This window comes from Chrysoperla carnea, chromosome 2, assembly GCF_905475395.1.
Source record: "Chrysoperla carnea chromosome 2, inChrCarn1.1, whole genome shotgun sequence".
In the NCBI taxonomy this organism is placed as follows: domain Eukaryota; kingdom Metazoa; phylum Arthropoda; class Insecta; order Neuroptera; family Chrysopidae; genus Chrysoperla; species Chrysoperla carnea.
The window spans coordinates 39,434,801-39,562,558 of record NC_058338.1 but is presented as its reverse complement, the minus strand read 5'-3'; the positions used below and the strand labels follow the sequence as shown (position 1 = coordinate 39,562,558).

The 127,758-nt window shown below is 28.1% G+C and overlaps 2 protein-coding genes and 1 non-coding gene across 3 annotated transcripts; all 3 read left to right on the top strand.

The window, feature by feature from the left end:
- The first annotated feature begins 22,921 nt into the window (after positions 1–22,921).
- LOC123292682 (paired mesoderm homeobox protein 2A-like) lies at positions 22,922–106,327 on the top strand. The gene is made up of 4 exons (XM_044873394.1): positions 22,922–23,255; positions 44,069–44,265; positions 95,129–95,399; positions 105,957–106,327. Exons 1-4 carry the CDS (start codon positions 22,922–22,924, stop codon positions 106,325–106,327), a joined length of 1,173 nt encoding a protein of 390 aa, XP_044729329.1.
- On the top strand, positions 36,236–36,307 carry Trnad-guc. Its single transcript has one exon. It is a non-coding gene; the product is annotated as a tRNA-Asp (tRNA).
- Positions 106,328–112,789: 6,462 nt separating the features above from the next.
- Positions 112,790–114,281, top strand: LOC123291842 (muscle-specific protein 20). Its single transcript, XM_044872272.1, has 4 exons — positions 112,790–112,941; positions 113,015–113,226; positions 113,296–113,416; positions 114,045–114,281. Exons 1-4 carry the CDS (start codon positions 112,912–112,914, stop codon positions 114,234–114,236), a joined length of 555 nt encoding a protein of 184 aa, XP_044728207.1. The 5' UTR covers positions 112,790–112,911; the 3' UTR covers positions 114,237–114,281.
- The last annotated feature ends 13,477 nt before the right edge of the window (positions 114,282–127,758 follow it).

The window sequence follows — 127,758 nt, the reverse complement described above, 5'->3', positions numbered from 1 at the left end:
TAGTAGGTTTTTTCTGCAAAATTTACATAACGTACTGAATGTAAATTCACAAAATCCTTACAAAATTAGGCGGGGGAAGTGCCTCCGTTTTAAGGAAAACCGTTTTAGGCTATATCTTCATAACCGTGCACTTTTGACCAAAAATGATAATAATAAGCCTTATTATTTTATTTCTGCGATAGTTTTGGAATACTCCATATAAGGGCTTGTTAAGGATAAAAAAATTTATGTGTTACTAATTAGTTCATTAAAAATTTGTATTTTATAACTTTTTTAGATAAAGATTCTTATTATTACCGTCTGCTGAGCCTTAAATATGATAGTAGGTATTGTTCCAAGTCGCCCTGTAAGGTTCCTCGAATTTCTATGTGTCATATTCCCCCCAAGGAATAACTTTGCTGCTTTGCTTTCAAAGTGCTGCCAAAAAAATCACTGACCACTTGCTTTTCTGCCAGACATATTTTCCTGATCCTTTTGACATCCTCAACACAACCAAACAAGTTTTACACAGTTTCCAGATCTACCACTTTAAATTTTTCAGCGCGTAACGGCATTTTCGGTTTTTTTGGCATAATTCGGGAATGGAACGACTTGTTGAGCTCCAACTTTGCAGGATGACTGTTCAGAATCACATCTAATGAATTATAACACAAGCAGACAGTTTCCAGAACCATCACTTAGTGACTCCCCTGGGGGGGGGATATGACACATAGAAATTCGAGGAACTTTACAGGGCGACTTGGAACACTACCTACTATCATATTTAAGGCTCAGCAGATGGTTACCATGACCATCAGTATCCTTTATAACAATATTTACTAATTTTTTTTGTTTGGTTTTCGATTTTAAAAACTTTATCAGAAAAGAAAAGTTTTATATGATATTTGCAATGTTTGAACATTTATTTTCAATCTCACAGTAAAAAATATGTTTATTGCCGTGCATATTGTATTTACACAACACGAGTCCCATTCGAACTTGTGTAAGTATATCAAATGAACATCGTTGTTATGTAGTTACCCTATATCTCCCTTTGGTTTCTAATATTCCCAAGCGATATTCGATGGTCAGGGATGATATGTCACTTTGTACTACGATCAGTTTATCAGACTCATAGCAGTTTGTTATTGTGTATGATAATATGAATGATAATATTTTATTCCAAGTGTATATTCACACGTTAACGATAACTGTTTTTTTTTTTTTTTCGTTTTAATACACTATTTGATTAGCAGTTAAATAAGTTTTTTTGTTTTTTGCCGCATATTCTTGTTTTTTGCTTATACCGGACTAGGACTGGAGTGATAGAAGGTGTTTGTTTAAGCAAATTTAATTTCTAAAACCAATATTTAAATACAGGGTTGTTCATAAAGATGTCATCACGAAAATGAGAGCGATTTTGTCCTAAAAGAAATTATCATTTAAGTAGGACAGACAAAAAAATGTCACCACCCGAATGAGGGAGATCTGTATTTTAATAACATAATATAAAAGTTATATTAATAATAATAATAATAATAAGATAGAGGAGGGGTACCGCAAGTGGGTCCCTAGCAACTAGACCAAGAGATCTCTGTGCCCTCCCTGGGAACGACCTGCCACCCTAAGACGAGGCGTCTTCGGGTAGGGGATGCTATTAAAATAAGATGACGCTAAAGGATTCTGTCGGGGGGCCAGACACCACACAGGAAGCCCACAGCTTCTCCGTCGGGATCTCTCCCAGGATAGATTGATCCAAGGTTTTGAACCCAAATATTCTGAATCTAATTGCCCCTGCAGATTTCTGCAGGGGTAAATAACATGTATGGAGGTTTGGTCATCCTCCATATAGGCTCTATAAGTGGGATCATTAGCGATCCTCATATTGTAAAGGTGATAGTTCCATCGGCAGTGTCCTGTTAAGAGTCCCACCACTCTTCTCAACTGTGCTTTAGTGAGTTTCAGGCGAGCACAGTCGAATGGCCTAACTGTGGTTATACACAGTTTGGCCTGTTTATTCGGTAAATTACAGAGCATATTGCTATGAGAATGGCAGGTTGAGGTGAAAAAGGTGTTTGAGACGACCCCTCTCGTGCCGAGTCTGCTGCTTCATTCCCTTTAACGTCATAGTGACCGGAACCCAGATCAGCCTCACTGTGTTGTTCAAAGTTATATTATATTATATAATAATAATGGATTATGAGTTGACATGGATGCTTTTTGACCTGAGTGAAGTCTTACACAATTTATGAAAATACCAAAATTAATGCTTTCTAGATCCTTTCAGTAAAAGTCTGATGTCCGTGTAAGGGCCCAGTTTGATTTACGATCGTAATAAATTTTGATAAAAATTTGACTTTATAAACTTTTTCATAAAATTATTGGCGTTTTTGAAAATTTGATGGAAGGTCGCATTTTGTTCTCCATTCGAACTTCGTCGGAAACTTTGTTTATGATGTTCAGAATAACTAACTACAAAAAACCAATTTTAAGAACTTTTTACATCAGCTTTACATCGCGTTTTGCGATTTTAGTAATTTTTTTTGGTAAGATTTACCTGGCGAATACATGTAAATAGACACTTCATACATTTCGTATTTTATTTGGTACCCGTGCAATTTACCAAACATACACTTGACATTAAACTATTGTAGACTATACTAGGCACCTATCTATCTATGGTACTATGGTAGAGTGGAGGATAGTGTAGTTCCATGTAATATGATGAACAATGGAGCAATCATATTAGACGTATTATGTATGTTGTTTTGTTGTTTACGATGGGAATTGTATCATATGAATTGTCACATCCCTAAAGTCCCTGAACGATGTAATGTTTGTTATTTTGGTCGTTCGCGAATATGAAAATAATTACAGATTTCTAATATATCACATTATCGTATGTAATAAAACACAATGGGTGGTCGATATCATGTAATGTTGTTAGGTACTTGTTACGAAAAGCGTGTAGTTGTGAAAATACATAATTTTGGTTGGCTGAGTTTAACTATATTTACTAACTTTAGACTGGATGCCATCCATTCTTCATGTATCTGATAAATACACCTCTGGAAATTTTGTTCCTCCAATTTTCATCTTCTAAAATTTTCGCTAGTGGTACGTTTTGTTTGCTATTTCTAATAGGAACACCATAATAAATGCAAAAATCATTTACTTTGATAATCGGGTCATTAATTTGTAGTTCGATAAAATGAGTTTTCTTCGAAAATTTGAAACATGGATTTTCTCGAAATAAGAAATTAAGTGAATGAAACTTTGGGAAGAAATTAAGTGAACGGTACTTCAAGGTTGTGTCCAGATGTTGATATTTCTTACACATTCCTTCCATCACAAAGTCGTTGATTTTCATTCTTATCCCCGAGCAAAAAATGAACAACTTTTAGCTGTAAAATTTTTTTTCATAGGGTTCAATATTTTGTCGTAATAAAGTTTTTTGTTAAAACTTTAAATAGTCGAAAATGAAATATTGAGTTCCGCGGACAACTTTTTTGTCCAACAATAAGAAAGAATTACATTCTTTCAAGCTTTGATACCCAGCTTTATTTTTAAAATTTACTACCGAAAAGTAATGTCTTTATGCAAAAAATAAGTGTATATAAATAAAGTAAAAATAAAGCCGCAGTTTTTTGAAACAACAGTATACTTAAGCACCTTAAATTATATAGTTAATTTTATGAAAACTTTTTCTGTTTTAAACTAATTTCAACATTAAACATAACGAAAAAATAATTTATAGGCTGTTTGTTTATAAGAAGAAGTTACTGCTTTGGTTTTATTTAAGTTGAAAAGTCGCATCCTACAAGTTTTACTTTTTCTCATATTTAATATGATGACACAAAATTTTGTTGTTGCTGTTTTTCAAACAGAGATAAATAAATTATCCACCCTAAATTGTCTATGAGACTTTTAAATAAAAAAGTAAAGGGGGGTTGAAAGGCAGCGACATACATACGCAGGATATATATTGTTCAATTGTTTTGATTTATGTATATTATGTGAATAACAAGTGCACATTCACAAGGTTTACAGGTTTTTCTCACAGTTTAAATAATATAACTTTGATTTGCTACTTCCAATATACGTTATTGAAGGCGGATAAATAAGACCCTTTTAGTTTATATTTTTCGCTCGGAATAAATTTTTTGTAACAAACAATTTATTGGGACAACATTTTAAACAAACAATTCAAAACTAGGTATTAGACAGATTTGAGAATACAAAATCCGGAGAATAGAAGTTTTTGCCTAGGGAATCTAAAATAATAAATTTTCAATGAAATAATGTCTCTTATTATAGTAATGTGCAAGAGAAGACCTATTATCAAGACCTTGTTCTTGCATATTTAGTTTTGAATAAACGCTTTTTATTGATTTCGTAAGACTTCAATAGTAGTTTAAAAGATTTATACAAGCACCTTTTTACTAATCAAGGACTATATAAACTAGAGTACTATTTTAGCAAGAAAAAAAGTCTCAAACTTATAAAGTTTTCCTAAGTTTTTTAGTTATCGTGTCCACAGACAGTCGGACAGATAAGCGGAAATGGACAAATTAGATGATTTCATGAACACATATACGAAAATTTTGTTCGTAGCATCAATTTTTTTAAGCGTTACAAACTAAGGACTAAACTTAGTGTACATTGATATATCTATCTATAAATATATAGGAGACTATCTATAGATATAGATAGATAGATAGATAGATAGTCACTCATCACGATATCTCTGGAACTATAAGACCTAGAGACTTGAAATTTGGGAGGAATATTCCTTTTGCCAAGTAGAGGTCAGCTAAGAACGGATTTTACGAAATTCCACCCACAAGGGGGGTTGCGGGGGTGTTCATGAATAAAAAATTCATATTTTTCAATTATGGCTTTTAATAGTTCAAAACTTGGTCAGAATGTTTTAAATTACATTTAGAAATTTTTTTAACCTTCGGAGGGTAGAAAGGTGTAGCGAGAAAGTGGGAAGGAAATATCGAATATTTACAAATATACCTAAGTGGGGTATCAAATAAAAGAGCATGACGTGTACATTACAAAACTGTTATCCAACGCAAGGAAATGTGGAGGGAGGGGTGCAAGTGGGGATGTTGCCCAGCAAAGCGGGCGGGTAACAGCTAGTTGCATATATATATGATAAAAAATGATTGTGTTCACGAGCAAGTTAATATATTATATTTGAAGTTCTATTCTTATTATGAAAGTAGTTCATTTTTCCTGTATGTTTATAGCGATGTATGTATTGAATTCACTTGTTAATTGTATGAATTGATACAATCCCAAGGGGTTTTCAAATTATGTGACTTTTCTAGTATTAAGCTACAAAAAGAATATTTTTCACATGGTTGTCTTTCTCATAATAAACATTGTCATAAAGAGTCAAACATAAAAATTGAAAGTTCTGGTATGAATATTTGTATTCCATCTGTGTGAATTGTGAAATAGTTTGTCAGCTTTTGTAAATATGCTCTACGCTATAATATTTAAAGAATAATAGTTTTTTTATTTAAAGATCTCTGGTGCTGGAGGTGCTGAAGGATCACAATTAGTCCATACTTCGATCTTTTACAATCCCAACTCAGAGGCTCCAAGTGATTTCCTTTCCATTGTTGGATTTGGAAGTTCCTACAATAAAAACCCGTGAACGCCTTTACGACATAATCAATAGACATGAAAAGCCGTATATTGTAGTAAAAATTTAAAGTTTTTTACATAAACATTTCATTCTTTTAAAAATAGTAAAATAAATTTTAAAAACTTATATTAATTATATTGCAAATAACAGTAAAAACAAAACGATAAACGATATTATTTTGAAGTAAAAATTGTTCAAAAATCTATAAAAACAGGTAATAGAAAATATAATAGAAAAGTTTGTAATTAATGTAACTATTATTTGTAAAATAGCTATTTATTATACGAATTAAATAAGAATCAAGAGCTAAACTAATATTCGTGCACTTGGATCATAAATTATATGAGGTAGGTAAGTTAAGAAAATTTTAGTATTTGTAAGCAATTCGTTTATTGTTTAGTGTACGATGATAAAGTAAACAAATATAACAGTATGATAGTGTGATATAGAATCAAAATACAGTGTGATTCTCATATTTTTAATAAATAGTCGAACTTGAATAAGCGAGAGTTCAAGAGACGGCAATCTTTTTTCGAGTTTCTCGCATATACAATAATATGAGTGTTTTTTCTCACTTAAAGAGGTTTTAGATTTGTATCACAAACCCAAGTGTTCTTAGCTAGGTTTTTCGAAAACAAAACAAAATGGTGGATTTTTGGATTGAAATAGTAATTCTTTAATAAAAAAAAATTAACAAAACTTGTCGAGTAGGGTATCAAAATAAAGGAAATTAAATTGGATTAAAAGTTTTAGATAGTATAATGAGAAAGTTTTTTAAGAGTAGGGACACTAAAAAGTCTTAAATAAAATGAATAATTAAAAAAAATAAAAATCCAACTTCTAAATATTCATTTCGTTAAATAAAATCTGAAAAGGAAGAAACAAGTCAGGTAGTTTACCTAGGGACTTTAGCTGTCGGAGTCCATTAAAATCTAGATCGATCCAAATCTCCCAATAGTGAGCCCCGATTGTCAAAGTCGCTATGAAAGCTACTTGACTTGTTTCTTCCTTTTCAGATTTTATTTGATGCAATCGGGTTTTTTATTTTTTTAAATTATTTTTGTTTTATTATTTAAACTTTATTGCACAATATCTGAAAATAAAAATATCCTTGTATATATTAAGAAAGTTAAATAGTTGTTGGTTACATGTAAACATAGTGATCGATGGACAATGTCGAGACACTGTCCGTGAGTCAGTCTAGCAAATGGGCGCACATGATCTCTCTTGAGATTCTAGATGAATCTCGTAGGTGGAGCACAAGAAGAGTAAGTGAATAAGCACTCATTTCTTCGTAATACATACGTAGATTACACATATATATTCACTTTGCCAGTTTGTGAAATGTTGTATAGTGGTGTGTATGATATGATTCTTATACGACATACACATACATACATACATATTTACAAAAGTTTGAAAACATATTGTAAGAAAATAGGATTGTGGTGAAACATTGAACAATAAAGGTTTTCTTTTTTATAATCTTTGCCAAAAATATGGGTCTTGTTTGAAGCCTTTATTGTGGGTGGAAGCGCAGATAAGTGCAGTGAACAACATAATATCTGTATTTTTATAATGAAATCGAATTTTCCTGGCGCTTCCACCATATCGTTGATAGTGATAAACCCTCCTTCATAATACAAGATTTAATTTTGATTTTATAGCTAAATTTTTTAAAAGTATTTTTTTCTTCTTCGAGAATGTTTCACAAGATTACTAGTTGAAGCTATCTGCAAATTTTCAACTCCTTAACTTTTATACTTTTGGAGAAAGTGGACATCAAACATTTGTACTACTTTGCTCCTTCGCGGGTAAACAGTCATGTTTACAAAAAAAATGCTTAAAACTGTTGTTTATTTTTTATTAAGAAACCTTTTTTACCTTTCAACTTTTGTTCTACCTCTAACGGGTTACAAGATAGTAGGCTAGTTTTCATAATTTTTAAATACATGTTTGTATATTTAATTTTTATTATATTGGTTAAATATCGGTAGAGTTCAGTGTGAAAAATTCATTGAAAATTGTATTAGGTATAAGGACAATGTTAAAGTTGATTGAGTCGGTAAAGGTCGGTTGTGTTGGCACGTTATGTGTAGTATCTATATAGAGGAAAGTTGTCTACGTTGGCCACATGACAAGTTTGGCTCCCTGTATTTTTAGTTTTTCTATGAGCTATAGCAAAATTTAATCATATTTGTTGTTCCTAATGATAATGAAGAAGTTTTTTATACGTGTATAAGCATACCAAAAACATTGAATTATAGTAAGTATTACGATTATGTAGTTAGGCTCCTTAATGAAAATTAGGTATAGCTAAATTCCATAATGTGGGGTTTGTTGGTGATGGACAGAAATAAGCCAAACCATTGTAAATTTGGATAATGCTAATTTTTACTGATAAGTTACCATGAACTATTTTGTACATCATATTCAATAATTTCGATATCTAATTTTTCGATTTAGCGTCGATATATTACTGTCTTTTTAGTTATTATTGTTAGTACAAGAGGTTGTGTATAATAATTCTTTTTTAATTCTATTTTGCTATAAGTTTTGCAAATTACTTATTTATGTATTTTATGATATTAAAGTTACCAAAAAAGAAAAATAATTTTTACATATTATGGTCTTTTGCACTAACAGTAGCGAAATGCTTAGTAATCTTTCATTTTTAATCCAACCAATTTTATTTGTTCTATTTTAGTTGTATAAAAGAATACATCAAATAGCTATTCATTCTTAGGAAGTCCCCAATAGCAACTGCAATTTTGATGATTTTTTTTAAATGTTTCTTTTTATATATTGTTTAAAGTCAGAAGTTTCAGAGGTGAGAAATAATCTGTGGGAGGAAAAGGTAATGCTCCGAGTGGCATATCAACGCCCGCGAACGAACAGCATTCTTATATTTGCCATTTAAGAAGGGATTTTTTGAAAATTTTCCACCAAAAGAGTGAAATAAGGGCTAAAGGTTTGTATGAAAATATATACAAACCGTATCAATTCACTACTTTACCGATTTTAAAAATTCTTTCACCAAAAGAATGTTACATTATCAGCAAGTAACATGGGCTGTATTATATTTTCAATAAAAGGGCAATTGAGATGCGACTATTTCCCAGACAAAGAATATACTTAAATTTCCAAAACTAAAAACTTTTCTTGAGCGAAAGCTGTGAACAAAAGTTTAAACAACGGCCAACCTTGAAAGCCTTCCTATATACGATCCATATATTATATGTCTTAGGGCAATGAGGACAATCAGTCAAGAGTCGAATACTTACTGACGCTTCATTCAACTTATTTCTTTAACTTATATAATGTTAGAAGAGAAGTGTAGAGAAAATTAATTTTAGAAACAGTGACTGACTGGGTGTGTAGTTTTACTTTCATGATATTTCACAATTTTATAATATAGGTATAGAAAGAGTATTGTGAGGATAATAGTCGTTTTATTTAATAGGAAGGTTTTATTGTTAAACAGTTTTTACATGAAATACGATTTATGTAAGATTATTATACCATGTATATTAAATATACAAAGGTATCTTAAGTTTAGTCCCAACGCTTAAAAATACTGAAGCTATGAACAAAATTTTGGTATAGGTGTTCATATAATCACCTAATTAGTCCATTTCCGGTTGTCTGTCTGTCGTCTGTCACCTGTCTGTCCGCTGTCATCACGATTACTCAAAAACGCTGAAATTTTTATAGCGTACTGAGGATGTAAAAAGTGAGGTCGAGTTCGTAAATGAGCAACTTAGGTCAATTGGGTCTTCCCCGTAGGACCCATCTTGTAAACCGTTAAAGATAGAAAAGTTTAAATGTAAAAAATGTTCCTTATAAAAAAAGAAACAACTTTTGTTTCAAACATGTTTTCGTAAACGTCACTTTTTACCAGTGAGATCGCAAATTATGCGCAAATTGTAAAGTATTATATGAGTATATCAGTTATATGTATATGTGTGACATGTATGTATGTGTACTGTGACAGTGTAATCAACACTGTTTATACATGGTATTTCAATAATTAACTCAGTTAATTGTGTGTTTTCACTTGTTGTATTTATGTGAAGAAAAAACAAATGAAAATGAAAAGTTGACCGAGTTAATTGATGAAATACAGCTATAGATAGTGTTGAATACCAGACCTTGTATTGTTTTGTTAATAGGCAAATTATAAAACTTTGACTTTCTGGTAGGCCTTTCGACATTGCATTAAATTTTCCATTTTTCCTCATTCATAAGGGTTAATATGAAATAAGAATCAGAAGACTAATTATTTGAAGCTACTGGATAAACTACGGTCTACTGGATAAACAAAGATTTAACAGGGAATATTTTTTATATTTACACTTGTTCTATCCCTGGCGGTTTACAAGATGGGTCCTGCAGATCCAAGACCCGATTGACCTATGTTGGTCAGACAGACAAACTGGGCTAATTAGGTAATTTTATGAATATTTATAGGTAAATATTATACCAATGCCAGTTTGTTCGTATCATCAATATTTCTAAGCGTTACAAACTTGGGACTAAAATTAGTATACCTTGATATACATTTCAAATATTATATTTGGCAAAATAAATGTATCATTTTAAGGAATTCGGTAATTATCGAAACCAAATTGACTCTTATATTGTGAATCCAAAATGATTTATATACATTTCAAGAGACTCTCAAACTCAAAAACACGCTAATGCTATGAAGTAGTTTTTTTGAGTGCATCGTGTACAAGAAATTTCACTGATAATTTTTGGTCCCTTTTATTTGTCCAACCGATAAAATGCAAAAATTTTATAGACGACAACAAGCGTCTATGTATTATAGTACGTCGGACAGTAAAGTAATATTTGTATTATAGTTGCCGAACAGCGGCGATAGGTCCAATGTAGACATTTTCGATCTAGCCATAGCAATGTCCATAGCAATTTGAGATTGTGGTGATTGCTGAAATTTGTAGGTTTAATATTTTAGGTGAATTTTTATTGAAATATGTTGCTCACCCTTTTCCAACAGGATAAAGGGACCCTATCACCATTAAATTAACGGCAGGAGCGATATTGCGGGTCATATAATACATACATCTTCCTTCTATACGAATTTGAAGGATTATTAATACTCTGTAAAGTACCTTAAATTTTCTACACGTTCGGCTGGCTGAGAAAAACCCTTTGTTACGCAGGAAAGGTAATAAAAAATTTCATTCAAATACAAATAAAATAAGAAGCTTATTTCTACTTTGGAAATGTACACTCCGGGCATCGAAAAGAGAAAATTTTCGTACTATTAAAGCATGAAAAACCAAGTTGTCGCCCTATTAGCTCAGTTGGTTAAGGCCTAACCAATGGCATCCGCGGTCTGCTTAGGCTAGCGGGTTCGATTACCGCCGTCGCAACAAAATTAATTTAATTAAAAGTTAGTGTACTGGTGTAGTGCATGGTATATGCATGAAGGAGGTGCACTCAGCCTCTGAAATTGAGGAGCCGATAAATGAAATTATCAGCGGAAAGGTGGTAAAAACACATATATGGTATCACAATGGGCTCTATAGGACAAGTGTGCCCTTCGTGCATAGCCAATATAGCCTAACCTAACCTAACCTAAGTTGGAAGATTGCTCAAATCATAAGCCGATAATTTCACTCGCCTATGAATTGTATGGTTTCACAGTACTATAAATTATATATGATTGAATAGCTACATTTAATACGTATTCCATTGTAAACTGTATATGTTATTATTCTATTTAGAGGTAGAAGCGGCTCCTACTATTTTGATAGTTTGCAATTATATTTAAAACAATAATAATAAATAATTATTTGTTATTTCAATTTTGTTAAATATAACAACTACCTACGTATATACATAGGTAGGTACTACACATACAGTTATAGCCACTGATACATTATGAACAATTATTAATATTTATTTGTTTATTTTACAATAATTGATATGATATGTTGTATGATGGTTGATTGGTGTGATCTGATCTGTGATATGATATGATATGTGCTATTTGTTATATATATACATTTCACGTGCAAATAAAAGTGATTCTCAAACCGTTCATTCTCGAAAATATATATGGGTGTTTTCAATTCAAATTTTCATTCAAATAGTTTTAGCTGTTTTATTTTTTACTCCCGAACTGTTTCTGGTATCATTATGAAGAAATAAATGATAAAACCAAAGAAAATCTGTCTTCTAAAACGAGACGTAAGCCACCATTATTATATGAGGAGGTAAAATAAAATATTAAAAAAGACACAATATGTAATCAGATAAAAAAAGAAATATCTAATAAATGTTTCTGAATTAGAAAAAGTATCACTTAAAATTTCAAAAAATTGACAATAACAAAAAACTAGCCGAATGTTTTTTGGCAATACATATCTTATACCCAGATTTCTATATAAAATCTTTGATAAATGCTTTGTCACGTCCTAAATCGCCCATCGTAGAGACCTGAAACTTGGAGGGTGTGTTCTTCGTATAACGTAGGCATCCAATAAGAAAGAACTTTCTGAAATTCTACCCCTAAGGGGGTGAAAAATGGAGGCAAAATTTGTATGGAGACGTGATTTCTTGGCCCAATCTATTTGAGACTAAAAAAATTCCATAATATTGAATTACTATAAATGATTTAGTTTTACTAGATTCTAGTTAAGACTCGAGAGCTTCTTTTATTGAGTTAAAGGATGTAAGTTAAAATAAGTTATATAAGCAGCACCATCGTACAGTGGATAGATTCCACTAATATTTCAACACAACAAACAATTTCTGTTTACTATCTTTCTAAGATCTTGGGAAGTTTACACTAATGTATATCTGTGTGTATTTAGGAAGTGCAGGTATGTTTTAAAATCGTTGAAATAAGTACTAGTCTTGGTTAGTATATTTTATTTCAGTTCAAAATATTTGGCAATTGATTATTCAGAAACTTTAAATTTTCGATTTAGGTGAAAGTTTACATAAGGCTTTAGTTCTGATAACAATAGGAAACTATGGAAACTATGATAGTGACTAAAATACATAATATACCTAATCAAAATGGTGAAAGCGCAAAAAAACAAAATAGCGTAGCTATATTGTAGTTTGTTTTGAAATTGATAATTTGTTAAAAATATTTCGTAATTGATAATTTAGGTTTCACCCGTAAAATGGTCATAAATGATGCACAATATTTCAAAATCATACCAAAATAGAATGAAACATTTTTCAACAAATATTTACATTTTATCGAATAGTTTACAATATACAAAAATTTAATACTTCTAACTAAAAATTTTTTTCACGTTGTTAATAGGGAAGCTCTCAACGACAGCGGAGTTCGTTTTTTCGCCGGAGAGTTTTGTTTAAATAATACATCTTGGTTATTTAAATGAAAATATTGAAACATGTTGTAATAAAAATTATTTTACCTTTTTAAAAATTATTTTTTTATACAAACATTATAACAAAATTATTTTAACTTGTGTGGGGGAAATAATTTTAATTGGGTTTCCTTAAAAGTAGAATTTTTAAATACTCTACACTCTAATTTTCAATTCCTCAAAAAACTCTGATTGAGATAAAACCTGCTGGATTGCACACTTTTACTATTGGCTCGAATAGGCTTTTGCCCACTAAGAATATATAGGTTGGATAAAAGTTTCTGAGGATTAATCATGATAGATAACAAAACACAAAATAATTTTTTATAAAAATTAGGGATTATTATTATTAAAAAAAAATAATTTTAATAAAATTATGCTACTGGTCACGTGACAGCAAACACCAATTAAATGTATTGTGAAAGAATTACGTCACTATATAAACAACATTACATTTTAATAGGTTATCTACTTGATCACAATTGGATATAACTTAACGATTGTTTGCAAGACGTATAACAAAAATAATTGTATGGCAAGTCGTGATGTCATTCAAGACGCCATGATTCTCTACACTGTTGTCGAAGTAAATTTGATTTGGTTTTTGAAAATGCAAAGTACATAATGTAAATAGTGATTTTTTTAAATTATAAATAATACTTTTTTGGTGTAAATCAGATATTAATGTATCGTATAAATCAATTTTTTCAAATTTAGGACACAAATCTATTCCTTTACGATGATACTTACCAAAATTTGTATTTGGGTACGCGTACCACAGATGAATGGTTTGTAATAATAAATATATGTTATAATTGATGATATTGAACTTATTCAACTATGATTAAAATCTATGTTTATTATATAATTATAACATACAAATAGTTCATATTTATTAATAAATCAATCAATTTTATTGACTTTAATATAAAATAATAATAATAATAATAATAATAAATAAATATTTTTTATTTAATTCATTCATATAAAATAATGTTGTTACATACAACAATTAATATTATTATCATGTATTCATTTAAAATTGAAAAGTAAACATAATTAATTATGTAGCTCTGCATACATACATAATTATTAGCTAGCTATAAATATTTTAAATATTATATTAACATGTATTTGGAAAACAATTTTATTCATAAATGCATTTGTACATGAATTCCGAATAATCCACAAACTATAAAAAAAATATTCGGTTGAATCTAGGTGGGAACTTTAAAATCGATAATTTTCAAAAAGTGAAAAACAAACTTAACTTCAATTATTTAAAGTCATAAATTTCGAAAATGTACTAAAAATTTTCACAACATACATATATAGAATGGGTGGGAAAGTTGCATTTCCCTGATGCCCAGTGTAATTATTTTGTATTCTTTATTTCGAATCTAGTATTAAGTTGAAGCACAAATAGGTAAAGAAGGTATTATTTTATGTGATTGTACTTTTTATACTTGCTATCGATATTATCAATAAATAATATGTACTTACTAGAATTTATATATTGTATGAAGAAGCATTTGATTTACATGTAACACATGAATTAATATCTACAAGAATGTCAATTACATTAAGTATTATGTAAAACTATTTTAGCACGTCGGTCGATCACTGCAAGTTTGTTATATAAATAAGTTTTGTTTGTTTTACTTACCAAATTCGTCATCAGTGATCAAAAAATTTCACCATTTTCTACAAATTTTCATAGATTTTTTCTTTTTTAAAAATTCAGCGGGCTAAAAAACATATAAAATGATATAAAACTCTTAAATATTTCCCTTAAATAAAAAAAACCCAGTAAATATTCTCCATTTTCTGCTTCCCACGTTAATATTGTGGAAAAATGATCCAAAAAACTTATAAAAACTCATTTTGCGCGCGCTTTATTCGAATTGAACCGTATAATGTTTTTTAACTCGGAAAAAAACGCTACATGTATACATAGATTTTCCGACGAGTAAATGTATATTTTCTTATTTTAAAGTCAGTTTTTAAAATTCGTTCAAAATTCGCCGAAATAAAAAATTTTGAAAATGGCCATCTTTAGCCATTTTTGGACTTTTTGTTATAACTTTTTTAAAACGTATTTTTTGGAAAAATTACACGACTAAAAAGTGTTTTATTCTGCCCGTTTTAGCCTTAGAAAGCATTTTAGAATATAAAAAACAACTGTTTATTAGTTTATAAATTCATTTTTTTATAATAATTAATAGTCCACTCCCACAAATTGGTTTTTTTTATCAATCTCTCTTTTTGGTTCAATATTTACGAAAAGTATAAACATGTTTTGTCGCATTCACATTTTCAGTGATTGGTCAGGCATTTTCATTTCTAAGAATTTTTTCTGGGGTTTGCCGCTTATCTAAAATAATACGCATAGTATAAAAACCAATACATTTTGGTTTGAACTTTTAGAGTATTGCATAATAGCATGAATTTAAACCTTCATTATAAACATACACAGATTATATTATACTATTAACGTCAATTAGTTATTTAAACTATAATACAATTACATACGTGTATGAGTGACTACCTCAATATTATATTGAAAATATAGAAACGTATTACATGTTATATGGCCTACATGTTGTATAATGTATACGAATTGAAGGTACATAACTACATGTTTTACTACATGACCAACTCAAACCATGCATACAGATCCATGCATAAACATCACACCTGTATTTTATTGTTTATCCGGTCAAATTAAATAAAAATATGAGTCAAGGTACAAAAATTCGTACCCGGTTAAAATTTGGGGGGATTGTTCAAAACACCATCATAAATGAAAACTAAAAAGTCCTCATCGATCCGAGTCGAGGAAAAAAATTTATGCAGGGTCAAATATCACGAAGATTTTTCGTGATTTTCATCAAAACGGTAAGTTTTATCATGAAGTTAGCCCAAACGAAAATTGTAGATCAGATAATTAAATATAAAGATGTCTCAATACTTTTTTCCTAAGAACCACTGTTTCAGAGATATAACGATTAAAAAAGTTGAAAAAGTTGCAATCGTCATAATATGTATATTATATAAGTACGCCTCGTACATCACTGAAGCTATAATACATGTTAAAATATTTTTCTATCCGTCAGTGTAACTTACATATATGCAATTTTTACTGACATATATCCGTTGGGTGACTTGGGTTATGACCAACTTTCAATTCGTCACATGTAAATGGTATAGTAAATACCCAGTTAAAATTATTGATAATCGAAATAATTTTGTTCGAACTGAATAATAAAAAAAGAACGAGAGGTGTTGTGAGACAAGCGGTAGGGACTATGTTCATTTCGTATAAATAAGTATAATATTAGTTTTGTTGTACGCTACCTTGCAGGTTTAGTTTAATTAGTTTCTTTTGATTGTTTTTATTTTTTCTCTCTCGATCTGTTTGCATATCTGTGCATTGGTAATTCTGAAAAAAAGTATTAATTTAAGTCAAATACTTGCTTTATTGTTTAAATAATTAAATATTATAGCTACTTTAACTCCATACTTTATGAATTAATTGTAATATTAGTTTAAAAAAGGCATATTTCTGATTTAGTAGTCAACCCAATATGTAGGTACATTACTCACAATTCAATTGATCTGCATATAGCATATTTAATATGAAATAACATAAAATTTTCTTGTATTTACTTTAAATTATCTCTATTATGTTTAACTTCTGATAACTCACACCTCATCTTTTTGGATGAAAAAACATAAATTTAGTACAGAAAATTCCAATTGACAGTTTGTAAAATGTTTTTGCATATTCCAAAATTCATGGCAAGCAGAATCAATTAGTGAAGTTTTAGTTTCCTGGGTAACCTATATGTCGGATTTTGTAGTCTGTTGCATTTTTTGTGGTTTTACCTCCCAACCAGCAAAGAAATCGTAACGTGCGATAAGGAACTTAGTTCCAAAACGTGCTTGTCGTCCGACAAGTAAAATTACAATTTTTAATGAGTTGGGCGATGGATATTCTACTTTTTCAAAATTATGGCAAAACAATGTTCACTAATTTTAAGTTTGTAGTATAGTGTAAAACAGAAGTCCTCTGCTATGAGAATTTTCGTAGAGGCAAATTTTTTTTGAATATATTCTCTTTATTTTTGCCTTTATGATTGAACTATTATTAAGTATATTGTAATGATATGTTATTGTAGTTAGAATTGTAACAAAATTTGTTTATGTATTATGTATTATTACATTGTATGATGTATTACGATAGGTATATTTTAAACACACGATTGATGTTTATTGACATTTAAATTAAATGATTATAATTATTGTTGTATAAAATAATTTATAAATATATTATTTATATATATTAGTAATTATTATTGAATTTAAGTTTGTTGTAATAGCTTTTTAAAGTTATAAAGTTTAAGCATGGTTTTCGTCCTTAACACACCGCGGCTAGCTCGAATAAAGCGTGTTTATAATGGAGAAAATAATACATTTCTACATTGCTTTTAGTAGCAGTCAATTTACCAGCTGAAAAATAATTTGTATTAGTAAGCTTTGATATTTCACCAAAAGCAGATACGTCAATTAGTCATAGAAATATGACCCAAAATACCCTTAGAACCTAATTTCGCGTCACGTTTAAAAGTTTACGAAAAAAATTTTCAAACAAAATTTTTTTATAAGAAACATTTTTTACGTTTAAACTTTTGTTATATTTCTAACGGCTTACAAAATGGCCCTATGACTCAAGACCCAATTGACCTATGTTGAACGAACGAACGAACTCGATCTCACTTTTCATGTCCTGAGCACGCTGTAAAAATCAACTTGATATATTTTTTCGTTTTTGAGTTATCGTGTTGTCAGGCGGACAGACAGACAGACTGAAATGGACTGATAACCGGATAGATAACCGGAAATGGACTAATTAGGTGATTTTATGAACACCTATACCCAAATTTTGTTTATAACATCAATATTTTTAAGCGTTACAACTTGGGACTAAACTTAGTATATCTTGATATATTTCATATACATGGTATAACAAAATGCATTTTATTACTATTTAGACAATTTTATTTAAAAATTCGGAGTTATTTTTGTATTTAGATATTTCTAAGATTACTCGCTTTTAGAAGTTAGTCCCTCAGATTTTGTACCTTTTATGATGCCAAGGTATTTAATTTAAAAAAAAAAAGAAAGAATTTTCAGTATTATCAATGAAAGTTTACAACGGTTGGCTCTTGAGCCATATCATGTAAAGGTATACAGTATTATTCTACAACGGCCTCTATGCATATACAAGAAACAGAACCGATATTATTCTAAATGTACCAAGTATATAGCAAATAACACAGTAGTAACAGTTAACAGTCTTACAGTAGTCATATGAATACCTAAAAGCACACAGTATTGGTTTTAGTTGGTATCTAAAAGATATTATTGACATATTTTATATTGTAATTTATATATTAAGTATGTATATGTATAGATTGTATAATCATTTTCTCTATATATAAAAGCAATCAGTGAAATGGTTTTTAAGAAAAACAACAAAACTATAGCATGAGACGACATATATTATTATTACATGTACTTACACTTACACATTTACAGTTATACATAATAAATTGGTTTCTATACAAGATTTATGCAAATTACAAAATATTGAAGAGTGATCTGCAATATTTGATTCATAATTTTCAAGTACTTTTATTTTTATTTTACTGTGTTAGGTGGTAATCTGTAGGACAACAAAAAAGGTGCTAAGTATGAAATTAGTCATTAATTATTGATACATGTGATCAAAGTTACAAAAAATGTAATCATCAACTATGTCCGGATCGGTGTGAACGCCATACTGACTTGACCATTGAAGAAATAGTAACATTAACAATAGTTATAGCGGAGTCGATATATTATGGGCTTCTGGTGGATATCCTGATTCAGTACTGCAATGTTACTTATGCACAGTACTGGAGAATGAAACAACAATTTTGTAACTAAACACATAGACTTATCGGATTACTTAACTAAGATTAAAAAAAAACATTGCCTGTTTTCGGTTTCAACAAAGTTTCTAAAAATCTGTTATATTTTAACAAAAAGATTGAAAACCCTTCTTCTTGTTTTCTCATGTAACATTTACTTGTACCTCCCATTAAACGTTTGACTAGTGAAAATAGTAGAAAAGCTTCATTTGAGGTTGATTAATGGGTCTACGTACCTTGTATAAATCGAAGAATAGTTTTTTAAATTTTTCTGAAAGAATAATTTTACTGCAAAATATCTTCTTATTTTCTCGAGATTTCCGGGTCAAACAGAGATCAACTTCTTTTTTTTTTTAATTTAACTAGGTACATACTTTTAATGCCAGATTCTGGTTCTTTGTCATTTAACGAACTTAACGTTCGTTTAAAAAAAGGAATACCTTGTACTCGAAATACGTATCTGTAACACAAAAATTTATGTAGGTATTGGGGCGAGTTTTAAATTTTTGCTTAACTCATGAATTACTTTTGATAATTTTATAAAGTTTAAGAATTTAAAGGTCACCTATCTCTTTTAACGGAAAAACTTTGGTAAAAAATGAAGAAAATTATGGTAATTTTAGGTGTATTATAGACGTAATTTTAGGTATGTTATTGGCATGCCGTCCTGTATACGCAATTAGAGGAATATTATTCTCGCATTGGGGACAGATAGAAACATAAAAACATCATTTATTTTTCATTACTTGGGAGAAGTGGAGCGGGGAGTTCATTAACTTTCTATCAGAAATAAAAATTTAAACTGCGTTAAATATAATCTGAAAAAAAAAACAAGTCCAGCAGTTTATAGCGATCTTAACAGTCGGGACCCATCAAAATCTAGAACCAGAAGAGTTTTCAAATACCTATTCAATGATATCGTACTTACAATACTTAGGTTAACAGTCGACTTTCATAGAGACTAAACGAGTGAAGTTTAATGATTATTACGTGAATCGATTTGTCTATTTTTAATATTTATTCAGTGATAATCCATTTCACATAGTTCGTTGACTTGCATTTTTTCTATATTGAATTTTCATTACTGCAATACCTTCAATAGCATTCGCAAGGCTAAGACAAATCGATTGAATGCAAGAATAATCATAATTGGTCCACTCGTTTGGTCTCTAGTGTGCCACGTAGGAATACCCATACATATTTAGAAGCCGGGTAAAAATAAAGCTGAAAAACTATTTTTTTTACAAGATATAAGTAAATTGGAATGATAATAATTTGTGTTGATTTTCAATCAACTTGTATGTCTGAATCATTCACTTTTGGGTTTGATGTGTTTAATAAATTTAAACTATTTTCTTATTTAAAAATTTGCTAAATAAATCAAAATACGAAAACTAAAAATTCATAAGACATGAATAAAAGAAACAGTTTTTTGGAGGGTGATGATAAGACATGAATCAAAGGGTGTAAGGTTTCAGAAAAAAGTTTGTTCTTGTTATAAAATTTATTTAAAGCTTATTAAACAATTACCTTTTTAATATCTCACATTAAACAATTTATAGTGTAAATTCACTAAAAAAATTGTAAGTTCCAAAATAAAAAGTGAATCCAGCTAAACCCATCTTCTATCTATTCGTCCTATGGCCTATCCTTCAGTTCCTAGTAGGTTGTAATAATAATGTAATTTCAATAATAAATAATACACTAATACTAATAAAAAATACACAGTCATAGTAAGTTGTAATATATATAATGTTAAATACGATTTATATGCGCTCCCACCATTTAATGAAATTTTAATTTTTTTAGAGCAAAACCTTCAAAAACAGTTGTAGTGGATCGAAATCTAAACCATCCTCACCTCCACTTAAACATACACAAAAAATTTTGCCAAAATTGATCCATCCGTTTAGGAAAAGTTCAATTACAAACACAAGAAATATAAATAATAGAAGACTAGAGAGATATATTTAAAACATTTTTAGAATTTCTAACATTGATAGAATCGTTATCATTTTATTTTTGTCGTTTAAAGGAATATTTGACATTTTATAAAATTCTTGCAGATTTTTTAAAATCTTGATCAATTTGAGATTGATTCAGTTTTCGGTTATCAGTAAGTGAAGAGAATGTGTATAGATCTTTATGTTCTTTATTGCATATAACATTTGTTTCGATAAAATATTTACGATTTACTCGCACAAAACTGTACAAAGTTTGACAGAAAATGAAAAAAAGTATTTTGTACCTATCCCAAACGTCCGGAAATGCTTTTTCTATGTTTTTGACCTTGCGTAGCCTGCATAGTTCATTTATCTGCTAATCTATCTTCATCTGAAAAGCAAAAAATTATTAACAAAACTTAACATAAATGCAAATAAATAGCTGAAATGTAAAAGTAAGTCCTGTTGAAAAAGCAAGTTAAAGTAATAATTACCGTACTTATAATATAACAATAATATAAATAAATTTAATATAAACGCATAAAATAAATTTTTTCTGGCGTCTAAATTTCTGGATAAATAGTTTTGAAATACTATTTATACTTTGTATGTAAAGTGCTTTAAAGTTTAAAGAAAAATAAATATGGATTTCTTTTTTAGACATTAAAAGAAAAAAATATGTATAGTAAAAAGGTTGGACAATAATACCTCTGCTAAATATATATAATAAAGATAATTGGAAAGATTTTCTACAAAATATATGTGACACGAAAGTCATTCTAGAAAAAAAAAAACAACAGAAAACCGTGTGAGCCACACAAATCTAGCACGGCAAGTTTATAGAGAAGGCCAAAAACAAACAAGAGATGATTCTTTTCATGCAGTGTCTGTTCCACTGGTCGTATATATGTAGTTGGTTGCTCACTACAGTCAATGATGGTGGCAGCACTGTAGTAATACTGAATACATATGGACATCGAACAGTAGACAAACACGGGTAAAACATATCTACAATCCGTAGGGAAATATACAACCCATTGTAGATACCTCGTTTTTATACTCATTTCAGTCTGAAGTATTTTACCCTACATATAACATTCAAATACTCACCCCCTATGAACGGTTATACACAAACATAGCATATAATGACGTCACATAACAAATAATCCAATAGGATACATAGATAGAAGTATATGATTGGTTTATACAAATGATTATGGATGTTAAGACACACCTTTATAACAAAAACCACCCTGCGCGACTTGTTATTTTTAACGCAAATCAACCGCCCAATGTTATAATACAAAACCCTTATTCCACGTTATTATTGAATTAAGCTTATCATTTGATTTCGGCCTTGCAAGTTGCTCGGGTCTTCTCTTTATCTTTGCTATCTTAAACAACATTGAACCAGCAAAAAATAAAACGAAACAAAAAACAGAATATAAAAAAAAAATAAACCCTCTGTCGTCAATATTATTATAGTAACACGTAATCGCAAATAATTTAATAACTGATTTTGATCTAATTATTTTATAAAATTGTTACATAAAGTTTCGTCTATGTTTATATATTACAAATTTACCGCCACAACTAAAATATTAAGTAAGGCAACTTTATGTAACTGAAATAACTATTGTATATACTTAATACTTACTGACTATATCTTTTGTTTCAACAAATGAATCGTGCGCGCCTTTACTCAGTAATATTATTTATTATCAATTTATTTTAAATGATATTATCATAATCTTATCTATAATAATCTTATAATCAAGTAGGCGGGAACATTTAAAATTCAATTTATAAACTATAATAATTTTTTGATTAAATAATTAATATTGTATTATAATTTTGATTACGATTTAAATTTTTTGTTTATGTTTTTAACAATTTCATTTACTTAAAGAACAATTTTGTGTATTTTTTCTACCGTGTATTGTGAACAATTTTGTGATTTATTCAGTGATTTGAAGTGATTTAAAAATGGATTATTCATATTTAAATCAGGCAGCAGCTGCTGGTTTTGATTCGAGCTGCTTACAATCAAGTATGGATCCGACGGGTCTAGCGAATATGCCATGTTCGTACGGTGATTTAACGTCATGCAGTCAAATGTCACAAGCGGCATATCGATATACGGCTGCCGCGGCAAGTATGGCTCGATCTTATAATCCAACGAGTGGATCTACGGCTGCAGCAATGGGTGTCGGTCATCACGTGTCCGCATCTCAATGTGCTGTGGCAATGGGAACAAGACCACACCATCAAGATGTCCATCATAGGGCTTCCATGTTTCCAACTTCAATGAATTTGCAAGGTAACCAGTTTTTGTTTACTAAATACGTCTTTGGGTCCTGTAAATTGTAGACTTAGTAGAATCATTGATTCAACAAATCATTCTAAGTGAAAACATGTTGCTGCCCGGAAAAGCATTTTATAAAATCCGATCATGCAAAAATCGTTTGATTGTGATTTTGTAAAACTTGAATGGTAACACATAGAGATTAAATTATCGTTGGGGCAAAAGAAAGATCGCTTCTCGCCTGTACCAAATTGTTACTTTTGATTTGTAGGACATAAATTTTTGTATAAATGAGAAATTTCGGAAAATTATAAAATTTTTTGCATTCGTGATTTTACGCAGTTCCTTGCAATTCACACAAAAGTTGTAGAGTGTGATATATCCTATCAGTCTGTATATTTTGATTTTTCTAGTTTCTGAATCGAAACTCTTCTGAAATAAACAGTGGATTATTTCTGTGTCCTATGGGATAAAAACAAAACAATTTTTTCAACATGATTAGTTTTTTTTGAGCAAAATCTTTTTAATAGTGTTTTAAGCACCTTTTATCATTTTGTCGAATAATGTTTTTATAAATTTGGTGTATATATGCCGGGATTTAGATTTATGTTGATAATTTGGTGTCATTTTTGATGACTGCTTTTTTTTTCCTTTATTTAATAACTATTAGAATAAAGAAAAATAATCATTTTATGTTTGTAAATATTAAAATTCTTTCAGTAACCAAATGAAAACAAGCCCGACGGAAGATGAGACTTTGTAATTGTTTGTTACACATATTATGATTTTCTCTGATTATGTTGATAGTGGTTTGAAACCTGTGATAATCAATATATTATTCTAATTTAACTTAAATCTAAATTAGAATTTTTTTTAAATCATTGAAGGAATTTTCAAGAATTTGTGAATTTTTGATTTTTGTTAAACTATTTTTAAATTTAATGTTAAATTTTCAACTTTAATGCTTTGCATATTTACCTTTATAGATAAATATTTAGCGAAATTTCAGGAGGTAAATTTTTATTTTCTAATTAATTAAGCATTAAAAATATAAATTACATAGTTTACAAAAGTAGGTATAATAGCATTAGAAATCAGCCAATTTGGTCGACAGTCTTTTCCTTTAACAATTTCACAAAATCCTTTACTTTTTTATTTTTCACAAAATTTTATTAATTTCCTCTTAAATTTTCTCTTTTTTTATTTATATATATATTTATAAAATATTTTATTAAGTAAGTACTCATTTCTTACAAGAGTTTGTAATTTTTGATTATTTTTCTACCTATAAGTCATTTTTCCATACTTTGCAATTTTAAAGATGAACTAGTCCCATTTAAAGCATGTAAAATGTCCGGTCTCTCCAACTATTTTTTATGATATTATTATATATTGAAGAAAAAGTAGAAAAAAATGTTTATACAATAAAATTCTAAAAAAAAAATTTAGAAATTAATTTTCACTTTCGAGATATTAATTTTGACGTAAATTGATCGAAATTGGGACGTTGGCATAATTATTTCCCATTTTAAACGGTCAAAATTTCTGAAACTTTGGGAATTAATAGTAAGCATTATTAAATTCTTAAATTTAATTTTTCGTTAAATTCTGTCGAAAAAAAAATTGTACCATTGCTTTAACATAGAAACTGCAAATACCATGCTGGAAATACCTTAAGTCCTTGTCTCGAAAAACTACGATATTTTACATTTTTTCAAACTTTTGAAATGTAACAGAAAATTTATTTGAAGACTTTTAATGGAAAATTTTTGAAAATAGCTACGAGTTAGTCTATTTTATAATAAATTTAAATCTTTGAAATTTATTCTAAAACAGTCTTGAATAAACTATATTTTAGATGTTGATTTTGTATTACTGACGATACAATTACTTTAGTTTAGAATATTAAAATAAACGAAGATAAGTCAAAACACTGCAGCATATTTTGTTTTCTTCTTGATTTGAACTTTAAAATATTTAAAAGAATACATATTATAATTTTCAAACGACTTTTTAGAAAGCCTTAAGAAAATTAAATAAAAAAAATAATATTTTTTTTAAATTTTAATCACAAGCGGTAAATAATTGCCCAAAGGAGAGCTGACTCCATCTGAATTTCAAGTTAAAAATTGAATTTCTTGTTTTCTAGTAAAAAAATTTTAATTTTGCGCGTTCAAAAACGACTTTAAATGTATTTATCACCTTATAGATTTGAATAATATATTCATTTGATTGAGGAACTTTCAAGAAAGGTGGTATTGGAAGAAATTTAAATGGTTAGTTATATTTTAAATATTTTCTGATTGTTAGCATATTTAAAGAAAATATTAGGTTGATCGTGTACTTTTTAGAATAAAAAATGTACGGATCTTGTAAAAAATCCCTGTTTACTTTAGAAGTTTAAATAAAAAACAGTTGTCAAATCGCGGCGCAACGGATATCGTAATCGCTCCTAAAAGATTTTATAGGACGTTATTGTAATTCACCCTTGTTTAAAAATTCGGGAAGAAATATTTTTTATCAATTTCCATTTGCTAATATATAACGAAGCCATGAAAAAGACACACAGACCCGCGTGCCGACGTGAAACATATTATATCACATAAACAATCAAATATTACTTATTGCAAAATAATATGGAAACAGATACATGCTGATCTTTTTATAAATAAAAACAAATGTTGCTTATCACCCACTGGAGGGTGACCATTTTTAAATTCAAGATTTTAAATTAGTGAAAAATAATCCCGAAATGACTTTGACTAGTGCAATTATTTAAACTTTTCTAGATAATCGAATAATATTCTTGTTATTATTTTTTAAAGTAGCATAAAATAAACTGCCAAATAATTTTTATCAATAAAAAATATATAAAAACTAAAAACAAAAATATATTTAAACTATTTGCTACTCCAAAAAACTATAAAGGGCACAGTACTAGCAGTTGAAAAGGTTAAAAACATCTATGTTCACGGTATAAACAAGTAAAAATTCTTAGAAGATTAGAACATATAAACTACTTTATATCATTCATAACTATTGTTCGTAAACCAATTAGTAGACGATCTTTTCTTCTAAACTATCTAATTATATATTCTAAGCTAATGTTTATAGTCACCTCTCCATTTCATATGAGTAGAGGTCAGTTTCATATTTTGGAGTCGCGAATATATTTCTTTAAATGTCATTTTTACTGTCTCTATGCCTTCTACATCAATTGATCGTACATTTGTTCGATATCACCCATATTCTTTTATTATTTGAATAATTTTTAACAAATATTACTCATCAATTATCAAGTTTTTTATACAAAATTTTGTCGTGAATGATTTCCACACTAGCAAGAGTTTTTATATGTTTAATATATTCATATAGTAAACAAATGGTGGAAACGCATATAAATGATGTTATATAATATTCTTTACATGTATTATGGCATTTATATGCACTTACACCATATTCACTTTGTTAACGTTCTTCACAAAAATTGAATATTTTAAAATTTTACTGAAATTCTTGCATAAGATTACGGGAATACGAAACAAAACACTGAAAATGTCATTGAAATTGGTTTCATACAAGTTAAGCTGTAAGCCGACTCACAGGCAAGAAGACTCCTTAGTATTATTATATTGTATATAGATTAACCATATTAGTTTTGTGTGAATATTTTGTGAGAAATTGCTTTTAACTTTATAAAAATTGAGATGCAATTTTCAAAACAAAACGAGAAAATTATACACTCAATAAAAGTAAATATTGCAGGCAAATAAAAAAAAAATTGTATATAAAATAGGTATATATAATAAATTCTTAGGGTATTGGTCGACGGGCTGACAAACAGAGGTATATTTTATATTTTGTGTGTCTCTTTCTTTTTTGTTTGTGTATAAATATTACTCATACACACAAAAGAAGCTAAGAAGCTTTTGCAAAATGAATAAAACGAAATTTCGATAAGGTTTATGTATACTCAATGTCACAAAAAATGCTCGTTTTAAAACATCTAAGTGTTACTATTATAACATAATATATAATGAGTACGCTTAGAATGTTTTAACTGTGGCACTTTTTCTGACAGTGAGTGTACATATTTTACAATGTTGATTGAAAATATAGATATTACGACATCTTAAATAAAATAATGTATCATATTTGTTTTTTTCATGATTTACGATGTAAAGCAGGCATGGGCGAGTTATTTTAAGTCGAAGTCACTATTGTTATAACATTTATTGTGTGCCATAAACTTTATTGTGTGTCTCTTTATCCAAGTCCTCATTACTCATAGAGGAGGAAGCGAGGTGGGTATACGACTCTTCTTCCTATCTCAGTTTCTCTAATAGTAATGAGATAGGTAGAAAAAAATGTTGTCTCTTTGTCTTACTCGTATCATTGGTTGACACTGGTTAGGTTGCCGCTGTCTTGCTCGTTACTTAGTTACAGAAGACGGAAGGACTTCTCTGAGTCCTATTTGCCCATGCCTGATGTAAAGGACTAGCAAGCTAACCATCTTCAAAAGGTATCCAACTAACGGTAGTCCAATTGTTCTTAATTACCATGACATGAGCAAGTAAAGAAAATTTTATAAAATGATAACTTTTCTGTAGTCACTATTCCATAGATATAATTTTAGATACTGTTTGTACACTAATAGTGATTTTCGGAATTTACTCCAGTGATTTTGGGGATTTTTGATCTGAATCATTTTTTAAATCGAGATCGATTGTGTTTTCTACAATTGAACAAAACGAGTATGAAAATTTTTCAAATTACAAACACATAAATAATAGACTCGATAATAGAAAAATCAGAATAAGTATGATAAATCAGAGTAAGTATGCGCTATGGCAATTTTGAATAAAAGCTTTAAATTTTAAAACCTCTTAACATAACTCGATTCATTTTAAACAATACTGTACTTTTAGTAAAATACCAGTAAAATGAAAGGAAAAGAAAAAATACGAAGAAGAAAATAGCTTTCTGGTTCAATTAGGCTCGCAATCGTTCAAGTTGCTGCTGCAACGGCGAGGTCGTCCATTCTCTAGGGGACTTCCTCCAATGTTGTATATTACTGTATTTTACTAACCAGTTTTCTAGTATGTATAGGTATGGATGATGGTTTAGTCACACAAGAAGCAGTGTTATATTTTCTTCTTGTTTGTGAGTTGTTTTACTACGAACAGAAAAAAAAATTAGTTTTTATTTTCATTCTCTATGTGAAAATATTTTTTTTTATAATAAAAATGTCTTTTGTTTGATTCAATTTATATGGAGTATAATAATATTAATTGAAAATGGATGGTATCGTCGGGCCATTTTTTTTATTAAGTTTTAAATACTCCAATTAGTTTCGGGGTGATTGGACGTGAATATAAAATATCTAAAATATATAGAGGGAATTTTTTGATGTCTTGGTCGATTACAATACTGTTTATGTTGCCCTAATTTCTATGCATGTTCTTTACATTAATATCTTCATTTTCCTTATAAATTGTAGGTATATTTTGTATGAATCAAACTTAAAAAAAATTCGCAAGTTGTTATTTTCGACCACGTTAGCGGGTCTAAAGTAACACTTTGGCAGGTTGAAAGTAACACGAAAGTAATAGGGCAAAGGGGTTTGAAATAAATATGCTATGATATAATAAATCCACAAATGACTTATTTGAAAAGTTTTTATGATCAAGGCAAATAAACATTTGCATGGGCATTATATATTTTCTGAAAACAAATAAACATTATTAACTCTTCGAAAGAAATTTTCTTTTTTTTAGTTTAAGTAATGAGATCTATTATTATATGATAATCATATATTCTAATCAGATTATTCAATATCAGTCTTAAGTAACATTTTACTTGTGTATTTGTGTACCCACTTGCGTAATTAACATGTTACTTGTTTACCTACAGAGCTATGTTACTTTTGTACCCTACCACATTTTTGGTAAAACAATAAAGATAACCTTAAAACGGATGGTGGTAGACAAAAACGAATTAAAACACTGTACAATCAATGTAATCAAGAAATGATATGCGAACACTCATATCAATATAAGGCTATTACTACGACGTAAACATCAAATAAGTAAACTTCAAAAATCCTACTATTGATCTGTAAAATAACGAATTGTCCTCTCACAAAACCTGACAGCGCAGGGCAGGATACGCACGACAACGGATTGCAAATAAAGAGGGCGCCACCTTCTATCATTTGACGGCAGTGAAACGGTTTTTCGATTGTTAGATAAACCTACAGAGCGTTTTAATTTTTGGTAAATCCTAATCAAAAAAAAAAAAAAAAACGGCTCATAATACTCGCTGATAATGTCGATCCAGTAGTTTTCTCTACGAGACCGACATGACGGAATGATGAATTTATCCTTTGGCGGTTACTTTTTAAAGACCTTGATGAGCTAAAAATTACTTGAAAATCTTAAGATGTCGATAACCATGTTATAAGTCCATATATAATGAACCGTTTTCGATGTATATCAGTTTTTTTAAATTCTCTTAGTACTTGAACCAGCTAAAACCGGTTTTTGTTTCTCTAATAAGTTTTAATACGTCCCTTCTCTGTTCACGTGAAAAGCCACGATGAGGGATGCTAATTATCTATAAGAGATACAAATAAAATCTTTGTTTTTGTAAAAAAAGAATCTAATTTTTATTTTTATGTATTTATAAATAAATACTTTATATATGAATATAATAAAATATTTGATTCAATATATATTATGTTATTCAAATGTATTTTTCTCAATGGACTGACTACATATTATATCTCGTATAGAATTTCAAAGATGTTAGAAATTGGTATTTTACTCTCATCCGCCACATGTTTGTCTCAAGAGAGGTGCTACCATTTTATTATACATTGAGATTCACTCTTATTCTTTTACTGTTGGATACAGTCTGACATAACATTTTGCAGGTAAATGATAAATATAATAAAAGCACGAGGCCGGTAAAAATCATGTCTAAGATTTTTTCATTTAATTTTCGAAATTGGATTTATTTTAAGTTCTTACAGAAATACAAATTTATTCGGTTCCTCAAAAAATAAAATTAGTTTGGGCTTTAACTAATTATATATTTTCATGGCTTGTAAGAATTTAACAAAATTAAATTCGTGACAATAAAATAAACAGAATGTATAGAGGCTTAAAGAGGCTTAGAGGCTTATTCACTATCAAAATAGTGCATAGGGTTCATAGGAAGTTATTCTAAAAATAAGATTTTTATACAGGTTTATAAAGAAGGTAATATATATATATATATATATATATATATATATATATATATATATATATATATATATATATATATATATATATTCAAATATCATATGTGAAAAAAAATATATGTTAAGGCAGTTTTTACAGGAGCAAAAAAACTTCAGATAAAAGCAGAATATTTTAGGTTTCGTATCCATAGAGTTGTTGATAAAGTTCTTTTGATTAAAATTTGTTTTCTTGTACTGCTTACAAGCCTATCTGACGGATACAGGTGTAAATTTGGCGCCACTCTGTAAATTTTATCTATTAAATACTGAATGATAATGCCTTAGTTAAATATGTTATGTAAGTATTTATTGTTCATATGTTGAATTACATCCCAGTTGGACCCATATATTATCGAGACTATCGACCATTTTCCGTTTGGCCTTCTCAATTATTTATTAATTAATTGCTAAAAAAAACTCGCACTAACATAAAGTTAATATATTAAACTAATCAGTTTAAATTTTTCTACCAAATTAATGAAGCTTTTTTCTGCATAACATTAACTTATAACCGCGGATAAAGGTTTTTTTTTAGTTGTTTTATCATATCCAGCGAGTTGTTTTAAATATAAAATAGTCAGTAAACTGGCTTCTTCGTTTTTTAATTTGCGCGGTTTCAAGGCCGCGAAATCCGAATCAAACCTTTTCAATGTGATGTCTATGTGTGTGTGTGTGTACGTATGTGTGTATGTTCGTTCGGATTTTTTCGCCTCGATTCTCTCGAACCTGTTATGAAATTAATACGGGACTGGGTTTATTCGATGCGAAATCGCGTTATGAACTAAAATAATTTTCGGCAGAATTTTTTCTAATTTCATTTTTTTTTTTTAAATGGAAAAAACTGAATGAACAGAATCTAAAAAGTCACATCATTTATCTATGGAGATAATGATCGTTCCAGCATAAGCTGCAGTACATGTTCGAAGAATAATCTATGAAGAGACAAGACCTTTTTTTAATGTTTTTCCTCCTCTGAGAAGTTAGTCGAGTGGACTTCAGGCGTTGCACTCACAAGACTTCACGATCACACCGACTATGTACTACCAATTTATTTGACGGATTTTTATTCAATAATTTCAACTTCAATTTCACTCGCCTATTTAAATCAGTAAAAATTACATAACACTTATTGATAATGGAACACTTTTTATAATTTGAAGATTATTTTCTTACAACAGCTTTTCATACATTGTATTTGAATGTAGGTACCAATGTGAATGTAAAAGATAAATTGGTTTACTTTTCTTTATATTTAATATACACACATTTCACTTAGTTATATGTAAATTATATATGCTGTTTCTTTAGTTATTCTATCTTTGTTGAACTTATACTGTTGAACAATGATAATAACAATATTGTTGTATACACCTACAATTTCTATCATTTATTTATTTAGAATGATGGATTACATATAGCTTTGAAGGTATCCAATTTTTTTTTCTTTCGTCTCCTGTTTTTTATGTTATATAATTTTGTATAAGAAAAAGCCCGCAATATTTTTTTTTTTGTATAAAATTAATTAATCATTTAATTAGTGCAATTTTTTATTTATAATGCTTATAAAACATTTAAGCAACATGCAAGATATAAGTGCAGCATCTAAGTTATTCAAAACCTGGTAATCAAACAAGGCATAGTCAATAACATTTATAGGATATTCAAAGGTAGCCTTATATACTTTTCCACTTCCTAGTTTAAAAAAATTTATTTTTCCCTCTTTTAAATCAATTTATATGGATGAATTCTTTGACTAAGCCAATTTTTTTGTTATGCTCTCTCTTTTTTGGTCACGTTTTATGACTATGTATATATAGATATCTAATTTATTATTTTTCGTTGTTAGAGAAATCAACTACTATGTAGTTCTTACTTTTTGGAACCTTTTCTACATGGTTTCATAATTTTTATGACTATTTTTTATCCAATCCAATTTTTCTCTCTTTATCAAATTCTGCCAACTTTGAATTTTTACTACATCTTTAATGCTCCTATTCGATTGACCAGACAGGAGCTCTTACGTAAAACATGTTTAAAACTATTAATTCATATAAAATAATCCATAATAGACTTTTAATATTACAATGCCATAAATACTTAATTACAAAGATACATACGAGTATGTTTACCGACTCTTCCACCAATTTCTAAAAATATTAACTTTCGTCAATTCGTTCAAGTGTTGGGGGGGGGGCGAAATAACGGGATTAATTTTATTTTACCTTTTATCTCAAAACGGAAAACATTGCCGTTAAAATTCAATTATCAAATTCATTTATAAATGACAGCAGTGTTTATAACTTTACCGCACCTAAGTTCTTGTCGCCTAACTTGTGAACCGCCTACTTGTTTAGAAAAGTAACAAATAAAATTAAAACGTTTTTATTTAAAAAATAGAGAAAATATATTGTCCAGAAGGGTGGTAATTGCCTCCAATAACCCTCTCGATATCCACACCTGGGTATTTTTGCTTGTCGTATATGGAAAAATATAGTTTTTGAAAAGAAAGTAAAAAGTGGCATATTCAAATACTCATTGTGTTCATTAAGTAAGGTTAGGTTATATTGGCTGTCCACGAAGGAGACATTTAGAGCCCATTGTGATACCATGTATGTGTTTTACCACGTTTTCGCTGATAATTTCATTTATCAGCTCCTCAATTTCAGAGGCTGAGTGCACCTCCTGCATGCATATACTATACACTACGCCAGCCCACCCTAAGCATACCGCGGATGGAATTGGTTACGCCTTAACCAAATGAGCTAATAGGGCGCTCATTAATAAAAGTAATAAAAAATAATTTTAAAGTATCGCACAGCAGTGTTTAAAACTTGTAAGTGTCCAAGACGACTACAGTAACAGAGTACGATTTAAGTTTAGATATGAAATTTCATTTGACTTAAGAAATAAAAGTCAAGTAGTGATTAATATTGAAGTGACTTGCAAAGGTATAATTAAACATCCGTTATGAATTTCTACATTTAATAAACTTGATGAGTGCCTAAATTAGTATAAACATATCCAACATTATTAAATCTCATCAAATAGTAATAAATTAAACTAAACCAAAAAGAAAGATGAGATAATATATAATTTTCTATATTTTCCAATAAATTGATTATGATAAATGTATTTATAGTATAAAAACTGACTGATTTTATTTCAATGTATATAAGAGTATATATATTGTAGCACAAGCTTACTATAATGTATGTCTGTGCATTTGAACACACTTATACAGAATGTTTTTAGGAGGAATACAAGACTAATTTTTATAAGGTTTGAATTCGAATTATTAAAATTATTGTTGGTAATTGTCAATAAGAATATATTTATAGAACTCGCCATGTTCGATTTCCCGAAGCGATCTTTAGTATTGGTTTGCGTCTCAGAAAAAACCTAGAGCAAAAAAAAAAAAAAATCAGCTGAACAAATACCTCTTTAAACATATTTGAATTAGATAATTACTAAGCAAATAATTAATAACAATGCGCGTATGTTCCTACATTTCGCTACAATGCGCGCAACGATTGAAGTCTTATAGCTGTTTTACCACAGATTGACTATTAATAATACAACTGCGCTTAGACTAGTTTCAACATGCCAATTTAAATTTTAAACTGTGCACAAATTCAACTCATAATTTATAATTACGCACATACTGGGACTTAATATTTTCCTAGTGCACACATTTTGATTTTCCGCAGCGAGTACACCCTACTACGTGGTAACAACAACATCTTTTGCACTTAAATTCATTTAGATCAGATTAGAATTTAAGCAAGTACTTTTTGAATCATTGCTCTCGGGCTAGTGTGCATTCCATGCGACAAAAAGTCTTAGAAAATTTGAAATATTTTAGTAAGATGTCAATAATTTTATCTAGATTAGAGAGTTAATTTGTGTAAACTAGAAAGAAAATGCCTTTGAGTATATAAAATTCGTTCCCTCGATCTTCAAAATTTTCCAGTATGATTGATTCTGTGTTTATGCACATCAAGTCAATCTTAGCTTCGCCGTCATCAGACAAAAATTGGTCTCCATTGAGCAACTTTAATTAGTTTCTTTCGAGTTGGAATATTAATATTTCTTTCGAGTTGGAATTAGTTTCGTTCGAGTTTTATAAAAGCCATTGAAAGTTCTAAATGAGTATATCCAATAGAAAAATGGCTACATTTCAAAAAATGCTTATTTCGACTTGATCACCAGACACTTCATTTCCACCGATTCGTAATTTTCTTGAAGGTCCAGGTATCTAGTCATTAACGACTTTGCCATGATAACCTAATCTTTCAGTAAATCGAACTGCCACTGTTGAGATTGTAACTTAAGTAATGTTAAAGACAAATAATTGATTTTGAATATTCGAAATATTGAAGAAACCAATTGCATATGTTTGGAAACACTATGTATATAATACTGCGATGTTTATCATATATTAGGGGAGGCTAGTATAGAATCATATTTTTATGCTATAAATATATATGTATGAAACCACAATAACTTATTCAATATATAAAAATTATTTTATGTTCAAATAAATATCAGTGGTGTGTTTATACTTGTTTTAACAAAAAGTATTTACATTCGAATTATTTATTTCAATGAAAAACCTCACAAAGCAATAAAGATTAAAAAACATTTGATCGATGATAGTAAAGATCTTGTAGTACTTGGAGAAGGTGTAATACATCTAAAAACTCAGGAAAATATTGATAATGCTACGAAAAAAATTTTGGTATAGGTGTTCATAGAATCATCTAATTAGTACATTTTCGGATGTCCGCCCGTCCGATCGTCCGTCCTTCCACCCGTCTGTGAACACGATAACTCATAAATGAAAAAGATATCAAGCTGAAATTATTACAGCGCACTCAGGACGTAAAAAATGAGGTCGAGTTCGTAAATGAGCAACATAGGTCAATTGGGTTTTGGGTTCGTAGGACCCATCTTGTAAACCGTTACAGAAAGAATAAAAGCACAAATGTTAAAAAGTATTCTTTATAAAAAAAAAACAACTTTTGTTTGAAAAATTTTTTTGTAAACATCACTATTTACTTACGAGGGCACACATTAGATGCAAATTTAATAATATGTATTAATATGGGATTATCAGTTATGTATGTGTGACATGTATAGGTAGGTATATGTGTAATGTGATAGAGTAATCAACACTGTCTATATGAAACCATGGTATTTCTACAAATAACTCAGTCTATTGTTTCTTTCACTTGTTTTTAACAAATTTTGTCCTGTAAAATCAAAAGAAGAGATTGCATACTTATAACACAATTGTTTGATAAAATATAATGATGTTGTGAGTATAAATAGTACGCCACTGACATTATATCATAATAGTTACAACGATGGGATAAGTTGTTGAGATACATATATTTTAAAATTTATGTAGGGTTTAGAATTTGTGGACAGCTTGTAGAATTTATACGCAATAGAATGAATATACTACCCATTTCTAGTATTCTCCGTATATAATGATGACTATATCTTATAAATATCATGATGATTCTCTATGCTGCCTGTTTTATATTTGACTTGATGAAATGTTTTTAACATAAACATGAGTCTGTTGAAAGCATATTTTATGTATTTTAAATATTTAAATAATATGAATATTCGTTTTGTCTTTGTTAAAAAATTTAATCTTTTGACTAAATATAACGTGTTTATTAATATTAGCATTTCACATAAGTCTTCGGTAGTATAGTGGTCAGTATCCCCGCCTGTCACGCGGGAGACCGGGGTTCGATTCCCCGCCGGAGAGATATTTTTTTATAAACTTTTTTAAATTAGTGTTTTTTATTATCACTCCTTGTTATTTATTTGTTGTAACTAGCAGCTAGTGTACGCAATAAAGAAATTAACGAATGATTAATGATTGTGAAGAAAACTTATTTCAGCAGTAGTTTGCTTAAGTATAGTTAATTAAAAAAATGGAAAATAACTATTTCTGCAAGGTAAATATAAGCAATTGTCCCTGAAAGAGAAGTTTGCAGCGTCTCATTGCCTGTGTGTCCGGATATGGGAGTACTGGTTTCAAATTAAAGCCGTTTTATTTTTTTGAATGATGTTTTAACGTGTTGATTTGCGCTATATTTCCCGTTGTTATAAAGAAATAAAATGTTGTAATTAAAATTCAAAAAGGGTTGTTCCATATAAGTAAACTGCTAATCTTGCTTTTTGTAAGGATAATATTGATGTATTTACTTTTAACTCTTTCTAATAGACTCTACAAATCATCCTTTTATACCATGTACACATGTAGTGTATATCAAGGTATACTAAGTTTAGTCCCAAGTTTGTAACGCTAAAAATATTGATGCTACGAACAAAATTTTGATGTAGGTGATCATAAAATCACCGAATTAGTCCATTTCCGGTTGTCCGTCCGTCCGTCTGTCAACACGATAACTCAAAAACGTAAATTACCCACCTGAAATTTTTACAGCGTACTCAGGACGTAAAAAGTGAGGTCGAGTTCGTAACTGAGCAGCATATGTCAATTGGATCTTGGGTCCGTAGGACTCATCCTGTAAACCTTTGGAGATAGAATAAAAGTTTAAATATAAAAATGTCCTTTATAAAAAATAATCAACTTTTGTTTGAAACATTTTTTCGTAAACATCACTGTTTACCCGTGAGATCGCAAATTGTATAGTATGTATTGTAATTGTATAGGCGTGACATGTATGTATGTGTAATTGACAGGGTAATCGATATACTGTCTATACATGGTATTTCAAAATTAACTCAGTCAATTGTTTTCACTTGTTTTATTTTAAGAATAATTAGTACAAAATCTTCTTGTGAATTCAAGATATCATTGACCACATGTTCAAATTGCGGTGAAGATGCTAATATGCTTCTGGAACATATTGTATATTAATCCCGAAATATTATAGGTAGAAATTGGTGGGTCTGATTCTTGGTAAATTTGGATCATTCAAATGGAATTTAATAGAATTAAATTCGAATAATACAAACATTGCAACACTATTGTATCGTATAATAGACTTAATAGTTAATTAAACATGAATAATGCCTATTTAATTATATTATCTTGTGGTAAATATGAAATGATTTAATATTAACCACATAACAAACACGTATGCACATATAATGGCCCTTCCAGTTACCACTAAATCTAAGAACTAGTATTACTACACAATATATATAACTAACATTATGTCTGAATCTGATATTGTAATAACTATCTTTATAGTACCAACCCTACCTTAAACCTCACATTATGATTAGAGGTTTACTAGTATCATACCTTCATATATGTGTGTAGAATTGTGACCACACATTAGGAATACAATATGTGGTAGTTCAAAGGTTTTACCTTTTTCAAGATATCAAATCACTTTGAGGTTATGCTAAGAGTGTAAATTCAATGAGAATGAATATCGAAAATTAAATATTAATGCAACAGATGCACATCTGAAAGTAAATGTGAAAGAGAATAATCGAATTTTTACTTTAATCATGTATACGATTTTTATTTACATCAAAGTCTCTCGATTATAATTGAAGATTTTAAGATGATACATACAGCGCTAACTAAATATTGACAAATATCTTGTTTAGTAATCTTAATTAAAGAGAATTGAAAAAGATACACTTGAACCAGGGCTCGAGCCCGGACTTCTTGGATTCATGCCAAGCGCCCTACTAATGGAAGCGCCCTAATAATTAGGCCATTTGAGCTCTAGACATAGACTGCAATATTTTTTATTTTTACTTTGTTTATTTACATCAATGTCTCTCGATTATAGTTGACGATTTTAATATGATACATACAGAGTAAACTAAATATTGATAAATATCTTCTAGTCTAGTAATCTTAATGATAAAAGGTATCAAGGAGATATTAGATGAAATTTGGCAGAATATAAGATTTGCATTTCTCTGATTATTTTCTTTTTACACAATTGGGCGAAGTATAATTTATAGTAAATTTTTAACATATTCAGACTTTTGTAGGTAAGATATCTTCATGAGATGGATACTCAGCTTTGTGTTACTCTCGCGATAAACTTTTGCATTTGTCAGATAAATTACTGAAAATTACTAAATATTTTATTTTGCTTTGCTTTGGAAGAGGTTATTTTGACTATTTACTTAGAAGTATGTAATTTTTATGATCATTTAGGAACTACATTGAATATTCCATACATTGTTTTGTGGAAAAGATCTAAGGATGGGAGATACCAATATGGTGATACAACAAAAAAGAAAAAAACAAAATTGTTATAATAATATTATTTTACGATGCACGCGAAAGTCGTGTATTTGTTTGCCTGCCGCACGTCTTATTCAGAACAAAAGAAGCAAAAAAAAAAGGATATTGACGAACGAAATGAATGTATTATATACCTATAATATGTGTATACGAAAATCTAAAAAGCTATTCGTACAAAATGTCTCATAAATATATACTACATTAAAAACTTTGCCAAGAAAAGTCAAAGTTATTTGGGACACTTTCAAAATAAATACGTAACCCATAGTTTCTATTTAGAATAAAAAAACCTTTTCTCATTGTTGCTACTATTAGCAAAACTTTACTTCGACGTTTCAATGTAAACATCCAAAATATGGAACGAAATACTTATGCGAAATTTTAATAACTGTTTTATGTAACGTTTAACGAGCATCTAAAATTGCTTGTTTGGAAAAATATTATTTTTATCTATTCTGTGTTTTTTAATGTAGCCCACGGCAGAAATTGTGAGCCAATCATATGTAAACAACTTCCTGCAAAAATTGAACCAAAATTAAAAGTTCGATTATATTTATATGGAATATAATATGAACAATAAAGCTAAAAGAACACTTGAAAAAAAATTGCCGAGGCAAAGTTTTTTTTGTTCCAAATTATTATATTTTGCTATATTGTTGTACTTTACAATTACCTTAATGTAAATTTTGAGGGTAATATTGAATGTCTTCAAATAAACTATGTTCTTTAATTTTAACTTTAAAAGGAAGGACATAATCAGGCGTTTTCCTCCACAAAATACATACATTTTAATTAAACAAGCAAACCTATAAAATGTAAAATATCTCTGTACAAAGGAAATTTCGAAGTATCTGATTTCTAATTGGGAATTAAAAATACTAAACCGTGGTAAATTTTTTCGAACCTCGTTGGACTAAAAGCTAAGAAAAAAAAGATCCGATTGCATACTAAAGGTTTTATACACAGTTTCATGTAAATTGTAGATAGATACGCCGAATTTTTATAGCTTAGTTTTATGATCATCGTAACGTGACGTATACGTAATTTTATGACTTTTCTCTCAATTTTTCTTGAATACAAGATATAACAAACACACTACGACTATATGACTATGTATAAAAGAAAATTCAATTCTTATTATAACAATGTGTATTAAAAATATATAGTTTTCTATACAATGAATTTAAATACATTGTAAAAAAAATGTTGTTTTTCTTTTGAAAGTATCAAACATGGTATGGTGAATAAGACTTGCATATGTCAGATCATTAAATAAATCAGTTTACTTCATCATAAAAAATCTGATAATACTGTGATAATACTTTTTTATTTTATTTTTTTTAACTGCTATAATACAGCCATCTTCCTTCCAATTTTTCTTAAACTAACTTGACTCCTTTTTGTGTAAAGTACTTTAATTTCTTTATGAAAATGTTTGCTATAAATCTTTTTGAAATATTTGAGAAAAACCTTTGCATTTCTCGGAGATCGCTTTGAGAATAGCACAAATATTTGCTACACATTTTAAAAATGCATTGTATCTTTATTCCTTGGAAATATTAATGATACGAATAAAACTATAGCATAGGTGTTCATAAAATAATCAAATTAGTCCATTAAAGGTTGTCAGTCCGTTTAACCGTCTGTCTGTAATCACGATAACTTGAAAACGAAAAGAGATATCAAGCTCAAATTCTTATAGCGTGCGTAGGACGTTAAAAGTGAGGGTACGTAAAAAGTGAGGGTAAATGAGCTACATAGGTGAAGTAAGTCTTGGGCCTGCACAACCCATCATGCAAACCGTTAGAGATAGAACGAAAGTTTTAATATAAAAAATGTTCCTTACAATAATATAAATAGCTTTGGTTTGAATTTTTTCGTAAACATCATGGTTAACCCGTGAGGGCACAAATTAGGACAAAACTTTGGTGTCCATTATCTCCAAAACTCTAAAAGATAATTACTTGAAAATTTGCAGGTAGCTTCAGCTAATGGTCTTGTGATAGATTCTCGAAAAATGAAAAAAATTGTAGAAAATAATTACCACCATAGTCCAACGTTCTATGACTAACGCCTTAGACCGCTCGGCCATTTAATAGAAAAATGTCCGAACTATACTTTTTCAGTGATGAACGCTGTGACATGAATACGAATAATCTTAAGTGAAGTTACACACAATAAGTACGTCCATTTTAACGGATTGCCTCTTTCAAAATTTGTAGTGCATGTACAAGTTATGCATTTAAAAAAATAAACTAACTTTAGAAAGGACATAACAATGGTTCTTTTATACCTATCATTAATCGAGAAATTTCAAATTTTGTTCTTTTTTTATTTTGATTTTCAAGTTGAAAACGATATATCTCTCTTGGAAAGTTAAAAAAAAAAAACTAGCTATATCATAATCATAAAATATATGACTTTTCATATAAATATGTGTATGGAAATATAATTGTTATTATAGGTTTTTATTTTATGGAAAAATTTTATGGAAATTTGTTGTGTTTTGTGTTGTTTAAAAGAAAAGTGTTCATATACGAAGTTTTGTTTTAAATTTTATTTTACATTTTTAGAAAATTTTCAAGATGTTTATTACCGTGGTATGCTCGTAAATTACAAATTTTACAATGTTCATAGAAAAATATTTAGTTTTATAGGTGAGACTATGTACAGAATAGACATTAGGTGTAATATATGTGTCATTTTGTATTTTTATGGTTATCAGATTTGATTATATCTTAGTTCTGTTTCCAATTAAACTGAAGAGACTTACTGGGACATAATAATAATACATAGAGGATTGGCAAAACACACAAAACTCAGGAATCGAAGGCTGGATCTTTTGCATTATCCGTTTTGTAACTACTTGACCAACTGTGTCTATGATCAAATGTGATAAATATTAAGGAACTCTCTTCACTTACCGCCAACTGTAAACTAATCAAACTATATCTAAACAAGTGAAAACAAACAATTCACTGAGTTAATTGTTGAAATACCATGTATAGATGGTGTTGATAATGCCATCGCTTGCTTTTTACGTCATGAAAGTAAAGAAAGATAGTCACTCTTACACACAAAGTACTAAGAGTAAATTTCTTCTCACTTGCTTAGAAGTGTTAATAAACAAACACAGGCCTACATACAATAAATGTATACTTGACAGATGATACAATCAAATGCATGTATAATACTGTAACTTAATTTGCGCTCTCACAGGTAAACAGTGATGCTTACGAAACAAATTTTCAAACAAAAGTTGTTTATTTTTTTATAAGGAACATTTTTTACTATGAGCCTAAGTCCCAATTGACCTATGCTCATTTACGGGCTTGGCTTCACTTTTTGGCATCGTTTTTGAGTTATCATCTCCACTGAAACAGACAGACAGACGAACAACCGAAAATGGTGACTAATTAGGTGATTTTACGTACACTTATACTGAAATTTTGTTCGTAGCATCAACATTTTTAAGCCTTACAAACTTGGGACTAAACTTAGAATACCTTGATATATTTCATACATGGTATAAGAACATACATGGTATAAAACAAAGTATGTTGGAGTCGCATAAATTCGATGAGCTGTTTTTTATATTGGCAATGGAACCCTCCACCCATAAAACCCGAATATCAGGAATGTATTTCCCTCTTATAATGATGAAAATTTGAAAAATGTATGACTCTTAAAATGGATCTACATGTGTATGATGTTATAATAAATTTGGAGCAATCCGAAATCTGCTAAATTCTATTATAGATTGAAACCTAACCCCTAAATTATTTGCAGGTAAAATTATTGATTGGCGAACTGAAACAAATTTAAAATCACGTTCAACTTATAAAAAATTTAATTATAAATTTCACTTAAGCAGTAATTTGTATTAATTAATAAACTTAAAAAAAAAATTAAAACGAGACTTTAATAAAAATAATAATTGAAAAAAATATAAAATAAAGTTTTTTTTTTTATGTTATAGAAAAACTGTTATATCAAATAATATTCTCTTTTGTATCGCTGTTATACGCGGGATATTTTTTACTCCAGCTTTTCTGTTGTATATACTCTTTTATGCATGTATAACTTTTACTCACTCGTTCTATTCTTTACGATCGATATAGGCGTTTCTTCTACAACATTCATGGTATTAAGCTTTTAACAGAACTGAGTGTATAAACAAGTAACGTTAACGTATAACATTGTGTGTGATAATACACGCAACGTGAATAGTACACGCTTACCAACGAATCATTTTACGATGCGAAAGTATATTTTCTCTTGTTTATTCTATAACTATGGTGATCATTTTCTCTCCATAAATATGGCGTTCGGATTATTATCATATCTCAAATTCGAATGAAATAAGATTATTAATCACTGTTTTTTTTAGTAACGCAAGTCATAGAAAGATTTGTATGTATTCACAATAATGATTATGTCCAGTGGCGGATCCAGGATTTCATCCAAGGGGTTATTTTCCCATTTTTCGATTTTGTTTGTAGATTTTTGGGATTTTTAACTACTAATTTTGAATGTATATAAAATAACATCTTAATAATCTATTTAACCCGAACATCTTCCTTTCTCTCGTGGATTCGCCACTGATAATATATAACTTTGCCAGTACTTTTTATAATGGGTTTGCTGCCCGTTTATAATAAATTAATAAATATATATTCAAAGTATATGGATCCTTTGAAAAGATTTGATTTTTAAGAAAAAAAATGCGGCATTTATTATGCAAAATACTTATTTTTTGAATATTTTTATGAGTGCTTTAAATGGCACAAGTTAAGATATGTGGCTTGTACAGCGTAAAATTTAATTTTACCAATGTTTGGAACGAGAATATAATAAATAGGTACTTCATACAAAAATTCATATGCTGTTTTCTTTGAAAATGTCACTCGTCTAATACGAAGGCATAAAAACATGTGATTAATCAATCAGGATGTATTAAGTGAGTGAATAAGCAACATTGTTGGGTCTCAATCCTAGAACAAAAGTTTAAATGTACAAATTGTTCCCTATAAAAAAAAACCTTTTTTTTAAATATTTTTACCCGTTAGGGCGCACAAAAAAAAGGAAACTTCTACTAGTGGTCTTGTGAAATATTCTTGAAAAAAAATTATAGAAAATACTTTCGAAAACTTCGAAAATTAACTCCGTCAATTGTTTTTTTTTCACTCGATTTACGTTATTTTCCATTAATTTTGTAATTTTTAGGTTGTTTAGAAAAAACAAACTTGAAATTATATTTATATGTATTGATTTTTTCAGGTGGTTTACCATATAAAGTATATCCTGGTCACGATGGTGTTTTAACTGAAAAACGAAAACAACGTCGAATTCGAACAACATTTACGTCAGCACAATTAAAAGAATTAGAACGAGCATTTCAAGAAACACATTATCCAGATATTTATACACGCGAAGAAATTGCAATGAAAATAGATTTAACTGAAGCAAGAGTGCAGGTAAGTTTAAATTGATTACTTGTTTTGAAATTAATGTTAGGATGAAGTTTTTCTTTATATATTGTTGTTGAATACCTCAATCGAAGAATATGAAACGAATTGGTAAAAATATCTATTTTAGATAAAGGGTAGAAAAAAATTTTGTATAATAATTCAGGAAACTAGAATGATAATTTTTTGCAATCCGAATTCATTATTTTCCATTGAATTAGAATATAATAAATATTCTAATATTGAATACAGAGGTATAACGACTTACCAATTAGTTAGGGTATCCGAGCTTGAATCAGCTTGAAATTTTTGACTAAAATAGCATAAATTACGCATAGAAGACTAAAAAATCTGTTGCACCTCTTTAGAAGGTGCAACGGATTCTCATGGGAGTGTAATGGCCAAATTTAATCTAACGTAATTAAATCAATCTAGCATTGACTAAAGAAAAAAAATAAGTATTGACAATAATGTTAATCTGTTATTATATAATCACTGAATTATGACTATTTTACATTTAAAAAAATTGAAAACTGTACACGTATTTTGACTGTGTAAGACAATCCCTACCCCATTTCGAGTGTTATGGATATAACGTGGTGGTCTTTACCAGTCTTTGCTTTTAAACCCAGCAAAGCGGGCGGGTATCAAGCTAGTAAAACATAACTAGAAGGTCGGTTATTATAAATAAACTTTAAACGTTCGGACGATAAAGAAATTAGATATAAATTATCGCATATAGAAAATGAATTTTGTTTCATGTAGAATTATTTTTATGTAAATTAGAAATGACTTGGTTATTGTCTCACATTGACAGCCGCTTATATAAATAGACCATATGTTTTGTAAATACTATATTTACAAAACACATGCAAAAGTGATAATGTAAATGTATTTTCTGGTATTATTATCAATAATTTAAGTGAGTAGTATATCTGGGAACAGTAGGTGTATATTCACATATCCAGGAAAACACCTGTGACATTTAGAACATAACTTAATACATTATATGTGAAAAATAAATTCTTATATATCAAAAAATAAAAATTGTATAGTTCAATACATCATATTACTTCAATATTGTAAAATGTATTCATTTAATATATACCTAATTCAGTGAATTTTGTTGTTGTGAGAAAGCGGTAAAAAGAAACGTCGTCGTAAATGGGAAAATTTGTGACTTTTATGTTAGTATTACCCCATCTATTTAAGGTTTAAGTTCTTTGTACCTCGTCAATTATATACTTGAAAATGGATAAAATGGTTTATCATGAAAGTTCTGGCCCAATTCTGATTTCCGAAGGAATACAGCAGAAACTGAAATTATAATAAGTTAATAAAATAATACTAATTTGTTTCAAAATTCCATCTTTGACGCAAATCAAAGGTAATTTTTGGTGGATAGTATGACTTTCCTTTCATTCAATGTCAAAACGTTTTGGTATGAAAATGTACTGCTTATAACAAAAAATTTAAACTATTTCAGCAATTTTTTTAAATTAAATTTCATATTTGAAGTTATAGTAGGTACTCACTTTGTAATGTTATTGAAAACTAAAATCTACGTTAAAATGGCAGCATAATTGTGTCTAGGTGGGATTATCTTTTTTTCTGTGATAGCCATTGAAAATTTTTTTTTTTTTTAAATATGGGCAATGTTAGGACCTGGTTCATCATAGATCCACTTTCTTAAGTAGTTTTTGGTAATATGCATAGTATCTAGATTTTGTTTATTTCTTGTACTTTATGTGAGATCAAAGTAATGTCTTTCGTACAGATTACATTTTTTTTAAATAAAAAACGCACTCTCCTGAATAAAGGTATCTATAACGGTCAGAATTCCTCGTTTCTTAAAAATTGGTTTTGTATATGCTCCTTCATCTTAATATTTGCAATTGTTCTAACACATCCGTTTTGTATTTATAATATTTTTTCAATAGTAGTGAAAATTTCCCAGACAAATATTCTATAATCTATATTTGATATCATAATGGAAGTGGTATTTGTAAAAAGAAAGATTCGGGAGTAAGATGACATAAAGTACAACAAGTACATTCTCGTATAACGTAAACGAGTACGAGTACAAGCACACATCTTGAATGTGTCTTTTCCACTCCACTATACATACAACATACAATGACAGACACATTTGGCACCCTTTTATCTTAATAAACATTTCAAATTTATTATATTGTTGATAAAAATATAATTCAATAAAATTGTTTTTCATGTTTTGTTAGTTGGGTTTTTCTAAACTTTACTTTAGTTCATATCAATCAAAAATAGACAATGTATCCATTATTGGTTGTGTAAAATGGACTTCAATACTAATAATATATTAGTAGAGAAATAAGTAGTTCTTATATAAAATTGCAAAATGAACTTTTTCTAAGTTTTATTATTTTTGTGTGTGTACTAAATTTTGTATACAATAAACATACGAGTCTTTCGCTTATTAAATGTGTCCATGACACAATGGCGCATACTATAAAGATTAATAATATTTTCTGTAAATCTCTTATTATTAATTTAAAAGAATTGTAAAAACTACACTCCCGCTACTCTAAGATCAACTTTAACCAACTGAACTAGTAGAGTTGGTTTTCGTTTTCTTAGGTTTGAATAAAATATACATTCTTAGTGCTGATTACAGTGTGATCATAAAAAAAATGAAAAAGAACATAAATAGTTAAATATTTCACCTTCATAACGTGAAATTGAAAAAATTTCGGGTAGATTTATAAGAGTCCCACTGAGAAATATTTAGAATAGTAGTGCCATAATAATGACATAAAAAACTTTGGATTATTCAGAAAACTAAAGTCGGTGCAACATGTCAACTTAAATTTATATTATCAATCAGAAAATATATTACTAAGAAAATTAAAAGATCAGAATAAATAAATATATTAACGAATAAGATAATAAATAAATATTTAAACGAATCTGAAAATAGTCGTTGGAGCCTGTGCTGATAGAGAAAATATGAATATTAGCTCTTTAGTTCTGGAATATTTAAACCGTTTAAATACAATGTATAAGCTTTGGGAGGTAGGAGCAAGCATTTTGTAGTTACAACATACAAGAGAATACATTGAAGAGAAACATCGAAATAAAAAATACAAGAATCCCTTACATATATCACATGAATATGCAATGAATATGTCGCAGCTTTATTCTAACATTATAATAGTTAGCAGAATAATATCTACAGTGAAACATGTTTAATGTCATGTATCAGTAATTGTTACGTATCTGAAAAAGGTTTCCAAAACATTTGTAGTGTAGGAATGCTATTTTAAAGCGACAGAACCATTTTTATTGAAAGAAGAAATTGTCGAATATTTTTTTCATTTAATTATACAAAGTGCTTCATAAGTGGATATACAGTTACAACAAAGTATTCAATTATTTTTGCTTGTTGATTTGTAATGAGACTTGATTTTATCGATTTGTTAGTCACTTGAAAATAGCTTTACCGATTTTATAATAATTTCTCTGTATTTGCAAGAATCATTTGCAGATTTGATGTAGAAAGCAGGACCATGTAAAAAAAAATTAAGTAAGAAACATGTTTTGCTTGTAAGTTTCCCTGTACCAACACCAAAAATCAGATTATTACAAGGAAATTGTTTATGAATAACAATTTATGTGCCTTGTCATTGTGAACCTCAAAACCTATATTCGAATAAGAAATATACTTATATCTAATTTTGGTGAGAAGCATCTATTGCGGCGGATCAGATCAGCAGTTAGTCTGGCGACTAACTAAACCCGGGCTGTCCACGTGGTAGAAAAACATTCTATCCATGAACCATTATACAAATATATAAATATATTTTGTATATACATAAAATACAATGTTATATATATTCGAAGTATTCTGGATGGTAATCTCTTTGGTTTATTTTGATATTAAATATTCTATTTATATACAGGGTGGGTCATTTTAATATATAACGACTTAAACAAAAGTTGCAGAGTTTGTTGAGGGACATCATGTTCTGATTGGACCTAGTTCTTCGGGCTTCTTTAATAATAATAAGAGATAGAATAACACTTTAAATTAGAAAGTTGATTATTTTTCGAAATTTACCAGCTTTCGGAGGCAATGCGACTTAAACATGTCATTATGGCATTTAATCGAAAGAAAACATGCTTACTACGGAAAAACGCTTTAGCCAAAAGTTGTCAAGGGCAATAGATGACATTTGCCTATGTCCATGACTTTCACCTACAATTATTTGTTAACTTTAAGCGTATTTTCTTTCGATTAAATGCCTTAATGGAATATTTTTAAGTCACATTTCCTCCGAAAGCTAACGTTTTTTATTATTATATTTAACGGATTTTTACTACGCCATATTTATTTAATTTAATAAACTATGCTTTCATGCATATTAAAAAAAAGTTCACATATGCATCTGCTTGCCCACACTATATTGGTCAAAATTTTGGAGTTATTTGTCCGCTTTTCGAATTAGAAATTGTTTAGATATTTAGAGAAGTTGCTTTGTATTGAATATTACACATGTGTATACAACAGTTACTAAATATGCAAATCCTACCATTTACAATCTATATCTAACAAGACAAAATGTATTACATTATTAGCTTTAACTAAACGATGTATTTACAGGATGAGCTTTTATATATGTTAATAATATTTTGGTTAATAATTTGATATTTTGGTTTTCAAAAAATATTTTTTTATGCAAAATCAAACTTTTATATAAGCTTAGGCAAAAATGTCATCCGATTTTTATTATGAAGTAGTTTTCTATTAGGATGTATTCTTTGGTCGCTCCTTTCTCGTCCTTGATGCCGTAATTTGTATATAATCCCTTTTTTGTGTGTAAAATTACAATAGATAAGATGATCATCCATAATGTGGCGGGATTTTTGTGTGAACCGTTTGGTAAAAAACGCAATGAGGACATTATACCCACTTATTCTTAAAAGGTCGGTGAAAAGATCCCTTTTAAGAAATATTGAATAGTTCTAAAAATTTGAATAAATCAAAAAAAAATTCCATGTCAATATTGCTGCAATACTCGAATAAAAAACCAAAATGTTTCGACGTTATACATGCCTGGCTATAATAACATTTTTTCTTAAATGGGTCATTTTGGAACCTCAAGTTGATGTTAAAATGTCAATGTTTGTATTACCAAATTTATCTTTAGCAATATCCAATAGCGTAGACATATAGAACCATAAAAAAATTTGCTAGATTATGAACTCGCGGTTTAATAGCTGGGCATACTTATTATAGAGTGACACCCATTTTTTTGACTATATTTACTTCAACAAAAGATTTTCGGAAATAATTCCCCGAGTAAAAATCTTTCTAAGCTTGTTTTGCACTGAATATCTACAGAATCTAGTCAGATTTCAAGAAAAGGTTTAAAATTTAAGTATAATGACCAGCTTTGGGAATTAATGCTTTTTTTGAAATTTTGTAGTTTTTTTTTCCGAATTTTTAGGTTTTTGGAATAATGTTTCTACAAAAGTTGTTAAGTATTTTTTGAAGAATATCCTTCTAATTTAAGCACTATTTCTATCTTCTATCATTTATCATCATGAAAGAGTTTAAACGATATCTTAAAAATTTTAATATTTTCCTTAAAAGTCAATGTTTTTTATTATTTGCTATTCAATTTTTACTTTTTGCAAATTAGTTCGAGGTTTTCGTAAGAATTTCTTTTTTCTTTAATGAAATACAAATTAAGCTGGGAAAATAAAATGAAACATCCTATTTACAGAATAAAAAAAAAGATATCCAATATAAAAAAATCATTGTGTTATACAAAATTGCCATATTTGTTCTGTACATGGTGTGTACCTACTCATTAGAAATAGTTATTTATTTCTACAGTGTAAGCTCGTTGGAGCTGTAGATGCGAACAACGTACCTTCATAAGCTCACACCCTTATAGATCTTATATTATGACCGCTTGTTCAATTCAGTTGATAATAAAACATTGGTAGGTATATATCTATATGTAATAGCTATTGTTCATACTACATACAATATTGTAGGTAAATACATGTATTATGTCTGTACAACTGTGACTGTCTGTTTTCATTGTGCTAGACAATGTAGCAGTTAAAGCTTTTCACTTCATAATGTAGGTAACTGAATGTCTTTACAATGTGGTTTACATTAATTTTTTTGGAATTTATTCTAGGTCACAATATTGTAGGGTAAGATGTAGTACCTACAGTCAAATGTACCTTGAATTGTTCTATTAAATGTACTTTTATCTAAAAACAAGTGAAAACAATTGATTGAATTAATTGTTGAAATACTATGTATAAATAGTGTTGATTACGCAATCGGTATACAAGATCGGTGTACGGACTCAAGGCCGAAGTGATTGAGACCCAACTATGTTGCTCATTTACGAACTCAACCGATTATCTATTTACATGTGATCATAGCATATGGTCAAGCTAAGAAAGACTCTTGCTAGTGTATATATGTTAACTCGCATAGATATATAATATTTAAATACTGGAATAAAATTAAGAAAAAAAAGGCTGTTATATGGAATAAAACATCGGGTAAGAAAACTTTGGGGTTTTTCTTTTCACATAAAAATAAGTATTTATTGAAAATTTTTACTTTTCCGGAGTGGTGATACATGTCTAACCAACAAAATGGGGCCAAAAATGGCATTTTTTCCAGCAAATTTATCATTTTTATGTTATATTCGCAAGAGGAGACATCGCTGCATATCCAAATTTGGTAGATTTGTAGTAAATGCTAAAAACTACACCTCATATTTTTTGGGGAGGTTTCGCCCCCTGTTCCCCAAATTATAGATATATGTATACATACATATGATAAAACTGTTCATTTGACTGTAACTGGAAAAATATTTTACTGATTTTAATGTTCAAACAAAATCCTACGGAGCTGAATTTTTAAATCGTAGCATTTTTTATTATCTTTCGATTTTATAATTGGTTGCATATCTGTAAAATGACTCCTTGACCCATAATTTTGCGAAAAACGGGAAATTTTTCAATTTTTTAAAATAATTGTTTGCTGGGTGTATTGACGAGCAACTTTTTGCTTTGGCTTTAAAAAATTATTCTTAAAAAAGATATAAATGGTTTCAAGCGGAAATTTTTCGTTTTATCCCCCGCACTATTAGGGGGAAGGGGTGTAAAGAATAAATACCGTTTAAAAGATTTAATAATGGTCAAAATAGTTAAAAATACTTAAGTAGCCCGAAACTTAAGATATTTTTATTAATATACTCCTTTTTTGCACCATTCCCCCTAATGCCATATAAGGGGGTTTTGGAGTTGCTGATTTCGAATTTTCAGTCAAAAATTTTCCCCAAAAAAATTCACCAAAATTTTTTTTGAGCCATGTTGTTTAATAAAGCTTTTTACTTTACAACAACATAACGTGTGTATTATTCTATAACATTTACAACCATAGTTCGTGTTGCCCAGCCCATCTCATTTTGCGGTCAAATAAAGTTTTCTATAGGTAGAAAACCTACTATCTATGGCTTTCTATTCCACATATAGGTAACCGTATGTGTATCATCCGTATGTTGGTTTTGTATGAGGCTTTTATAATCATGATATATACTTGAATGTGGTTTTTCACACAATATAATACTAACAACACACATATAATTTTTTTTCGGTATATGTTTTAGGGTGTTTTAGGGTGTTATTTATGTTGTTTTTGGAAAATAAAACTAACCTCAAAATTATGACATAAACATTATTTATAATTTTAAAAACATAAAATATCTTTTTATTCATATTAGTATCTATATGGGGAAGCATTAGTGAGATCGTTAATTCTTTCTATATTTTTTGTTTTATTTTTTGGAGTTTTTTTTTTTTTAATGTATGGTTGGTAATATTATTCGAAAATTTATACGTGTAATAAAAGTAGATATTTTGAAATTTCACTTTACATGAAGACTTTTTAATGCCGTATGAATTGAAAGAAATATTATTATTTTTATTCGTTAAAACAATGCCAGAAATTTTTATTTCATTTTTTTTAACAAAATATCAGGAATAAATAGTTGTACTGTGAGTAAAATTTAGCGTATAACAGTGACGGCTTAAAAATGTTTATAAGTATTCCACTATTTGTTACGCTGTAGCCTACGACTTTATTTTTTGTTTTATTCTTTTTGTTTGTAGCCTTAAAATGATTTTTTTAAATAAATTAACTGTATATTGTTAGGCTCTTTGGGGAGGTTATTTTATGCAGTCGTTAGAGCCTGTACCCTTCCTGTTTTTACGGATACTCAAATATGAGCTCCTTGCTAGAAAAAAATATGTGGTGATTGTATATGTGTATTACATTATGCAGCTAGCTTCATACGTATGACAGTATGTAACGAAACAGAACATGTTTTTGACCCCCTTCAAAACGCCGGATTAACTCAAAATTTGGCATAATTATCAAGAACCGATGAAAATTCAACAATTTAATAAGTGTTTTTGATATTTTTATCCCGATCTAGATTTTCAGGAATAACGATTTCCATATTTGAAAATATATTCATTTCTTTGCGCTCCCACCATATTTATTGATAAATATATAATAGTCTAAAACAGTAGAAAACACAAAATAAATGATAGTTTAAAAAAACTAAAAAACACGCTTTTGTATCAAGCTGAACCAAAAGGTAGAAAATAATTTCTTTAAATTCAAAAAAATCATTTTATCGTAAAAAGCGTGTGGTGCTTTTTAAGATATTTTATAATGGCTTAAATGATTTTTTCTGAATTTAAAGAAATTATTTTCTATTTTTTATAGCTTGTTACAAAAGCGTGTTTTTTATTTTTGTTTAAACTATTATTTTTATATCAATTTTTTTCATTTTAATTATACATAGCTTTTTACAAAAGTTTTTTTTGGCGTGCTTCAATATTATTTATGATAAAGAATTAAAATAAAATACAAAAATTGTTGATTATTTTTATTCCACAATTGAGGCTGTGCGGCGTTCACATTTAATTTGGCGTTTTATTTTCCATCAATAATTTTCCATTTCTTTGTTATAATATGTGAAAGTGACAGTTAATTGGGTATGAAATAATTAAATTAAAAATTACTTTTTCAATTTATTTAATGTATCTAATTTGTAAGGTTATGCAGAGGGTACCTACTACCTATCATACAACAAGAAGTTTTGCTACACATCTAAAGAGTAAAATATATTATTTAGAATTAAATATGGTCAGTGTGTGTTATATAAATGATGTTTTTAGGTATCAAACCTAAATATTTCTCGAAAGAGACCTCGATTATGTAAAATGATGTCACTATTACAGGATAATACACATAGATGCAAAAGATGAATGATTTTGGGTTTGTATCCCTTGCGGTTCACAAAGAATCAACCACTATTCATACAGTTTACCAGAATATCATTAGTAGAAACTTGTAATCTGGTTATATACACAATTTGTCAATATTATACATAGAAATTTATACACTGTGATTTGTAAGTTTATTGTTTTATACATTTTTTTAATGTTTCGCAATTAAATAGACATTTCCAAAAAAGTTTTTCCCTTTTTTTTGTCTTAAAAGTTAGTTAAAATCCAAAAAATGCCATATAAGCTATAGAAATCGTTTTTTAATCACTCTTTTAATTAAAAATTTAATGTTTAAGTTCCAATTTTTGTAAGGAAATATAAACATCTTTTATGAATTGTTTTGAATTCGAAGAGTTGATATACATAGAGAACGCGAGGGATCTGCTAGCTTGTAAAAGAAAGCGATATGATGAATGAGAGAGAAGACTGCCAATGAGTTCCCTTGTGTCAATGTCATAGTCATATCTCATAATCATATGATGCATAGAAATGTTGTGTTTGCTATTATATTTGTTTTATACAAAGAGGTTATATACAGTTTTGTATTATCTTTTCTGAAAAATGAAAAAGTGTTTAATATGCAAATTTGCATATTCTCCAATATGTGGCCGCAGTTTATACTAAGTACAAAATATACCAAGTACACAATTTGTTTTCTTCAGAAATATTGCAATTGAAATATTCTTAGATGAAAGTCCACTTAAATTTAAATAATAATTAAACTCAATAAAACTTTTAGTTAATTTTATTAAAATTTAAACCGTTTATATCGTGTTTGTTAGATAAATCAAGTTTCTTTTGACGTTTCTACTTTTTGAATAATTTTTAATGTATTAAATAATATTCCATAAATCGTGTTTATACTATTTACTTAATAGCAACATTAACCCCTATTAGCTCAGTTGGTTAAGGTTGGTTAAGGTAACCAATTTCGTCCGCGGTATGCATAGGGGAGCGAGTTCGATTCCCGCCGTCGTAACAAAATTAATTTAATTAATAGTTGTGATGGGCTGGTGTAGTGCAGCGTATATGCACTACATATACCATGTATTATGTATGTCAAATTTAAAATAAACACCTATATATGAATTGTATAATAATAATTATGTAAATCTGATCTCAGGTAGAGAATAAGATTTCATGAAAATTACAAATTTAAACTGACCAATAACTGACTGTATGGAGTTATTTTAGCATGTAAATAGAATGACAACCTAGCATAAACATTTATTATTATTATTATGATTATTATTATTTTGATACAACCAACCATATGAACCTAAACCTAAACATGAGATATGTCAGATAAACAAACTATATAACAACATTCGTTTATAATCATTAAACTACAATCTATCTTTGTTGTCCATCCGTCCAGATCTACATCCATACAAGTTGTTTATGGTCATTGCTTAATTAACAATTTACATATACAAATTATTATGATTTAACAATTTACATATACAAATTATTATGATTTATGTAGTAAAATAAGGTATAAAATAAAATGTACCTATCTATCCACCTTCATGCTTTACCTTCCATCTAACTTTCTAGTAGAAATTTAATGCTTTCACCAGGAAAACCAAAGACTAGGTAGGTATACCTGACTTACATATATTATTAAGGAATATATTAGTAGTTTAAGATACCGGTTTGCGGCCGTTAATTCAATCCCTTACAAAAAAAGAAGCTAATGTCCTTTGTCAGACTGTAGACTATCTCTGTACCAAATTTCATTTAAATCGGTTCATTAGTTTAAGCGTGATTGCGTAGCACATAGAAAGACAGACAGACAGGCAGACAGGCAGAGTTATTTTCGCTTTTATAATATTTGTAAGGACTAGTAAAGATATGTTTGTCACATAATATGTTGCTTAATGTACCTATAGGAAATTACATTATTTAATAAAAACTCCTAACTTAACATTTTAATTAACAGATGTCCATAAATTGTATTTCCTTCACCCTAATTTATGAAATGTCCAAACAAATAATTTGATTTTTTTCATTTCTTTTTTTCACTCCTTAGGCAAGACCTAGCCATCCGGTCACTTCAATTTTCACTTCTTAGGTGAAGTAAATTACATATCACTTTATCACTGGATAAAATGCGTTATAACACCAAAAATGTCAAATTCAGCTGGGAGTCAATAAGATTTGTGCGTCATGCTTGTTGGAATTTTTTTCCCATACTATTTAGAATTTAAATTTGAGAATATGAAGTAGCTCAGAGTCATACTTCTAATAATTCGAGGAAACAAATTTTCAAAGTGCCCTGTAGCACATTATCAAGCAAGAGCTTCAAACATTGAATATTTACCATGGTGATTTCATATTTTTGTTTTATATCTAGAATAATACCATAGGCTGAAAAAATATATAACTTCTATGCATAAGCCGCGGTTGAAAGGAGAGTTTCCACCCGGAAGCCGCTGATGAATAGAATGTTGCTTTTAATATAATCTTTTTGCAATGAATATTATAAAACTAAATTATCAGAAATATATTGGTCGTACCTTCCAAGGTAAATACCTCCATACCTTTCAAATGAAAAGTTGAAGCGTGTAAATATTTTGGAAAGTTAAAGTAGATGAAAAGGGTTCTTCCCTTTTATATATTCGGTGTGTGTATGTATGTATATGGTATTTATTTTTAGAGGTGAATTTCTATACGAACTTTATGTACATAATTTAATAAAAAAGTTTTGTGTATGTTAACTGTTTCACAATCTATATATGTGAGTTAAATTACTTTCATGAATCTTTTTTTTATGTTGCAAAATCAAAAAATTTTTCAGAAAGCTAGTAACCAAATTTTTAAATCAATCGCATCAATGCATGTTTCTACTCGGGAGTCCTCAATAACAGCTCCGATTTTGATGGTTTTTTTTTTTTTCAAAATGATTATTTTGTATATTATTTAAAATCAGAAACATTTCAGATGGAGGAAATAATCTAGAGAGGGAATAGGCAATGTCGCGACTTATATATCGACGCCCAATCAAAATGTCTAATGATAGGAGTTTGAAATTTGATTTAGGCTTTTAGTACCTCTATCCGGAGACACACTGTATAACTATTAGGAATATGATACCGTTATTATTTCAAAATCCGTTCGACGTTTATCGGTAAATGACATTTACATGAAATATAAAACGTTAATTTTATCACAACAACATGATCATTTAGGTCGAAAGGCATTTTTACAAGTACACAATTGATGTTATACACGCCTTTTTGAGTGGCCACGTGTCAACCGGAACATTACAATTATGTTATTATTATTATCCACGTGTGCATGTAATGTGTATATTGTTGATTTTATTCATCGTCACATAGATAAATATCATTTTGTTGTTGAATATTGTGTAAATGTAAATTTTTTGTTGCTAAGCAAATCAATTAAGTTATGATTGATCTTTTTAAATAGAAAACATTGTACAGCTTTTAGTATATTTTTTTAGAATAGAAATAGGATATCTTAATTTGAAACATAATATTAATGGGACAATGTTATACCTATCACAATTCATATTTATATGTTAATGACAGTAAATTTTCTGGATATAACAATGGAAATAGCTTTTTCTTAAAGCACCATTATTCCCACATGCCTCCAAGTATTTTTTAGAATTTAAATATTAAACAGCTATCGATAAAATCTTGAAAGCTTTATTTATATTCTATTAATATAATACCGTGTATAATGAATCACATCTTTACGTTTCTTGGATCATTGTTATTTAATATTACCTGGTGGCTTTGCTTTAAAAAAGATAAGTTTCTCTTTTAAGCATCCTTTCATCTCAACGTCCAGTAACAGCTTCAGCTAATAATTTCTTTTACTTATACCACTAATATATCAGTATCAATAACTTAGATAACTAATATAGCAAATTACTTTAATCCAAGGTACATTAGATACTAGTTTTACCTATCAAACACTGTATGTCATATTCTGAAATATGAAATAACAACTTACTCGTTTCTTAAATTCGGAATTAAAAATACAAAGCTTCAACTATTTCCTCTTCTACTACTTAGTATTCACTTCCGCTCAGCTATAAGAAAGTTTAACACATTTGAACAGATTTTTTTCAAATACAGCTAATGCTGGTTTTCCATTAAACGGAAAAACAAAAACAAAACTGAAACTGTAATAGCCATTGGGTAATACATTGCCAGTCTTCAAAAACTTTGTAAAGAAGTTGCCGTTTTGTTTTTTTCGACTTGAGTTGTAGTTTTGGTTTTGTTTATCCGTTTAGTGAAAAACCGGAATTTGAATCATCTTTGTTAAAGCAGTATTCAAATAATAATTCATATTGCAAAAGATTTAGCTCTATTTATTGTAAAGCTACAAGATACATCGAAATTTGCAAACGCTTAAATCTTTCCGGTCCACTCTTGCTTGTAGGAGTGCAAAAATAAACTTTTACTTGTTTTTATTTCAGTTTTATTCAAATTTCTCATAAGAAAACCTCATACAAATGAAAATTCGAATAAATTGGGAAATTTTTGCAAAATAATATTTCAGAAGTAATATTACGATATTTTAAATACGATTTTTGCGGTTGTCTAGTACCAGCTATTAACCATTGTAATCAATTTTATGAAATCTGATACACTTAAATAATGACATTAAGAATATAATGGATAATAAACACATCTATTGACAATAAGCTGTTAAATTTGACAACAAGTATCCGTAACGAATAAGATTATATTTATGTAATATAACACTTACTAATACTATAATTTCTATGGTTAATTTTATGGGAACCAATATCATATTTATCATTTTTATACCATGTATATAAGAAAAATATACACGGTATATTCAGTTTAGTCCCAAGTTTGTAACGCTTAAAAATATTGATGCTACGAAAAAAATTTTGGTATAGGTATTCATAAAATCACCTAATTAGTCCTTTTCCGGCTGTCCGTCCGTCCGTCCGTCTGTGAACTCAAAAACGAAAAAAGTTATCAAGCTGAAATTTTTACTCAGGACGTAAAAAGTGAGGTCGAGTTCGTAAATGAGTAACATAGGTCAATTGGGTCGTTCTTCATAACTTTTGTTGAAATTCTAGGAAATATTATATATCACAAATTGATTATAAACAAACTGAAAAGTTTTAGAAATTTATACTAGAAATTTGTCAAACTTGGAAGATTTTTCTGGTTTATTATCCAGAATTGCATTGTTTATTTATTATCCAGAATTGAACTATATACCTAATGTGTGTTCCTTAAGATACAAATGCCACTTAAAAAGTTAAATGAGTCTAATCGAATTAGTCGCTTGTGCCGAAATGCCTCCCCCCTCGTTCAAATCAATAAAAAAAGCCAATACATGAATATATTCCAAATTATTATTTCTTAGTTTGATTAAAATTCACGTTATGGTCGTTTTTTTCATAAATGGCTCGACCTTCACAATTGTCATTGCCTCATTAAAAAGCTTGATTTGAAAAACTTGACATAACTTGATGCAATGCATCAGCCTTTGAAAATTGTCGTCATGTTTGTCACACTAGCTTAAACAGGGGGATCTAATATTTTTGCGCTCATTATCTTATTCTTAAGTATTGACATTTACGTAGTCATGTTTTTGAAGATGGGGACGTCAATTGTAATACTGAATGTTGAACTTTTATCAGCCTTATAAAAACAATAAAAATCCTTTCTTATCCAAAATAAACAGTAAGATTAAAAAATTAACTATTAAGTATCATTTTATTCAGAAAACCTTTCTTAGTCACACTGTAGTCAAACAATTTTCAGCAAACTAAAAATGAGTGGAAAATATGATATACAATAATTCCATCGCACTTTTATAATTACAATAAACAGTATGAGGGAGCCATAAAGTGTATACGCTTACATCTAAACAACAACGTGAAAAAAAAAAAAAACACAAAAAAAGGTTGAGTGAATTTCACAGAAGAGAAATTATTTTACTTTTGTGTTCTATTATCACACACAAACATACATAAGTTAGGCAACAAACATACACGAATGGTATGAGAGAGGTGGATAACGTTACTATACTAGCCACTTAACAACAGTCGGTGTGTTTTTCTATAGTAGTGACTTTGTATAAGTGCTTTCAGACTTTATTGCAAAGCTCATGTGTTCAACTAAACCTTTTGCTAACGACGTCTGTTTTCATGCCACACGAGATTATTCTATTTTTTAAATATTATTTTTTGACACTTACCAAATTAAAGAGAAGTTTTCATGTTTCTATTTTTTCATTTGTTTATGCTTGTTGTTTCGGTTTCTGTCTGTCTCTATATATGAAAAATTTAAGTTTTACATTTCTTCATTTGTTTATGTATGTTTTTGTAATACTATCTATATTATATATAGGGTGCGATATTAATTTGGGCCTTGACTTTTCATGAAGAAATATTTTTTTAATTGAAAATTGGAGTTTCTAATTTTAGACTTATTTTATATACTAGCTGATCCGAACTTCATACCGCCTAACAGTCGAGACGTTTACATTCCAATTGACATTTTACCACAGACAATTTATATTTTACCATAGACAATTTGTTTTTGAGTAATGTTACTATAGTATAAATATTCATAAATATTGACATTAATATGTATACGATACTTACGTTACTCAATTGTTTTGCTTTCGAGGAACCCCTCTACTCACACTTAAACTTTATGGTACGGTATTAAAATTCAAATTGACTTTTAATTATTATTACGAATCTTCTGTATGGGAATATAGAAAAGTGTTGTTTTTAGACTTTTTCAGGCATTTTTTTAAATTTTTCTCTCCGTAAGAACCATCCACGTACTTCTAGGAATATTATAAAAAAATAATTAGCTAAATCGGCTCAGCTGCTCTCGAGATTTGCGCTTAACACATTCTGCGATTAATTTTTATATTATAGATTTATCCATTTGAAATTGTTTTGTAATTTTGTATACAAAAACGAAGCAGGAAAAAACCTTATCTATATAACATTGGATGTTTAAACTTATTGGAACTGTTGGAACTATGCTCCTTTTTGCACATTATGATTTGTTTGCTGGATGGGACGTAAAACCAAAAAATAAAAGCCTAGGAAACCTAGAAAACTATAATTTTTTTAATCGATTCAGCTTGCTATGAATTTTGAGAATTTGCAAAAATATTTTACAATATTATAGGTACTACTGTTTTTTGTACACAGACTGAAGTTCTAAATAACAACGAAACGTTGCAACATTTGACAGTTTAACATTTGTTTTTACTCACTGTCCAGGTTCCTATTAAATTTCCATCATAAATATTTTACAATCTGCCAATTTGTATTTTATGTCCAAAATTTATGTTTTTTCATTTAAAAAATGAGCTGTGAGCTATCAGAAGCTAAACAGAATTGAGATAATTTAAAGTACAAGGAAATTTTATGCCATGTCATATTAAATATCCCGATGAAAAAAATTGTGGGTATCGTACGCAAAGATTGGGTTGACTAAATCATAATTATGTCTTTTTTCAACTAATATTACAATAAATTAATAAAGAATAAAGTTAAAGTTAAAGTAGCTATAATATTCAATTCTTTAAACAAAAAAACAAGTATTTGGCTTCTTAAATTAATACTTTAAATTTTCAGAATTACTATACCAATTACATGTAAACAATTGAAAAATTGTCCACCTACCTTGCACACAAAGAATGCTAAAATTTATCATTTAATCTCTTGATTCTAAGTTTAATAAAATAGACGGTTTATAAGATACGAAATATTTTCCCAGAGACAAACCAATATTTTAATGATTTTATATCATCAAATCTCTATGGATGGTTCCGAATTACAAATTCATAAAATTACACACCCCAATACGAATAAAAATCAGATATATATATTGTATTATAATTATTTAATAATTTTTTTCCTGATACTGTTAAGTGATATTTCTCACGGATCTAAGATATCTCCAGAGGATAATTTACAATAAATGATCAACATTTCACATTGTAGTGGGGTAGACGTGGAGGTTTGTTGAAGTCATAATGAAAAACAAATCATGCGACAACCATTCTAATAAACGGGGTAGATTTTATTTATTGCACATCAGAGATAAACAGTTTTATAAAGGTTGATATTAAACAGACAAACAATATACAAAAATCAATCTCCCTTCAAATAGTAACATATTTATCAATTAAATTAGAAATGAATATACTATGTTCGTTTATCTGATCTGATCTTTTATTTCTAAGTGGATTGAAATTGTTTGAAATTAAAACTATTATTAAGGTCATTGTGAGGAATAGGTAATTGATTTGTTTGAAAGATACTAAATCTTTATTTGTCACGAAATTTAAAAAAACTTTTAACAAAAAGAAAACCGATTTCCAAAGAAAAACATTTTCAAAACAAATTAATAAAGTTTTTTTTATTTTGTGATTTTTAGTGAATCGGAAGTACACTAACTAATTTGCCACTAAAAAAAGAATCGTCGAAATCGGTTGGCGTGAAATTGAGTTATTCGTCCTCTTGTCGTGCATACTTAATGCATATTTAAGACTTTAATGGTATTCTCATGGATGCCGTTGTCAGAACTGAAACATAAATGAAATGGGGCCACACGGGAAGCTTCATCTTTTAAATAAATAAATCATAAAAAATCGGTTCACCCAGTCGAAAGATCTGAGGTAACACACATTTTTAAAAAAAATACAGTCAAATTGATAACCTCGTCCTTTTTTGTTTGAAGTCCGTTTAAAAGTCACACAGGCCAAGATATTATATCGGTTTTCCACTAAGCAGAAAAACAAAATTCAAACTTAAATAATAACTTAATTATTGCAGAATAAGTGGATATGTGACAGGACCGGAACTTGAACGGAAAAGACCCCGGGGTGGAACAAAATATGAGGATTCATAAAAAAATTTCTTGTGATAATAATATAGTATAAATGAAGGGTTAAAAATTATTGTATTTTGTCAATAACTATATTAATATCTAAAACCAAATAATGGAAATCGTAATCAAATTATTGCAATTTTTTACAAACATTCTAAGGACAGACATTTTATGAAATCAACAAGAAACATCTAAAAACTTTCTTCTAGATTTTACGGAAGCAAATTTTTGTATTACTTTATTCATAGTCAATTTTTTATTAAAGAAAGTGTACCTTGTTTTTCCACTCATTCCTGTTTGCTTCGACAATCATTAAGTCATTTTGTGGGTACACATGACAATCATTAAGTTATTTTGGGTGCCACTTTGATAAGAATTTCTTGATAAGAGATAAAAGAGTAGATAAGAGTTGCTTCATAAGAATTTCTCATAAAAAACTCTTATTATGTATTCACAGCCTGAGAAAAAGCAGAATTTAAGTTATCAAAATGCATATCTAGATACTGAAATAATTTTAATTCTCGTTTGAGAAAAAAATTCAATAAATTTAACAATTTTATGACTACAATTCACATAATTTTTTGCAAATTTTTTCATAACATGTGTTCCAGAATTTATTTTATATATATGCAAAGAATTCATTCGTAAAATAATGATCCGTTACATAAAGTAAATTGCTTGGAAAGTGACATAAAATTATATATTTTGATATTAAATAACTGAATATTTTGATATTCAAATAAACAAACAAACTACCCAAAAAAATAAATTTTTTTAATGGAATAAATACTTTTGTTATCACGTAAATTGTATTTTTGTGGGGAAGTAAAGGCAGTATAATTGTTTAGAAATATTGTTAGTGTTTTATTTCAATTGTAGTCCAGTTTTTTAAAAAAAATTTAAAACAAACTTCTCCTTTGCTAGTTTGAAACCAAAATTGTATTCAAAATTATACAATGTTTTTTTTGAGAAAACTGAGTTGAGTGTGATTTTTGAAAAAGTTTAGTTCTATTAAGCAATTGCAACATTATTTATCTCACTTTATAATGAAAAAATAGTCGAATACTTGAAACATTGAGGAACATATTTAATGTTTAGCCTTACAAAGCAAAAAACAATTATAGCAGTTAAAAAAATTTTTTGAGAACTTCGAATTACAATATATAGGGTAAGGTATAAAACTCCGGATATAATAGCCAATAATTATTCATTTTCGTGAAATATATTATTATCTGCAAGGTAGCAAGGTCGAAATTTACCAATAATAATTTTATCATAAGACAAGCAATCCTAAAAATTATTTTCCATGTGCTGTTAATTTCAAGTAAAAGAAATAAAAGGCAAAACAAATTTCTTGTTAAAAGTAAAAATGATACTTTTACTGTTTCTTTATTACAATGGATTTTAAATCACATTCAATATCTAAATCAATACCTATTGTTAAATTTTTTGTTATGCACTATTTAAACATGACGTAAAATGTTGAGGCAGTAATGTGTGAGGACATACATCGTCATATATCTTGGATCAAAAGAACGTACTGTTCCACGGATCAATGGTTATATATAGATATTTAATTATTATTATGCCTTTTGTTTTAGACTACCAAGTATAGATTAACGTAGTAATTAAATAAGAACGTCATATAGCTGGCTGGTGCTTTCTCAAAATACTTAAAATTTTTCTCCGCTTCACTTTTTTTCATCGATAGTTTTAACATGAATGTTTTTATGCATAGATTTCCATAAAAAAAACACCCGGTATTCTATAGCGAAATAATTGGTATTTAGGTTAGTTTGTATTAGCTGCCCAGAAGAGACACTTAGACCATAGGGCTCATTGTGTATAGCATATATGTGTTTTACCACCTTTTCCACTGATAATTTCATTTATCAGCTCCTCAATTATTTTGAGAGGCCTCCGTCATGCATACCATACCATGATACCAGCTCATCACAACCATTAATTAAATTCATTTTTGGTTGTACCGCGGGAATCGAGTCCGCTACACTAGGCATACCGCGCACGGAATTGGTTACGCTTTAACCAACTGAGGTACTTGATTTTCGTGTTGATATGTTATCGAATAACCCTGTAACAGTACCGGTTTAAAAACTTCCTTATTCGTTGTGTGCGTAGTCATGATAGGGACAATAAAATCGATGCCAGTGCTTCCAGTGAAAAATTTTGGCGATAAAGGAGGCTGTTATGACTGATTTGCAATTCTTTACATGTTAATGTTATAGAAAATGTCAAATTTAAATTATTGAAAATAAGAAATCAAATTGCACAAATATTATTTTTCAAATATAAATTACCATTATTTATTTAAATTTGTGAGGCAATAATATTAAATTTCCTATGCAAGTCATAACTGCAATCCATACAATTATATATGCATCCATACAATTCTATTGTGTATCGTTGCCATGGAAACGAAACTCGCGCACGGTGCGAATACTACTAATTATTTTTTCTTTTAGTATGTTTTAGAGATTTAATAAAAATTATGATGTGATAATATATATATAGTATTTGAAATTAAAGAATAATTTATGAGGACTATTTAATAGAACACAGGACACCTATAAATGGGATTATAAACATAACTGAATAAATTATTGAAATATAACTTTCTAATAAATATATATTTCCAATAATACAAATCGTTAACATGAATCTAAAACCAAATAAAATAGCCATATACGTCACTAACTGAAAATTACGATCTTAAACAAATCATAAAATTTTATAAACATACGGTGAATAAAACTTATGATTGATAATAATCAATAATAATCAGAACAGTAGGTCGAATAACGATATTAATTGATTAACAAAAGGTCATGATTATTATAAAATATGCTTTGTCAATACGGAAATATATCAAAATCATTTATGTAGTAGATAGGTACTTCATGAAAATTTTTAAAATTTGCAAGTCATTATTGTAATAGAAATATTGTTGATTAACTACCTATTATTGATGAGTAGTAGTGAATGATACACTTATCAATAATATTTTATGATTGATTAGTAATACATTGGAAATCAATAAATTTTAAATTTTATATTAAGTTGTAGTAATACTTTACGGTACCAGATGTATGTATGATATTTTAAATGATTGTAAAATGTTTTAGGTTATGTGTTATCTGTCATTCATGAGCGTTGTTCCGGCACGTTCACTCAAAACAGTATATTTCGAGTTGTTGTTGTTTTGTATTATTTAGGGGTGGTTTTCTAGTTTACTTTGGTTTGTCATTGTGTTCAGTTATATATATGTGTTGTCTTCTTGTAGTAGTATTATTATAAAAGAGGGGTTGTTTTGTCACCACGAGTATTGTATTAAATAAATTGGGGTAAAACTTTTGTATATATGATTGTATTTGGTAGGGGTGTTTATGTCGTAGCCTATAATACATGTTAAAAGTTGCAAGTAGTGTATACTCTATATATATTATTAGTAGCTTCGTGTCTTACTACCCTTAAACCATCAAATGTTAAATACTGATTAATCTGTTAAATTGAATTAAAGTGACTTGGAGTTATTTTACACATTTACTTTTTTATTGTTTTTTTATTTGTTTAAACTTTTTTCCCCGTTTAAATTATTACTCTTGTGTGTTGTAACTGCAATATACATTACTTACAAAAATTTGTACTTATTACGAAAAAATTCTTATCATATATACATTTTTTTATAGAAGTAGAATCTATTCATCAATGATTTCAAAACAAGTGAAATTTACAAATTTTAAAATACCCCAGGCAAACTTTACGGGTACGGAACCCTAAACTCGCAGTTGAGACATATTTAAGAACACTCTCCATTAAATTACCTTTCAAGAGAAAAAAAAAAATTAAAATCGGTTCATCCGTTTAGGCGCTACGATTTCACAAACAGACTTATGGCACTCTTTTTTTTGGTTCGTGGGTTAAAAAATAAGCCTTAAATAAATAAGTTTTTCTTTCCACATTTCTGGACGAGATGATAGATAAAAAGATGATATTCACGATTATGAGTTCGAGACGGATTAAAAAGAAACGTATGCTTTGTACCTTTTACACTTTCTTCTTTTCTTGTCTCACTTTCTAGGATATATATATATATATATATATATAAATATATAGGAGACTTTCTATAGATATAGATAGATAGATAGATAGTCACTCATCACGATATCTCTGGAACTATAAGACCTAGAGACTTGAAATTTGGCAAGAATATTCCTTTTGCCAAGTAGAGGTCAGCTAAGAACGGATTTTACGAAATTCCACCCACAAGGGGGGTTGCGGGGGTGTTCATGAATAAAAAATTCATATTTTTCAATTATGGCTTTTAATAGTTCAAAACTTGGTCAGAATGTTTTAAATTACATTTAGAAATTTTTTTAACCTTCGGAGGGTAGAAAGGTGTAGCGAGAAAGTGGGAAGGAAATATCGAATATTTACAAATATACCTAAGTGGGGTATCAAATAAAAGAGCATGACGTGTACATTACAAAACTGTTATCCAACGCAAGGAAATGTGGAGGGAGGGGTGCAAGTGGGGATGTTGCCCAGCAAAGCGGGCGGGTAACAGCTAGTATATATATATATATATATAAAAGTGTATGCATGTATGTTTAAATGCTTGCGCTTTTCTTAAATCTTTGCTGATTAAATTCGTATTTACTACTTTATGCAATGATACATAGTAGACGACACAGGTGCTCCAAATACGCGAAGACCTCTCGAGAGTCGAGGAATGCGATTTATTATGATGATACCAACATTAAAAGAACCTATACCGTAGTTTTTCAGCTTCAATTTTTCCTCAATTTAGATTTTATATGAGTACTATTACCGTTTGCTGTTTTTCATGAAAGAAGAATCTCAATTGATGAAATCTTACATACTTATTTGTAATACTACTCTTTTTTTAAATGATTAATTAGTTATAATAGATACTACACAATAAATTAAATCTTGATGCAAGTAAAAACAAGTTGCTATTGGCAATTTATTTAAAGCATAAGTTAAGCAGCAATGGAAAATAACAAATATAATCAAATTATTTTGCTTTAATCAAACTATCCTTGAGAAGCCAAAAGTAAAAAATCGAAGACTTAATAAAGTAAAAATAAGTTGATGAAACCATTATTCACAATAAAACTTTCCAAAATTCATTCGCGAGATCTTAATAATATTTGAAATATTAACCCAAAGTACTCAAAATGGTTTTTTTTTTTTTAAATTTAAATCTACTGTTAATGGTACATTGCACATGTGTAGGTAATATTCAAAATAGATAATAAAATTGTAAAAGTGAGTTTCCATTTATATTTATGAAAATACAATTCAATTATATAATTGAATATCTTATCCGAATATAAGGTCGTGTTAGATGATCTGTGACGTGATTTAAAATATATAGAACAGACAATAATAATAATAAGTACGTAATATCATGTTAGTTCGACAATAATAACGATGTATAACGATGACATTTCAATTCTTCTTGGAAAACCAAAATGTTGATATGATAGGGAACTGATTAGCACAAGTGTTTGTTATTTCCTATATAATGTATATGTATATATGTATATATGTATCCTTCCTACTATATACTCTAATACTAACTCTAACAGATGTATCATTGCTTTCTGAATGTCTAAAAACCAACATATTATTATATTGTTAAATTGCATTACGTCAATTGTTTGTACAAAACTAGTATTACTCAAAGTGGTTTATAAAAAAAAATAGACTTTCTTTGAAAACATGAATTTTCTCGAAATTCTTATAATCAGTACGTTCGTATTTTTCAAATCTGAGGAAAAACTTCAGTAAATGAGTGAAAATTGTAAAAAAAAAACTAATTTGTAATTTTTTGGATTTTTAGAAGGTTCAAGTTTTTAGCAGTTTTTATACCATGAAATATACATAGTATATTCAGTTTAGTCCCAAGTTTGTAAAGCTTAAAAATATTGATGCTACGAAAAAAATTTTATATGTATAGGTGTTCATAGAATCAACTAATTAGTCTATTTCCGGTTTTCTGCCCACCTGTCTGTCTGTAAGCACGATAACTCAAAAAGGAAAAGAAATATCAAGCTGTAGCTGTAGGACCCATCTTGTAAACCGTTAGAGAGAGAAGAAAAGTTTAAATGTAAAAAATGTTCCTTATAAAAAAAATAAACAACTTTTGCTCCAAACATTTTTGTGAAAACATCACTGTTGACCTGCGAGGGCGCAAATAAGGCGCAAATTGAATGATATGTATTATATGGGAATATCAGCAAGAGACATGTATGTACGTATGTGTAATGTGTAATCAACACTGTCTATACATGGTGCTTCAAGAATTAACTCAGTCAATTGTTTGTTTTCACTTGTTATTTGCTGTGTTTTATTCAAACTGTTTATTTTAATAACCTTTCATGTTCTTCAATAAGGGATGAAAAACGAAGGAAAACAAATTGATTAGATCGAAACAACAGTTGCTTGATTTAAAAAAAGAGACATTTTCTTATGGTAAAACGATGTCTTCAGTTTGTTTTGTATCCTGCATTATGACACATATATTGGTCTTTTTGAAGTTGGTTTCCTTAACAGCTTAAGATTCGATTTTTTAAATTAACAAACGTGTACTTCACACAATCAAAACTTTTACTGCGTTAAGCAGAAAACTGACACACTAAAAGTTATTTGCTATTTGAAAAAATTGCGCCCAAACTAGAATGCGTAGTGCACTCCATGCGCTATTTGGAACTTTTATCATGATATCACTGATTGAACAACTGTAAATATGGAAGTTGTTGTTTCATGCGTGTTTGGATTCTTACCAGATACAATTCGTAAAGGCTAAGGATTGAGCTATTGAGTGTTAGTGCCTGCATTTTTTTGTAAATTCATAAAAAACTTGTGGTTGTGTGACGTTATTCAGTTAGAAAAATGCTTTGTGTTCTGAAAAAACTAACGATGAAACATTTTTATAAACCATTGTGTATGCTAAATACATTAATAGGGGAAAACAGACACAACAATTTTCATGAGAATTTCTGTATATCTCTGTGTCGTAAAATAAATGTTTATTACAAACATATCTTTTACTTCTCTTTTAGTATTGAAATCATTTCTTGTGTATTTTTTTGGAAAAAAGAAAAGCACAAACCATCACAAACATGATTATCACTCGATTCAATTACCTACTTTACTTTTGGAAGGTAATTTTTGTACCCATAACCTTTCTAGTTTACTGTACATTGAACAATGACAATATAATGATGACTTTATTATTTGAAACATTTTTAATGGTACCTGCAATAATAGCACAAATGTTACTTGTTCTCTTTTTATATAATTACAGTGAAAAGTCTTTAGTACAGCCGAGAAGTGATCTAGATACATTGTTGATTGTTATTGATAATATTTGTAATTAGTAGCTGGATATTTTAGTTATCCAAGATATGGGGCTAGGTCAAATTCAAAGATAAGGGACTAAGCGTTCTTTTTTTTTTAACAAATAAGATGATGATATAACATTTAATTTAACCCTTTAAGTACAAATACTGCATATCCCGTATATATCTTAAAAGTCATAAAAATTTAAGGACACTTTAAGGAATAAAATGATTGATTTTACGTTTTAAAAAACTAATAAAAAATATGAATTCAACATTGAATTTTACATTATTAAAATAATTTTTCAATAATGTAAAATTAATAAAATAATTTTTTAATAATGTAAAATTCAATGTTGAAAAGCGCTGGGCTTGCTTTGGAATAACTAGTATATTTAAGAGACATGGATCACCCCAAGAACATTATTTTTGCATTATCTTAAAACTTTAATTCTACGTTTTGGCCACTACGTTTTAGAACTTTATATTAATTTAAAACTAAAAACTATCGTTCACTCTTACCAATTACACGCCTTCCTTGCACCTCCACCATTCAAATTTCGTTATGATATCTAAACCGTATTTTTATATTCGCGTCAATTAATTACTTGAATTTCAGCTCATTTAGAGAAAAGCGGCTGAAAGTTGAACAAAATACTTCCATCACTAGATACAGATAATAAAAGCTTAATGAAAACATTTCTATTGTTTTTATTACAAAAGCGAAATAATATCGATTTTCACACTTTTCGTTAACGATTCGTAACGTCACTGAATTCCGTTGTAACGTCACTGAATGTTAAAACATCATAAGAATGAGTGATTTATTGCGGCAATGAATGATTATCATTCACGGCATTTTAAAAATATAATTTTTACTACCAAAAAATCGTTCAAATAAGTTGATACGTATTGAAGATAAGAGAGTTTTTCTTATGCACTTAGAAAATATTAATTGTGGAAGAACGCAATTTTACGGTCTTTTGAAATTATAATAATGCTAATGAAATAAAACTCGATACAATTCTAATATTGGTTCAATTTTAAAAATATAAAGTATTGTAATTTCTACATCCCGATGAAAATTAATAGGTTGTTTTGTTCAGAGAGTTTTTGAATCGAATGAAAACAAATTCGTCAAAATCGGTTTTGAATGAGAATTCAAGCAAATGAGAATGATAATAAATATTGATAATACGGCGTTTTTTTGATGAAATAAGAAGATATCTTTTTCTCTAATTTTTCACATAAGTTATGTTTGAATCCAATTAATGTTTGAACGAACACAAAATATTCATTGTGCAAAATGAAAGCGCAGTAAAAAGGTTTTCACTGTACATATATTTAATAATAATTGAAATTGAATTTTATATTATTTTGTGAACCTTTCTTTTTTGTTTTGTGCTTTTCAAAATTAATTAAATTAAAAGCTTTTTACAAAAAAAAAGTACTATAAAGAAGAAATCATTGTGTATGTTTGTGTATATATACATGTATATATTATACATGTTTATAATTGAAATTTATGTGGTTTTAAATTGTAATAAATTTAATTATTGTTTTAAATTAAATTATAATTAACTATATTAAATCCATGGATATATAATTATATTTTATTAATAGTTTAAATTTTATATTTTGCATTAAAATTTTCAATTTTATTTTAAGATATTCATGGATCATTCTTATTATTATTTAAGTGTAAACAAGTAAGAAAATGGTACCTGTGATTCATTTAAAAATCGGAAAATGGTGAAAAAACAGCTTACTCAGCAACAATCAATTATTTACGTAGAGTTTGATTTATAAAGCAATGATGGCTGATACCTCCTTTTGTAGTTAACCAATCAAAAAAAAAAAAAAAAAAATTAAACAAAAATTGAAAAGTATCCCTCATTATACCATTATGTTCTGACATAATATTGGACTTAATTCTTCGGGTTGCTTCAATATTGGATCACTTTAAATTAGAAATTTAGTCTTCATAAAAACGAAAAAAGTTAGCTTTCTTTGCATTTAATCAAAATATAATAAGCTTCAAGTTTATTGATAAAAGTCATAGACACAGGAGAATTTCATCTATTGATTAAGAAACTGCAGAATTCAAAAAGTTTGTAAGTTTTTTGTCAGCAGATAAAAATTAGTAAATATGTACGAATAAATGTTTTTTTACGGCTAATAATTGTTTAATTTTAATAATTGTTTTGGCAAACTTAAATTGTTAACAACACATTTTTATACCTTTAGCAAAATTTTTAATACATAGCCTACCCATGTATTAAAAATTTGTCGACTAAAAATTAAACATTTCGTGGTTTTTATCGCTTATGTTAAAAAGCTAACATTATTTACTTTGAAATACTCATAGAAACAATTCTACATGTATGTATTTATATTTAAAGAGAGTAAATATTAGATGAAAAGTATTATTAAGTAGTGTATACAATATATATTTTATTGTTTTGTATATCTAAGCCATATGTGACACTTTAGGGTAATTGTATGGGTATAAAAATGTACAACAACAACATTGTACATTGTACATTGAACATTGTTTGGACATCATAATTCACTAAGGGTTTCTTAAATATTATTATTGTACCTAGTATTATAATAATTCATATATGACTGCACTCTTATATATGTATGGGAAGGTCGACAAGATTCGCCGTCATACGTTTGACTTTAATTGATACAGTTTAAGAAAGAGTTTGGAAAATCTGAGTTCGTTGTTTAGAGTTTTCGGAGAAGAATGATTTTTCAAAATTATGTTAAAATTAGTTAAGGGTAGTATTTTTTGGATTAAGATTGGTTTATCACTAAAAATCTACGAAATATGTACTGAAGTGATTTAAAAGGAAAACTTAATTAATTTTGAAAAGTTGCTTTATTATTTGGAATTAAAATTTAAAAGAATGGAGTAGTTTTCTGTCATAATCCTTAAATCATGGCAAAATTTTCTTCAAATATCGCCGCAAAGTAATTCAGGGTAGGTTTTCGATATTGCATTGATCTTATCTTCCTCTATAGCTCAAATGACATCAACCAAGTTTAAAATAATTCGTTACTTGTCCCGTACTGTAATTTCTAACGAGCTAACCTTAACTATGATGATGGTCCAAGACTGGTCCAAATTGAATGACTACTTCTGGAACTACCATGGCGTATTCTTAATTCTCCCCGTTGCTCATTACGAAACAAATCTATTGCTAATTGCTTAGATTTTTTAAAGTACCCGACTCTTAGCTTATGGGAATCCGGTTTTAGTCAAATTTTATCATGTTGTGAGACTTTGAAGCTCTTGGTACCGCGGTCAAAAGTCTCAATGACGATGATCCAAGTGCAAAAGTTTTTAGATAAATGTGTTTTTCAAAAAATGATGTTTTTGTATTGACACTTACACTCACTCACACTCCTACGCAAATTTTTTTGTAGGTGGTTTTGATATATTTTTGCACAGCGGCTATTTCAACATCTACGACTGAAAAATCCATGACTGTTCATTTAGACTTTTGACCAGGATAGCTAATAAATAAATTAAAACATTGCAGTACTTATACCGATATAGATAAAGAGCTTACCTATACAACTACCTCTTATATGGAATAAATATTATGTGAGTGGCTTCAAGAACCTTTTTCATGGTACATATTTATATAATATAGAAGAAGATATATTCTATCTAAAAACTAAAATTATTATTCATTTATTTAAGTAGTCAAAGAAAATATACTTGTTATGATGGTTGGTTCATGGTTGGTCGTGAATCATTTCTACACACAATACAAATATTTAATTTTATTATTATTTTATCCGCATGTTGACAGTTCAGTATTGACTGTCTAGAGCGCTGGTAATTGAGGGATACGTTAATATCTTCGTGTAGCTTTAAATTACTTATTTAGTAGATTAATGGTGAGTATAGTGCTATTAACATCTTAAGGAGTTGAGACCAAACTAAAGGTATTAGCAAAAATTTTAAATTTTGCATATGAATTAATACTTCTTAAACTTGTAAAAACTTTAACAGTTTTTAAAAATTGAAATTTGAGGCTTTAGAACCAAGCAATCTGTGATTACTCTTCAGAACTTTATAACAGATGTTCAAAGATGATTTTAAGATTTTGAATAACACAAAAATTTAATTTATTTGCATTAATTCTCAGTTTTGAACTCCTTTCAACTGTTAATAACTCAAAAACGTTGAATTTTAGGAAAAAATCACAAGGAGCGTTTTTAACGTAAGAAACCCAAAAATCCTCGGTTAGCTTTATTTGAATTTACAAAAATTAGACCAAGGGTTACTGGCAACATATTAATCCGGATATTAATCTATGAGTTTTTCTGAACAAGAATCAATTGAAAAAATGCTTTCCTCAGCTTTTGAAACCAAAATTCTATCTAGCGCCTGAAAAAAACCTATAATTAAACAGTGTAAATATTCCTGAATTATTGGAAAGTAAAATTTAAAATTAACGAATAATTATTAATTTTATCTTTTTAATTTATAATATTATAACTATAACATATAACTATCAAATATCCTTTTTTATTTAACATTTATATTTATAGAAGTTAAAGCCTTGCAAGAAGTTAAGACCAGATTAATGATCTCAAAATGCCATAAATTCTTAACATTGAAAATAAATTATCCGACTGGTACAAGTCTTTACGAATTTACGAAATACAGTTAAATGTTTTTTCAAGTTAATAATTTTACGAGTTAACGTTTTGAAGATGAAACAAAAATAATTTTATTGCTAAAAAATAATGCTATGGTTTTGAATTTTACGCTTTTTTTCAACGCCGATGAACATATTTATTGTAATAAAAGCGGAGTTTCTCTCATATCCAATAAAGATGCACTCCCAACTTTTCAAACAAAAACAAGTATCATTGACATATTTTAAAATATATCAATTTTATGAAGACTAATATTTAAATATAAAATCATAAATAAATGATTTTTTATTTAAAAAAAAAAAAAAAAAATTGATAAGCATCATTAACACGATTTCTAAAGATGTAATGCAATGTAAACACATGTTAACACTATAGTTAAACAACATGTTAACAAAGTGTTATTTTTGTTAAATATCATCCCTTAAAAAACAAGTATTTAATATATTTATTATATAAAAAATATATATATATACAGTATTATTAACTATTGTAATGAATATTAAATTATTTCCGGACTAGTGAATTAGCACGATCCTCTGTTTTTTTTATACCAAACCCATTGGACGTTTATGTTTTATACTAAGGAAGAATGTAGTACCAGAGACCGAAATTATTTACATTTATGTGTTTGCACTTAATATGTTTTTAAAGCCTTTTTGTTTGAATAGTGTGAAACAGAGTAAATTTTTGCAAACTATAAAACAAATAATGTGCCATAAATTGTATCTAGAATAACTTCCACAGATGTTGCCTAAATATGTTTTCTTCAACATTTTATCCCCGCAGTTCACTTTAAAGCACAGTATTATGAAATTATATATGTAATTAAAACATCCTATTATCTGAGTGATCTGCAACAATTTCAATTGATGTTTTCATTAACTTGGGAAAACCGAGACTTCTTTTTTCACTTATGCTACGCTAACCTACTCAAGGTAACCTATAAGTACAGGCAAAATAATTGTAAAATTAAGTGCGTACCTATTATCATCTATCAATAGTTGAGTATGCTACTTGATTTAAGGTATATGATGGCTACATTATGTTTTAAACTGTATTATAGAATAACAAAATACACACCAATAAGCAGAGACTTTGATAGAATGTGGTTTACAACAAAACACAATAGTCTAAATAAATGAAGCACTAAGATAAGTGTTTTCTTAGAAAATTCTTGAAATAAAAAGCACAATTTATTATTTTCTTAGTTGCCTTCTTGCAAGTAAAATTTGTCGTCATTAACATATGTTGCTATCACATAGATAGCTGTAAAGTGATTCAAGATATATCGTATCTTGGGTAATTCACATTACCCTACTATTGCTTTGTATGAACAACGAACAATGAAGTCTATTGAATCCAAGTTTATTATTTATATAAGTTTGGTAGTATATTATTTATTTTTGCTAAATTTATTCAGATCAATTATTTGAGGGTTAATATGATTAAATAATAAAGAGGGTTGGGATAGTCTTTTATAAATATATTTATAATAATTTATTTTTTTGTCACCTGTTTGTTTTGTTGGCAGTGTAAAACTTATTCGGTGAATCAACCATAAATACTCATTTCAAAAATTTAGATTTATTTAGAGTCGGAGAAATCGTCTAAGATATCAACATCAAACTTTTTTCAACTTTTATTGACACACAAAAACACATGCTTTTTCTTAACTGGACCTGTTTGTACAGGAAGGGGCAGAAAAGTTTAAGATTTTGAAAATGCTGGCAAAATAAGTATTTAGAGCACCATCGCCAGGGCAGTTTTGGAAAAAAGGCTTAATTTTTTTTATATGAAGCGAGACTAAGTCTAAATCAATTCTGAAAATTTTAGGGGGGGGCTGCCCGATTATTTAAATAAATAACTGACTTCAAAAGAAGGCATATTTAACATTGGTCTTATGGGAAAACGGTATGGATGATATGCTTTCATAGATTTTCCTAGTCGGTGGAAATTTCCGACAATCAGTGACTCAAATTTCACTGCCAATGCTGCACCATTGGATGCAAATAAAGTACTGAATAATTTCAAAAGTTCAAAACTCACTTACAAAATTGTTTATGCCTAGTTCTAGACAGTACAGCATTTTTTGAACACAATACAATTTACTTAAAAACGCAATGAACCTTCAGTAATTAATTTTCTTCGTAGTTTGAGGAGTAAAGGGATAATTCCAAGTATGTAACAGAATTTCATTCATTTTGAATGTTCTAAAATTCTGAAGGTGTATTAAGAACCGATGACAATACTATATATATTTGAGATACGGATAAGACCTTTTTAGAATAACTCGTTGTAGTATCACAAAAATTAGATAAATAAACTTTAGTCGACTTACAATTATCGAGAATTTTTTAATTAACTCTTGTTGAATTACGAACGGTATATGAGTTCGGAGCAAATAAATTCGAATGAAAAAAATACACAGTGAATATAATTACAGTAAAAACTTTCAAACATAGCTACACAGTCGTCTAAAAAATAATATGTAAGTAACATGTTTGTTTGGATTGTATAATTTTAAATCCCTAGATATTCATTCAAAACGATGTTATGCATTCAAAAACAAAACGTGCTAATACAATTCCATTGAGGGAATAATATACACACATAATATTGTATGAAATAAGGAACTAAATGGAACTATGTGCAAGAAGCTAAATATGCTAAACAATGGGCGTATAACGAGAGTGTTAATGAAACAAAAAATTAACTCGTAAGTAGCAGAGATCCAACACTAAGGTCATATTTGCCCCACATTATATGCTTTTGGAACTATGATCCTTATCGCACGTTATAATTTGCTTGATGGTTGGGAGGTAAAACCAAAAAATGTGCAACAATTTAAAACGACCCCAACATCCGACATGTGTTACCTAGGAAACTAAAACTTTTTTAATCGATTCAGCTTGCCATGAATTTTGAGAATATTTTGAAAATACTTTACAATCTGTCAATTTATATTTTTTGTCCAAAATTTTACAAGAAACTAATAACACTAAACCTGCAAGGAAGCGGACCACAAAACTAATATTTGTAATTAATTACTAATCCAGTTATATGTATTTTCAAATAATTTTTATCTTGTTGTATATTTTCGGAATTGTGTTTTATTTTATAGCAAAGTGACTACAAGTTGCACTGTATATTTAAAAAAATATAGCCAGAAGAAAAAAAGCACAAAATGATGATGTGCATTGTCTTACAAAATTGAACATGCTTATAATCAATCATTCAAACCCGCAAAAAAATCAAAACAAATCTGAATAAAAAAGTAATCACTACATTTAAAATATACGAAGATATGATCATAACATAGTTCCTACTTTGCGTCTCGCGATATCTCTCGTTTTTCTTATTTGATACTTTTCATTGTTTCTTCGATAAATGTTATTAGTGAAATTTACAAAATTAAGAAAACCTATGACATATGAAATCTTTTTTTTTCTTCTAATTGTTTTAAATTTATATACTTTTATTATTTAAGCATTGAAAAGTACAGTTTATTCTTCTCACAATTTCACATCCTCTTGATATCTTTCTCGTCCTCCTAACATAATGATTTTTCCAGGTCTATGGCTTAAATTTTCCTAGGAAATTTTTCTGTCGAGAGCTATGCCGAGAGAAAGACTCGGTCGTAGATATTTTCTGTGCAAAACTTTAGAACAACTTTTATTATTACAACTTTCAATTAACTATTTATTTTTTATGTTAAAATTACATATTTATTACAACTTACTATTTACTAGTCGCCCTATTAGCTCAGTTGGTTAAGGCGTAACCAATTCCGTCCACGGTATACTTAGAGTAGCGGGTAATTTAATTAATAGTTGTGATGGGCTGGTGTAGTGCATGGTATATGTATGAAGGAGGTACACTGAGCCTCTGAAATTGAGGAGCTGATAAATGAAATTAACAGCGGAAAAGTGGCAAAACACATATATGGTATCATAATGGGCTCTATAGCCTAAGTGTGACCTTCGTGGACAGCCAATATAACCTAACCTAATCTACTATTTACCATGTATTTTTAATAGTATTGAGATATTATTTATGGTTATTTAGATATTGTGAGCAAGTATTTATTAGAACTATATGCAAACATTCAGAGCTCCACTGCCGAAGGCTTCAGCCACGGCCAAAAGCCGAAGGTTAGGCCGTGGCCTGTCCAATATATGAGAGTAGAATTTGGGCTTAGCGGAATGGGTTTGGGTTTAAATTTGGCGCAACGTCTGTCGGGTCCGCTAGTAAATATATAAGATAAACAATAGCATGATCTTTAAATACAGTCAATTTATACAAAAAATACTTGGAAAGAACTAATATTGACTAATCCAGTAGCTCCACATCACAACTGTACACCCTTTCAACAGTAACACTTACAAAATAAAAACTATTATAAGCTTTTATCTTCCAGCAATGATGTTGTTTGTTACTCTTAGTAGTAGGTTTAAATCGAATATGTGACATATTTAGTTATGAGTAAATGTAGGTATATCGTAAACGAGTATGTTAACAGTTGGGTGTTGTTTACTTTATAAAGGCGCTAAGCTGTTATATAAATATAACATGTGCTATGTGTGCTACGCAATGGTGTGTTTTAAAACCAATTCATACATTCGAATGTATAGTGTATACCTACAGCTAATGTAGACATTGTTTACATCATGCATCATGCATGTGTATTATTTGTATATATAGGCTTTTGAATTGACGGAAAATCTATGTGTTTACATACATATAGGTGCTAATATAGAATTATATATGTATTTTATATACTCTGGAGATAGGAATTTAATACTTAACTCGATTCTGTTCTAAGGAACTATTACACCTGTAAAATACCACTGCATGATTTATTTGTCAGAAAAAATAACGTCAAAAATATGATTCCTTAAAATAAGTTACTAAAAACTGAGAATGGATACTTTTATTGTACAAATAAGATTACCAAAATAATATAAATATCAATAAAAAAAAGATAATTATCTATATCGTATTGCAATTTCTATGCTAAAGCTATGGTAAAAATTGATTTCAACCGATATTAATTAATCGAGAAATTAAATTTAAGAACTTAATAGGGAATAATAATAAATCCCAAAGTTTCAGAAATTTTGACCATTTATAACACGAGATACTTATTCCTACGTTCCCAATGACCAATTTACGTCAAAATTTTTCATCTAAAATCATTCTTTTCAACTCTCTTACTTTTTTCGGCCCATATACGAGGAAATCTATTTTAGTTTGTAGTTTTATGGTAATCGTAGCATATAAGTTTTCTAAAGGCTACAGCAGAAGTTAAACGAAGAAAAAATTTTAAAGACGGTCAAAAATTTAAAAAAAAAAAATAGACTAATACTGGCAAAAAAATTAATTATTAATATGTATTTGCTATTTCTATATATGTCATCCAGCCTGAAAAAAAACATAACTGGAATCAACGGATATCTTGCTTTATTTACAATATTAATATTTTTACTTGAAACGAATGGAATTTCCCCAAAAATAGCAGATACCATTTTAAATTGTTTTAGTTATTTAGTTTTGTAATTGCCTCATTAACCTCATTAACTATTTGCGAAAAAAATGTAGAAAATATTATAGGTGAAGATTACTTACTGCTTACTTTAAAACTAAGATTGTTAAAAAATACAGCACTGTTTCTTTAATTTAACAATTTTCCAAAATAAAATTATGAAAGTAATGAAATTTTAATAAAGTTTATGATAGACTGTAGCTGAAATGGCAATGATGGTAATATATACGCGGGGAGAGTCATTGCCGGAGGTACAAATAGGTACTTGATCCTTCCTCGTGAAATCGCACTAAAAAAAAAAAATAATAACCGAAGATTTGTTAGCTAAAGTTCACATATTGCTTTCCGAGTTATCAAATATGACATATATAAAATTTCAGATGCGCTTTTTTTCAATAACTTCTCAAATGCGTTTTCCTTAAAAAATTTAAGTTTTTGCTAATAATAAATCTGTGAAATTATGAGTCCATTACAATAGTTCTCCGTCAATTATCATTCCTATCTAAACAAGGTAATTAGTTTAGAAATTAGTTCAAGATTAAAATTAGTTTAGAAAAATAAATAAAACACCTGTATGTATAGAAGTGAATATGTGATAATTAATTACGAACAAGTTCTAACATTTCAAGTCTAATAAACTGTTGCCAATAAAAATATTGTTATAGTATTCATTTTACACTTGACTGCCCTCTTTAATCTCAAAACGTTATTAATAATCTTATTTTTTATGTAATTAGTGAGTGCAGTCATATTTATTGTATATTATGATTAATAATTTATTTAATGAAAAAATTTGCATTTAATTAGAAAAATATCTGCCAAATTAAAAGGAAATATACTTACGAGTCATGTTTTTCAATTAAAATTAGTCAAGATTATTTTTCAATTAAAATCAAGATTAAAATTTTTAATAGAAGAGCTGATCATACCTAAACTAAAGTTTAAAGCGGGTCGGAGAAAATTTTTAAAGATGATTTTTATAAGATCCTAACTCTGTCGACTTGTTTGCATTGCAAAATATGGACTTTCAGATAGCGATGGACCTTTTTGCTACTATGAATCAAATTCCATTCACCTGGCTTCATGAAAATGATGTTTTCTTATGAGGCGTATATTTCCCCTTTGTTTAAGTGAACAAAATTTAACGTAGTAACAAATAGACAATTCGCTATCTATAGGTACCTGTTTCGCAATACATTATAGCCTTTCCCGAAATTATGCCAATTTGTGTATATCTTTATGTCAGGTGTATATCCTTCCCTTGCTTGGGGCTACGAGTTCGAGCCTTTTTGAAAAATGCAGATTGGACGATACTTTTGACTTGCATTAAAATGATTTTTTATAATTGGAAAATGTATTTATCTTTTGTAGATCTCAATCAAATTGCCCGAATTTCATGCTGTTTTTGTTTGAAAATTGATTAATTATATTCCAAGCAATAATTAAATGAAATATATTCAAAGGTTTCGACCATTTGTTTATTTGTTGCTAATTTCAATACAATATTTAACATTCATTAAGTAGTTAACGACTTAAACAAGTGGTTCAAATACAACTATATTTGGGATATGTTTTTTTCTTATTTAAGAGCAGATAACTGCAAACATACTGTTAAAATGATTCAAGTTGGGAAAAGTTTAAGATTTTTTTTCGGTTTTCAAAGAAATAGCTGATTTACATTTGTAAGGGAATACTGATATTAAAAAATAAAAGTACATGAGCGACTTTTGTCATAATGACTATAATAGTTGTATTTATAAATTTTTGAAAATTTGTGGGATTATTTTTTAGCTTTTATTTTTGAAATTAAAACAAGGAAAAATTATGTAATTGATTATTGATATTTGCAAAATAATAATCGTTTTAAATGAATTGAATGTACAATAAAGGTTGTTTATACCACATAACATTCATTATGCAGAGAATATAGTTTAAAATTTATGATTATTTGTTGAAATTTAACAACAATATATTTTGTTTTAAAACAAGAGCATTACACACATTTCATATTATAAGTTTTTGTTGAAATAATTTATATATTGCACTAGCTTGATACCCGCCCGCTTCACTGGGCTTAAAAGTAAAAACCATCGCTTTATTATACCTCTACCTCTGTTAATCTCACTTATCCCCCATCCATAAAACACTTAAAGGGATTATTTTACACAGCTAAAATATATGCAGTTTTCAATTTTTCAAAGTATAAAATAGTCAGAAGGTACTCATTGAGTATATAAAAAAGGATGGCCATAATTTGTTTGACATTTACTATTTTAAATGTTTACAGAAATCTTTAATTTATGGTTCAAAATGATGACCATTGGTGGAACAGTAAAATGTCAGATTTTTAATTTTTTTTTATATATCTGTATAAATTATAAATCATGTGTTATTTTGATGTAAGAGCTACATTATTGTTCAGTTTCATTCAAATCCGTTCGTTAGTTTTTGCGTGAAAGTGTAACAAACAAACAAACAAACAAACATCCTTACTTTCACATTTATAATATATAGGGATTTATATACTAATCATAATTTTACAGTGTGTTTCAAAATAGTCTTAAACGTATTCTACACGTGATATAATTCCATCAAGGACTAGTTTTGCAGAAATCTATGGAAACATATAATCCATTTGCTGTTTTACCATAAAACCAATGTTTACCAATCAATTTTCCTACTTTTTAAGTCCCCACCCCAAAAATGTTCATAATTTATTTAGACTTAGTTCATATAAAAAATCATCTTTAAAATAATGTAAAGAGGTCGAATTTTAAAACAAAATTTCTAAGCAAAATATCAGGAAGAGTGTGTGGCAATTTTGCACAGACGTTTAAAATTATATTAATATCATAGTATAAGAGCTTCATTAGACGTTACGAAACTTCAGTATTAATATCATGTAGTTTAGTCTAGTACTCCTATGTTCATGTACCTACGATATGTGATAGATTTCTGTATGTAGTTAGTTTAGTTCAGAATACAGCTAGCTACCTATTTCGTTAAATTTTAATACTATTTTATAAAATAACATAAACATACAGTTTTGATTAATGAACTGTATTTAATTTATACTAGGTATATGTACACGTAATAACATAAATGTAGGTGATACACCAACATGTATTTACTTAGATTTTATGTTTGTTCATGATATTATTTAAGTTTACTTCATTATAAATATATTTATTTATAAAAATTAAAAGAAAAATTAGTGTGAATACTACATAGCCTCTGAAATGTAAAAAAAAAAAAATGAAAGATTGAGCTGGGAAATAGTACAAAAACATGAAAAATGAACAGGCTCAGTAAATCCTTTGCATCTGCTTTGACTAAACGGCTTATATCAACTCACACAAACTTTATATTAATTAATGACTAAAATGGAATCAGGGTACCTTCAAAGATCCCATGTGCTAAAACGGTGAGATCCTTATAAAAAAGGTGAAAATTTCTGGTCAAAAGCATTACTTTTATATTCCTGTGTAAGTCGAGTACTAAGATTTGATGTGAACTTATTAACAAAAGTATTAACATCTATTAAATACATTTCCATTTTTAAAATAACCACAACTAGGGAGTGCTCCAACGAGGAAATGAAGCTTTCATTTACTTAAAAAAACAAAGCTATCACAGATATCAAATGTTTTTTTATAATTCAAAATGTTTTTTTGGCAACTATGTTCATCAATTTGCTGGACGCTTAGTTATCGAAATAAAAATTCTTGAAAATTAAAAATGTAATAACGTTCGATTTCAAAAAAAATGTGATCTTTTTTCAATCTCTGAAATAATTCGCTTAGCTAACGCAGCTTCTGCGCTATGAATTTGTTTCGTGTTTTAGCTTCTAGCATTTTTTGTAAATTTATATTACTAAAAATATTCAAGTCATAGCTACCATTTTCTGTAAACCATTCATAATATAGGTAAAGATTAACTTGGCATGAATGATCACATTTCCCTACTTTTTTGTACTTCGTCTTAATTTCTAACCAACAAATTAACTAATGAATCCCTTTAACTGAACCGTACGTTACTAACTTTTAAGTGAAAATTATTAAAATTAAATATTTCAATGGTTTTATTTTAATAACAAAAAATTATAATAATAATATTAAAATCGAAATAAAAAACAACAATTTTTATTTATTTCGATTTAACATTTCAAAATATTATTAAATCGAAATAAATCTTTGTAAAATACATATCAGAGCACGTTCATCAAATGCCATTTTATTTATATGTATACATAAACCTTTTATTCGATTTAATTCCAATTTAAAAAAATATAAATAAATAAAAAATTTACTAAAATTGTAAAAAAAAAAATGCAATAGCTCTTTAGTTAATAAAATATGTGATTGTAGTGCGTGTTATATGGAGTGTTTTTAAAAAAACATAATGGGATCGTTATGTAATGGTTTCTAGAATCATTTTTTACGCTTTCTCATAGAATTATTTGTTACGATTTCACATAAATTGCCAGATAGTTTGAAGCAATGATAGTTTATTACAGACTAGCGTATATCCGCGTTGCAAGGCTGTTAAAAGAAGTAAGGAATTAACTTTCAATAGAATGAATCATAATCACAGAAAAATGACATGCCACTAAATACATAGAATATATCACTCAACTTTATAACGATTATTGATATTTTTGTCAAATTTTTCAAAATCGAATAAACATCCCGTTGGAATGAGACATTTTTTTATGGATAAAATACTCTCCGGATGTTTAGTTATCTTTGTCCACAAGAAACTTGTTGATTTAAAGTTCAGTGATAAAAGGCAAGCAAATAGACAAACTGACAGAGAAATATTTGTATAGACGGTGAGCATTAAGTTGTAGTTAGTATATTATTGATCTTTTAGATTTTTGATTTAATGGTGGAAGCGCAATTAAACTATTAAGTATATGAATGATTATACCTTTTATGACTTTATTTGCGCTCCCACCATATGTATTGAAGTACTCGCATTTGAAAGAAAAAATTTCAATGCTTTTCTAAAACTATAGCCAACTGGAGGAAGAAAATAACTCGAGTCTAGATGAAACGAAAAAATCGATAAATGAAATTTTTATAAAGCAAGATTTAGATATTCTACTCTTTCAATTTAAGCACTTCAAACTATGTTACTCATTTCATTGTAAACATAATATTTAAACGATTGACACTGTCAATTGCATTTTCACTTGTTAAGTTTGGAAATCATGATTATTTTTTCAACTCGTATTTAAATCGTGAATTTGATAAATAAATAAATAAAAAAAAATTACGTTTGTAATTTAAATCTATTTTTTACATATATTTTTATAAATAAAAATACGTAACAACAAAATGTCAGATAGAGAATTTGTTTGGGTTTTTTATTTTATTTTTTATTTTGTTTTCAATTGACAAACATGAATAATTACAATGATGATATAATTTTTAAAATACATACAAAAGATATACGAGAATACTAGTCACTGCCATCATCTAATCATTTTATGTTGCAATTCTGTAACGTTGGAATGTTTTTTTTTTTATTTTACATTTTATTTATAGTTTGTTGTTTTATTTTTTGTTGGTTGGTACAATAATGAATGGCAAATTTTGTATTTATCATTTTATAGTTTGCACAAACGTCGATCCGTATTTGTGATTATTTTGGGCACATATTCACTCTTTTTTAAATTAAATAGATTTTAGCTTCAAACTAAAACATGTTTATCAAAAAATTAATTTAAAAAATTGAAATTTATAGCTAATTTCTTAAATAATTTGAAGATAGCTTTTTATATAAACGTTTCATACTACAAAAAGTAGTTATCTACAGGTTTGTCATTTTCTCTAAAAATGTTTACATTTAGAAGGTGTATTATAATTTAATCATTTGCTTCCAAGAAACTTGGTTTTTGACTGAAGAAATTATCATGTATTGACAAGCATGGATTTTATAAAGCATTATCTTACTTTTATAACCTAAATGTTCCTGTTGTTTTCAAATTCAGCACACATGCCCTCAGTTTAAATCTTTCATTCGATTCAAACCATCAAACTATATAATTTTATTTTAGATGCAGTTCTGTACTGCTTCGTTGAAGTCACTTTCCGTCTCATCTAAACTAGTCGTACGAGTTTTCCCGCGTATCTTTCAGTTCATGTGTCATAACAGGTTAAGAATCTAAATGAAAGTCAAGTACTTTCACATCGTCTACCTTATAATAAAAAATAAATAAGGTGGTGTTAAGACATGACTTTATCATTCTGAGAAATTGAATAAAGTCGTTTCCAGCTCTCCACAAATTTAAAGAAAACAGTTATGGGAACTATGTTCCTTATGGCACGTGATGATTTGTTTGCTGGTTGGGAGGTAAAACCACAAAAAATGCATCAGATCCCAAAATCCGGCATGTAGGTTACCTAAAAACATTTTATAACCTGTCAATTTGTATTTTTGTCCGAAATTTATGCTTCTTCTTAGAAGTTAAACATAATAGAGATAATTTAAAGTAAGTACAAGGAAATTTTTTGTTATTTCATATTAAATATCCTGATCAATTAAATTGTGGGTAATTTACCCACATATTGGGTTGACTACTAAATCAGTAGTATACTATTTTTTACGAGGAAAAACTTTCAAGCTTAAAGAGTACGACTATCAGCTAGGAAGTTAAATTGGCTTTCAATAACCACGAAGATCTGTCTCAATAATTTTTGTTTTTAATACAAGAAATTGAGTACTTGCAAACCCCATGAACCATTTACAAATTAATAAACCAGAGGATGAAGTCTCAATTGCTTCGAAGTTTCTGTTTGAACATAACAAAAAAAAAATCAAGACCTTGAAAAAAAAATTATTTTGAATTCTAAACACATATTTCCAAAAAAAGTAAAATTAAAAAAACAAACACAGATAACAAACAACAGTTGTGGAAAAAAAGACAAAATAAAACAAAACAGAACGCAACATAAGCAACATTTTATGTATTTTAATATCCCCTTTTTTTCGTAATAAAAATTCATTACATGAACCACCGACCATTCATTCGATGGTACAATGATAGTGGGTATGGACGGTATAACCATTTGCTTAATGGTTGTTAAAAGAGTTATATCAACTTATAGCGATGTACATTACAGTCTTAAAAACGTTTTTAATTTTATAAATTACAATCTAGATTTAAATAATTGAAAAACTAAAAAACTAACCTTTCTGATTTTTATTTTTATTTATTTTTTTTTAATATTTTTGTGTCGTATTTTTTGTTTGTTTATTCTTCTTTTATACTAAAACAAAACTTGGAGGTGAAGAAGCTTGGGGAAAACACCAGGAAATCCTATGTTTAATATTGAATTTATGGTGGAAGCGCATTGTAGTCGTATTGTATTTCCTATGTATTCTAGTGTAAGGAATCGAAATCCCAACTCAGCTAAGCACATGTATTCAGAACAAGTAAAGTGTAGAGAGAAGGAATCTACGTAGGAGGATTTACCATAGTCGATCTCTCAAATCATCATTATGTATTTATTATGTTCTATGATCAATATTGTACTTCATATAATGTCAAATGGTTTCGCTAACCTGTTCGACGAACACTCTCCCGGTGAGTATAAGTTTTACAAGAAAACAAATTAAAACAAACAATTGACTGAGTTAATTGTTGAAATACCATGTTTAGACACTGTTGATTACGCGTTTACAAGATAGATCCTACGGACTCAAGATTCAATTGGGCTATGTTGCTCATTTACGAACTTTTTACATTTTGAGCACGCTATAATGTCCGCTTGAGATCTCTTTTCGTTTAGCGTTATCGTGATCATAGGCGGGCAGACATGCAAACAGACGAGCAGACAGATGGACAGATAAACGCACTTACGGACAGTCGGAAATGGGCTCTTTAGATGATTTTATGAAACCCTAACCAAAATTTTGTTCATAATATCAATAGTTTTAAGCGTTACAAACTTGTGACTAAACTTTATATACCATGATATATTTCATATATACATGAATAAAAACAAACCAGTGTCTTTCTTTTTTATTAGCAATATTTCCTAGTTTCTATAAAGTATATACAATTTTTGTTAATTTACCTTTTTGAAATGTATAAGCTATTAAATGAAAAGAAGTAAATTTTTATAAAGCCTCAATAAATTTATTGGATACGTTTAACCGTCTATAACTGCGTAACATATATTTTCACATGTAGTGAAAATATAGATCGAATGTTTGTTATAATAATTACAATAACGGGCATAGATTTAAATTATTATTTGAAAATAAAAAGGTTGAATATATTACCCAAACAATAATGATACTCGAACAGATACAACCAACCATATAATACATACATACCATCACATGAGGGTGGGTAAAGTTATATATGGAATTTTTGGTTTATATATGGATGAATCTAATGTATATATATGTATAATGTATATATTGGTTTGCGCGCGTATTACATGTACGAATTATAAATTTTACAACTTTTATTTATGGTTCGGCCACACCATACAATACAAAACAACATACATTTTCGTGTAATCATCTAAATTCAATTAAATTACTCTGTATATGTATGTGTACAATGTATTGCAATCGGTCGGTAATCTAGCGAACTATAACAGCAGTAAATAGGTGGAAAATTTTGAATCAATGTTTTATGTAAAATATTATTTATATTTTTAATTATTTTTTCATATTTATTACTATTATTTTTGTTATTATTGTATTATAATTATAATTATAATTTATTCTTATATTATTAATTTTTAATCAAATATATTTTATTATTTTTAATTATAATTTCCATATACACAGTTGCTCAAATTGCGTTATAATTAATAACAGCCTTGTAAAAAAAATTATTGGATTAATTTACTTGTGATAATTAGCAAATCTATTAAGACTTATTTGTAGGACCTATAGAAAAAGTCTTAAGACATTTTCCCTTTACTATTTTTTTCCAATCGATAACACTTGTTATGCCAAGTGAAAATCTATGTAACAAGATATACGAAATCTTTAAAAAGAACAATGCCAACATTTTTTAAATTTGGTTTTTATTTTTTTATTTTTGTAAACTATGTTTATTAAACTGATTTCAAAACAAAAAATTTTTATTAAATTTACAAGAATCAGTTCAATCACTGTTTTTGGAATAAAAATTAATTTTTATAATACAAGCCAAAAATAAAAATACAGGATGTATATTAATTAATTTTTTATTATCGTCATTATTAAATTTATAATATAATATAATAAAATAATTATTTTCATACACAGTTATATTAGCAAGGAATTGGAGTCTTATTTCTGAAAAAAACTAAAAGAATATAGTTTTTCTAAGTTAGGAGATGAATAAGATATACGCCAAAGGCAAATTAAATTGTTAGTGTCAGAAGAATTATAGCACATAAATAAAACATTGAGCTTCAACAATTTTCAAACATTGTTTCGAATCAATAGATATAAATTTTCGAATAAATTTTATAATAACCGTTTGTACCTAAAGCTTTATGATGAGTCGTTGCTTTTGTAATCCCTGGCACCTTGAAAAAGTAACATACCTTGTGAGATTGAAAAAAGAAAATTTTGAAATTAACTTGTTTTGAAAAAAAAAAAAAAAAAATTTTGTTCCTAAAGCTCTAATATTTGTGGAAGTGTATATTTGTACTTAAAGAAAGCTTTTCTAGCGTTTCATGCTCCAAATAGATTATAAGTGAATAGCATTTATACATTCGTTAAAAGTGTAACATAAACTGTTACAAATTACCTTGCTTAGCAAAAAAATTATACTTCGTTAAAAAATTTTTTTTTTGTATTTCCAAATGACTGACAGATAAGTTGATTGTGTTTTATTTAACAAGTGAAAATATATGGATAGAATATACCTATAGAATTTCCATTCCAGCAGTTGTATAGTATATTGATCATTGTATAAATAATACTGTTAAACAACATTAGAATATTAATAATTTTTTTTCATTCTCATTTCTCTTCAGAATACCTACGTAAAAAAAGCTGCTATAGACCAGATAGATTCTATATAGTAGGGTAATGTATAGTTGGCTGAATACAATATACCTTGAAATACAGTGTTAAAAAGATACTACCAAAGAGATAGCATCTTTATGGAGACAAAATTTACTTACTATAACTTAAAAATATAAATCACTTTATATAATATAGATAAACCATATTGTTTTGCGCTTTTTCCATTTTAAAACGTAAAATAATGAGAAGCTTAAGTTGAATATACTACTATACCTTCATTCGCCATCTACCTTGGATCAAACAACGTGCTGTACAGCTGATACATGATCATAGGAACGCATAAATTTTTAAAATTATTCTCCACTTCCTTATAGGTTATCATGTAATGATTAAGCTTAGCAAAATCAGAAAATAGAAGAATCAAGTACCCTGAGTCAATAAACTGTACAAATAGTATGCCTTAGCTTGTTGGGTTTTTTAAAGTCTCATTCACAGACACTATCATATCTCGTTTAACTGAGTGAACTTGTGAAAGATAATATATTGAAAAAAGCATCCGCAAATAATTTAGCTGGAATGAATTTTCTGTGGGATCCATTGTACAATATTTTCTTTGAACCATATAGGAATAATAGTTTTAGAAACAAAGACTGTTTCCATTCTTATATTATATAAAATTGCTTTAAAAAACAGATAAATGTTGATGAATCATGGTACTACACTCTCCCTTATATAATACATATCTATAGAAGATAAGTTAAATATTTGTATTCTTAATAAGGTGATTCAAAATATCTATTGAATTTATGATGTTTAGTTAATAAGATCATATTTATTTAAGAATAAATAAATATTTTTTTATTAATATTTAAATTGATTTAATCAATATAATAGTGTAATGAAAATCTATAAATATATTTATTTTACGGTCTATTTTGATATGATGCCTATTACTTTGCAGTATCGATATAATTATCTCAATTTATGATTTTATTCCGACAAAACAAGTTTTACTCAAGTTTTGGATAATTGTATGAAAAATATTTTCCATCACATTACAAGAAAAATACCATGAGCTGCAAGACAGCGTTCTAAACATATGACGAACTCATATTAAATATTTGTGAAAAACTTTTTTCTTCTTGGAAAAACTAATTAAAAAATACTGTTTAAAATGTAAACTGCCAAGATAGATAAAATAATTATAATTTTTAAGATAAAATATTTACTATTAGCACATAATTAATACAGAAAAACTAATACAATTTACAAATTGTTAGGAAAGTTTAATTTAAACACCAGAAAGTTTTATTGGAGTCACAATTTTATTTCACTAAATTTAATTGTGAAAAAGGTAACACTCTTCTGATGTAAAGACTCAAAGTGGAAGTTAGCTGTTAAATATAATTACAATAACGAATTATTTACCTAAAATACCCCAACCTGCCCCTGTAAAACCGAATCCAATTTATCTTTTCGTCATATGAAAATGTGCACGAACTTTTAAATCACTCTATATATATGTAAAGTACGATAATTCTGACAGGACTTTAACGAATTCACGTATTTTTTTGTGCAAACTTAAAAATGAATGTGTGATAGAGATAAAAAGTGTGCAATGTGAAAAATGAAATAGCAAAACTGAATAACGAACGGACTGTCGGTTTTTTTTTTTGATTAGTTAGACGAAACGACCCTCCGAATGATTATGATGAGGATTTTTCCGGGTCGTCGAAATATTTATTAGGGCGTAATATACATATATAAATTCACGTAGGTACCTTTATATTTGTGTGTGTATATGTACAATGTACATACAGTTTAACTGCAAACGAATCATGAGAATTGTGACCGAATGCTATAAAAGTATAGAACATAGATCTAACCCTACGTAAAGTAGGCAATCATTGACTTTCTGTATCTATAGGAAGTTTAACATCTCTCTAAAATTTAACTTATTCTTCTATTCAAGTTTTAGCTCAGCAATGATACGCTACAAATGATAGTTAGAAGGTTCCTTAGAACCCGCAGATATCAATTTCAAATTCAGAAACCAGAATTCCAGAGATTATTTCAACTGTGAATGTATAAAATGGCGGCTAATTAATTGGCCTGTCAAATTGTTAAGTGTATTTCCAAATCATAAAATCTCTTTGTCCCCCAAGATTGTGCTTAAGCATTGCGTTTACGCTGTGACAGAATTTTATCAAAACAATATTAAAGGACTAAAAGGGCGGATCAGACAAAAACTGGTTTAAATGCCAGTGGCAATGCTGTGACAATTACTGAATAATATCAAGGCTCGCAAAAATGTCTGCGTCAAGCGAATGCCATCTTATTGAATTAAAAACTTGAATAAGAGAGCATTTGTTAATTAATTGACATAAATTAAAAACATAATTTGCTTCAAAACACAATTTATTTTTTTAGTATCTACTTCATTTGCTTAAACATTGTTTAGTTAAAGGTGATAAATAGATAATATGGCAAAAATAGTAAGCTTAGAAATTTCAAAATCACAAACTTCTCTGCCTCATTCTTCATATATAGCTTTGATAGATATGTTTAGTTTTAATAGAAATATAAGATTATACGGAAATAAAGATGGCGTACTTTTTTTTAAGATTTGATGAATCTAGTTTAGAATTTAAACAAATTAGTTTAGAATTTTAAACTTCTCACTCAAAACACGTTCCCAAATTGTATTTTAACCAGCAATAGTAATGGATATTTAAAAATGATAAAAGTTAATTCCAAGTTTAAATATATATGGATAAAAAAATTTGTACAGAAAAATATACTCCAATTAATGATTTAATTCTTTAATGTGAAACAAAGTAAAATTTTCTGGACATAATTTTTTCCATGTATTCCTCAAACCTGAATACTTTTTTTGCTGATTATAATTTCTGTTCCTATATTCTAATATTGGATGCAAACACAAAATTTTGAATTTAGCCTTTGTACAAAAAAATTGTCTTACACTCGATTCTAATAATTTACAACATTTTAATTTAATAAGTATTTTGTTACTATTGCTTTACAAAAAATAAGGACAGCAACAGCAAAAAATTTATTGAAAGTTCACTTTGGTCGACTCTTGTAGGCATAAACTGTAATGCACAGAACTTTCTATTGGCTTTAAAAAATAGTCACCAAACAAAAGTAAACTCCAGTGAGTTTTCATTTATTAAGAGAACAGAATGCTCATGCACTTATACATATTCATACTCTACAATCCATATATAATTTTGATCATAGAGAAGATACATAAAATACTACCTACTATTGGTCAAATAGATGTTGTTAGTTTGGTTTGGAATTGACTCGTTGAAGTTTTGCTGATAAAACGTAAACTTTGTTGTAGATAATATTATTTGGTTGGATAATTTCTCATACCTTTTATTTAGTACATCATTCTCATTCTTTCCCATTCCCATGTATACATACGAAAACCTTTATTTCTCATTCCATTCGATATATCAATCGTTGTGTGCGCTTGGTTTCGCACACTGTACCGTATCTATCTTTCATCTCCGATGATCATGATGACGAGGTGGTAGGAAAGAAAGGCAACCAAGATCAAACATTGTGCATTGAATACTAACATTTCTTAATTGTCTATCAATAGAAAGAGATGGACGCGTGTGTTGAATCATAAGAGGTAAATCAAAGTTAACTTCTCCATATGTATTGGTTTTGTAAGATTATCTATCGTTATCCTTCTCTTGTATTTTTTCTCATTCCTACAATGGTTTATATTCCGTGATATTTTCAGAATTTTTTGAAAATTTTTCTTTAAACTATGTACTTCGATCATAAAACTAAACGTAGAAATTATAAAATTTAGCTTACACTCATTTTTATTGACAGACCCAGCTGTTAAAAGGGTAACTATCACATTTTATAATTCATCTTCACATTAAAGATCCCAAGTTATGAATATTAATCATAGCATACTTTGTGGAAAATTAATCTTAAATAAAAATTAAAAAGAAAACGACAAACCGCCAATATTTATTCCCACCTTCATCATATAAATGTTTTTCATCTATAAATATGAATTTAATCAAATAAATATAAATAATTAAAAATCTGTAGGTGGTACAAATAATTTCATGGTCACTATTACAATTTTGGCAATGGCCCTGATAAAAAACTCAAAACAAATTAAAATTATACCTCCTTTTATTTTTTTTTAAATTTTAGAACATGCATACATACATTTAGCACAAATCATTTGGCACATTTCTAAATCACCTGTATATTACAGTAAAAATTAGAAATTAAGTTATTAGTAAAGATACAAAGTTCAAAAGACCTCAAGAATCTTCTACTTTTTGCTAAAAGAATTTAGAATTACGGACAATCGGATTCCTTTAGTTGAGATATCACTGAATTTCGAAAAGAAGTTCAAAACACTTTGGGATTAAGGGTATTTTTAAATACTATAATATTATCGAAAAAAATTCCTAAACATTCCAGAATGCATCTTTCTTATATTTTGGACTTACAGAAACTTTTATAAATCTTATACCTTTTTATATAGCACTCCCAACTTTACGCAGAGAAGACAAATTTGAAAGTGCCTTAATCTACAAAATCATTTAAAAATCAAGCTCAAATCTGATAAGAAAAAGAAAAGCACGTTTGATTAAAAACTAGTTTCGTCATAAATATTTAATTTTAATATTTCATCTTATGATTTCTACCGAATTATTAGTCATAGGCAATTTGTAGATTTAATACTTGATATACCATTTGTAGATTTAATACTTGATATACTTTCAAATGATCCCGAAAACCAGGTTAAATTAACCTAAGCAAACCAGTTAACCAGATTGTTTGAATGCTTGAATTATGTGTGACCTGATTATACCCAATTATTTTTCAGAAATTTGGAGATAATACTTTATTTGCGAAAATCTTTAAAAAATACAATGGCTAATACGAAAATGTTAAACAATTACTTAACACATTTAAGATTATATTATTATTAAGAAGTTTTTTGTTCTCAGGTATGGTTTCAAAATCGTCGAGCAAAATTTCGTAAACAAGAACGTTTAGCACAACAAAAAGCAACTAATGGTAATTCTGATTCAAACCAACAACAAAATAATAACGGAAATGCAGCGGTAAAAACTGAAAGCGGTCTAGGAATAAAAAATTTATCTGGTCAAAAGGATATTAAACCCGGTTCACCAAATTCAGGATTATCAACCACACCGAATTCAAATACGAGTATATCGTCACATCAGTCATCTAATGGAGACATAAAACCTTTAAATGGTAAGCAAATATGATTTTGATAATTGAAAAGTATCTCTTTGTTTTAGCATTACGATTGTTACGCTTGAAAATTTGCCAATTTATGCGACTTTCTGAAAGACTTGAGATCTTTCTATGTGTATCAGACTATCTGTAAATTTAAACATACAGTTTCATGAAAAATAATATCGATGGATAGGTATAGCTAAAATTTACATACTGCGTTATTTAATTGCGTTCCAATATTTATTGCTTTTCTTCATCTATAATAAAAGTGTATATTTGCACTCATGCATGGTTTGCCGTAAATATGCGCAATCCATAATATTATTAAAATTGAAATTATTATAAGCAAAAATGTAGAAAAATAATAGTAGAAACGATACAATAGTCACTATTGTTCTAAGAAGACTAACAAGTCGAAATGTACGTAAACAAAATATTTTGATTGACAAAATCTTAAATAAAGTGGATTTTAAGCAACTAAAATGTGTTTAATTAATGTAAAATAAAACATTGCAAAAACCAATTTGAGCTTCCATCTCGAAAGTCATATTCACTTGAAATCATTTATATAATTTGCCATCGCCGATGGCGCTATCAATTTACTTATATTTCTTTTGAGTCTAGATTTTGTTACTAGCCATTCCGAAATAAAATCTAAGAGCTTCCCTTACGTATAATAAGATACCATTTTTTAAGACTTTTATGAACCAATGGACACCCAGAAATTCAAAAAATATAATCAGTAAAATGAAACAACACAAAAACCAATTTAGCTTCATTTCCGAAAGTCATACTTACTTGAAACCATTCATATAATCAACCATCGCTGATAAAATTATGACGATCTACTAACTTTATTCCTTTATTCTGACTCTTAAGGATAAATAACATTATCAACATTGTATTCTTTGTTTGTGTGTGAATATGTGTAATGGTGGAACGCAAACGGTTCGTTTAAGAAATACAAAATACGGTACCTTAATTCATATCTCTTACTTATTTTACCTTATTAATAAATATATAGGTTTCTACCAAGTATTTCAAAATTGGCCTAATTTCTTATATTGTCATCAGAAAATATTTAAAAAAAACTTATTGAGGGCCAACCTTTTATTTTAATAAGAATTAAAAATTAATTTAAGTACGTGACACTCATACATGACTATTTTATAAAATTTGATGCACATAATAATCTATTTGAAATCAATCAATTTAAAATATCAGGAATGATTCGGAACCCCTCAAGCTTTTACCAACAGTCATTTATGAGTAACTCAAGGAAAAAAAATATTTTTAGTACAGATAAATAAACCGCTTGCATTTTGCTAAAACCACATGGAATATATTTATTTCTTAGGGGTCCAATGTTATTAGTAAGTGGTGCAAATATTTCTATTTGTTAATAAACAATAAATTGTTAAGTCAAAGGAACGATTAATGTTAAAGTTGAAATTACAAAATTAATAAATAGGCACCTTGAATCACGTATACGTTATATGTGTATAATAGTTTTCGATTATTTGACAAATACTTAACATTTACGTCATACAAGTTGCCTGTTTACTAATTTTTTAAGTGAACTTTAACATTGATCGTTTCATTGAATTAAAAATTTATTGTTTATTAACTAATAGAAACATTTTCACCACTAACCCATGCCTTACTTGATATTTGACACCTAAAACACACATTCCATGTGGTTTTAGCAAAATGCGAGCGGTTTCTTTGCTTTTATTAGCCGATTTTTCTAACATATTTTACTGTACTATTTATAATTTTTAGTACAATAAAAGCTTGGCTCTTAAAATGATGTTTTTATTAAAATTTTTAATTTATAACTAAAAAAAAATATTTTATAAATTTAACCTGTATGGTTATGAGCCTGACAACCTTTCTCAAGAGGAGCGAGAGTGCCTTAACAACAATACCATATCCTCGATGAGAATAAAATTAATATTTCAAGATAATTTACAATAAAATTAATAATAATTTTAAAAAAACTAAAAAAAGACGCGTTTGTTACTAGACGAACTAAAAAGTAGAAAATAATTTTTGCAATTCGATTTGCATACTTATTTATTTAAAATATTATTTATTTTCTACTTTTTAATTCAGCTAACTACAAAAGCGTGTTTTTTATTTTTTTAAACTATTATTTATTAATATTATGGAATGTTACCTGCGCTTCCACCATTACAGATGTTTTAGTTAATCGTTAATCCTGAGCTGGATAATCGGTTGTTGATAAATGTGGGTCGTTTAGAAGAGAGTGAAAAGCACGTGCAAAGATTCCCTTACAGAGATACATAGATACATACATAAATATCAAGCTAATAAAAGTGTCGCTGTAGAAAACTATATAGTTCAAATCAAGCCTGTAAAGTGGCTGAAACATTAGCTAATGTAAGGTTTCAGTAATCTCTTAACGTTCCTTATATATAAAAAAGTGTGTATCGATCAAATATTTATGCCACCAAGCAAACTTTAACTTTGCTCAAAATTTTCAACCAAAAAACAAAAGAGCCAATAAAAATTACATTTGTAACAGTTACATTTGTAATCTATGTCTACTGTTCTCCGTGCATTACAAAATAAACATTTTAAAACAATAAAACAAGTATACAAAAATATTATTTAATAATTGTTTAAATGTTCGTCTAAAACATTCTACAAACAATATCTTAAAGCAAATGTAACATTAACTCAAGTTAGTAAAGCTTTTATACTATAAGAAATATACTCAAATATAAAGTTGTCCATATGAACAACAAGAAGATATTATATAGGGTGAGCCAGCAGAAATGAGTCTATCTCTAGCGTTTTGACGATGTAAAACCTGTTTTTCTGGTATTCTAAATGGTTACTGGGCTATGAAACAGATAACAGTACGGGAAAGTAAATTTCCTGCCCTAAAACAGAAATTATATTTACTGTAATTGTACAAACTTTCACATTTTTCAATTACCGGGTGAACCTGATTCGAGAAATTGGCAATATTGCTTGTATTATTAACCATAGTGTTGTCGTTTTCAAAATTTTGTTTTATTTAAATTATGATAAATACTATATTTGATAATTTACTTACAAGTGTAACTAAAATTAAAATTTTAGAAAAAATAGCTTATGCATTTCGTAGGAAAAGCACATTCCCGAACTCCTTTGATTTCTAGACTTGTTAGTTCGATATGTTGAACATTGACTTATCGATATTGAAGCTATCTTTTGTCGTCCTACTAATAAACAATTTTTCTGAGTAGAAAAGTAGATTCAATACGTATATACCATGGATGAGATAAACCTTCGTTATAATTTCAATTACAATAATGAATTTTGTGAATTCATGGCTTTATATTATAAGGAAGAATAAAAATTATAAATTATTTTCTAATCATTTTTTTTTCTTTAAACTTCATATCTTCAAAGTTATTTACTTATAATGTTACTAAAGATAAACGGATAAGAACAAGACCCTATACATTATTCTTTAGTTTAAAATTCACTTTTGGAATGAAACTCATTCTTCCCGGCTCAAACTGTACAATTAAGATGTGACATCGCCCTAAATATAGTGTTCTTACATATGAAATGCTTAACTAAAAATTCACAAAATGAAGTAATGCTTTCTATACAAACAGGCTGTTTTTTTAATTTAAAATAGTATTATTAAGAAAACTACAAAGAAAAAGATTGTAAACTTTAATAGGATTATCGTATGGTGGCCCTGAATTCTAACTTGACATTCAGTGTCATTTGAAAATAGATAATAAATACAAATGGTTGATCCCTTTAAAAAAAACTAGTATTTTTAATTTAAAACAACACTTTTTTCGAAAATGGAATAAATTCAGCGAAATAAAATATAAAAATGCGAAATCTAGTCAAAGGTATCTATTTGTTGCTTTCTCATGGTTGTGTTATCTGTAAATTTATAATTACTTTTCAAAATGCGGGTAAATTTTAAAAATGTCTTTTTTGAAGATTGACAAGGAATTCTATGTATTAAGGTTATCTATTTAAAAAATTTTGGCCTTACGGCGATAAAATACGTCGACAATAGAAAAAATTGACTTCACGATTTAAATGTTTTTAATTAACAATATCAACAATAGTATCAACTCTAGGCAGGTTAAAAAAATCGTAAATAAACTATCTACAAAGTTGTTTCCCATTATTCAGGCCCCCAATCTTACTTAGTCTTTTGTACATTTTAAGCCAATATTTTTGTGGGCGCTATGGTAAACACTTTCATACTTTCAGTTGGCCAAATATTTCTAAAAAAAATATACAACACTTGCAACTCTTACATATGCACCTACAACGAAAAGGTTTGTTCAATGCCAAATTCTATCATAGAACATAATCAGTAGATCGGTGTCTCAAAAATAAGAAAACTAAGAGGAAAGTAAGAGGAAAGTAAGTGAGAAAACGAGGCACATTCTGTCTTCATCTTACCTAATACAATATTTACGGATCTTTGACTATTACTGTTTCACAAAATAACTAAAATAGAAGTATTAAAAAATCATCCTGTATATATTTACTACAACCATACTTACATCCATACAAGTACACAACCATATAGACATACAGCCACTCTGACATTTAATCTAGAAAATTGCCCGCTACCGCTCATTTATTTCCATTACTGTCAACTGTTTGTGTTGCGAACGACGGCAACGGGCATTGTGGAAACATACAGAATGTATGTATGTATGTTTGTGTGAGAAAATACAAGAGAAAGATGAAGTGAATATGTTGGTGGAGAAAAAGGAGGAAAAGTGTGGGGAAAGTTTTGTTATAGAAATGAATGAAGCTAGATATACACTGCTAGTAATGCTACAGAGCGCTCTGCTTGCTTACTGACGATGGAGTGTATTGCTTGATTCTACCCTAACGAGCCATGTACCCATATTTAATATAATACAGAATGGACACTTACTTATTTTTATAATTATAGCAACATTTAAAAAAAAACAACAATCTGGAACAAAATCTGAAAGCAGGAAAAATTCAGTTTCGTGTTCACAAAATTTATTTGGTAAATAGACTAATAAAAATCAGTTTGACCTATTATTTATCCATACTTTTAATATAATTTGAAACAGTATCTACTTGTCTCAACACATCAAGGGAGCAACACATACACGTGATTTTTCATCCAGAGAAATTTGCATGATCGGTGATATAATCCCAAAATTAAGTTAAAGTAGTCTTTTTGTCTATCTTTTCTCAATGGTTTTCTTTGAACATATATGAGACATACATTTGAACATATAGAGTATCATCGAAAAATTCTGACACGCTTTAACCCTGAATTTTCGTTATTCCCAAGCTTACCTAATTACAAACCAGAAACGGGGACAAAACAAATTCCTTAATTTTCTCTATAAATAAATAAAATTAACATAAAACGACAATTTTTTTTCTTTTTGATTTAGAATTTACTGTTTCAACCCCAAAATAAATCCAAAATTTTATTAACTATTTTTGTCTTTATTTAGGTTTTAATGTGTTCCTGCTTGAACTATTGTGAAAACCACTTATCGACGGAATTTTTTTTCATTGGCTAGGAATAAGACCGTTTAAAACACGAGATAATTAATGCTAAAGTTCGTAAGTTTGACGTTAATTGGTCAAAGAATTAGCTTATATTAAGAAGGCAAAATACTTTTAAAACTATAATTATGTTTTGAATAAAAAATTTCCTTGATTCAAGTCTTTTTTTTTCTGTGTCTTTTAACAATAACTACTATTAACTGTTTATATTTGTGAAAGAAACGGAAGCCTTTCTGTATGGAAAATAGTCATCATATAAAATTGGTATGAGTTGAGTTTTGAAAATATATATTATAAACGATGTTATGGTATTGGAAAAACAGTGTAGGCAATCTAATGTCATATTAGTTGATGAGTATATTTTATTTTGCATAGAGGATTCATCATCAGTCACTTACAAGTTACATTTTCCGACATGAACGAATAATAATGATACTTATTTACATTAAATATTCAACTGTAATTATTATTAAAATGTTCAGTTATTTTCGTGATGCCTTCCATCTTGTGCGCCTTGCCTTGCCTTGCCTTCCATTTTAATATTGTTGTAGTCAGTCACATTCACGGTAAATGTTGTGTTTAACGAATACAACTTAACCATTTTCTTTTTTTTTCTAAGATTATTCGTTTTATATTTCTATTTGTATTTTGTTTTTCCTCTAACATTAAATTTTGTTAATTGTCATGTTTCTTTCTTTTATATATTATTAAATATTTATTTATTTTATTCAACAAAATATTATTATTATTATTATTATTATTTATTATTTATAAATATTATGTATCACAATACCACATACTTTGTTATATAAATTGTTAGGTTATTGTAATAATTTGATAATTTTGATGGATTTTATTTCATTTTTGGTAAAGAGAAATTTAATTATGTGTATTTAAAATTTAACTCAAGAGTTATTTATAATTTTATGTTTATTTTTTCTACTTTTTTTTTATAAAGATGTAATTTTTTTTAATGATTTAACTAGCCATCGGATGTTAAAGCTTTTTGAAACTGCACTATCGTGTCTGTGGGACGTTTGCCACCGCCTATTTTTTACTTGACGAAAAATAAACCAATAGAGAGGTGATCCAATCATGGATTTAAAGCGTAAATAAACAACTTCTCGTTTAGAAAATAATTATTTAAAAAATTATTAAAAAAAAAAAAAAAAACTATTTCTAAGTATATTCATGTAACCATATGAAAGAACTTGTTATAAGAAATAAATTTTGCCTTTTTTTCCAATCGATAATTAAAATATTCAAAAAAGTGATTTAGATTTGTTTGCAATACTTATTAAGCTTTGAATGAAGCTAGCTCAAATTTTGTGTGTGTCTGTGTGTTTTTGTCTGTGGCATCACAGCGCCTAAACGGATGAACCGATTTTAATTTGTTTGGTTTCATTGAAAAAGGTAATTTATCGAAGAGTGTTCTTAGCTATGTTTCAAATGCGAGACTAGTGTTCCGCACTCGAAAAAACTAAAAAATTGGCGATGATTTTCAAAATCGATTCAGTTTGGAAAAGGCATGACATATAATTTTAACATATAAATAATAACTATGGAAATGGATGGTCAAATAAATCTGGCTCCATTGATTTCGAAAAGTGAAATGCTAAAATAATTAAGTAGTTCAAAACAATAATTGAAAAGAAGAAAGTCAACTCAAATATTTCTTTTCATTTAAAATATTTCAAAAAATTTGTCCCAAAAAATGATAGCTCACTAAGTATCCTTTTCATCTCATCTGATGTTCTTGACCATCACTTTGATATTGATTTAAAAAAGAGTGTTATAAGTTTAAAGTGTTTATCTGTGTGTCTGTTGGTTTCTCAGTGGCATTGTAGCCCCTAAACAGTCGAAGCGACTCGATTGAGAACATTTTATACCTAAGTTTCAAAAAATCGGTTTACAAGAAATAAATCGCATTTGTCGGGAGTTTTTGAAATTTTGTAAACACTTGTTTAAAGCAATGGATAGATTTTATCATTGTATAATATTTCAATTGATCAAAATTCATACAAAATGAAAAATTCGACATAGAAAGAAAAATCGAGATCTTTGAACATAATAAAAATTGACATTGATCAATAAATAATACCCTCAAAAATACATAATAATAGAAAAATATATAAAAATTTATCATTTTCTCAATGATAATAATAATTTTTCCCAATATATAAAAAAGATGAAGTATGTCAATATGATATATCCCAAAAATATTTTATGTATACCATATCTAATAGTGAAGGCATATATTTGAACATATGAGAAATATCTTCTTGTTTTCCTGTTGCTATCCAAATATCCAATCATTTTCTCATATGTGGAAAATATTTTGTGCATATCTCTTTGGCGATGTGTGGGTGTAGTGTATACATATGTATGTTTTCTAGCAGAAAAAATATTGGAATAATATATATGAACGTTTTATACATATGAATTATTATTTTGATAGTCAACATCTGCGCACGTTTGATTTTAGTCGTATAACATATTGGGATAAAAGGAAAATATTTGATATCTAGGTATGTAGGAAAAACAATAGATTGGAAAATCATTTTTATATCGGTTGATACAAGGTATCGCAAAATTTTAGGAGGTAATCAAAATAATTTTCAAAGGCACAAAATATATCGGCTCAATTAAAACTTCACTCTGATGCATAATCATTGAGAAACCATAATTACAAATAAACCTATAAAATTCGAATCCGATATATTTATTATATTTATTTTAAAAAAGTTGATGCATGCAATGGCACGTATTTAGTCATGTTAATATCATTTTACTTGCTTTGAAGATCAGTTCCAAAGTTTAAAAGCTATGGAAAATTTATTTTTAACATTTGTATTTTTAAATTGACTTCATACAGATGTATAAAATATATAAATTTTACATAAAATTAAAAAAAAAAATTAATAATAATAAATAAAGCCATGAACGTTTCATAAACTTTTTAACACATCTGTGATTAAAAGCCATCAACCCACAAATTTCAGTTTATGGGTTCAGCTTAACTTAAATTTCATTTCACGGTATAAGCTTTTGCTAAAATGTTTAGAAAGCACACTATAAAAACAATTTATTGTAAAGAAAAACGACTTTTATTTAATTGCGTTTCAAAGCTATAAAATAGGCTTATTATAGAATCCTGGGGAGAATTGGATTCCCAACGTTTCTCAAACCTACTGTCGAAGTACTCGTAAGTCTAAAACTAATATTTTTCAAATCTACATAATTGGAAACAGATTTTTGAATTTTTGTATGACTGTAATTATTTGCAACTATTAATAACTGGGAATTGAAACCCGCCAACTGACATGGCAATAGTTGTACTTACCATTTTTAAAAGCAAATAAAAATATTCAAATTCAAATCACAAAAATCCCTCCCACTGGCCATAATAGTTAATACTAACTAAAACAAAAAATAGACCTGTTTTCAGTAGTTTCAATTTAGACCACCAGGTTACTTACCATTTATCAATAATAGTTATAAAAATTGACTGAATGATTAACTGAATATTGCAGTAAAAAGCCCAAGTAAGCGAAGTTTTATCGCTTAATAACAGACAAAAAAATCTGCTCCCACTATTTTTGGGTTAAATACGCGATTATTTCTTTCTTGATGCACGATTTTCCGAGCAACGACAAAGAATGAATTGCACATTGCGTTGATAATAGTTACTTGTCGCAATCAAAATATTATTTCCTTACAAGCAAATTTTTTATATTTCCCTATTGTACAAAAGATCAGAAAAGAAATTACTTTACCCGCCTGAGTAAAAAAAATGTAATGCGATTTTAATAGTTTTCCCGACCTACACTTTTTAATTTTAATGTACTATATGAGTGTTATAAACTAGGCCACTTAATAACCCTGAAATTTAATTTGTTTGAAAAATTAGTTAATTTTGAGTATTTTTATTAAAATGAGTGAGCCGACATTGCTTAAGTTCATGATTCAAATTTATGTTTTGATATATTTATATTTAATATACACATATATAATATATAAATGTATTTGTGTATGTTGTGCATGGAATTACTTTAAAATTAAGAAATTAAAAATAGAAATAGTTTAAAATAACAAATACACGTAATATATACAAAATTTTAAAATAAAGTTGTTTGAAAACAATAATTAAGATTAAAATACGAAGATATAATATATTTACGATATATTAATTCTCTATTTTTAAATAAAACAATGCAAATAAAATACATTATAAAAAAAATAATTTATTAAGATTATAATCAAAAGATTTAACAGATTTAACAATCAATTATTTTGTTAAGAAGGTACAAGTTAGGTTGTAAAAATAAAATTTATTAAGTCTAGAAAGTTCTTTAAACTGACGTGTTATACTGAATACAGTTAATTATGATTCACGAAATATCTTTTTATTTTACTTAAACGGCGTAAGTTCAGGAGTCGATAAAATTCCGTGCACTAACGTTCCGTTTGCACTATAATATATAATTTAGCGTGAACTAAACGTGAATAAACTGAAAAAAAGTACTAGCTAGAAAATTTGTTCTTAATTTTTAATAAGTCAATTACTTTTTTTATTGAATTAAAGAGGTCCTTTCGCCGCTAATGTTAATTTTTTTTAAATGTACAATTTACTTCGAGTCAGTGAAAGGACTAACTTATGCTAAATGGGTACGTGAACAAATATATGAAAAAAATCATATTTATCACATGTAAATAATTGCTTTCTAAGTATTTAAAGCAAAGTTAAACTTCTGTTTACTGGAAAATTTAATTTTTTGTTTGGAAAATCTGGAAAACTTTCCCTTATAAAACAGAGGAAGTAATTAATCTTAAATTATCAATATAGAAATGCATATATTTTTCTCTTTCTACGCTACGATTAAAGTACTACACAATAGGAAAATATACAAAGATTAAAAATCGGCTATATATATAAGGCATGTAGGAATTATGTCTAGAAGTAAATTATAGTGTTCATTGAGTTATCAGATTCTAATTTTTATAACTTTGTTTCAGGTAAACTTTCAGAGGATTCCTTATTATTATCTGGTAACAACAATAAATGGTCAACATCAATGTCAAGTCCCACATCTTCATTACAACAGTCATGTAATGCGGTATCGGCTGCAGCTGCGGCTACAGCCACATCATTATTAGTCCAACAAGCAGCCAATAAAGTACAACATCATTTGCAACAACATCAACAATCATCACCAGGGGGAAGTGGTGGAGGATCATTACATCATCATCATCATCAACATCATCATGCAGCTGTAGCTGCGGCTGCATTATCATCACCGTTCTCTTCATTATTGGGTGCAGCAGGTTCAAGTTATTTGTTAGGTGATCATCATTTGAAACCAGCTACAGCAAACCATTTATTTTAAAATATGGATTGTTATTTAGGATGGTGTTAAAGTAGCTTCATGTTCCAAATAAATCAACAAGCACACCACTCTAATAGTTTTCCACCTTGATCTTAAACGACAAAGAAAGTTTATTTTATTTGTTAGATCTGTTTCTGACTGGAGGTTACGAAATCTGTTTTAGCTCTAATGTACTTGCAATATATAAAGCATTGACAAACCATCACAGCAATAAGCTTTAATTAATTAAAAGTTAAACACAAGAAGAAACTGAGTGTTGAATTTTTTCTGTTGATTGAAATTTCTAGCTTTAGTTCGAAAGGTGAACTGGATGCGAACGATATGTGTGCATTCAACTCACCTTGAAGATAAGGTGTCGGTATTAAGATTCAAGGATTTGATCTGATGTACTCTTCTCCTTCCCGCAGAGACATGCGATAGTGTAGGCTGAATTCCACGCTCCTACAATTTTAAAAAAATTGTCCAATTTAGCTATATTTAAAAATGAACAACGCACAATTAAGACAGTACGATCGTTCAAATTTGAATTAGACAGAGCAAGAGAGAGAGAGAGAACTTCAAAGAGATGTGCTTAAATATATACGGCTTCAATTCCATACACTATTTAGGAACGGATTTCAAGAATTAAACTCTGATTAAAACCTAAAAAAATAGCATATAATGTTAAGAAAATAAATATCCACGTGTTGAATGGAATAAGTTCAGTTTTAGTTAGAGAGAGGAGTATTTATGATAAATTTTTACAAAATAATTAACTTAATAATGAGGAACATGAAGCTGTATATAAGTTTTCATTGTGTAAATATGCGATTTAAAATTATTACATAAATCACTAGTTAAATGTACATAGCAATTATAAAACTTGTCACGTTTATTTTGCTCAAGATAAAAGCTGTTTGTGGTCACATAGGATCTACTCTTCATTATCCCAAAGTTTGGCAGTGCAAGCAATTTCATGACTAAAGAGTAAACTGAAAAATTGATTAAAGTTCTTTGATTTTTATGTTTTTTTTTTTTATAAATTCATTTTTATAATTTATATGCAGAATTATTTTATTTACTTGATAACTTTTGTTTCATATTTGAGACAAAATATTTTAGAACCGTTGAGCCCAATTAATAGATGGAAAAAATTTCCTTTTTCTTAAATTGTCAGTTAAATATTATTATTAACCGATAATTTGAAACCTTAAAAAAATTGCCCGTATATGGGACATAAATGATCATAGATTGTGATTTTTCGTCGTCTTAAATGAAAAATGAATGTCTCATATTTGGGACAAAAGTTATCAATGAATGTAAAAATTAACTGGCTGGGCTATCAGCTGAATAACTAAAAAATATAACAATATAACTATGATAGTTTTCCCATGAACCTTTCGAATATTTTCCATAATTAATGAAAAATGTAAGTACCTCAAATTTTTATTGTGTAATTTTTGCTTTTATACAATTTAGTTATGCTTTAAAATAAATTAAATTGGTATAAACTAGATAATTAGAACACTATATTCGGAACAATATTCAGTAGAACTACAATCTTATATTTGTGTTATATATGCAAATCCTTATATTCTGTTTTTCTTTGAGTAGGAATAGAAATATCGCCGCACGGCAACATTCCAATTGTATCGAATTTGATATCTCGTCAGACGTCAATGATCCTACATGAGGCTTAAATTTTTGCTGAAAAATTTTTACAATTTTTTTAAGAAGCCGTTTAAATATAGTTTTGGACTACTACACGCTCTCAGCGCCATAAAGCAATATGTTTTTTTATTGACGTTTTTTCTTTTTAATAAATATTTTTTGTTGGACTTAAAATTTATATTTATTTGTTTTTCATGAATGCTAATAAGTGCTTTAAGCATTCAAAACAAATTCAGTAATAAAAAAAGCGATTTAAAAATTGAGAATTGGGTGTTTACTTACCTAATGAAAAGGTGAATTATATTGGGGGGTTTACTTACCTAATGAAACGGGACAAAGAAGATACTGGGATCTCTAAAAAGTTTATGCAAAAAAAATTTATTTTAAATTTAATCCATTGTAAATATTGTATACAAATTGTGTCTAGAAATAATTAAAAACAAATGTATTCCATTTTAATATATAAACTAATGGATTTAGGGCATAATTTATGCACCAGTTCAATTCCCACACCTAACCACAGTGCGATTATTATTATTAAAATTTAAAATTTTCGGTCTTCTTGTTCTATTTCAAGTTTATAGGGTAGTGTAATCAGGTGCATAAACTATATCCATTCTAAATTTATTTGTCCATAAAATAGTATATTTGATTTCTGTATACGGTTTTTCTATGATTTTTTATTCGCAATTTTTTTTAGAAATTTTGATAAATTATTTTACACATTTTAGGCCCCTATACCTACAGACACGTACGATTAAATCGTGTGTTCATCGACAGACGATGAAAAATATAAATTATTTCGTGAAGCTAAAAACGAAATTCTTAATTTGAGTAAAGAAATGTAAATTTTGCTTTAAAAATTATTTTTTATTACTAGCCTGTTATTTGATGCAATAAAGAATCAAAATCACTTTTGTCATTGAGCGTAAATATGTTTATTAATAAATTACATCACGGCAATTTCATTTCAATCGTATTCTAATCTTTATCTGCTGGGCCATTACCAACTTCTGTTTGACTACTTCGGTTTGCATTTGAACGAGGGTCGGTAAACGGCTCATCTTTTAAAGTTGTACCACTGGTTGCATGGCATACATTACTAGCCGTTTGAGTATAAATATCTTGAACTTCCATTGGACATATTTGTTCGCCACTCAGTATAAACATAATACAAACTGATTCAGCGATAATGGGATATATCGTTGGTGAAAATTTTGGCCCAAATAATAATTCAAATATAATATGCCCAACAACCCAGGCAAAAAATATAGTCATATTTATTTAATTCTCTAAAAATCATACAATCTCAATGACATTTCTGTTTTTGAGAATCTTTTTTTCTTTTTATTCTTGCAGTGTTCTTTCCAACCATTTATGCCATAATTGAAAATCTTTTTTATGTACTATTTTAGAAAATTACACTGAGAATTTTGAATAGAATGTCAAATAAAAAATATTTGTATAAATTTCATAGCATACTTTATTTTCAATTTCATAATGCATACAGAAAAGTGGAAAAATATTTTATCTAGGATTCAGCAGCTACTTTATGTTAATTTAAAGGCTAGTTCAATTTTCATGGTGCCAAGGTTTTCTGACAAGACTTGTGATACACGTCAATCAAAGCGAAAAGGATCAATAAAATGTTTCAATATTCGAGCAATCGGAGGCTGATAGTAAAACTTTGGTAAAGATTGGTTATACTGTCCCCGAAGACTACTTAATTTGCACTATAGCAATGAAATTTTATCAAAAATTGAATTCTACTATGTATCTAAAGACAAAAATTTGAAGTTAATACCCAGGTCATCTCAAATAATTGGCAAAAATCGACCTAGGCCATCGTACCCAGGAAGTACACTGAAGCAATTTAAAAAAAATTTATATATAAGGCATTGTAAAGCGATATCAGTTCATGGCGCCAAAGAAATCATAATCTAGGATTTCAAGTAATGCGGTAAAATTACATTAACTATAATTCCGTTGAAAAAGTTAAGAATTCTGCCCAATTATTTCAACAATTTTTTATTCTGAAAAACAATTTTTCAGTCTAAAAACAAAATTATTACAATACAAAATCTTGATCTCTAAACGATTATCACTCGGTGTACTTAAAAAATATATAAATCTATTTCCGAGTATGAGAACTTGACATTTAAAGCTAATTTTTAGAAAATTTAATATGGATAATAGTAAACATTACTGTTTTCAAATAGTTCAATGAACTATTTGGGATGAATACATTACGCCTGTAAATAGATTAATATATTACACCGTAAGACAATCAATTGTTTAGGGGCCACGAGTCCCCTTTCTTAATCTAACTAATTTTCAGACAAGGCGCACTAAAAATTATTTTAGAAATTTTTATTGTATCTACTAATGATCTATATGATTTTTTTATCGATCTTTCGAAATATTTGATATTTAAAATACCTATTACGTTATTAATCCTCTTAAAATTCAATTAATTTGACTATAAAATAGTCGTAATTTATGCTCCAACAAAATTAATCAAAACACAATTATTTTAAAAAATAAATTTCATTCAAATTCTTGCGAAAACATTTGTTTTAATATCACTAAAATATTATTTTTAAAAATTATATAGGTTTTTAGGTCATTAACGACACAAATTTTCATATAATTTTCTCCTACAAATAAAAAAGAACACGATTTTACGATATTATTTTAACAAAACAATAATAAATTGAATGCTTATTTATTTTGAATTATCTATTATTGTTTTCTTTTTAAAATATCCTTGAAAAATTAATGAAAATCACAAAATTTATATTTTCACATTGTTTAAATTATTTACTACGAAATGTTGTCTATAAACAATTAACAGTCCATCCATTTTTCCAAAAAAAAAATCAACTTGTAAATATTATTTAAATTTTGTAAATATAGCTTAATAATTAATTTATTAAAATTAATATAATTATTTAAAAAAATATAAATAAATATATATTAGCGTGTGTAAATTATTTCAATGTTTTGAAATTAATTATAATTAAATAAAAAAAATGACAAGTCTTTCTTAAAATAGTCTTTTTTTATTTCTAACACCTATTTTTCAATTTCAGAATGTTTTAGAATTTTCTCCCAAAAAAATTAAATAGAAATGGAGTATCATTTGATAGACGAAACGTCATTCATAAAATATTTAAGATATTTTCAATTCGTTGTTGAGTGGATTAAGTAGGAAGGTTATGATACGTAATTTTCATACAAAGAACATTAAAACTTTTTTGTACAATTGAGTCATGAATTTATTTAAAGATTCTTGATTACAATTTTAAGTATGTTTAGCCAGAGGTAATATTCCATGGAATTAATTCTATGCAATATCTCTAAATTATTTTTTCAGTCAAATTTGTAGAATAGTAATTTTGGCACAAAATGCGTCCTGGAATATTCAAGTTTATTTTGAGTACCTATTACTCCAAGTACATCAACTCAGCATTAAGTAATTTTTTAATACTAAAAAATAGATCTCATATCTGTTTTATCGAAAATAGATTAATCGAATTACTCCAATTCAAAAAAGACAAGTTACTTGGCTTGAGAAATCCAAATTTGAAATTTCATATTTCGTTATAATTCAAGGCAGAGTTTATTCGAATTGCATTTAGCGCATTCTTAATAAATTGAAATCAACTAGGGCAATATTTGATTATTTTTTAATATATTCTACCTAGTTGCCTAATGCATAAATATGTTATAGGCGAAAATTTATACTTTCAAATAAATTCAAGACTCATACCGAAAAATGAGATTTCCGAATTGCCCCACTTCGACGGGCATCTTAATTGATCACTTGATTAGAGTGTAACTAATTTTATACGTGGTATTTCTAAGGTATGGGTTTCGATTCCCATCGTCAAAAATTAATTTAATTAATAATCATGATAGGCTGGTGTATAGCATGGTATATGCATGAAATAAATTTGTATAATTGAGGAGCTGAAATAATACTTAAGCGAAAAAGGTTGTAAAATCAAGTGAGTATCAACACTACCGAATCAGCGTTTCAACTAACCTTATTTAAACTCCAATTTAAGATTATTTGACTCTCGTTAATAAATAAATTATTTTTTTCTAAAATCGAGTCTGTAATTAGCCTTCTCGTGACCGCATATGCTCTAGCGTAATTTTCCAAGATTCATTTTTTACAAAACAAAAAGGAACCGAAATTGGAATAAAGAGGTCTGTTTTATTCTGTTTTGCATTTTTCTATGCTACTTTAATTTCGCTCTTATTACCCTGAAAAAAATAATATACTCCCTTAGTTTTGCAAAAGCCATCATCTTCCCAGAAATTCATATCTCTAACATTATAAATTTAAAAAGTAGAAAAATATTTCATACTATTTGTACGTTCATTTTCAGAATAAACTAGAATAATTCTGTAATATTTTTTTAAATTAGCCACTCTACTGTATAGGTGGTACAGTTAAAATACTCTCAAATTGTCACACTAATCAACAAAAAACGTAATGAGGCGACTACGTAAAAAAAACGACGCGCAATAATAATCGCCAAAAATGTAAAAATGTTTTGGAATATAGAAAATAATTTGTCAAAAAACGTTGTTAAAACAATTGAATAATATACTAAAATTAAACATAGTATTCACAAAATTACGTTACCCGCGTTGATGTCATAAATGTGTGGGAAGTATCGTTACAATAATGTTGAAGATTCGGTACAACGAAACCACGGCGTTTCGTCTCTTTTACACTGATAATTATTGGAAACATTGAAATATTTAAGTAGGTGGGGAATATATACAAACATTTATATCGACATACGAAAAACTACGTTTCTCTATAAAAGCAACACAATATTATTCGATTGCTCCAGTTTACAATAAGCATCGCTTCAATTCATACACCTGACACAAACACATTATCACAAACATAAAACATGTCTTTGGAACGTCAAGTGCGTGCTAAGGTATGTTTAAGCAAATACATTAAAAAAAATTATTTGGTGAATCGTAATAATTAATAACTTTTGTGTAAAACAGCTCGCTAGCAAACGTGATCCAGAACAAGAGAGACAAGCACAAGAATGGATTGAATCCGTATTAGGTGCTAAATTCCCACCAGGTGAAGCTTTTGAAGATGTTCTTAAGGATGGTACTGTTCTCTGTCAAGTAATGAACAAATTGAAACCCGGAAGCATCCCAAAAATTAACACATCTGGTGGCCAATTCAAATTGATGGAAAACATCAACAAGTAAGTTTAATTTTTGCACAAAAATATTTTTCCAAATTCTAGTTAATAAAATTTTAAAATTTTCTGCAGCTTCCAAAAAGCATTGAAAGAATATGGAGTTGCTGATATTGATGTATTCCAAACTGTTGATTTATGGGAAAAGAAAGATATTGCCCAAGTAACATGCACTTTATTCGCTCTTGGCCGTGAAGTAAGTACCTTTGATTTTTAATTTTGCTTAAAAAATTTAAGAAATTGAATTTCTTATAATGAGAAAACAACGATTTAAGATAAAATTTATCGTGTTTTTCTAATGATGTACCATTGTTGCGAATTTTAGCGTAAAAAAAGTTACGATCGCATTATGCAAATCTTTATAATATTAATAATTTTGAAATTTTTAATCAATGTTTAATTTAGTAAGAGAGAAACACATAGCCTCTTTACAACCATTTTTAAACATAACTATTTTTACAAGAACTAAAAAATAAAAATTCCAGAAATCCTTCAGATATAATGTTTTTATACTCGAATAAAAAAGATTTGGAAAGAGTGTGTTGACATAAACATAATTTATTAATGTTTTCAAAAAACTTTGAATTCTTGCCAAATTTTACAAAGTTGTTTAAATTATGCCAAACGTTTATAATAACACCTACTTTTACTTAAAAGGCTTGCAATCAGAAAATTATTTAATATTATAAAATACTATTTATATTTAAATTTATGGTTTAATTTCGGTTTTTTTTTTTTAATTTAATGCATTTTCTATGACCGTGAAAATTATCTGGAAAATTTATTGAAATATAAAATACAATATATTTTTGTTACTTTTTTAGACATACAGACACTCAGAATGGAAAGGACCATACTTAGGACCAAAACCATCAGAGGAAAACAAACGTGACTTCACTGAAGAACAATTGAAAGCTGGTCAAACCATTGTTGGTTTACAAGCTGGTTCAAACAAAGGTGCCACTCAAGCTGGACAAAATCTTGGTGCCGGACGTAAAATTTTACTTGGAAAGTAAAATAATATAAAATGATAGATCAATCATTTTTATTTTTGTATATACGATATATCTTTTTTAACAAAAATTATTTAATTTTTTGATTTTCTATTTATTTATTTATAGATAAATTATTAAATATTTCTTTTATTTATTTATAAAAAAATATATTCATATTTTTTAGTATAAATCTTTGTTTATTTTTTCACCAATATTCTATATAGTAAGAATAATTTGCCCTTATTACTTAGCAATCTTTATCTTTTTAATCTAATTTAACTTTTTTTTATTATGAAGAACTGGAAATTACAAAGTCTTCATAAACTAAGTGGCTAGAATTTTTAAGAAAACTTTTTTTGTTGGGAAAACAAAACTTTATGTTATTTCCCATGAGCCAAATTTGCTTCAAAATGTAAGTGATAGATATTATTACATGATGCAACGATTGCAAATTCATCAGAACTAGCTGAATTTTGACTGTCAAATATCTACTAATTAGTAAAATATTCATGATTATTAAAATGAAAAGTTATATTAAATAAAATTTAATAACAAAACTATTAATATAGGTATTAATATTATGCCTCTTGTTTTACAAAAAAAAGTTTTCGAATACAATAATAATTCACTCTTTTTAAATGAATGAACCTTTCTTTTGTTTACATTATAGGGGAATGTATATTACCTAGAATCAAAATTAATATCTATGTGTTTTTTGAAGCCATTTTTTTTAAATATCTCAATTAAAATTGTCTCTATTTAAAGCACTGTTATTCCTAAGCACTATAATTTTTTGGTAATTTTAAAATCAAACAACTATTGATAAAAATATGTGAATATATGTACAACATAATGTACCAAGGCTCATACATTAATGTACCTAGAATCACTTTCACCAATTATACATTGGTGGTACAATTATAAATGAGGGCGCTCTCGCCAACGTGTTTTCGTTACAGTTTACTCTTAGAAACAGCATCTTAGAATGTATTTGATTGAAACATTGAAAACCATAGGTACATGTTTCTCTTACAACCATCCAGCATCCAGCAACAAATAAACTGATATTTTTGGTACACGGGGTGCATGACATTTCTTTTTTCAACAAATACTTCGCTTATTCATACTTAGAAACCCATAAAACACAAGAATATGATTAAAAAATTTAATGCATATTACTACAGGTTATATAGAAGCTAGTTACTCTATTGTCCATAAAGCTCTAAATTACAGAAGTATTGTAGTAGGAGGCTCTTAGATTTTGAAACTATTCAGTATATAAAAAGGGTACATGAAAACTCGGGTGTTTCGGGTGTTCACGAACGAACGAAATGACTCAAATGAATCACAAGTTTTTTTTAATTTATTTCTAAACAAAAATGTTGGTGAATGACCCAGTCTCTAGCCCGAATAATGAATATCACGATTTGACAATTGTTTTTTTATAATGCAATTTGGATCTGGACACCATTTTACTATAGATAATAGAAGCAAAATTTATCAAAGGATGTTTACATATTTTAGATCCAGACAGACTATTAAGCAAAAGTGTATATGAATTTCTCGGCTGTTTTTCGAAACATTCAATGTTTTTTTTAAGGAAGTTGCGACATTTTTTAGATTAGAGACCTGTTTAATAGAAGAAAAGTTTAAAGACGAAAAATTATCAAATTTTTTGTACAAGGTTTTTAATAATTTGCCTTCTTGTCTGGTCTGCGTGATGTGATCGTTTCAACTCTTTTACGTATTTCAAAATTATTGGTCTTTACGAAGTGATAGAAAGCTAAAATTTAATCAACATGGTGGAAATGGTAAATATTAATAACTAAAAAGATAACTTAAATTATAAATAAAATTTTTTCTGCTCTAAAGAACGGTTAAAGTTTTTACTTATAATTTATTTTCAAAAGAACATTTTTTTAATCTATTCAAAAATATTTTTACTAATAATTCAATAACTTTGTCATTATTTCATCTCAAAAGTCTTGAATTACTAAGAAACATAACACATAGTGTATGCACATTTTACAGCCTACTCAGTAGTAATTTTATTTTAAGAATTATAAATGCTATTTTCAATATTAAAGTTCATAATTTAACTACCTATTAAATATGCAACCGTCTTAGTTAAAAATCTGAAAGAAAATTTTAAAATAAATTATTTGAAAAAAAAATAACAGGAACTGTGGTAAGCGTTAAAAGCCAGATAAACCAACTATGAATTTTGCAAGTGTCATGAAAACTTTATGAGGAAACTAAAATATCATAGTATTTGTTCCCTTCATTCTGGTGACGATCCCAGGTCAATATTGTTTCGTGGTCTTCGGATATCAGCTTTCGAAAAGCACTTGACTTTATGAGATCATCCTCATAGGTATTTCAGGCCGCGAAAAAAAATTACGTTGTGAGATTGGGATGCAAATACAACTTGATATGAATACAGTAAATATTTCAATCTTATCTAACTTTCGACGCAAAAATCTCACTGTTAAAAATTGTTCATTCATTTATTTCCAAATATTATACGACAATGAGATATAAATGTTCTATTTCCAAATGTTGTGCGCCTTATTGTTACGCTGCCTGTGAGTAGTTGTTCAAACTACAACAATATCTATTTGAAACAATTCAATTATACGCTATATCGAGCGCCCTCTCACTTTATGAAGAAGAACATGGTTTATCGAACAATGTTTTTTAAAAACATACAATTAATACATCTATCGAACATAGTTCGTTTCTCCGCTAAAACTATATTAATATATTTATTGTTAGAAATTACTTAGATCATTACATTATTCATTTAAAAAATTATACTGAATGAAACAATATTCTTAATTTACATATGAAGAAATCCTAGTTTGTTACTAGCCTCGGCTATTTAAGCAATTTGTTTTCTAGCCAATAGCGTAAACAAAAATATTTCTATCTATCGAAATCAATTTATCAATAAGAAAAATTTTTTAGATATAAGTAAATCTCTAACAGCAAGTATAGTTTACTATATATCGAATCAAATTAACTTATTTGACGCTAACGATAATAGATGGATCTCTTAATTTAGAGTTCAATTATTTTTTGCTAAGTATATAAAGTATAAGTTTTGCCATAATTAATTTTTTTTATTGGAAATTGACCGCTTTCCGCTAACTGAAAGTAAATTCTGCCAATTCGCGACTCCAAAAAACTATAGGTGACACTTTAATGGTGGTTGAAGAGGATATTAACGGCTATCTACAAGATATAAACAAACAAAAAACCATAGAAAATATAATCTATTTTATGTCGTTCACAACTCTAGTTAAGCCAATTAGTAGTACAAATTCTCTTTTTGTGTCATCTAAATATCCTAACATAATTTTACCAAACTCCTCTCCAGTTTATATTTAAAATTTTGTCCATAAACTGTTTTAATATATAATAATTGTAATTTATCAAAAACAATGATTAAAAAATGGATACTTAATCAAAATCAAATTTGAAACAATTTCAATTGTTGAAAGAGTTCATTTTCAGACACATTTTTAACTTTTTCAAATTCATTTCAAATTAACTGGAATACTATTTGTGGAAAAAAATGATATTTATCGTTTGAATCCACGAATTTGGCACAAATAATCTTTTTGGCACATCTAGACCTTACCTAACATTTATTACCATTTTTAAGTTTGTACATACGTTGAATAGTTGCTTTGTAAAATGTTAAAATTTAAACATTGCTGCCTGCATGTGTATATACTAGAATATTATCAATCTTAAAACTATTACACAGAAAAAGTTTTCGGTATGTGTTGTAGGTACATGCCGTTAAAATGCAATTTTTGCAAAAATTGCAGCAATGGTATAAAAAAATTTCAAACAAGTTGGTTTTTAAAAAGGAAAATTTTGACTTTAAATTTTTCCGCCATATATTATGATAAATTTTTGTGAGTACATTCTTCCATGAACCAATGTTCGATTTTGTTCCTTCATTCGAAGTCAAAGTCACTTAAGTCACTTTTTAGGTATAGATAGAGACAAAACTTCAAATTTCAGTATGCAATTAGAAATGTCTCGTTTGTTATTCAGAAATAAACTAGTTGCAAGAATTTGAGCAAACCTATATCAAAAATTATTTTCAACTATATATATACTTAATTAGATTTGCAAACTAAAAAAAAATAATAAAATTAGTTCAGACGAAAATTGTAGATCAGATAATTTTAAATGTAAAAAATATCTCAAAACTTTTTTTCCTAAGGGAAACCACTTCTGAGATATAACGATTCAAAATGTTGGAACAGTTTCAATCGTCATATGATTCTTTAGATCGGCATATCAAAGGCCTTTGTCCAAAAATTTTGTTATTCCTTCAAAAGAGGTGCGTTATCGTACCAAAACATCGTGTGAAATCAATTTTCGGATAACATCAATAACTACGAAAATATGAAGTAATTAAATGTAAAAAATATCACTTAATGACTTCATAACTTGCAATTGCTATAGAGACTACCTATTAAAAAAATGCTTATATATATTTTATGTTTACCAATCGATTTGAATTTTGATTTCAGATTTTGTCATCGCACATTTTCAAATTTTAATGAAATATACATTGAAATCGACATCAGGACAAAGGCCTATTCTAAAGATTGGATATATAGCTTACATTGAAAATTTATATTAAATTTATTTTCGTATCTTATTTTCACAATTTTTAATGCAGCAAGTTTAATTAAACGCTATTTTTCAATAATTTTAATTTGATATTTACTATACCATTTACATTTAAAGAATTGAAAATTAGTTATAACGATAGCCACCTTTTTACACTGACCGAAAGAAAAATATTTTTACTTGTATTACAGCTAAGTGATGTATATACGTGACGTACTTATACATATTTTAACGGTTATTTAATATTTATAATATTTGATAATCAGATCTACAATTTTCGCTTGAGCTAATTTTATGCTAAAACGTTCGTTTTGCTGAAAATCGTGAAAAACCGGCTTTTGTAACCTTTGATCTGGAGTAAATTTTTTTCCTAGGAAGTAAATTTCTTTAGATTTCATTTATATTATGATGGTGTTTTGAACAACCAACTTGAGCTGGGTGCATGCAAATTTTTGTACCTTCGGGTTTTTAATTTGACCGGATAATACCTTATCTTGTTTTTGGAGAAAAAAAAACCGCCATGGTTAATTAAACTAACTGTTCTTAGTATGTTCATAGTAAGGTCAATATACTTCTAACAAATGTGGCCGTAAAACGTATATTACATAAGATACGTAATTAAATTGAATTATTTATGTATTTATTATCTGAATATTTTGGAAAACATTTAATGTGTAAAATATGTCTTCATGTAAAATGTAAATCTATATGAATAATACAGGATCTTCCTAGTGATACTTTATTACAAAGACGTATTACATTTATTGTTAATAATTACAAGCATCGTCCAAAGTATTCATTTTTGATTCATGTAACATTTCCGTACCTCCAAACTTGTGTTTTGTGTTTATAATATTATCAATAGACAATGATCGAACACAATGATTTTTTTTTTTGGTCATTAAAATAGAATTCATTTGGTGTTAAATGCGTGTAATCCGAGTTTGTGTGCATAGCTTTTGGGAGCAAAATAAATGTGAAATTTGAAGCACAGGTATAAACAAACCATAGTATAAACAAACAGGTTGATATAAAACGTCTTTATGCGGAACGTCTTTCTCTATGCCATTGCTCTTTTATCAAACATTTTGTATTTAAATATAACATCGCAAATACGCAAACATGTGATTCATCAGTATGTATAGTTAACTTATAATGCTTAGATTTCTCTCATTCCAAGCAGTTCCTCATGTCCTCTTTTTAAGCCTTTGTTTTAAGTGTTTCCATAAGTATGTTTTACAGTAATTATTATTATATGTTTACGATTTATAGAACGATTTCTTGTATTTCAGAACAACTCCTTCTCGGCGCTATACAGTTTCCAAGCTGTAAAACCTGACAAATCATTTGTAACCATCGCCCTATATTGACATAGGGAATGTTAGTCAACACTGGAAACTTTTCTGGAATATTTTAAGATTTTTAGAACCTACGTCATAAAATTTATAGTAATAATGTAGAGGAAAGCGGGGCATAGCGAAACAAGAAAATGTTTTTGGATTTTTAAAAGCAAAATATTGATTCCGCTTAAGAAATATATTTTTATTGTGTCCCAGATCTTGTGTACAATAGAAGAGATAAAGTTGCACGGTAAAATAAGACATTCACAGCAATGGGCAATATTTCAAGATGCTTAACTGAAAGGTTTACCTGCTTTAACTAAAGATACCTGCTATTTCTCTCATATTATTTCCGAATGTTAGACAAAACTAATCTTACTGTCACACATTACGATAAGTATTTCTTTTACATATATGGATATTTACCTTAATAAAATTTAGTTGTTACAACTGAACAATAAGCCATTCAACTGAAAATAACAACTTCACTAAAATGGCGGCAGAATCACCTACTAATTTTGTGTAATTTGTTCCGAAATTTTCATGGAATCAAATAAAAATACTACGGTCCAATGTTTAACATGTACCACATCTTCCTCTATTCCAGAAAATCAGTTTATCTTGTGTTGTTCAATCTATGCTCAATTCAACGAAAATGTCTATTAGTTTTGGAACACATTATATATGTTAATCTTCTCTATATAATTCTCAATTTGCGTGGGTGAACTACTTACTATGAGTCATATTATAATTTTTATGAATCTACACCTCGTCATCTGCTAAATTTGGCATCGATTCTTTTTTTTGCATTTTCACGTAAGTATTGTGTGACGTTCAAGCAATGTTGTTCGTATCGTTGATCGTATCATCTAAATATGTAAATAATTTAATACATAATACAAGAACAGATGAATTTGTCATTTGGAAAATTTGGAGAGTGCTTTTTTTCGTTTTTATTCCAAAATATTCCAAAATTGATTAAAAAATCCAGTCGATATATACAGTACTTAAATGTAATGGTTTAACACTTTTTATTTGATGGTTCATCTCGTACATTTGATCAAATTTTCCATTTATATTTTTTTAAATATAACATTGTGAATAGTCTCTCTTTTAACACCATTATTCTATCGATAACGATAAAAACTGCATATTTTATTAATATGTACTTGATAAAATACCAAAATGTAACATGGATCACTTCATATTGTACCATGGATCCAATATTCCAACGATTGTACCTATTTTCAAGATATAATCTTTACAGTATATTGTAGGTAGAAACAGATGGTTTTTGAGAAAAATTCATAAATTGTTTTTTATTTTACATTTCAATTGATTTTCGTTAAGTATCGATCCATTCAATGCAAAATTATTATTATTATTGATAATAATAATTATTATCAATAAATATAACAAACATACGTATTCTTAAAACATGTTTGATAAAATGTATGACAAATGGGTTTGTCAAACACGTCTCATGAAAATGTTTGATAAGTAAGTTTGACAAACATGTTTATATGATTGATGGTGTATGTTTTCTATTATATTTTAATAAGAACATTTAACTTTTAAAAAAGAATAATATTTTATTTTTGTAGATAATTTTATGAAAAAAGTTAGAGAATGTCTGCATTCTGTACTATTATCGAATTTAGAACTAAAAAAAATTATTAAAAATCAAATAAAATTATTAAAAATCGCTAAAAAAATATATAAAATTTAATTACCCATTTTCAGTTCGAATGAGTAAGATGAAAGGCATTCTTATTTAAACGATGTTTCATGCTAAGTGCAAAAAATAAGTATGTTGCTATTTAATTACAATTACGTTTAAGAATGTAACACTAATGGCCTTTAAAAATACCATTGCAGATATTTTTTATTTGTTATTAAATAATTTAACTTTGCCATCCTTAATTTATTACGTTTTATTTTGTCTTTTTTTATATAAACTCTAACGGATTAATTATTTACAATGATGTATGAATTAATTATTGACAGTAATAATTATATTTATAATTTCTTCTTAAAAAATTTGATATGTATTTTATTTAATCCTTCAATTAAATGTTTAGAAAAATAATTCGTAGGTCTCTTGTTAAAATTAATGTGAATTCCCTTATAGATTAAATATTATAATTATAAAACAGATATCTTATCCTAATAGATTTAAATCAAAATGCATGAAAATATGTACGTTAGTTAATCAGTCCTAGTTATTTTGAAATGAAAACTTCTTTAGCCGCGTTGGGAAATTAATTTTATTATAGTAGTTTTTTTTGTAGAGGGGTAGAAATTTTAGTTTGGTGATTACCATGGTTTGGGTTGTCACCTTGTAAGCGACATTAATAGGACGTGTCATACATATTTCACTAAAGTTAAGCAACATCTGACACAGTCAGAAACTACTGGAATGGGAAACCACTTGAGAATATCGTGTTTTATATGCATTATCTTATATACTTATAAAAACTTAACTTCCATATGTTTGTAGCTGCAAAACTCGAAAAGTAGTTGATGGATTGATATGAAATTTCAACAAATCGTAGCATTTATACTTACTTTAAAAATAACTGACAAAAGAGATGAAAGTGATACAAATGTCAAATTTGTTTCTAGACTATTTTTCTTTATCTGATAATTAATATCAAAAGCTACAATGAAACGTGGACGAGTTTAGCTAGTGTGTTTATAATTTCAATTTTCAAATTATGATATTTTAATTATTCATACTATAAATAATTTAATAATTCAAAAAAACACAGTTATTCCAAACTTTTAATTTTTTATTTTTTTATTGCTGCCTTCCATTTTTTTTAAATTTCATATATAGACTTTAAGATCTATCCAACAAGTCATTTTACATTGTCTTGCGGATTACCAGAACAGCACTTTGAATACTTTGAACAAATTCTCTATGTGGAAGTTGTATGACTATTCACACCAAATTATGAGGTCAAAAATTGCAATTAAAAATATTTTCTCTTGAAACGTTAGATTTTAAATTAGAATTAATAGCTTTTATTTATGTATAGTAATACTGTCGCATATCTCGCAAAATAAATTAGGCAATGCGTAAACGCTATACTTGTGATTTATAGCTCAATTTTAATCGTTAATTGAAAATACATATTTTTAAATCCAAGGTGTCAACACATTTAAGAGTGCTCTCATTCGAATTTAAAATATTTAGAACATACAAATTCAATGCTACAAGATTACTGGTACTGAATACTAAAATTCCTATCAAATGTGTTTCTAGAAAAAAAATCTTTACCTCGGCGTTTATATGAAAAATCCAGGAAACCCAACTTTCTAACCAAGGATCGTCATGTATCCTTTGCCACAACCATTATCCTGGCAAATAAAGGGAACGAAAAGAAGAATACTTACTTTGAATTTTGAAATGGGTATAGAGGTAGGAGACAGCTATTGTGTATCAACTGTTAGTGACATCGTAAGTAGTTTCCAACCGATTGAATCGATTTGGATTCAATTCTAACTCTGGGTTCAAGGCTTTAAAGCTCAGATCAATTTATTATACGGTTTGAAATTCATGGCGTTCACTACAAGACTGGTATGGTAAAGAGACAAATACTATAGTATCTATACTTATACTAATGTAATATTACTATTGCCTTAATGGTCAAATTGATATGGCGTTCACATCAATATTGATATAGTAATATCCACAAAAAACTTCTTACCATACTTGATTTTTTTCTCCTTAGGTATCATATGGATAATCTTATATAACTACATTTTTAACAAATCTACTATTTTAGAAAAACAGAAAACATGCCCTTAATTTTTCCGTTCTCCTATACGACAAATACTCTATTTCTGCACTACTTTCAATGCAATAAATATGGCTTATTACCTATTGCCCCAAAACTTGTCCAATTAAGCTGACTATTAGCAATTTGTCATTGCACGACAATTTAAAATATTTTAATACCGTTTTATCTATAGATTTTTTTAAAGCCATGATGTCTACCTGCAAATTATAATATTAAAACCAGTGAAAAAAAAAACAATTGACTGAGTTAATTGTTGAAATTCCATGCATAGACAGTGTTGATTACTCTATCACATGACACATACATACATGTCACACATACGTAACTGATATACCCATATAATACATACTATAGAATTTACGATTAATTTACGACCTCACGGGTAAACAGTGATGTTTCAAAAAAAATGTTCCAAACAAAAGTTGTTAATTTTTTGATAAGGAAGATTTTTTACATTTATGCTTTTATTCTATCTCTAACGGTTTACGAGATGGGTCCTACGGACCCATAGGTCGTGACCCAATTGAAATGTTGCTCATTTACGAACTGAACCTCACTTTTTACGTCCTGATTACGCTGTAAAAATTTCAGCTTCATACCTTTTCGCTTTTGAGTTATCGTGTTGGCAGACAGACGGACAGACGGACAGTTGGACAGACGGACATGCAACCGAAAATGAACTACTTAAATGATTTTATAAACACCTATACCAAAATTTTGTTCATAGCATTAATATTTTTAAGCGTTACAAACTTGGGACTAAACTTAGTATACCTTGCATATTACATATATGCATGGTATAAAAAAAAACTATTACAGTGGGTTGATTAAAATTTAAAAGTGTGGCACTAAGCTATATTTTCATGTTGTAGGTACCTATATTATATGCAAAATGTAGTCTTTTAAAAAAAAAAAAAAGAAAGTATTATTATTATAAATTGAAGTTGCCAAATAGTATTTGGAACGGATTATATAAACACTAAAACCTTCGTTATTTAGATTGATGTGGGTGATTCATTGCAATTACATTATTTTTTTTTTAATTCTTTAAACTCACTTTAATGTGGATATATATAACTGGATAATCACATAAATATGGATATAAATGGATATCTTTATTTATAAAATCTTTGTTGTGTCAAATATTACTCCTGAACTATTTGACCGATTACACAACTGTTCCATCAGAGGACAAAAATGAAATACGATAGTAGAATATTACTACTTATACCCGTAATAAAACTCTAACAAAAGTTAGAAATGTGGAATGGCAGGCGTAATTTGTTTGAAACTTCTCAACTCTCACTATAGATTTGGAAAATCTGTGCGTAAGATTGTATATCCTTACAAGCATCATTGGCATAGCCTAAGGACTGTCCTAGGAATGCATTTATCCTTCAGCCCGAAGACAAAAGTGGTTTTTACGCACCAAAGATTTCTGAAAACGAGCATTTTTCCTATTTTAACATTAGCACTGTGGATTAAAGTGAAATTCACCACATACACTCCAATATATGACTAGAAGTGTTATCCAAACAGTTGGAAATTCAAGACCATTTGTAAAAGGAAAAAAATTTCGTAGCGCAGGAGCTGCATTAGCTAAGGGAATTCCTTCAGAGATTGAAAAAATAACACATTTTCTTTAAATCGAATATTGCATTTTTATTTTTCAAGAATTTTTATTTCGAAAACTAAGGGTTTAGAGAAAAAATCACAAAAGTAAACACACAATTTTTGCTCTTATTTTGAAAAAATTCAAAATTTTGTATTTTGCGGATAAATATTAAAACCCTTCTTGATACCAAATTTTATTCAAATCGGACTACAATTGCGATCGCTAGAGAGTTTACAGACACATAATCGTATATATATATATATATAAATTTTGACGATGGTCATTTTTGACATCTAGTAGGTAGGATCGATGAAAATTTGAACAAATTTTTTCAAAATTCTACCATCAATACAAAAACAATAGTTCCAAGTTGAATGCAAAAGGACCAAACAAAACAGAGTGATATGCTTGCAAATATTATGTATTTTTAACGAAACGTTTGTTTGTTGATGACGGTTTTCTTTTTTCTTAGAGGTACATATTATGCATATCAAATGCAAGGCCATATTATGCATATCAAATGCAAGGGGGAATTTGTAAGCCTGGAATAATGCAACCCTAAATACAAATTTGTAGAAGGTACGTCTATTGGGTTGAGTTTCTAAAAAGTTTTCATTGGTTCACATAATTGCCTCAAATTTTCCCTGATTTTTTCATACAAATCAACGCAGTAAAATTTTAATCCAACAATTCCCACCTGTTTTTATATTGTACAGCTTTCTATATCACAAATAATGTCAACAATAAGAACATTGCCAAATAAAAAGCAATTAATCAAACCTTCGAATAAATGATTCAACCCTTAAACATGTTCAACTTTGAATGAACAATAAACAAAAACACCGATTCAATTATAATAACTTTTAAATTTGTACCAAATCCAAAATACTTTATTCAGAACAACACGATAAATCAATAAATAATATGATTCATGTTTAACTCAAAATAAAAATATATATTTAATTGTCTTTCATATTTAAATATTCTAAGTTATTTCTATGTGGTTCTTTTTACGTTTTATTTCTGGCAATGAATGTTATTCTAAATTCGGATAAGATTTTTATTTTAGAATTGTGTGGGCGTTTGAAAACAAGTAAATAAAATACAAAGCATTATATTCATAACAATAACACGAAAAGTTATATACGGTCCAATAGTTGAATGAAATCATTTAATAGAAAATTTACTATCTATTGATTTGTCACTATTTTCTATTTCTAAACACAAATACTTATAATAATACTAGCAAGCACACATCTGCTTCGCGGGACGACTCAAACTTTCATTAAAAATAATTTTCAAAATATACAAAGCTTACTACAGACAAACTTTACCCTCTGCTTACGTTTTGATTTATCATTCAACACTCAGTATATTTGTACTTTTATACCATCTCATTTTCTATGGAGATGTCCGTTTGGAATTAGGTCTCAATCAGAGCTCGCTTCATAGTTTATATGTTCAGATTTATACCTGCTTTTCTTACAAAATTTTAAACTCTATGAAAACCATCTATGAAAGCCATGAAGACCTTTGAAATAAATTAAATTTTAACCTTTCGAAGGATTACAAATGAATCCAACTACGATAAAATATAAAAAAAATCATAATTAATCTTAATTGATTAAAATCTTTGAACTATAAAATTATCCAAACATATAAAAATACTTTTTATAATTTTTTTTTTTTTTTTAATATATTTTTATACTGTGTGTTTAACAACTATGGTCATTTACACAGTTTTTATAATTTAAATCACCTTGATGTTAAAGTTTTACATATTTTAAAAATATATTTTTTAAAATTATTTGTTTTACATTTGTTTTAATATCTTAATCATAGTTATAATTATAGCTTTCTATACTGATACGTGTATATAAAGAAAAATAGTAGGTAGCGTCTATGTTATATTTCAAAAAAAATTCTAACTCATCATTGAGTGACGTGTGATTATTATTTTGGAGACAACATATCATTTATCATTGGAATGTTTGATGTTAAAAGAATATTAAAATTATAAAAATAACACTCTAAATAATTTTAAAGATGTATTGTAGTTTTTTAGTTTGTTAAATTTATCTAAGAGTCAAAGTATAAACTCCTTGATAGAACTTATTTCAATTTTT

Excerpts from the sequence above, each read along its gene's own strand:
- LOC123291842 (XM_044872272.1), top strand. The coding sequence starts at position 112,912 with ATGTCTTTGGAACGTCAAGTGCGTGCTAAG. Across the intron at positions 112,942-113,014 it reads AACGTCAAGTGCGTGCTAAG|CTCGCTAGCAAACGTGATCC; the intron begins GTATGTTTAAGC and ends TGTGTAAAACAG. Across the intron at positions 113,227-113,295 it reads TTGATGGAAAACATCAACAA|CTTCCAAAAAGCATTGAAAG; the intron begins GTAAGTTTAATT and ends AATTTTCTGCAG.
- LOC123292682 (XM_044873394.1), top strand. The coding sequence starts at position 22,922 with ATGGATTATTCATATTTAAATCAGGCAGCAGCTGCTGGTTTTGATTCG. Across the intron at positions 44,266-95,128 it reads TAACTGAAGCAAGAGTGCAG|GTATGGTTTCAAAATCGTCG; the intron begins GTAAGTTTAAAT and ends TTTTGTTCTCAG. Across the intron at positions 95,400-105,956 it reads AGACATAAAACCTTTAAATG|GTAAACTTTCAGAGGATTCC; the intron begins GTAAGCAAATAT and ends ACTTTGTTTCAG.